Here is a 121,896-nt window from a genome sequence, read left to right on the forward strand (position 1 = left end):
AAGGTCGGTGGTTCTAATCCCCACGACAGGGTGAGCTCCCGTTGCTCGGTCCCTGCTTCTGCCAACCTAGCAGTTCGAAACCACCCCCGGGTGCAAGCAGATAAATAGGTACCGCTCCGGTGGGAAGGTAAACAGCGTTTCCGTGCGCTGCTCTGTTTTGCCAGAAGTGGCTTAGTTATGCTGGCCACATGACCCGGAAGCTGTACGCCGGCTCCCACGGCCAATAAAGTGAGATGAGCGCCTCAACCCCAGAGTTGGCCATGACTGGACCTAATGGACCTAACTGGACCTTTACCTTTACCTTGACAAGTTGGGAACAGTTTACCTACGAGATTGCCTTACCGTTTCAATCTGAGGAACTGGTACAGTTACAGGTGCCACCACAATCCCTGTTCCACATTTGTAAGATTAGTTTAGCGTGGCAGCACTTAAACTTTGGAACTCTCTGCCTCTTGATATCAGGCAGGTGCTTTCACTGTATTCATTTGGCACCTGTTAAAAAACATTTGTGTGCAGACAAACCTACCTAGGTATTTAGAATACTGATGTGTCAGTCAACATATTATACATTTTAGAAACCAAACCCTTCACTTCAGAAATGTGCTAAATTCTGTGAACAATTCAAAACCTTTTTTGGAGCATGTGTGGCCTTCTGAATCTTTGGTTGTTGTTGTTGTTTAGTCGTGTCCGACTCTTCGTGACCCCATGGACCAGAGCACGCCAGGCACTCCTGTCTTCCACTGCCTCCTGCAGTTTGGTCAAACTCATTTTAGTAGCTTCGAGAACACTGTCCAGCCATCTCCTCCTCTGTCGTCCCCTTCTCCTTGTGAATCTTTGGTAGTGAACCTAATATGCCACACGGTGGCAGCATTTCCATACATTAAGTGTCCTGTTGCCTGTTCCGATACTCAGCTAAGGGCCCTTCAAGGCATTTTCCAATAAATTGTATGAATTGGATTATGTGAAGAGGGCAATTAACAGCTCAGTCCTAGGCATACTTATCTATGAGTTGGCAGGTAAATGTACATTGAATTAGAGTCCATTGAGCACAGTGGGGCTTAATATGCATAGCATCACAGTCTACAATGCACTGTCCAGGTAGGTTGAAGGTGAGAGATGAGCTCTAGGCAAGCAGTCATTATAAGGAGAAAAGCAAGCTAATAAGCAACCTTACCTAGCTGGTTTTGTGCAGTTGGGCAACACTTCTTCGGAGCAAATGAAAATATTGTTATGGCTGCTGGCCAGCTATTCATTGTGTCTCGCAGATTTCTGCTTAATGACCCAGGAATGATGGCTGGGAGATGTTGCCTGAAAGGGAGCTAATGGTTAGGAAAGAGGAGTTGAGAACTCTTTTGAGGGTGAGTTTTCAGAGCTTTGAAAGGTGACGCACCTTTTCCCCTGGCCTCCTTCCTCAAGCTGGTGCCCTCTGGCCTATAACGCCCATCATTTCTGACCTTTGGCCACGTTGATGGCAGTTGGAGTCCAACAACATCTGGAGGGGGCTGATGACGCTAGCATTGTATGCAAAGGAACAAAGAGAGTGAGTACACCAGAGCTTTCCAAACTTTTCATGCTGGTGACACATTTTTTAGGCATGCATCATTTTATGACACAATAATTCAGTTTTACTAGCAAACTGGAGGTTAAACCAACCCCTTTCCAACCCCAGGAGGAGCGTGGGGAGTGTCTGAGTGACACACCTACACATTACAGCCAACATATTAATGTGTTGTGACACACAGTTTGGAAAGCTCTGGTGTACACCCTAGATGAAATATGAGGGTGACTGGTTTGAGTTTTGATTTGCTGCAGAGTTGATTGGTGTTCCTGACATATAGCCAGTGTTGTTGATTCATCCTCTATACTGCTTTGAAGTATAGTGTCTGGATCAAGGGAAGTAGTAGTCTTGGGACTCAAATAGTCTTGGGAGCTGCAAACAAAACGTTTTAAATGTGTTGTAAAGTGCAATATACAAGTGTGACACTAGATGGTGACACTGTGCCATGCAAAATTCAATGTATTTTTCAAAATGTTTTTTAAAAAAGCATTTTCACAGCGTTTCTTATATCTGTGTAGATTCCACCTTGCTGTATTCTGCCTTGGTCAGTCCACATCTGGATTACTGTTTCCAGTTCTTGCAGATATAATTTAAGAAGAATATTGACAAGCTGGAACATGTGCCGAGGAGGGTGACCAAGACGATCAAGGGTCTGGAAACCTTATGAGGAACAGTTGTCTTTTATAGGTAGTTTTATTGTTATTTTTCTAAGCTGCTCTGAGTTCTCATCACAATCAAGAGGTGTTTAAATTGTGTTAATTAATTAATTAAAATAGACTTAAGTTATTTGTCTGTTAATTGCAAGTAGGTCTACTCACGACTAACACTCAATATCACCCACTATTTCTTTGTCCTCAAGCTTGGAATCTACCCATCCAGACTTCTGCAGCACAAACATCAGAAAACAAACAAATACTGAACATTAAAGCATGGTGAATTGTGTCCCATCCATATGGAAATGCTTGTTTCCCGAATAAATTTGTTCCCTGTATAAACTTTCCCACCCAGAATTATTCCTGAACCAGTGTTGAAGGGGCTTTCACCACTTCTTCAAACGCAACCCGAGCCTTCCTGTATCTGAGCCCATTATCACAATGGCACTGTCTAATTACATACATGAGATTCTAATATGTAATTTCCCATTCCTGGAGCAACAGCCGAGTTTAAGCCTTATATGAACGAACCTATTGTTCGCTTCAAAGGATTCTGGAGGAGATGGTTTCCCCATACAGGTGTGGTGTTGCCTCTGCCTTCAAAGGAATTCTCCCTTATTAAGGGGGAAAAGGAGTCCTGTCTGATACACAGGCTTCTCAGATTAGCTCTATGAACATCTTTTTAGAGTAATTCTTACTATCACAATAGACATACCTACAAAAAAACACAACAGCCATAAAATACAGGGAACTGTGAGGTGTTTCCAGGTGGGAGTTCAGTGTGGAATCAGGGCTGCTCATCCACACAAGGTTTTTTCAGAGTCTGCAAATATCTTCCTCATCAAAATTCCAACCTGTGTCTTTGTTGTTGTTGTTGTTTGTTGTTTACAGTTCATACAAATTTGGAAATGTGGAAATCCAGTGAGTAGAAAAAATAACCTGTTATGCATTTGCAGTCTCTGTTAGTGTGAAAACTTCTTTGGTGCCTTTGGGGTGGGTGGCTGCTGTGCTATGTCAATGGACAGACCCCAAGGCTGTTTGCTCATTGCCTGGGCAAAACCATGCCATTTTGCTCCTGAACGCTCAAGTAATACAAGTGTTCCTATTTCCACCGACTGTCATGTGCTGAAGGCATGTTTGAATGTTAAGAAACCAGTTAGGAAGAACTTCTTGTCCCAAGATCTCCCTGCGCTACATGTGAGAGATTGCTTTGGAGACTAATGCAATACATTCTTTTTTATCATAAAAACAACAACAAGGTTTTGCACAATGCCTCTTTCTCACTCTTGAGCAAGACTAAGTCAGGTAAATATTGCTGTTGAGCATGACCTCAGTATTAAAAGCCATTATTCAAGAAACCCAGATGGAAATTGCCCTCTCTTTTCAAAAAACAGAAGCTTCTAGGAACATAGGAAGCTCCTTCATACTAAGTCAAACTATTTGTCCATCTAGTATTGTCTACACTGACTGGCAGCTCCACAATTTCTGGCAGGAATTTCTCCCAGCCCTACCTGGAGGTTGAACAAGGGTTGAACAAGGGATTGTCTGCTTGCAGGTCAGATCCTCTACCATTAAGCTAGGGTATTCTTCCCCTGTTTTTGCCTCTTGTGAAATAGGACAGCTAAGGCTGGTAACATTTGCTCTTGCACTCTTCTGTCCTTCCTGGGATTTTTTCTCCCTAAAGAAAAGGTGCACAGGTCTATGCATACCTGCCAGATAAAAAGGCAAGGGAAGGGCCAAAAAGCCACCTCTGGACTTTATGAACTTCAGATGAACTTCAAGTATTTTTGTATAGTGCAGCTCCCCTTGTCTTTAAAACACGTGCACAGAATTTATACCCCAGCTTTTTATCTCAGGAGCTCACGGTGCCATACATAGTTCATGGAATAACAGAATTGTTGATTACATGCTTTAATGGCTGTTACTAATGACAAATGAGAGGTAATTCCTTCGATTTCTGCTCCTGTGTAATTAATTCTTCTGTGATTAAGAATTTAAAAGTTAACCAATTTCCCTATAAATAAACAAGAATTGCTTTGGGAAAAGAGAAAAATACTGCATGTGCAGGACTGTGACACATTAGCTCGGAGGAGAACTGCTGGGGTGTAACAGCTGGTGCACTTTCCTTTTCCTTTTTAGTGACAAATAGGCCCCATACCCCCAAAGCAGAGACATCACCTTGCCAACCAAGGTCCATATAGTTAAAGTTATGGTTTTCCCAGTAGTGATGTATGGAAGTGAGAGTTGGACCATAAAGAAGGCTGATTGCCAAAGAATTGATGCTTTTGAATTATGGTGCTGGAGGAGACTCTTGAGAGTCCCATGGACTGCAAGAAGATCAAACCTCTCCATTCTTAAGGAAATCAGCCCTGAGTGCTCACTGGAAGGACAGATCCTGAAGCTGAGGCTCCAATACTTTGGCCACCTCATGAGAAGAGAAGACTCCCTGGAAAAGACCCTGATGTTGGGAAAGATGGAGGGCACAAGGAAAAGGGGATGACAGAGGACGAGATGGTTGGACAGTGTTCTCGAAGCTACAAACATGAGTCTGACCAAACTGCGGGAGGCAGTGGAAGACAGGAGTGCCTGGCGTTCTCTGGTCCATGGGGTCACGAAGAGTCGGACACGACTAAATGACTAAACAACAACAAAGGCCCCATACTTTTAAAAACCATTGGTTCATGCAGCCTTTGCCAAGCCAGTGCCCTCCATCAGGGGCTGATGGGAGTTCTAGTCCCAAACCTCTGGAGGGCACCAGCTTGGCAAAGGCTGCCTTCATGATACAATCTCCACTTGCCCCAAAAAACCCCTGATGGGCGCTGTCCAACAAAGTAGTTCCATTAGTGCAAGGACTTCTGGCTGAACAGGGGAACTTCCTCTCCCTCTCCTCTCCCTTAAATCTAAATCTGCTCTGTTGGGAGTGTGGGGGCACACAGGAAGAGAGAAGACCTTCTGTTGCTCTCGTTTTTCCTCATGTGATCTTTGCTTCTTTGAGAAACAAGGATAGCCAAACTTTATATAAGCAAACGCAAATGGTAACAATCTCTGAAACACTGTTTTTGTTTCCTTTGTAAGAGGTGGAGCAAAGTCTCCTTTTCTGCAAGAGCATGATTTATAAAGAGCCGGGGTGAAGTGCAGAAGACTCCACTTTCCCTCAGAACACTTAATCACATGGAATTATATGTGTAATAAAATAATAAGTGTGTGCAGCTGGAAGAGAATGAATCACTGCTGGTGGCAGACTTAGCTTGGGACTATATGTAAGACTAGGAAATCTTGCTGTTATTAGTTTCTAAAATAAGATGCTCCAGCTCAAACCTGCCTGGAAGCCATACTTTCCAATGGCCGGCACCCTCACTTTTCTGCCAGATGTGTGGGGTGCAACAATAAAGAAAAAAGCACTCTTAATATACTCAGAGGTGCTCTTTTTCTTATTACTGGAACTGTATCAGGGTGTTAAACACGGGCTCTGGTACTAAATCTGGGAAACCACTGTTAAAATTAACCTGAGAGGGAAGATTTGCTGGAAAATATAGCATGGATTCCTCTCAGTTGCCCTTTCCCATCTAAATTATTTTGTTTAAGGCATTTTGAGCTTACGTTTTTATCCTGTGGTCCAAGGTCACAGTCAGTTCAATACCTTGGCTTATTGAAGCAATACCTAGGCTTCTCACTGAATGTCCAGAATGAGGTGGAGAGCTCTCTGATATAGAAGGGTGTGTAGGTGCATGAAATATGCATCATTTATTTTACAGCCAATGCATAACTTAATAACTACATACATATATGTTCCTATGGCTGCATATATAAAAGCCACAACAGAAGATAGGTAACACACTAGTTACATATCTCAGCAGACCTCAGCAGACTCACAACATTTGGAAGTCCAGGAACTGTCCTGCATGCCACAACCATCTACAGTCGTATCTTGGAAGTCAAACGGAATCCATTCTGGAAGTCTGTTCGACTTCCAAAACGTTCAGAAACCAAAACACGGCTTCTGATTGGCTGCAGGAAGATCCTGCAGCCAATCGGAAGCCACGGAAGCCCCATCGGACATTCAGGTTCCAAAAGGATGTTTGAAAAACTGGAACACTCACTTCTGGGTTTCGATCATTCGGGAGCCAACGTGTTTGAGATCCAAGGTACGACCGTATTAATGATTGTGTCCCTCAATGGCAATATCTAAGGATTTGTTGTCTTATTAAAAGGGAAGCAAACCTTTAGGCTAGGGGCAGGAAACCTTTTTCAGCCTAGGGGCTGTATTTCCTTCTGGACAACCTTCCAAGAGATGCACACTGGTGGCAGGAGGACCAGAGGCAAAAGTAAATAGGGCGATAACTATGAATTTTGCCTTTGTACTGTAAGCTGGTATCTTCACACTCAACACACCGTTCTGCTTCTTCCATGCAGGCAGGCAAGAGGCATTATCGGCCAGGCAAAAATACATAAGGAGGATGCAAAGTAGGTCTGGTGTGGGATGTGGCCAGGGGGTGTGTGGCTTGGAGAGAGTTCCAAGGACCAGACAGAGATGCCCATGGGGCCACATTTGGCCCTGGATTTGAGCTTCCACGCCTCCTTTCTCAGCTGGTGAAAACCCTCTGATCTATTTGTGCATGTGACTTTTGTGGTTGGGGGTGGGGACATCCTGAGCAATGAGCTCATTTCTGTAGTCTTATTCCAGCTTAAAAATGTGCTTCCACAGACCTGAAAGAGGAAGCAATACAACTTGGCAAGCAGCCATAGTGCCTCAAAAGACTAGGCAAGATCAGAATACAGCTACAAGCTGTGCGTGTGTGTGTGTGTGTGTGTGTGTGTGTGTGTGTGTGTGCATGTTAGCAACAACAGAAAGTTACAGAAATCACTGAGAAGCCTTGCAACCTCAAAGCAAAACAGCCTCTTTGGATGACCAGAGATTTGTAGCTTAGGGTCGAACTACATGCTACATACAAGCAGGTGTAACTTAACTCCTGTGCCCTTTCATTTTACGTATGTAGGGAAGGGGAACCACTTTCACAAAGGGGCCATTTGGAGAAAGGGTGAGGGGAATCATCTGAGCCCCCACCTCCACCCCTTTCATTATGAAGGTAGCCTCATTCAAAGGAACCTCCATAAACCCTGAAGTTATTTGGATAGTGAAACATCCAAACGAATCTATGCATTTTGTAAATACATGCTCATTTTATTTGAAATCTCTGGTGACCTAAGTGGCTAATGTCATGCACATCCATTCCCCCTGCCAGTTATTTTCAACAGAGCAAACTCCTGCCAAGTAGTAGCTCTGCTCAAAGAACCTAAAACATTTAACAGCATTTGCAAGTAACTATGGGCTCCCAAAATGGTGCAGGGAGATGGGAAGGATGGAGCTAATATTTCCCACTCCTAAAATCGGGGAGCGGTATAATTATGCTCAAGCGTGCATCTTTGCATAATGAAGCTTGGCTGAGAAGAGAATGGATGGGCTTTATTTCCTGAGCTGGGCCCCTGTGCTGCTTCAGAGTGTAGATGCAATGGGAACTGCAGCAGGCCGTGGAAAGCGGGCGGTCGCTTTTCGGGATCCCTCGTGGTTGCTCCTCTTGCAGCTAAGCATGTTTGTGAACAAGCACGTTTGGTGGAGCAGAGAAAAAACATGTCCTTGAGCATCTGTAGCCCACCTCGCTGGGACTCCTCCAGGAATGATTGCAGCTGGGGGACAGCAAGGCCGTTCTGCTGGAGCAGAAGCTACAGATGGGGAAAAGACTGATTGCCCTTGAACAGGGAACAGGAGGTGCCTTTGCTACCTGCAGACTAGATTAGACATGCAGAGAATAATGTGTCTAGGATACACAGTGCTGCTGTGAAATAAAGGGTTCATTATTTCTCTATAGCGTAGTGCTAAATCCTCAGGGCTATAGAGCTGCTTGTATTTATTTCACTGCTGTGTGCTTGCAGCTTAGTAACTAGAATACTGACCCTGGAAAAGGCCACCTGTACCTTATTCTGGGTGCGGGGAGTGGATCACAGCAGAAGCCAATGCCATGAATAAAGGGAAAAGACAAATCACGGACATTGATGTGACTAACAGGATGATAGCAGGGCCAGGCCAGCTCTCTTCCCACGATCAAAGTCCATAAGTACCCAAGAATGGCCAAGTCATTTTGGCACCAGAGGCTGAAAATCCCACAAGCACCTCTCCCTAAGCATAAAAATGTAGTAATAAAGCAATTCAAACTCTGACCAGGCAGGGTGTGACACAGTAGCACAGCCACTGCCAGATCTGCAGCCCTGGCATTCACACTGGCTGGGGGAGAAGGCAAGGGAAAAGCCTGCTCCGGGCTACACCATGCTGGAGCTGGCACAGGAAGTGGGTCAGGATCTGGCCCAATAGTGTTGTGGGGCCAGATTAAGATCCAGTGAATTCCAGGCTGGCTCAGCCCCTCTTCATTCCCAGAATGCCTTGTGTAGTCCTTCCCAATGGTGATAATTCTCCCCTTCCACACTTTCAGCCAGTGGAACAAGGAGGTCCATGCTGGCAGAGTGTCACTGTTGTCAATTGGTGGGGACAGGCCATTGGAGCTGTTGTAGGCTGAGTGTAGGGAGACATCCACCCCATTCACACACCCTGTGCAGCAGATGGGGGGATTGTGCCTGAAAAGTTGTTGCCTTTCCATGATGCCCCAAATCAGCTGCCATCGGTGGTCGCTTCACTCTGCCTAATGGTTTGGTTAGACCTGAGGAAAAGCATCCAGCTCAAAATACATTGATTGATGAAACATTCTGGGGTTTCTGTTGAAGAGCTGAGCTTACTAGATCAAAGCAAAGTTCTTTGTGTGAGTTTTTTCCAGTACAGTGGTACCTTGGGTTACATACGCTTCAGGTTACATACGCTTCAGGTTACAGACTCCGCTAACCCAAAAATTCTTAACCTCAGGTTAAGAACTTTGCTTCAGGATGAGTACAGAAATCGCACACTGGCAGTGCAGCGGCAGCAGCAGGAGGCCCCATTAGCTAAAGTGGTGCTTCAGGTTAAGAACAGTTTCAGGTTAAGAACAGACCTCCAGAACGAAGTTCTTAACCCGAGGTACCACTTTCAATAGAAGAGGGAAGGAGACCACTTTCACCAATTTTCCTCATCCCCAACACCACCTGTCATGCTGTTATGAAGGGTCCCACAACCACGCAAAGCAGATTTGGGGAGTGCTCTGACCAGGGCAGAGAGAGATTGGGTGGGGGGAGCAAGGAACTAAGTGTTTCATCATCACTCTCCCTTGCATAAGGCCAGAACATCACACTTGGATTCATCAGGAGTTGTCTTCTGAAACTGCTTTTTTCTCACCTGAAGGAGCTTCGGATTAGAGGGAAAGCAATAATGATGGATTGAGTGTTGTTTTCTTCACATTTTGACTGAGAGGCTATTTGGGCCTCACAAGCATACTCTAGGAAAAGAAGCCCCAGAGCCTAATGAAAATGTCCTCTTCTTAAGACCCAGCCACAGAGATACATAGCTGGCTTCTTCTTCTTATTGTCTGCATTAAGGATTAAAGGCTGCTTTTGGTTTTCTAAGGAAACACTGCAGACAAACATGTTTCCAGTTCCAGAGTTTGTTCACACCTAATGTCTGGACTTGCCTAATCCACCACAGGCTTGGTAAATCCACAGGAACTCAAGGGCTAGGCCATAACATCAGGAAATGCAGCTGATGGCAGCTGCTGACATTGCTAATTTGGAGCTGCAGTCCATGTTGACCTTAGGCTGATCTAGGCTGTGGTGGAAAAAGGCTGGCCCGACAGAAAAATACATGCTGAGCTCTTTCTATATTGTCTTCAGGGCCAGCTCAATACATTTTGCTGCCTGAGGTGGACAAGATGGTACACCTCCACATTTCAAGCAGGCAAGCGGCCTTGACAGGCAGCTGAATCTTCCTTCAGTATTGGGGATGGGATAGTGTCCTCTGCAACACCCGAGGCAGCAGGCTAGTTTGAGGAGTCAAATGCATGCTGTTTAGCAGACATAGGTGTATTCACAAACAGAGAGCAATGGGCCTTAGGAGAAACAATTAGGGGCTGCTGCCACACCCCAGCATATGCCGCCTGAGTCAGGTGCCTCATTTTGCCTAATGGCAGGGCCGGCCTTGGTTGTCTTGCAATACAAGCCTTTATTCTCTCTAAAAAGCACGTTTCTGAAGCAGATATAAACTGCAGGTATTCTGCATGGATTGGATGGCCACATAAGATTATGGAAACTGAGGAATTCATATTATTTCTCTGCAGATACAAGCTTTAAGTGATAATCAGTGTGATCACTTATCAGAGCTGTAACTGAGGGGTAAGCTGTTTGGACACATAGTGATAAAAATCCCTGGGATCCTAAATAACCACTGCTTCCCCCTCCCCTTTACTGTACTTTTCCTGCTTGTCTCATTTTCTAGTTCTTGCAATAGCTGTAGTTTGCATAAAATTGCAGCCCACAACAGCCTCCTGCCATGCAGACAGACCATGCAGAGAACCCAGAGAATCCATGCAGAGAATTCACACTTTCTATACCAGATTTAATTGAAGCAGACCCTTTCTTCCAGTTTGTATCCAAAGCAAGCGCACAGTTTGCCTTTCAGTTTAAAAACTCACATTGAAATCAGCAGCACAAGGACAACGCAATATGTAAAAAAATAAAAAAAAAATCATAAAGGAGTCTGAAAAATCCTGGAATGAAGAGGCAGAAATAGCAGCAGTATTACAGGTTGGAACATGTACTTATGATCATGCAAGAAGCAACAATACTACAGAATAATTCTAATGTGGGTTGGACATCAGCTGTGTTTATAGTGGTGTGTGTGTGTGTGTGTGTGTGTGTGTGTGTGTGTGTGTGTGTGACTCTTATCAATCTGTGCTTCCTAGTCTCTCTCTTTGAAAACTTAGCATGGGGTAACTGAGTAAGACAGATTCCATGGCTAGGCAAAATGTTACCATTAATCCCAGGGTCCAGGCTTTCTTGTTAGGTGGGCTGAGAGTGTAGATTTGAGAGGTATGTGTTGAATGTAACTTGTTCTCACTTAGTGCCAAACTTTGCAATCATAGAATTGTAACATTGGAAGGGTCATCTATTCCAACTCCCTGCAATGCAGAAATCCCAACTAAAGCATCAATGGCAGACGGCCATCCAACCTCTGCTTAGACACCTCAGTCTGTTCCACTGTTGAACAGCTCTTACTGTCAACAAGTTATTCCTGAAGTTTAGTCAGAATCTCCTTTCTTGAATCCATTTGTTCAGCTCCTACTCTCCTACTTTCTCCATCTTCCATGTGACAGCCCTTTAGATATTTGAAGATGACTGTCATATCTCCTCTCAGTCTCCTCTTTACCAGGCTAAATATACCCAACTCTCTCAACCATTCCTCATAATGCTTGGTTTCCAGATAATCTTTGTCGCCCTCCTCTGTTCATGTCAATATCTTGTCAATATCTTTCTTAAACTGTGGTGCCCAGAATTGGACACAGGCAGATGTGGGCTGACCAAGGCAGAATAGAGTGGGACTCTTACTTCCCTTGATCTGGACTCTATACTTCTGCTGATGCAGCCTAGAATAGCATCAACATCTTTTTTTGCTGTTGCATCACATTGTTGACTCATGTCAAGCTTGTGGTCTACTAAGACCCCTAGACCATTTCCACACGTACTACTGGTTTTTCCTGCCTAAGTGCTGAACCTCACATTTGTCCCTATTAAAATTTATTTTGTTAGTTTGGGCCCAGATCTGCAATCTGTTAAGGCCATCTTGAATCATTGAATTCAAAGGGACAGAAAGAGAAGGGTCTTTGTTTGGTTTCACTACGGGGTAGAGGAACTCCCCTGGCTGAAATACAATTTTTAAAAAATGCAATAAATATATAAACCACTAAAAAAATAAACAGCAGAAGCTGCAATTAAAACACATCTATAACATTCATAAGGGCAGATAAAATAACAATCAAGGCTGATTTACCTTTCACAGTTGCAAGAGAGGCGACAAATGAATAGCAGTTGTCTTAGCTCCAGGTCATAACATAATTCTGATCATATCCCTTCCAAACTACAAAATAAAAACCTCCAGATGTGCCCATATCTGCCTTACGATAAATCATAAAGCAGTTATTCTATTAGCAATCTACCACACATGTGCCATAATAGTTTGAAGGCAGGAAATTGGTACATAAACATTTCCCAGCATGGAGATGAAGTGATAGGATTGTTGCACCTGCTAAATTGCATCCTTTCCTACACCTGCTCAAAGCACAGTGAGTCTGCCAGAGAAAAGTCATCAGTCTTAGGCCAGGCACTTGGCAGAATCTGTCCCAGCCACACTTCCCTATGTTATGTCTAGCTACTGATTCTCAATCCAACAACAAGGTAGATTTGACAATATATTTGATAGTCTGCTCAGCAGTTGAACTGTTCCCCGCCCACCCTAAAACTGTTCTGGGGGTTCTGTCATCTCTCCAGAGCAGATTTGGGAACATTGGGGGGGTACATGTGGGGCGGGGGGGGGGGGGGGAGAAGACCCCTTATGCCAGCAGAATTTGTTCTGCCTGTGCATTTATTACCACCCATTGACTCCATCTAAAAGGGACCTGGTTTCCATTAAATTTATCTATGACATTTTCAGAGGCTGTGCAGCCAGTTTTCAAAGATGGCAAGGATGTTTTCTCTTTTTGTCCAGCTCTTGTTAGGGGCCAAATGAGGCTCATTGTGAATTCTGTGGATGCAAATAAAGTGCACATTTTTTAAAAAAATGTAAATGGTTGAAGGAGGGGGGAGGTGGAGCTCCACCCTTTCCCTTCTGCTGTGATCCTGATGAAACACACACACACACACACACACACACACACACACACACACGGCTGCTATTTGCATTTGAAGGGAATCCTGTACTGGCCTTGAGAAGGGCAACTTTTGTAGGACATAAAATTCTTTCTCCACCCGTCCCCCATGGTCCCCATGCCGTTCACCATGTTAATTTCATTCACACAATGTCACCTGGTTTGGCCTTTTTTGTATAACACTTCCTATACCCCATTTCACAGTACAGAAGCCAAGAAACAGCATTTGATGTAATTATTTGAAAGGACTTTATACTAAGTTAGGCTTCAGGCCAACAATGTTTAGAAGGAGTCAGATGACCCAATGTTTAGAAGGTAAGTCAGATGACCCAAGTCTTCTTGCTGTGGGATAATTATTTCTCCATAATATTTATTTAATTCCCACTGTGTTTTAGGACTGCTTAAAAGTAACATGGTCTCTGCCAAAAGCATGTGCAATCTAAGTAGAATGAGCAAAGGAAGAAGATTGAGAGTATTACTAAAATCTTGGCAGACAATAACAAACATCAGTAGTACAGAAAATGAGATGCAGAGGTACAAAGAATAATCTGTAGGGTCCTTTATTGCTGCTTTTCAGAAGCAGTGATCATTTCCAGTACTGCTCCTCAAGATGTCTCTGAACAGCTGATGTTTTCTGGATAAGCAATAGGCTCTTTTTGCATCCCTTCCATTCAAATTACAGGCTTAGGCTCTCATTGCCATTGGCGATGATGATATAATTAACATTATGGTCCAACAAATAGTTCCTATGACACAGTGGCAAGATTTAAGTCTGAGCTCAATGATAGCTCATAAAATTATCTCACACTGGATCAGTTTTGTTTAGTAAGCTAAACAAGTTAATGGTTTTGTGGCATTGTGCCAGCCTATGCCCTGGTTTTAATTGGGTGTAGAGGGCCATTGCGGGCATGAACGTTGATGCACATTTTTTTGTAGCTGTTTCTTGGGCATTTTTGAACTTTAAACACCCTAAAAGTAGGTGATAAAATAATGTAAAGAGAACTGGATCTCAATGAGCATGAAAGAAAGGAGATCCCGACTAAACATAAGGAAGAACTTTCTGACAGTAAGAGCTATTCAACAGCAGAATGGTCTCCCTTGGGAGGTTGTGGACTCTCCTTCTTTGGAGATTTTTAAGCAGAGGTTGGATGGCCATCTGTCATGGATGTTTTAGCTGAGATTCCTGCATTTGCATGGGGTTGGACTAGATGACCCTCGAGGACCCTTGCAACTCTACAATTCTATAATTCTATGTCAACATTTTAACTGCATATTTATTTCACAAGGTGCACATTTCTCCTAAGTAGCTTCTGAAATCAGACCATTTTGCATCCAAGCTATTTGTAATGTTTACCATAGACATGTCTACTCGGAAATAAGTCCCATTGAGTTCAATGAGACGCATTCCCATTATAGGATTGCAGCCTAAAATATATGTAACATGCATGTTGCTTAACCTATTTCTCCATCTAGTTTACTTGCACATTTTTGACAAGACCTGGTGGCAGATTCTTCATAGGCAGCATGCAAGAAACAGAGCGATTCAAAGTAGAATTGTTTTATTTATATAATTTACAAACCACTTCCCTTGAGGCACCCCGAAGAGATCTCCAATATTGTAAAAGTGACATTACTGTACGTAAAACAGTTGATAATAGAGATAGACTTTTAACCATTCAAGCAACAACAAAAACATAAAAAATCCTTTTGCCCACTTGCGTTATTCTCACCAGGGTGGTGGCTTTGATTTGCCTTCCTGTGATTGATCCATGCATACGGCTTTGTGTTTCCAACTCAAAACCCATTGAAGAACATCTCATCCAATTCGATCTTTGAAAAACAGCTTTGAAAAACTTTTTCATATTCTCCAGTGTGCTACCCTTGCCATTGTGGCAGCACGGGGTTGCCATTCTGTGACTGAACTTACGCTACTTGTTGAACGGTTCATTTATACAATCTGTATAATGTTTATTGCACATGTAACTTGTTAAGATACAGTTGTACATTTATCCACTCCATGTTTACAGTATCTCCAGGCTTTGTTTTGCATATGGCACCTAAGTATGTTTGTTGCTTGAATGGTTACAAGTCTATCTCTATTCTAGCTATTATTCTAGTAAATTTGGTTTTATACTTATAAACCAGTTTGTGGTGTTGTTGTTTTGTTGCATTATTATTACTGCCACTACATTTGATACTTTGTGTATGTACATAAAACAGTTGAAACAACTGCATATAGAAAGGCAATTCAACAAACATTATAAATATATAAAAAAACAGTGTAAAACGTCGACATCACATTCACGAAATCAATTCAATTAATAGACGGGTAGCAGCTGGGAATTTAGAAGGCTTGTTTGAAAGAGGAATGTTAGCAGGCGTTGAAAAGATGATAGAGAGAGCACCTGTTTGGTATGCAATGCCAGGGAGTTCCAAGCTGCTGAATGAACTATCAATTTTAATCCCGAAGGCAATGATGTTGTATGCATCATCTGGGCATGTTACATGCATTCCTTCCACCCAAACCAAATAAGTAATCACACCCAAGCATAGGCTTTTTTTTGGGGGGGGGGGTGCAGGTGTTTCAGGAAGCCAGCTCAATTACAGGTCAGTGGGTCTACCCCTCTCCACAGCTGGTGCTTTTAAATCTATATATAGGCCTTGATTTAGATTTGAAGCATAAAGAGCTGCTAAGCCAGCAAACTGATGACATGTAATTGGAAAAACTTTCAGGGGATGCATATAAGTGGGTATGGCAGGTGGCTTTGCTTGAAAAGTTAACAACAATGTTAAAGAGTTGCCAGTGGGCCGGGGGGAAAAAGACTTTTCTGAATGGGTTTGATACATGTTTAACTTTGCTAGCAGAACATGGATGATCACCACCACCAACATATACTTGATTTTGGACACTTTGCTCTGGAAAGCAGAGATGAATGAACTCTCTTTTGACTGAGACTGGAGCTCAGGGGCTCTCACTCAGCCTTTGGTATTGACAAACATACCTTGGACTTCTGATGTGAAATGCAACTGTTTTCTTTCAACAGTGCAGCGGGGGGGCGGGGAAGCATGCTGTTCAAGTTTTACATGCTTTAAAATGCATTTTTTTTGGGGGGGGGGGGTAATCACATTTCTAGCCCAACTTGGTTATGATAGCTACTGATGGATACTAATGAGTTTCACAAATAATTTGTGTATTGTTGGGGGGAGGGAGAATCTCCTTTCCCATTTTGTATGCACAGTCTTCTGTCTTTTAGTAGCATCTTTCAGTAGCATCCAAATCTAAATAAGAAAAAAACACCTGATTATTCAAATACAAAAGCAAAATATTCTATCTGTCTGGGGGAATGAGGGAGCACTGTGCCTGCTAACTTTGTTTTCTTTTAATAACGTTCTTTGCCTTGTATTCCAACATGCAAAATTTTCCATTTATAATCACTATTTGCATTATTATCTACCTGCTATAAGATCCTGGTGTCATTCCATATTTTAATCACAACATAGTCCATGTTTTCTATCCCCTGCTTTGTATTTGGATTCTTAAATCACCTTATGCTTCCTTCAGGTTAGAAGTTAGTCTGGAATTAATTATTCCAGTTCCTGCGATGGCAAGGATGCAATAAAAAATGAGTGTGAGATGGTGGTGATTATTAATTAAATAATTTCAATTTTGATGGTGTTCACACCTTCACTTGTCTGATGTGGATATCTATTTGGAGGAAGCCGGGTTTGTTTTGCTTTTAAATAACATTTTGCAGCAGAAAGCAGATAACAAAATCCACTGCAGAAAAATGGGGAAGCGACTGAATACAAAAGCCAAGTCACAAAATAATAGGCTTGTGTTTTCATTGCTATTGAAAAGGGGAATTGGATTGTTGGAAATGATCACAGGGCTGTCAGATCTACCTCATGTTGTTGTTTCTGTCCTTGGAACGGCAGAAATACTTTGCCCAGTGCAATTCAGCACTGGCAGATAACATGAGTAAGGAAATCCTGATGCCAGCCCTATTTTCCTGAAATGAATAGAGGAGATCAGGCCTCACTCAGACCTCCTGTATGACCCAAAGCCTAACCTTATGTCTACAGAATGGCAATATTGTGTGCAACCAAGCCAGAATCCAAGGGTTTCCATTACTCCCATATCTATCTTCTCATGCCATTTTATACCAACATGAGTAACTAAATTATGAGCTCCTGGGATCTTTCTAGACTGTGTTATCCTGGCTGAGTGACATAATAGCTAATGAGCTTGCCCATCCATCAACTCATGTACTTACCCAACCAGTTACAGATTTTATATATTAAAAAATATTTATAGAGCACCTCCTCAAATCAAAATCAACTGTTTTTGTAAAACGCTTTAAGGTTTTCTACAATCAAGTGGTATATATTTTTAATGAAATAAGTAAGCTATTATACAGATGTAATAAAGCATGAAACACCATAAAACAATGCAAAATAACCATCAAATAACTGGCTCATCTAGAAAAAGTTTAAACAACGGCACCACTGGAGGCCACCCCCTATGCATGGTTTTCAGTGGAAAATTACCTCTGCTCTGAACCTGGAGGTTTTAATTTATCCGTCATGCCATTGATAATCCTTCTTCTCCTGGCATCTGCTAAATCCCTTCAGGAACATAGAAAGCTGCATAATGGTCATCTGGTTCCATATTGCTAGCACTGACCGGCAGCACCTCTCCAGGAATTTCAGGCAAGTGGCCTTTCCCAACACTACCCAAGGGTGCCAACTTGAATAAAATAGGGGGGGGAGCCAGGTAAGTCCCACACAATCAGTCACAAGATGTGGCAAACACACCCTATTTTTATGGCAATGCCCATCAACTTGGAGGGGGCGACAGTGATCCCCTCAAATATTTTATTGGGGAGGGGCAAAGGGACCTTGGTCCCTAGGAATTGGCTCCTATGGCACTAGTGAATGAACGTAAATATGCCGGATTTACTTATAAGCTATACAAGCTATAGCTTAGGGCCCCACTCTCTCCCCGCCCCCCGCCCCCCCCGCAAATTCACTATTAATATACAGTGGTACCTCGGGTTACATACGCTTCAGGTTACATATGCTTCAGGTTACAGACTCCGCTAACCCAGAAATATTACCTCGGGTTAAGAACTTTGCTTCAGGATGAGAACAGAAATCATGCTCTGGTGGCACGGCAGCAGTGGTGCTAAAGTGGTGCTACAGGTTAAGAACAGTTTCAGGTTAAGAATGGACCTCCAGAATGAATTATGTACTTAACCCGAGATACCACTGTACTTCTTCTTAATTGGTTTTCAGTTCAACAATTACTTTGATAAAATACATATTTTGTTATGTGAAAATATACCTATTGTAGATACCTATTAGGTCCATAAATTATCATATAGCATATATTAGGTCCTGTTGTGACCGACTCTGGGGTTGCGGCGCTCATCTCGTTTTACTGGCCGAGGGAGCCGGCATACAGCTTCCGGGTCATGTGGCCAGCATGACTAAGCCACTTCTGGCAAACCAGAGCAGCGCACGGAAACTCCGTTTACCTTCCCGCCAGAGTGGTACCTATCTATCTACTTGCACTTTGACGTGCTTTCAAACTGCTAGGTTGGCAGGAGCTGTGACCGAGCAACGGGAGCTCACCCCGTCGCGGGGATTCGAACCACCGACCTTCTGATCGGCAAGCCCTAGGCTCTGTGGTTTAGACCACAGTGCCACCCGCATCCCTACCATATAGCATATATTCAACACAAAAAAGAGCGACAATTTGTTGTTGACAAAGGACAGCTGGACATATAAAGGGCCCCGTTACCTTCATCAAACCTAAATCTGGCCCTGGGCACTACCTGGATATTGGGGGGTGTTTTGAACCTGGGATCTTCTGGATGCAAAGGTGATGCCCTGCCACCGAATCATAGAATTGTAGAGCTGGGAGAGACCCCCAAGGATCATCCAGCCTGACCCCTGGGGCAAACGGTTCCACGAAAAGCAGCACCTGTTGAATTTCCGCCTTGCGCGCCGCTTTGCCGCTGACAACGCAGAGCGGCATCTCTAAAGCGGGGGGGGGGGGGAGGCAGCCCCGCCCCCTCTGCAGCCTCAGCAAAAAAAAGAACACCCCAAAGCACCCCACGCCCGATGCCACCGAGCGACGGGGGGAGGAGCCAGCGCCGCGCGAAGTCGGATTGGTGGCTCCCTAGCCGTGGCTCCGCCTCCTCCTGCCTCAGGTTGTCGCTGGAAACCAGAAGCCGCCAGTTCTGCTTTCTGCTCTCGGCCGGCCGGTGAGGAAGACCCGGGAGTCCCAGCCGGGGCGTGGAAGAAGGGGCGAGGCGCGCGGGCGCCTGGAAGTGGGGCTCGGCTGCTTCTCGAAGGGGAGCCCCTCGGAGCCGGTAAGCCCTCGCCGGCTCGTGCCCTGCGTGGCGCGCTTCTCTCTTTCAGTTCGGCGGCGCGACAGTGTAAACAGAGCAAAGGTGGGGCGAGGAGGAGGAGGCTCCAGGAACAAGCGCCTTCTCTTTCAGGGCCCCCTTGGAGCTAAGCTCTCCAGCTCGCTCCTTCTCGGCTGCTCGCCTCTTAGGGGTGCGATTGTCGATGGCTGTGTGTTGGGGCTCTGGAAGGGAAGAAAGTTCAGACCCCGGAGGAGACTCGGGCAACTGACTCGGTTTGGGGGAGAAGCAGCAGCCCAAACAGACCCTGGGATTTGAAGGGTAACCTCACCTCTGACCTCCCTGGGTCTAAGTTTTGACATGGCAGAAGGAAGCTGTGAGCTCTCCCTCCATGAGAACTGGTGACAGATTCCTCCACACTGAAAGCTAGCCCGTTACTGAGGTAATACAAGGACCAGCCTTCTCTCTTAATAGCTGGCTTTCTGTGTGCATGGAGTTATTTTCTAGGGAGCATGCAATCCTGTGCAGGGTCCACTTGCGGTTTGGAGCATTCACAAGTTTATCCCTGTATCTTGTGTGTTTAAAAACCCAGGCCATGCCCTGTGTTTATCTTTAGGCGCATGCTGGTTTATCTGAAATCTTTGATGCCTGCAGACCATTCAGATAGTGAAGTTGGACATTATGTAACCTGGGGAGTCTTGTGTTCACCTGGAAGCCTCCCATATCTTTTAAACCATATTATCCTGGCCTCCAGACCCCTTGAAGTCGACTTCTGTCAGGTACAAGCTTTGGCTTTTGTAGGAGAGGAGGAGGAGGAGGAGGGAAGGGAAGGAACTCTGCTTTGGAAATCCAGTATGAGATTCTTCAAGCCTATTCTTCAGAGGTTTCTGTTTTTCTCTGCTACCTGATGTAATGCCCAAGCAAGAGTTAATCTAAAAGATTAAGCACACTCTTTTGCTCATACAACATTTTGGATTCCTCCAGCATCTCCATTGTTTTTCTGAGCTCATGGAACAACTATCTTTAAAATACTTATTTGACATGGTTTTCTTCCATAGAGTTAAGAGATTCCCTAAGCAAGATGAGATAATGCATAAGACTGGAACCACCTGCCTTGCCAGACTAGAATTTGTGCCAGGGGTGTTTAAACTGACTGTTCTCTCTAAGAAAACAAAAGGGAGAGTGACTTTCACAGATGGATGAGCACAATACTGGCATTAATTGTGAGGGGGAAGACCTAGTACCTTGAAACTTCAGGCTTCTGGCATTGATTTTTAATTTTTAATTTCTTCCAGCCAAGTGAGTTGGAGTTGATTGGCATGTTGCTTTAGGGGTGATGAAATTGTTACTGTAAGGATGATGATCTCTAATAAAGTTGAAGACATGTATATAAGGTATTAAAGAAGCTGGTGGAGCTGCTAGGCATTTTTAGCAGCTGACTTATAAAGGGACAGTGAAAAAAACCATGGGTGGCAGAACAGGAAATCTGTTCAAATGTGACCTTCCTTCCATCACAAAGGGTTTGTTTTTTTTAATAGTAATATTAGACTGCAAGCATTTTCTCCAGTGGACATTAGTATGTTCTGTTCTCATTTGTATTCATCATTCCCTTCAGCTGGAAGTAGATCTAGTGGAGGAAGCTGTGCCATTCAGAGATGGGGATGGTTCCACTTTCGTATAATCTTGGAGCGAGCACTTCATATGAAAGTATTCTGTAAAGAGCCAAGCTGTGCTGTTGCAAGCAACACCTTTTTCCCTACTGTTGCTATGCTACACAGGTTGCCTAAAAGACTGTCTGCATTCTATTCCATCACTTTCGTACATTTATCGCAAGTCCTGAAATGGGAAGGGAGTGAGCAGATGTGTGTTCAGTTTCTGCAAGCATTCTATGAAGCTCTGACCCTTCTCTTGGCTTGTGCCTCTTACAAGAGTGCATATTGCACGACGTTCCCAATGCCTTTTATACGTCCTTAAACTTTTGACTAGTCGGCTATTCATAGTGCACCAGCGTTTTTGAAATTTTCCATGAGTAGGAGCAGCTGCTACATTTAGTGTCTGTGGGGAAGAATCCACTTTGAACCTGACTAACTTGAAGGAAGGAAGTTAAAAAAACAGAACCGGTGGCATTTGTTAGTACGCTGGAGGAATGTTGTTAGTCAAGGCTTATTGACACAATCAAATAGCAAAGGTTGTTCCCTCATAACTGATATCTTGGGGTGTTCATCCCTGTTTACTCAATCAAAGAATTCCAGGTTCTTTTAGGTGTATTACCCACAGAGCCACCTTTCTGACACTAGCATCATGGCTGCTTACCTGGACAGTGAGGAGTGAGGCAGGCCAACAGAGAGGTTGGTCCTATGGTGGCAGCACCAGTTTGGCTTTGCCAAGACTTCGGTTCTACCCTGACTCTCCATTTGTACCATCCAAGTAAATGCCAGTGGTGCCAGTGTCAGGACAAAGGGCACCACAGCACTGTGTTGGCCACTCTTGAGTCACCCTGCTTCCTATTCTGACAGAAATGTTGATGCTAATGTGTTTTTCTGTGAATGCTATGTGACGTGGAATCTCTCTTGTTAGAGGTTATTGAGTGACCACCTAGTCTTCTCATCAGATGTCTCACATCGAATGTAACTGATCTGTAGAAAAGACTCTACGACCCGAAAATGCACATACTTCTGCAACCCAAGAAAATATTTAATAATTTGTTTTTAAAAATACGCTGCAGGAGTAGTAGTAGGTTTCTTGAATTAGCAAGGGGTTGGACTAGATTAGCATTTCCCAACCTGTGTCCATGAGCTTCATTCAGGTGGTCCGTGATGTGGCTGTATTAAATATTCATATTGATTTATAATTGAATTTTTATTGCTTCTTTTATTTGCTGTAATGCAATAAAATGGAATTTGAATTCAGGTTGTAAAACAACAAAATACAATATAAGAAATAAAAGAAGCAATAAAAATTCAATTTAAATCATGTGGCATCTATTACTGCACATTACAATTGCTACAGCAGGCAGGCAAATCATTAAGTGGTCTGCCAAGACGCTTAGCAATTTTCATGTTGCCATTGGAAGGGGGGAAGTTTGGGTACCACTGGACTAAATGAACTTTAAGGTCCCCCCCCCAACTATATTATTATTGGTGTGGGTACAAAAGGTCTTCCTGGGAATTATGGACTTTCTGCCAATTTATTTCAATCTGCAATTCTTCTATTGAACGTGGCAATAAAGAAGCTGAAGTGAGGGGAGTCCAGAGACTTTTATATCCCAGGGTGGTTAATTCCATAAGATACTGTTCTTGGGGGATGCCTTTAAGAATGTGGATTTGAACCTGCAGCCCCTCACTGATAATCTGCACTGTAGAAGAGGCATTTTCCATGTATAATCTATCTGTGTGAGCAAAAGTAAGAGAAGGGCAAACTGGGGAGTTATCACTAGTTAGGGGGGGGGCAGATCAATATATTGGGTAGAGATGCAAATAGTGTGGGTTAAAGGTCCCAAGAGAGAGTCCCTGTTCTTCTGAATAAATTCAGAATTGGACTACAGTGCATAATATATCAGCTGGCAGTCTTGCTCTTGCACATCTATTCAGGCAAGATTGAAAACTTAGCCTAGGGGCTACTGTGCTACATCCAGTTACAGTGCTTTCCTTATATTAAGAGAGCTGTGGCTGCACATTCTTATGAGCAGTTTAGAACATGGCAACCAGTTGTGCCGCTATAACTTATTTTAGAATCTGGATTGTTTCAGTTTCTGACATTTTAGCTGCCACAATGCAAATTTGATTGGTTTTAAGTATTGTGGTAGCACCCTCTAGCAGCTAGCTCCAAGGTCCCTCATGCAAAGCAGCTCATCCACTCTAAACCACAAAGGAAAATTACTGCCCACAGAATAAAACAAGGCCCTGAGGCATATGAATTTGCTTGAAGTTTCAAGTGGAGCTTCAGAATAGAGATAGAAGTCGAATGCTGACCTTGCCAGTCTTAGGGCAGTGTTGTGTCCTTCAAATTCTTTTTTCCTTGTGGCCTGCGACCTTGGACCCTTTCCCTTTCTCTTTTAAAAAACTCCAAATGGCAAAACATTATGTATCCCTGATGAAAGAAAAACTTTGGTTGTTCCATTGAGTTTAATTTATCATCTAACTTTGGAGGTGTACTTCATAGCTTTAGCTGTAAAACCCGTGCTTGCAGTTTGATAAAAGAATATTATATTTTTCATGCAAAAAAAATATATCTCATTTTTGTCATCCTCAATGCTATTTTGCCTTCCTGGAAACAGATATCGTAGCATGCAGGACACTATGGAAAAGCACATTTTCCTTCTGGCTTTGTTACACACATCAGACTTTGGTCAGCTAAAAGGCAGGACTTCCTGAAGTTCACAAAGCTCTCAGTGGAGCAAAATATCCCTATCATGGTCGAGGTTATTCTTGATACCTTCCAGCTGCAGTACTGTAATAACATTGTTCATAAGAACAGTTGCTTGAGTTATGTGAAGAATTGTAGGGAGAAATCTTCCCCTTGTCTCCTTCAGTACTTTCAAAAAAATTCCTATTGAGCGTCCCTTAAAAGTAGTCCTGCTAGCCTGGCTTTCTTTCACAGTGCCAAAATTGAGTTATAGGGACAAGTCAGAAGTGAAGCCAGGAAGTCAGACCCAAAAAGCAAAGCCCAGAGGAATGAACACAATGTGGCCTAGATCACACTAAGCCAAATCTTACTTAGTGCAAGTGTGCATGTCTCCAGAGAGGAGATAATGGATGCTTTGCTTCATCCCTGGCTGCCTTCCTGATGTGCTGCCATGAGCTAAGCCAGGGGTCAGCAACCTTTTTCAGCTGTGGGCCAGTCCACCGTCCCTCAGTCCCTGGACTATATTTGGGGGGGGGGGGAATGACGAGTTCCTATGCCCCACAAATAACCCAGAGATGCATTTAAAATAAAAGGACACATTCTACTCATGTAAAAACACGCTGATTCCCAGACCATCCATAGGCCAGATTGAGAAGGCAATTGGGTCGCACCCGACCCACTGGCCATAGGTTGCCTACCCCTGAGCTAAGCCATGGTTTATTGAGTTGTCTGAACAGATGCTTTCAGTTTGCCCCCTCCAGACAAACCTTGAGCTGTAAAATCAAGAGCAAACCTTGGTCACAGCTCGTGGTTTGTCTGGAACAGCAGCTTTCTAAGTTAAACCATGGCTTAGATCACAGTAACATCACAACAGGAGGGCCAGAGAAGTAGCAAAGCAACTGCAATCACCTCTCTAAGGAACCACACACTTGCACATTTGTACTAAGGTTTGGCTTAGGATGGCTTGATTTGTGTGATGTGTGAACCAGACCAGTATAGATTCTTTATTAAGTGTGTTGGGCACCAAATACCATGTACCTGACCCCATTTTTCATCTAGTATCTATCTAGTAAAAGGAAAAGCAAATGATTGAAGTGCTCTTCTGGTTCCCCCCACCCCAGGAAATTGGAATCTGTTTGTGCAATCTGCCTATTGAATCTGTCCCTTATCCCCTTATTAATGTGCAGTGCCCTTTTTTGCAAAGGGAAATGAGAAACAGAAAACTGCCTGGTGGCTGCTGTCGATGAAAGTGCCTGGATTTCAATCCTGCAAGCAATTAGGCTTTGCAGAACTGTAGGTAATCATCTAAAAATTCCAATCAAGATTCCTTTTTAAGGTGGCATTCTCCCCCCCCCCCCCCTTTGTCATGTCTGTTGCATCCTCCACTTGCTCCAACCCTACAGGCTTTGCTCTGGGGGCATTGTGAAGCTGTTCTTACCGAAGTATAACATCTACATTGGATATTGGAAAGAACAAATGCACTAGAAGCCTTATCATTTGTACCAGTTCCTTGCAATATCTCATTATCTGCATTAGACATCTACTTTTGGAATGTCTAACTGTTTTGAGACCCCAGTACTATGAACGATTCTGAGCATACAAAGAGTAAAATTTGGCTTGGTAGTGAATGGCTGCATCACTCACATATTTGGGAATAGTCTGAGGGTGCTACTTTCAGAAGTCACTGAGCCCTGAATTGGAAAGCTAAAGCCAATAGAAAGGAATTTGCTCAAGCCCTCCATATGAGCCTGAGCACTTTTGAGTCTCAGATAGGGGGTATGTGCACCTCGGCCCAGAAATATGAAACCCAATCCAGATCTTAGGGGTATTTCTAGATGGTGGACTTGTCACATATCATGAATGCTCATTTGGTGTGTCTTGCCCTCACAAGCTACACAGGGATTATGCCAGTCCTCTTGCTTGAGCCTTGCTACTTTGCTACTCCTAGAAGCAGAACACAGACTAGCAGAATGAGGTGGCACAATCCCAAACAGCACTGGTTGCTCCAAACCTCAGCAGGGATGAGTGCCTCTTTCTTGTTGCACCTCTCCACAAACACACACACATATGCACATGTTGTTTGGGGGCACAGTCTAGGGACCCCAAACTCCAGGTCTTTTGCACTGAGCCCCATATTTTCTTTCTCACCACCTTTTTAAAAAAATGCTTACAGGGTTGCTGGGCATGACACAAAGTGCTGTGACCCCCAGCCACAGACACCCCAAATTAATTTGCTCAAGAGACCTAAATCTGCATCTATACATATAAGTTAGTACATGCATTTCCACCCCCCACCTTCATATTTGTGTCATGGGCCTGTGCTCTGAGACTTTTCAGTATCTAGCAATGGCTCTTTGTGTACACACACATGGACTCTCTGACTCTCTAACACACACACACACACACAGAGAGAGAGAGAGAGAGAGAGAGAGATAGATTATTGCTTAGCAATACAGTTACATTTATTTTCTAGATTTCTACAAGTGAGTGGGAGAAACTGGTGTTCATAACTGTCTTATCTTCTTGGCTTCTACAGGGGCCAGAGAGCAGCAGAAGCTTTCTTTCACTATCCCTGCATTCTGTAAACAATGAAGCAGTCAATACGTTTCTCTGCCACCTGCCTCCCTGCACAGATATTCATGTTGTATGGATTATTTCCAGAGCATGTCTGGAACTAACCACACTCAGGCAGAGAGACGAGTAGGGCCAAAGTTGTGACAGTCTCTTATTTCAGATGTGGGGAGTGGGCATTGGAGGGCTTGTGAGGCAAAGCAAAGGATGCTGTGTCCTAGACTTGGCTGTTTCATATCTGCACACCTTGATGCACTGAATTCATTTCAGACAGACAGGGAAGTAAACCTAGATGCACAGTCAGGACTAAGGAATTAGGTAAGGTTTTGATCTAATCTTTCTGAAAAAAGCAGAAGTAAGAAAAGGCATGTGGTTCTTGAAGACAGCAGCACATCAAAGGCATCCACTAGAGAAGCACAATAGAGAAATGTTCTTATGAAACAGGTGAGAGATTAGATAAAAGAGGAACAGAGGGAATTGTGATGGGTGCACAGAAAAGACTAGCCTAAATCAGTCTAGCTATTACATACAATGTCAGCTGCCAGAGTATTGCCTGGTACAATTGAAATAGCTCCAGATGAGACATAAGGTCAAATGATATGTGATGGTGTAGTTAGGTTTGTTGTTCATGTGCCTGCTCTATTCATCTACAAAGCAGTGCACGGGGTCTATTTTTAATATAAAAAGGGATATTTGGGTGAGGGGAGTTTAATTCTCCTGTGCCTGAGCTGCTGTCTCCCCAGACACTCCCCCTGCCCACTAGATGTCAATACCATGTGCTTTTTGGCACATCAACATTTGCATTATAGAAGCAAGGAGCTTTGTGTCTGGCATAGAGTCCAGCATCCTATGTTGCTCCATTTCATCTTTCTCCTCTTAATCCCTGTTTCAAACCTGTATTGCTGCATAGATAAGTTTGAAAACATGTCTGCAAAAGCCAATCTCAATTCGCAAACTGCAAGGAGACTGAGCAAGACTTTTGATGGCCTGGGCAGAAGGTGGAGCTCAAGTGCTCTGCTAGGTCCTCATTTCAGCAGAAGACTGCAGTGGTGGGGGTGTGAGGACATCAATCAAACTCATTGGTGGAGGTTAGGTTTGGTTCAAAATGCGCCCCTGGAGTGGTGGTGAACTTTGGAATTTGCCATTCAGAGAACAATCCAAACCCCTGACCAACAGAGGGGTGGTTCAGTGAATGTCTCTTTGCCACACCAACTCCCAGGCTGCTACAGTCAAGGGGCCCAAATCATAACAGAAGGATCCAGTGGAACCAATGCCAACCCCATAACACCCAGTTCCAGGTCTGTCCACTGGCTGCTGCCAGCAGGGATACCATCGGCAGTAGTTTCCTCCCACCATTTGGATGGGTGCCTTCCTCTTCACCAGAATTTCTTCTCCTCCAGCAGCAACAGCAGCAGCAGCAACAACAACAACAACATAGCCAGGCAGAGCCTAATCCAAACTCTCTCCAGTATGACAGGTTGCGGAGGTTTGAATGCTTTGTCACCCAGTTCCAAGTATTTGCTGCCTAGATGGGAAATGGGAAAACAGGAATTGGCTTAATATTTCCATCCTTTCCCAGGGAGTGGGGAACTGGATCTGGACAGCAGTTCCCCCACTGTCGGTGGACCACTTTGTCAGGTGGGCAGGGCCAAGTTTAAGCAAAAGTATGTCTGGCCTGCTCTCGCACCTAATCTGACCCCAGCTGCTTCTGTAATCTGGGTGTCAAAGGATCCTACCTTATGCTTTGTCACCTTCTCTTAGGATTACTTGGAGCTTACTCAAGTGTTAAGGAAACACATGGGCATTCCTCCTGAAACCGTGCTGCCACTCAGAATCCATGTGGGAGATGACATGTTCAAATGTTTCCTTAACACAAAACCATCACTTGCTTCCCCATATATGGAAAGCTTGCATGTCCGAGAAAAGGTACGGTAATCCAATACCTTTATCCCAGTGTGTTAGCTTTCTACCTGCAGGGAGTTCTTTATGTGGGAAAATCTGGCATTCTTAACTATGAAGTACCAGTGAGCTTCTTTCCCTGCTTTCCCCACCACTGCTGCTTGCATTGCATCCTCTCAGAAATAAACCAAGCTATTCCCCAGAAAATAGCTTGCCTTATTTCTGAGCTAATCCTCCTTCTACCTAACTCCATCCCTCTGCGCTTCGACATGCCTGCCCTTTCCATTTAAATCTAGAAGCAGAAAGGATTCTGCAGCAGAGGGAGGAGAGGCAGGCCTACAGCAATGACTCTGGGAGGAAATTACATTTCCTTAGGGCAGGGGTAGGCAACCTAAGGCCCGGGGCCAGATGCGGCCCAATCGCCTTCTCAATCCGGCCTGCAGACGGTCCGGGAATCAGCGTGTTTTTACATGAGTAGAATGTGTCCTTTTATTTAAAATTCATCTGTGGGTTATTTGTGGGGCACAGGAATTCGTTGTTTTTTCTTTCTTTTTCAAAATATAGTCCGGCCCACCACATCTTCTGAGGGACAGTGGACTGGCCCACGGCTGAAAAAGGTTGCTGACCCCTGCCTTAGGGCTACTTTCTTAGAAGCAGAAGTAAAACAATTTCTCTAAGATGTGTGATAGGATCTTAGATGGAATTGTGTCTCTGGGTGCTCGGCTTCCAACAACCATCTCTGTGCCAGATCCACAGCTTGTCTTCCTTCCTTTGGAGATCTCCCCAAGCCCTAGCCTGAGTATCTTTCAGAAACAGTGTAAAATTATTCTCTTTGCTCTGGAGAGGGGATATGTAAGCTGGTAAGAGGACTTTAGGTTTTGGCATTTGTTATTAGCGATGGTGGCGTTTGCTACTTTTTAATTCTGTTATAGTGAACTAGCTTAATTTTTGTTGCTATTGATTATTGTCAGACAGTTTGTTCACAACTAGGTAACCACTTCACTATGCTAAAGATTATCGAAAAAACTACAACTAGTTAACAGGTGTTTACTCTAATTTAAAGAATGAGTGCATTTTAACCATCTCTCTTAACATGAGTGGAAATATGTTCACATCTGAAAATATTTAATGCGGATTTCTCTTGGTGTGTTAGTTTTATACCCAACATTATAGTCTCTCTTATCCTTTTATGATCAAGTTAAATAGCATGGTGTGTGTGATTGTTCTTGCTAGGATGTTTGTGTGTGTGTGTGTGTGTGTGTGTGTGTGCACGTGTGTGTCTGGGCTATTTCTGTACACTGGAAGTGATTTTGAATTTGCTGTGGCAAAAGACTGCTCCACACTTCATGCATATCCCTGGCATACACAGTTTATAGGTGTGTGTATCTCCTGTGTACCTCTCAGTGTGTTAGAGTCATACCATGGGTACACTGTGTATTCATGCCAAAGGATTCAGTGAATGATCCTGAATTTCCACAGCGTGTGTATGTACAGATAGATAAGGGTAAACAAAAAGGGTGTGTCCCTCTTTCCACTTGAAATATACAGCATTACAGACATTTCACAAATTTATGTAACGTGGAGCATTCCTAATATTTGGTCAAAGCCAGGGGCGCGGCTGAATCTCTTGTTAAGTGATTAATAATTGTTGCACAGGACTAAGGAATTATTAACTGTGATTTGCTGAGCATGCCCAAAGCCCCCTTCCCCCTGTAAGATGCATGTTGCAGTTTATTGACTTCTGCCAGAAGTTGCTGTAATGGCTCTTATCAAACCCACTTTGTACATTCAATTTATGTTACAGTTTACATATAGGACTCCAAAGATTTCTCAAACTACTTAGGCTGGATTAGTCCTATTTTACTTCAGAAGAATTTTTTTTCTTTACAAAGTCCCAACAGCTTGTGTATCATCATACAATAGAGCAATTGTGCAATTTTGGTAATGGAATATAGCTTTTTGTGTGTTTGAGCTATGGAGAAGGGGGTGTGCGTGCTCACCAGTAATTGTACAGTTGTGTATTTGTAAATAGCATTGGTTTCAGTGGTCATTACTGCAAATAGAAAATTCAATGGGACCTAAGAAACTCATTTGTTTAGCTTTTGTATTTCCCAGCTTGTGAATTAAAGACGTGTGTCAGGAAGCAGCTGCAATATGACCAAAGTCCATCATTGTAATGTTGAAAAAAACTAGCCGCAAACCTTTATGCATTTATTCTCTCTCCATGCCGCCAACACTTGTGCTCCATCTTTCACTAATGAAAACTGAAAGCAGCTTGCAGTGCTTTTTGTAAAAATAAAACTACAACTAAGACCAAGACCAAGAACAAATATAATAAAAACAGGCAATTAAACAACGTATCATTACAAGATCCTTGTAAATTTCAGTCCAAACAATCAAACATAACAAGAAGTCAAAAGATAACAGGAAAAGCATCCTGATCATTGGAGGATGGGTACAACGTAGCCAGAATGGTTGCAGAAGAATTGATACTTAGAATTTTTGCAGGGATGCGGTTTTCTGAAAATTTCCATGTTGAACTTATCCTTAGCAATTCCCCCTGTAATTATCATTTTTCTCTTTGATCTGCACAAGAATTGGATTTTTTATTATACCCCTAAAGTAAACAGCTGCATATAACAATACATATGAACTCTATACAAACACGTATTAATACTTACAAAATTATCCTGCAGAAATATACAACCATGTAGGGCATGATTTTTTTCATATGTATTATACTTCTAATATACATAGTGTATATATGTGTGCCTGTATGACAATAAGTGAGCAGCTCTTTCATAAGTGGGTGATTCATACAAGGCGTAATTCAATCCAGGCAAAACTTGATTTCCATGTATAAATCCATGTAAAACAGATTCTTCTTCCATCCGTAACTTTAATGTATTATTATTAATGTAATGTAATTTATAATAAAATGGCAATATTTTGAGAGGGCAACCCTTTCCTCTGTGTTTAGACTCTGAGGAACAAACATGTTTTTACTTTATAGTGCACCAATTGCAATCTGAGAAGCACACACAAAGTGTGAAATTTAGTGATTTCTAAGCTGGATGGAGTCTCCATGGAGACTGAAATGTTTCTGTACTGGTTTCTGTATGTTCCAGTTTTTCATGCCTCATTAGTGTCCATTTTGTTGAAGAGTAATTATGGCAGCAGAGATTCACACATGATATTCAGCAGCGTTGAAAGTTATTTTAGGTTTATTTGCATGTTACATTGTGGTGGAAACTAGTGTTTATGTATGAAGCCGTGAATTGGTCATCAAAATTTTGAGAAGGGGTGGGGGGAGACCATAAGGGAAAGGAAGGTACAGTGCACCAGAAATCAAGTGTCACCAAACCATGATTGAACTCATGAAAGTGTGACTCTAACCACTACTTCCCTTGGCAAAAGTGTTATTTGTTCAAGCTTTGTCTGAAAGCATTTGTCTTATTGGAGGCAGTTTTTATCCCTGAGTTTCATCTCTACATTTCTCAGTGCATTTATCTTTTTTCCTGATTAGACACCTCATTTCCACAAACCTTTAGACATGATAGCAAATGCCAGTTTAGAAGCTTTAATTTACAAAGCTGTCATATAGGTCTAAAAACGATGTCTGTGTGTCAGAGTGAGTTCCCATGTCCTGGTCTGCTTTGCTTTCTTCATATATCTACTTCCATCTCTTGTCACAAAACCTTCTAGTTCTCAGTTATCAAACAAGGTAAAGTTCCCGTTTTATTTTTCCACTAAGAAGTTTGTTCCTAATCATGAATGCTGCACCCGGATGAAAATGGTGAATATGCATAATTGTGTATTAAATACTTGGGATTGCTTCTCTGCTGGTGTGTAAATTCTTGAATCTCGGTCTGAAACTTGAAGCATCCATGTTGCTATGGAGGCAGTCTGACATATCCTCCAAAGTCAGTGATGTTACCCAAACACCCAACCAAGGAATATGTGCTCCCACACAGATTCTGGTATGGTGAGCAGCACACAGCATGAACTGAAAATGCACTCCAGAATCCTCTGTTCCTCAATAAGTTGCATGGCAAACAGACCCAACCAAAAGGCCTGATTTCCCTATCTGCATTGTAGTAGGTTATGCTCTGAGTATATACAGTCATACACCACCTGGATTGCTCAGTTGGTTAGAGCATGGTGCTGATAATGCCAAGTTTGCAGGTTCAATCCCTGTATGGAACAGCTGCATTGCAGGGGGTTGGACTAGATGATCCTTAGGGTCCCTTCCAGCTCTACAATTTTATGATTAAATCCATAATTAAACCAGTTGGACAGTGTAGCACATACATATGTGGCTATAATGCATTGATGATTTAATGATTTTAGAACATCAGGCTCATGTCATCAGCAGTGTTCTTTACAATAATAAAAGTAGATTACTTGTTCTTCTGAAACTCTTTTACAGGCATTGAATGTTTTGAGTGGGGGTTGTGTTCCTGACACCTGCACACACTGGCAGAGCATGTGTATGCCTGCCCTGCCCCTTTATGACCCGTGCCTCACCCCCTTTTCCAGCCACTTCTGGGTTGTGGCGATGCACACATGCACAACCGCACATGCTTTGAACGCATGCAAAACGGTTGTTGCCTGTACTCAGAATACTGTAATGCAGTGTTCTTCAACCTTGAGTCCCCAGATGTTTTGGAACTGCAGCCAGTAGCAGATTTAGGGGAGCACAATCAGTTTGGTTGCACTGAGCACAGAGCCCAAAGGGATACCACAACTGTTATTAGGAATGGAGTGCAAGAGGTGGGGGGCACCAAATTTTGGCATTGCACAGAGCGCCACTGAAATAACCCCATGTGGGTTATCTACTCTCTTCTAACTGGGGCAGGGAAGGCTCACTCAACCTGTTTATGTGGGCTCTAGGCTGCATAAGGAGACTCTAGGCCAGGGGTCAGCAACATTTTTCAGCCATGGGCCAGTTCACCATCCCTCAGACCATGTGGTGGGCCAGACTATATGCCTATACCCCACAAATAACCCAGAGGTGCATTTTAAATAAAAACACACATTCTACTCATGTTAAAACACGCTGATTCCCAGACCATCCACAGACCGGATTGAGAAGGTGATTGAGCCGCATCCGCCCCCAGGCCTCAGGTTGCCAACCTCCTCTAGGCTGCTTTGGATGCAAATAAAACCAAGGTCTCGAGTACTTACATAAAGGAGGCGATGACAGCAGGACAAAAACTTGTCAGCCTTAGATGAAAATTGCAGAGGCTGCCTTAATCCTGGGCTTTTCAGTCAAGAGGGAAGCAAAGGCCCAGCAAATGTAAGGCTGGAAGCCTGGAAAGTTGGGATTGGAGAGATCCCTCCAGCTCTGAGGGCAAACCCACACATGTGCACTCTGAAGGTAGTCGTGTGTTTTGTGTGCACTTTGAAGGGGAAATATTTTTGAGTTTTTGAAAGAAGAAATCTGTTGCTCTTATGAAAAAGGAGTTTCTCTTTAGAGAAAGAAGAGCACCCCCATTTGCAAGCAGTATTATCCCTAGCATGAAAATAAATACCCCAGCCCAGCAAATTTCTACCTTAATTCCTCTCCTGACTCGTATCTGGACCTCCCTCCCTGCGTATCAATAAATCTCCTTGGGCCCCTGGGCAGGAACAATAGCAGCACTTTTCTGTGCTGCAGTGAGAATTTTCTTAGTGCTGTCCATTGGGCTTTGTTGTTGCACAGTTTCTAAAGAGCTGTGGTTACTTTGTGACGCTTTAAAGGCATTGGCTGTGCAAGCAATGTGCTGCCCCCCCCCCCCCCGCCGCCTCAAATTGGGACCCAGCACGGGGAATTATGCTGAGGTGGAAAGAAAGCCAGTGCAACACAGTGAAAGAGCTCTTTTTTAATGTTAAGCTCCCCTGCCTTTCTGCAGGAAAGGAGATTCCCTCAAAGTGTTTTCTGTTAGAGATTGAGAACAGGCCATTGGGAAATGAACCACCCCAGCAGCCCGCCTTCTGTTTTAAGCTCTTAATCCATCCTAGCCTCCTATTATGAATGATTAATTTATACAATTAGTAGTGTTATGGTAATGAGCTAATGGCATCTTTGTTGCCATCCTACGTGGGGATATAGCTAATTGCATGTTGCATGATTGTTCCCAGAGGCTTTTTTTAACACAAGAGGAGAGTGACTTCTACTTCTTGTCGCTGAGGCAATGCCTATTACTGATCTGTAGGTGATTTAGGTGCCTACTCAATTAGGTAGAGTATGGTGCTGGTAATGCCAAGGTCACGGGTTCAATCACCATATAGGCCGCCTGAATATTCCTACACCGCAGGGGGTTGGACTGGGTTCCTTTCAGCTCTACAATTCTATAATTCTAAGTACATCGTAGAATTATGTGCTTCCCAGTAATGCACACTCAGGGGGCCCTAGAGGTACCCACAGATGCTAATGTTGCTCTATAATCTGGAGGCTGGATGCTTCTAAAGTGACTTTCAGGCATTTGATGCAACCAGTAACCCAGACTCTACCCTGATTTCTGTGAAAACACTGTACCTTTGCATAATAGGTAGGCGCTTAGTAGGAAGGTGTTGATAGCTGGTGCTCCCGTCAGCCTTATGATAGCTTCATGGCAGTTCAAAACGCCTGAAGAGTACCACACATATGCCAATTAATGGGGCAGGTTTCTGCCCTATAATGGTGTATCCAGCACACACAAATTATTTTTCTAACTGTTCAATGGTTCGCATATTTCTTGTTTAGATGTATATTTTGCCCTTAAAATATTAGAGTGGCTCATGCTAAAATTAGTAAAAGCATAATTAATTAACTAATATATTAAAGTCATCTGCAAACAACAGCATTTCTGTAAATGCAGCATAAAACTAATCCAAGTAAAATCATTCAAAATATATTCATCTGATGCCAAAAAGGTATCTGAGCAGGTGCCGAGCAAGGCTTTTAGGAGGAGAGAATTCCAAAACTGGGATACCCCCACTGAAATAGCCATCTATCACATCTTATTGGTTCTGATGTTCATTATTATAAAACAGTGATTTAACCTAAGCTGATCTGAGAATGTGCCCTCCTCACTCCCATCAGTTCAGAGAGTCAACTTGGGCTGCATCAACTGTGTAGCTGAGAACCTGTAAGAGAAACAGAGTAAATTAAAATTTGTATTCTTCCCCACCTCAGATGTATTCAGATCTTGTTCCCGTGCTTAGTCTACTTCACTCACCCACTCTTCTTCCTCTCTGAAACTCTCCGATCTCTTGTTCTGAGGCAGCCGTTTAGTCTCCCACACAGGTTCAAGTTTTCTCTACATGCAAGTAACTCTGATTCTGGTGTCCTTGAGAAATTAGCAACACTTTCAAAAGAAAGAGAGGGAGAGAAAAGGGGGTGAACTTTGGGAGGCTGGGGAGATGACAGAACACCGCATGAGGTAGAGAGGGTGTTCAATCAATTCTGAGAAAGATGCACAGCAAGGTTTTGCTGCCCTTCTTCTTCTGCCCAAAAGCATCAGGTCCAACAAAGAATATGAGTAGGTTGCACTGATGGGCAGGTGACTCATATACACACTTTTTCTTTGTGTGGCTTTGGGCACATTATTCACTTGCTCTTCCCTGTCTTATGTGTAAATATGATAGTGGTTCTATATTGTATCCCTAGTGTTCTTTAGGTTTTCAGGATAAGGAACTTTTCTGTGCTTTCCTCTGCATATCAAGGCAACAGCCATCTTCATGGAAGGAATTTTAAAAGTGCATGATAGCACTAGGCCTACTCAACAAGAGTCTTCTAATGTGGTTAGATCCCTGTTGCATGACCTAACTATCAACTCAGCTCCACTCACCTGATTTTGGATGGGGTAGCCCCCTCTTTCTCTCTCTTTTTTAAATTTTTATTGAGTTTTCACATTTTATATAGACATAACAAACACACAAAGACACAGACAAACATGTACAATTTCAAATTCTTACTTTCATAACCACATTTTCTGACTTCCCCGCACCCCCCCTTCATGCATCCTAATTCCAATAGTTAGTTCAGCAAGTTCTTATCTCTTATCTTTACAATATTAATATCATTTTTTAAAACTTAGTACTTCTTAATTAACCAAATTTAACTTATACAGATCAATTATAATCATTACATCCTTTCCAAAGGTTGACCTAAGTTCCCTTCCACCAATTTCCCAATTATCCTATTAATTACTGAACGTAATAACTAAACATAAAAATCATAAACTTATATTGCTTTTGGATTCAAAAGAAAAACTCTCACCCCCCTCTTTCCAGGTTTCGATCCCCCAAAGAGGTGTCCACAATATCAGTTCTTAGCCTGGATTTCTCACGTCCGAGGCCTTCAAATCTCTATCAGTCCCTCTTCGTCGGTTTTGTTGGTAATCTTTTATGTTGGCCATCAAGTCTCGAAGGAGCTCTATCCCAGTAAGATCAGTGTTTCTTCCAACCAGCCCTCCATATTCAAAAGCGGAGCCCCAATCATATTTCTTGCTTCTTTTAAGTCCAAATAATCCGAATGCCCCAAAGGCTCCCTCTTTCATCTTGCACAAATTTGTAATCCATAGTTCTTTCAATCTCCCCATAAGGGGATCTCTCTCTTCTTCATTCTTGATTTTCAACCAGATTCTCATTATCCATGTCTTGTTTTCTTTGTATTCCCCATTTGTAGGCTTTTGGTTGGCCCTTTCCTCCTGAAGTATTTCCGCTCCTCCTTCCCTCTCCTCTGACTCTGAAAATATCTCTTCTGGTTCAGCTACAGAGTTTTCCTTTGTCAAGTCCTTAACACAGGCAACAGGATTGCTTACTTTAGAATTCAAGGTCACAATCATTGTAGCCATAGCTGTGCTTGGTCTTGAAGTTTTCCCACGAGAAAGAACATTTTTCCCAACTCAGCCTGTAGTTTTCCATCTGCAGCCATTGTAATGCCGCAGAATCCCCCCTAGAGGGATTCTTTGTTACTTAGTAGTCCTTCTCCAACAATCAATTACTATTACTTATTTCTTCATTGTTTCCAACAACTTTAAATCAAATGTAACCCCTCTGGTCCGCAAAATAAGTAACAGATTTTTCTAGCTTAAACAGCTCGTTTGACAGCTCATTTGACAGCTGTCAAACTCCTTATGTCTCTTCAACAGGCTCACTCGTGGATCGCTCCCGGATCTGGGGGGGGGGGGGTTACACATCAACTTCTGAAATTCAGTTCTTATCCTCCAGCTCAAAACTTCTAATGTCAATCGTGAAATTAATAACTTTTATCTCACACAGAGAAAGATAGTCTCTCCACCTTAGTTATCCGATTCTTGCTTTAAATGTCTGCAAAAAGGGGGGTGCGGACTTCCTTTTTAGCACTCCCCCGATCGTACCGAATTCAAAGAAAAGGAAATTTTTAAGTCCAAATTCCGTACTACTCACGGGTTATTTCTTTTTCAGTCCAAATGTTCAAGGAAAAAAGTCAGCGCTCTTCGGCCATGGCTCGCGGCTTCACTCCACTGAAGTAGCGGTCTACTCACAGCACCACGCCACTCTCCGTACCCTCTCCGAAGCCTTTAAAAAGGCTCTTCGTGGGTCGGGGGGCGCTTAAGGTGCCCGCCGAGTCACCAAGTCCGCAGGCTTCAGCGCCTGCGGTTTCTGAGGGTCCCCGCGTCGCCGCGGCGGCAAGACCCGTCTTCAGTAGAGCCGATTCCCTCTGGAGCTCGGAGGGAATCCGCCATTACCCGATAGCCCCCTCTTTCTCTTTAGTATGGCAATGTAAGAATTGCCAAGTCACAAAGAGAACTCAAATTGTCAAAATGCAGACCTATCTTTGGAACGTGAATATAGGCATATTCAGTAGTAGGTCACGTAATTCACACCTTTGTGTTGCCAGTTTCATATGCTAGTTTTTATTTTATTTTTATTGCAGTTAGATTTCCATGAATTCAGTATTATTTCCCTAGCCCTGGCGATGATGGTGATAAGTAGTAAATACAGTATCTGCAGTAAGGATATCTGAATAAGCTACAGCTGCTGCTCAAATTATGAAGGGTGCTTTTCAAATGAATTTAAATGGTGTAAGTTTAGCATCAAAAGCTGACCCACTCAGGGAATTTGCAGCACACTTCATTTGCAAAGAATTGCATACTGAGAAGTGATGTATGTATCTGTGTGGGAGGTACTGTGAAGGCCACAGGGGCAGAAACTCTGGTTTCTCTGAGCTTGTGAATATTTCCAGATTCTAGATGATAATTCTTAGCAGTCACTGGTCAGATTTTACAGGGATAGTATGAATGCTGGTTCAAAATCTATCAAACTGCAGAAAACTGTGACTCCATAATTGCAGAATCCACAGGGCTTTGTTGTTGGTTGTTGTGTAGTCCTGTACCTTTCTTTCTTTATTGGCACTTTTGGATGCAGTATTTTGTGGAAGCCTGTGAAAATGCCATGTATGCTACTCTTTATTAGGAAGCTAAGGCTTGCGTTGGGACTGAGCCTGCAGAAGCAATTTGTTTCATGTGTTATAGAAAAATGATAACAGAAAGGAACATCTTGCCCCCATTAGACTATGACAACCTGACATGAATCAGGATGTTCAGAAGTTGGATCTGTACTACTTCTTCTTTTGTGGGAAAACCAAGTCAAGTACTCCATTCTCTGTGAAGCAAAGCTACAAGTAAGGCTATAAATTGGCAGAAAGGAGGTAGAGTGTTAGGATCCACGTCAGAGTTCTGCTCCTTCAAGGCCTTATCCTTGAGAAAGAAAGGAAGTGATCTTCTGGGGTCATCCAGCCCTGGGGGAATAAAAGCCTTCAGTTCGCTCATCACTTTGAGCTTGCCTTGCCTCATCTGGGTGGTCTTGCTAAGGGAGGGACTAGATACTGCAAAGCAAAGTTGTTTGGATGAAGGAGCTAGGGTTGTTATCCTACTGTTATCCGGAATGAGGCAACCAGTTTGGGGTGCCCTGATGCGGCAGGGAAGTGCTAAGTTATTTAATTTATTGTTGTACTTTAATAATAATATTAATAATAATAATAATTATACCCTGCCCATCTGGCTGGGTTTTCCCAGCCACTCTGGGTGGCTCCCAACAGAATTATAAACACAATAAAACACCAGACATTAAAAACTTCCCTAAACAGGGCTGCCTTCAGATGTCTTCTAAAAGTCAGATAGTTGTTTATTTCCTTGACATCTGATGGGAGGGCATTCCACAGGGTGGGTGCCACTACCAAGAAGGCCCTATGCCTGGTTCCCTGTAACCTCACTTTTACTGCCAGAGAAAACCACACGCAGATTTTCTGCCTTGGCTGCCAAAATAATATGACCAGCTTCCCGGGAGATATGCAGCTTCCTGGAAGATAGGGAGAGACTTGTTTGCCCTGCCTCAGGTAGCAAAATGTCTTGGGCCTGTTCCAGAAGTAGTAGTAGCAGAGCCTGGGACTGGAGAAGTGGATTGTTCACTTGTTTAAGATGTAGTACCAGCACCTTGCATGATATGCTGCAAAATGAAGGGCCTTGCCCTACATGCACACACCTTGCATCAGACACACCACTGAATAATGGGACCTTATGGTGAAAGGTGGTTAATAAATCAAATTGATGAAAACGATGATGTGAGGAGAATACAATGAGACCTTCCTCACGTGGTGTGTGACCAAGAGACAGGTGCTTGGAACTCAGCTGCGATATAGTAACCCCCCTGTTTTAGAATGTGTGTGTGTGTGTGTGTGTGTGTGTGTGTGTGTGTGTGTGTGTGTGTGTTGCTAGTTAGATGTTAAAACTAGCCCCAAAGTTGCCATGGTAGCATATAGATTAGTTGCGTCTTATATGTGCAGATTTGAGTTCAGTCCCAGAGAGATGCCAACTGTTTCTGGTCCCTAAAATGCTTCCTACACTTCTGGTGTTTGCCTTGAAATGGATACTTAACCTACATGGATACTTTGCCTACATGGATACTTAACTGCATTGATGCTGTGGTTTTTTTTCTTCTAAAATTTGCTGCTGAAATACTTTCATGTCTTGAAATGTTAGCTATATTCTTATTGAAATATTGTTTTTGAAACCATGTTTCAAAACCATGTTTTTGTTGTGATCTGCTTTGAACATAATTTATTTTGTGAAAAGGCAAAACATTAATTAGACTAGTCTAGTCATAGGATAAACAGGGACACGTGTAGCTTTCTCCCTTGGCCCATTGTGAATATGCATATGTTTAGGCTCAGGTGCAACTTAAGTTATTGTTTCTAATTTCCAGATTTGAACAGTAGTGATCGGCTAGCCCTCATGTCACTCGCAAAGCAAACACACACACCCCTCTGAGAAATTTTTGAATTGTTTTTTGTCTGAACAAAGATTTTAAACAGATACTTGAATATGAACATATACAAAAATGTATTGCCTCCTTGAAGTTTGGGAAGGAAGGGCAGGGAGGACTGAGCAGGTACAAAAGCAACTGTCTTTGCAAGAGGGAAGGTGTAGAAAAGCAAAGCTCATTCTGCAACGAAAGCCACCCACCCACCCCTGTTCACAAGTACATCTGCCTTCACAATTATGCATCTGTGCTGCCAAATAGCTTCCAGATACCAGTGGAGTCCCTAGCATAGCTAAATGCCAAAAGGCTGCTGCTTCCATTTTATAATGAACTACATGATTTGTACTGTTCTTGCAAATGAATATAGAGGGCTAGAAGGCGATTATACAGACTCTGGAAAGCAAGCATTTATTTTTCTTCACTTTCCTCAGAAATTTCAAATCAGCTGTATACAGGGACAATTTGATGTCAATTGCTGTCTGGTCACTTCCTGGTGACCTTTTTATTCACCCTGATTTGCTTGCACAAAAATTTGCAGAGAGGCTTTGCAGGACCATATCAATATATTGTTACCCAGTGCATTTTCTCATCACTTCCCTTACTGCAAGAAGACTGGGAGGAAGTTCAGGGTTAAGAAGCAGAATTGGTGCACATGGACCACACATCCACATTAATTGCCCAAACTGAACTTGTCAGTATGTGACTGGATCCCACCTGCAAAGGAGCAAACCATTTGCGCAAGCTCCACATCTGAACCAGGAAATGCTGGTCAAGCCCCATTGATCTCCATAGGACTTGTGTTAATCATATCCTGTTTATATTAAAGGACTTTAAACATGGTATCACTTCTATCCTTTGCACATTTTGTTTGAATTCAGTGGGACATACTTCTGACTAAATATGCATTGTGTTGCTCTGTTGCTGTCTTTGGATTGGGCCCCTAGTATAAAGGTCAAGAGACGTGGATGGCACTGTGGGTTAAACCACAGAGCCTAGGACTTGCCGATCAGAAGGTCGGCGGTTCAAATCCCCGCGATGGGGTGAGCTCCCATTGCTCGGTCCCTGCTCCTGCCAACCTAGCAGTTCAAAAGCACGTCAAAGTGCAAGTAGATAAATAGGTACCACTCTGGCAGGAAGGTAAACAGCGTTTCCGTGCGCTGCACTGGTTCGCCAGAAGCGGCTTAGTCATGCTGGCCACATGACCCGGAAGCTGTACGCTGGCTCCCTCGGCCAATAAAGTGAGATGAGCGTCGCAACCCCAGAGTCAGTCACAACTGGACCTAATGGTCAGGGGTCCCTTTACCTTTACCTATAAAGGTCAAATGTAGCTCACTTCAAATTGCTAATGGTGCAGCATGAAGGAAAGAGTTCAGGTAAGCGCAGAGTGGGCTGGTAAGACACCAAACTACAGAGACTCACGTAAAAGAATTTATAGGAATGTAGAGTTTTAGCAGCATGTCATACTTCGCCTCCAATACAGAGTAGGGTGGGTCTTGCCAAGCTTCACCAGACCTGAGGAATGTCCACCCATTGAGGGCAAATGAGAACATTCAGGGAGTTCATTTGAGGAAACTGTTTGTTCTGCTGCAGTGATCTTTTCAGCCTGGCTTGGAAATAGGTACTTCATCTGAGCTCTTACCAAATGTACGGCCTCAAATCAATCAGGCGTGCGTGAGATGTTGGAACATGATGCCTGTCTCACTCGCTTGCTGTGGTTTTTATTTCCCTTGCTGCCTACCAATTTGTTCTGGAAAGTAATGGGCACAACTCTCCTAATTTCTAATAACTTCTCACCACCTCCTTCTACCCCTCGGTAAGGCTGTAGCAATTATTCTCCCTGCTGAAGTAGAGCAAACCCACCCACACTGCATGCTTTCAACAAAGAATGGAAACTTCCCCAGAGACAATTGCAAATGATGCTCCAGGCATCCCACTGCCTGGAACAATTTGGGCTGTGTGTTGCAAGAGCAGGGGCAGACTTTGGTAATATGGTGCCCTGACTGAGGACAAAATTGGGCACATGCCCCTAAATATTTCTTATTTTCACAATAATACCTTTTGGTATAGTTGCTTTTTAAACGGATCTTCTCAGTAGGTACCTGTATAAATATATGTTGATGTTGTTGTTGTTGTTGTTGTTATATATCTTGGCTTAGCATCCTGTGCAGGAGAGCCACCTGCACCACCCTAATCCAGTGCTGCTACTGGGTAAGACTGATGAGGTAACTATTTGAAATAGAGCGATGGAAAGAGATTTCATCAAAAAGCGACACACATTATCAGCTTAGAGCTCCAAATTTTTGCTAGTAAGAGCAGTGATTTGGTGTCAGGGAAATTAATTTTGTTTTGTTAACTTATATTGATTCTGTCATATTGAAGAGTTAGAAATGTGTGGAAATATTAATAAAACTATATCTGTTCTGATGACACAAGATTAGACTGTGATGAATGTGTCTTCTCGGCTCAGCTGATTATATAAACAAGCAACTCTTTTTCTGTATGCGTGCCTTATTTTGTTTTTGTGCATTGTTGTTTTTTATTTTTAGTATGGCTAGAGGCCTCAACAGCTGGAGGTGGCCCAGTCCTCCCTGGACCTCTAATTTGCATATGCAGGATAACCACTGCAGAACAAATGCTACAGATAAACTGCTTCTCAATGGAAGTAGTTCACATGTCAGCTATAGGGAAACACTGTTAGACATTGTCTCTCTGAACTTGTACAGAGAAGGGGGTTGGGGATAGTGCCTGCTCATCCCATTATTGATGCATGTTCATGATGCGTGTTCTGAAAGGACCTGAACGCCTGTGAGTAACCTGGGACCCTTGAAATAGGCAGAGTCCTTATCATGCAGACAGAGCCTACATAAGCACACTTATGTAGGTAAGCATATAGGCTCTTTCAGACATTGTGCTGAAATTGTATCAGGTTAGGGAACAGCAGTCACGAAATTAAAAGACGCCTGCTTCTTGGGAGAAAACCTAGACAGCATCTTTAAAAGCAGAGACATCACCTTGCCGACAAAGGTCTGTAGAGTTAAAGCTATGGTTTTCCCAGTAGTGATGTATGGAAGTGAGAGCTGGACCATAAAGAAAGCTGATCGCCAAAGAACTGATGCTTTTGAATTATGGTGCTGGAAGAGACTTGAGAGTCCCATGGACAACAAGAAGATCAAACCTATCCATTCTGAAGGAAATCAGCCCTGAGTGCTCACTGGAAGGACAGATCGTGAAGCTGAGGCTCCAATACTTTGGCCACCTGATGAGAAGAGAAGACTCCCTGGAAAAGACCCTGATGTTGGGAAAGATTGAGGGCACAAGGAGAAGGGGACAACAGGGGATGAGATGGTTGGACAGTGTTCTTGAAGCTACCAGCATGAGTTTGACCAAACTGTGAGAGGCAGTGGAAGACAGGAGTGCCTGGCGTTCTCTGGTCCATGGGGTCTTGAAGAGATGGACACGACTAAACGACTAAACAACAACAGGGGACAATCCTACCCCTCAGATTTCAGAGTATGATTGAGCAGGGCTTAAATGAGATAAGTCATTTAGTGACATCGAGTGGCATGTAGAGTCAAGTCTGAATCAGACTGGTTTTTTTGTTTTTGTTTCTAAATAAAATAGAATCTGAATTCTAAATGCAGTTCCCACTGGGTTGCTACTGGTCATTTTATATTGCTTGGCAGAATAAGAAAACCAGAACTTCCAGATCTGAAAGTACAGAATATCTGAATAATCAAGTCCCATTGTATTTCTTTGTATGACTTTTTCAGAATTGGGAAGAGAACATAAGCAAGTTATTTAGATTGTAAATTGCTCAGAGGTGGAGAGAATGTCTCCTATTCTATAACTTCTACACATAATCCTTAGTATGCTTAACAGAAATGACAATAACTATGTCTTCAATTACAGGTCTCCTACCTTTTTTGGAAATTATATCCATGAGTTCATAGTGAAACAAATATGCAGTGAAATGCATGAATGAAAGGGACACAGCAAAACAATGGGAAATTTAAGGACTGAACATTCTAATTTTATTCTGCTGAAATTTTGTTCAGAATATATTTCCTTTTGATTCAAATGCAAAGTGATAACCTAATTTAAGAGGCAGTATGTGCCATAGTGATTTAATCAAATTAGTAGTTGAAGTCTGTCATTCTCCAAAGTCTGCAATTACATAGTTTACCCATGTCAGCAGATATTCAAATTATGTAAAATGTATGTTAATCTTCAGAATATTACATAGTTGCCACATTTTGGCTTACGCCTTAAATTTTCTGGTTGTTCCAGTCTAACACAAGAGATGGGATCCTCCCTCTTAATTTAGGACCATGATTTGTGTTCTCTCCCTCTCTCCCCCCCCTCTCTCTCTGTATACCCCCCCCCCACACACACACACTTAACATTTTCAGGGTTGCTTCCCTTTCTGACCACACTCACACGCCCAGCGGACTACCTGGCAAGTCCTACAAGGCACCTGGGACTGGTGAGGCAGGAGGTGCCCTCAGGAGACCAGTTTTGGCAGCCACCTGTTATTCTATAGCCTAGGGCTATGTTGTCTCTTAATCCACTTGTGAAAAAGTCCTTACAGACCTGAGACCTTCTGCAGTGATGTGGACTTTCAGGTTTCATCATAGCAACCCCTAGAGCAGGGGTTTCCAGTGGGAGCCAGTACACCCACGGTCATCTCCTAAGCCACCCTTGAAAGGTCTCAGGAAATATGCCCTCAGAAATCCACAATACTCAAGAGGCTATTCAATCTTCCTGCTCTGTTCCTGTTTGTACTGGCTCAGCCATTTCTACATCGAACACCCCCCTCAAATCTTCCCATTGTGTCACTAGATGCCAGAATTGGGCACCCTCCTTTTAATCCATTCTGAACAGGGGAGAGGTGCAATGAGCTTTTTTCTGTGAGCAAGTGCTGATGGAGGTGCCTTTTCCCCCATTGATTGGGGGGGGGGGACATGCTTATACCATTTTGTAGTCCTCTATCCCCCCCCCCCCCCGGTGCTCTTTTAGAGGTGGCAGCTATTTTCTGTTTTGCACCGTTTGTGACTGGTGCCCAGAGCACTTTTCTCAAAATTCCATATGCGTCTACTGACCCCAAAGGGTTGGCAACCCCTTCAGTGATACAATTTAGCATGTTTATATTACTCATATTTATTTTTAAAAACCCAACATCTTGCCAGCTGCTAAGCTTGCCTAATATTGCCTTTGCAATTAGCGTACATTCATTGTTCCTAACAGACTTATGAAACAGAAGATTTTTCAACTGAAAGTTTTCTGCCCCACATCACTGACTAGACCTGAAATGTATCTCTTGGGAGGAAGGTTTTGAGCTTGTCTAAAATCCAAAACATAATGTTCCACAGTGGAATGGACTCCCTCAGGAGGTTGTGGACTCTCCTTCACTGGAGGTTTTAAAGCAGAAGTTGGATGGTCCTATGCTTAGATTCCTTGCCCTGGACTCCTGGCTTGCAATCCTGCCAATCCTTCCTTCACCCTGAAATAGCGTTCTCACGACCCCTCTCCAGACTAGCCTGCCCTATTATGGCACTTTATCAGTACAACCCAATTAAATACACCTGCCCACACTCATAGAGGCCCCCAAAAGCAGTCTGTGCACTTTTTGGGGGGGGGGGAGTTTTTAAAGAACTGAAATAAATGAATAAGAGCTGGCTATGACAGGCTGTTTGGTTTTTTGTCTTTTTTACAGAATGCAGTGCAGGTCTGGCTATTGTGCGGTAAAACAGCATGCAGCATACGTAGAGGAGAGCCTTTGGCAATAAGTAATCAGAGGGAAAGGGCACTCCAGCAGTGATCCTTGGTGTGGCGGAAAAGGTAAGTACACAAGAGCACCCTTCTTTACAACACCCCTCTTTTGAGCTTCCTGTGAAGTCTTTTTAATTTTTAAAATTTCAGTAGAGATGTTAAGGAAGCTTATCTTATGGTTACATTTAACTTAGAGCCTCTCCAGGCCTCCTTTTAACTGTTCTTTCGTGATCCTTTGTGATAATGGTGGCATTCGGGTGGTTATACACAATCCTGCTTTTAATATTGTTTGGACCTTCAAAAGTTTTGGGTTGGACATACTCCTTTGTTTCTAGTAGTGCATGTGCCATAGCTTCCTGCTGAAATCCTGTGACTCTTGGGATGGACCTGCTTCTGTTGTACTATACTGAAAGAGTGCCCACCTAGATGGCCATAATGGGGTAGCATTAGTGAAGCATCACAAAACAACCAAAAGTGAAATGGTGTATGGATGTTCTATAATTCCACCTCTGATGCACTATTGTTGTGTCAATGACATATTGCAGAACACCCTCCTCAGAAACAATAGTCTAGAGGGGACCTGATTTTGGGGCTGTATCTCTATCGTATGCCACTTTGAAACTGTGGTATAAACCAGTATTCAGCTTATTTCAACAAATGCCGAAATGCTGTGGTATTATAGAATAGGGATGACATCACAAAAACTCACATAAAACATTATCAAAACTGCATGAAAAAGACCAGCCTAAAATAAATGTTAAAATTGAATATGAAAATAGCAAAGAGAAAGCCATTTAGAATTTAGAAGAGAAAGCCATATCAGAATGCGATAAAACGTATCATTCAAATTTAAAGGTCCTGGAAGAGTACAAAGGTCTGCACCTGGCATTGCAAAGACTATAACAAAGGCCCCAGGTGAACCTCTTGAAGGGAGGGGGCATAATCCACAACTGGGATGCATGCACTGTTGCTTTTGGTTTAGCCTTTGACAGGGGGGCCAAACTGTTTGGTTTCCTGGCTTTGTATGATGTGGCTGTGTAGCAGCTTTAAGCAGCATAGATTTGGAGCCCCACGGCAGTGAGGCTTAGGCGGCTAGTGCTATGCAGCAGCAGCAGCACTGCTGCTACACCAGCCTCTGAGAGTAATCTATTATTTATTGCCCCTATTGCAAAACTGGTTCGTTAAGCCAGGATAAGAAAATGGGGTAACTGCCGTCTTTTATTACAGCTCCTGCTGCTGAGTTCTTATTAGGCGGAAAGTCCAGGGAATATTGAACCCTTTGGCCTTTAACCGGAGATCTGGCTTTCTTCTGCAAAAGCAGAAGAGGCTGCTAAGCCCATGTTGCTGGGGAAGGCAAAGTTAGACTCCTCTTCCACCCACCCACCCAGGTTTGTGGGAGCATTGGGCAAAATGCCAGGTCATCTGATAGACAAATAAAGGCTGGTCCATTGGGACGCTTCCTTGCGTGACAGATGGTTCATGTTAAAATTCACTGCCCTGCACAATTATTAAAGGTGCTGGGGCCCTGTCATTTTTCATCTGACCAGCCTAACATTCACTTTAGTGGCTGCCCTGTTCTGGTCCCAAGGAGAAGCACTCTGTGCATGGCAGCAAGGAGAATTAGCAATTTGCCTCTACAGGGGCTGGTGGTGAACTGAGGCCTACTGAGCACCTGCCTCCAGCCCAGCTGTTAGGCTCCACCCCCTTTCCACATTTCTCCTTCGCTCCATGATTTCCCATTTGATGCACTCCCTATGGTGTTGGAATGGGAAGGGTGCCTTTGAGGGTGTCTGCCCTGGTTCTATGGACCTTGTTGCTGTGGGATCTGGTCCAGTGTGCCCCTGGTCACCAGCATCAGGCTCAGAACCCGAAGCTGCTCCATAAGATAGGTTACTAATGCCTAGATAGTCACAATAGCCCCTTAATTGTTCTATGTAGCTATTTCAGTTTCTGGTGTGGGTAGTGAAAACAAAATAACAATGCTATGCATTATATTTCTACAAAAGAACTGTTATTGATTTTTTCCCCTTAAAAAATAAAGCATGTTTGCTGTTTGCTGCCTCCAGAAACAATCTTTTCTTAATGGCATTTTTGAAACTGAAGGAGTTGAGGGACTGACTTGTGTCAGAATAAGCTTCATAATTCTGCCTTTTAAAAACAATTGCAATATTTTCTCCACCATGTTTTCTGCTTGCTATGGACTGAGCTCCAAAACTATGAGTAATCCAAGATAGACAAAGAGATGATCCTGAAGAATAGGGTGCCAGTAGAAGAATAAGCAACCTTGAAAAGGTGCAGCAAGAATGGACCAGTGCAGGTTCATCTCACAAATTTGATCATGGAATCATAGAGTTGAGGGTCGTCAAGTCTAACCCTCTACAATGCAGGAATCTCAACTTAAACATCCATGACAGATTGCCATTCAATCTCTGCTTAAAAGGGAAACAGACGAACTTTGTGAATGTGTGCGTTGCTTGAATGGTAACCTCTGGGAGGTGGCTTGTCACATCTGACTGCAAGAGAAGATGTCAAATTAGAACTGTGTGAACACACAGGGAGAACAGGGAGCACCAGCCCATTCTATTTCCTATTCCACCTGTATTATGTAACATCCAGAATTATCCTTTGCCTGCATCCCTTTGCGTCATTCCAGATCATATGTAGGTCTGTGTGTTATCCACATGCGGGGAATTGCACCTTGAAAGCTTGAATTTTTGGTGCTGAGAAGATCTATGTTATGATTATGGGTACTTGATAACTTCTTATGAGGGCGGTGGGGACAGGTTTCCTTACATTTCTGAAAAGGTGGCTGGTTTTTCTTCAGAGTGGCAGTTTATAGTTTTGTGGGGATGCCAAGTTAAATTCTTCAGCACAGCAAATTTTCATTTGACAGAATGCCAAGTTTTAATAATTATTTTAACTGTGTAATGTATTTTATTCTGTGTTGTTTTCTAATGGCTAATGGCTTCAGCTTCATTAAATAAATAAAAGATAACAATAACATGTTATGATTACGGTGGCCAGATGGAAAAGAGAACAGGATCCCGCACCTTTAATAGTTGTGCCGGATGCTGAAATTCCCACTTCTAAGGGTGCAGCCCTGATTTGTTAGTTAGTTTAAAAAAAAGTAGGTTTTTTTAATTAAAAAAACATGTTTCTAGTCCTTCTGATTGCAAAAATAGCTCTTTTCCTCCAGCCACTGGCACTTGATTAACATTGCTAGCTGAAGCAGACATGTGCAAAGGCCTGTAAAATAATCTGGCATTTGTATACAAACTTGGGCAATATAAGCAGAGCATAGAACTAGAGTTTATATTCAATTTTTGCTTTGCAAAGTAAGCCCATCTCTGAGAATCACTCATTCATTCACTTTTCCCTTCTCCTAGCCCAAACACTTGCTCTTTCCTTTGAGCTGTGAACTGAGCCCAAGAGACCTGCTTCTCTTAATTGCTCCGTCTCGCTTTCTTTCCAAGCCAGGAATAGAAGCCTGATACCTTGGATCCCACTCCCTCTGCTTTAATCACTTGCTGCCACATGACACTAAGAAGAAATAATTAAGGGCAGCGCAGAGTAAAAGTAAGATGGCTAGTCTTAGCTGTCGCAAGTAGCAGGACCTCTTCTCACTAAAGGGCAGCATTCTTAACTTGCGGTCGTCTCTCCGCTGTTTCCTTTTGAGGTTGGATTGATGGCAAGCTGAAATCTTGCATGTCTGAAGTGGAACAGTCATAGGCTTTTCATGACTCTGGGGATCCTGGGAGCTCTGTGTGGACTGGAGCGTGGCAAGGATGTAGAGATAATGAAAGCGCTAATTAAAAATAGGAAAGGGAAAGAAAGAAGTAGCCAGCCTACACCAACCCACAGTGTCTATATGGGAACTTTTCATTGTAGTGTCAGTACCATGTCTGTGCTTCTCAGTGTTGACTCATTACCTGGGAAGAATATCCAAGTGATTTGGTTTGAGGATGTGTGTAGATTTAGGCAAGATTGGGTCAATAAATGCCCTGCCGAGATCACCTTGTTTGATGTTGGAGAAGTCATTTTAAGGCTTTGCACAGGCATACGATTTGTGGTTTGTGAAGATGCACCTCAGTGGTCGGTTAACATATTCAGTTAACATAATGTGTTCAGTTAACATAATCCATAGTCTTTTGAATACTACTTTAACTTTCCCCATTGGAGGATGATGTAGCAGTGGTTGCAAGCAGTGGACCCAGCAGGGTATGTTTGGGAGACTGAGTGAGTGGCTCCAACCAGTGATTGATTCACTGACATGCCTGAAAGTTCAGGTTTGAAGGTGAGTTCAGAGAGCATATAATGAGCACTCTTTGGGCTGTCTTGATCTTACTTCTGTCTTCAGCCCTTCATAATTTTTTGACCTGGTCCATATGCACACTTGCAGTACATTAGGCTTGCATGTGAGTAGCTGTGCATAGCATCACTGCACGCTTGACCTTCCAGATGTATGGTTGGCTTTGTGCTAAGGGTAAGCAGAACAAGTTTAGAATGGGGGGGTCAAGAGCTGAAAATGTTTGAGAAACACTGCCTCCAGCCTTGCTCCAGGCTGTCTCATCCCCATAGTCCACAAATGACATTTCATTTTTCAAAACATTATTTAGTCTCCCTGCTTGAGCCTGAAAGTAAACAAATAAAATAAAACTCTACGATATGGAAAGATTGAAGGATGGAAATTTCAAATCACGTCTCCATGTGTAGCAGAGGAGTGGTGCTGCGACTTTATAAAAATCATCCCTCGATCCTCTCTTGATGGATGCTGCTGTAGTTCTGTGAACCTCTGTGGTGATAACACTGGTTGACACTGGCTGAAGGCGTGTGATCCTTTGAAAAGCAGGAGTGTACCATGCAAAATGCTGACACAACCAACTTCTTTACAGTTCAACAAGAACCCCTCTAGGAAAGCAGACAATATGGGTATTGAACAAGCCATGGGCACTGGGGTGTGACTTGACAAGCTGGCACATAGTAGCACGTTATCCGGCCAAGGGAAACACAAGATGCATTTTATCACGTCCAGTAAAAGAATTGATTCCTGGTGTAGATTCATTTAATGAGGTTTTAAAAAAAGTGACTGTCATTTTAGTACCTTCTGTCTGAACTGCTCCGCTCTTGTCACGGTTGGAATGAAAGGCCTTAGACTGAGATAGCATCCACCCTGCACTATCTGTCGGTTTCTCTCTTTTTATGCAGAGGTGACTATACCAAAATGAAAGCAGCCCCCTCTACTCTGCTATACAGTGCTGCTTCCATTACTGGATGTTGCTAGGTCTTCAATGAAACCCAGGTGAAGCTCCTTCCTTTGCTTCTTATATGCACATCCTCATTGCAGATTAATGACTCTCATCTTCAAGGGCCTTGGGCATGCCCATACACCATCCCAGACTCAACACTTGCAAAGACACCAACCTTGATCACTCCCTTCTTAAAACAGCAAAAAGCCTAGAGTCTTCCTGCTGGGCAATTTACTGCACAAGGAAGGAACGCCCATAAAACATCTGCAGACTTACTTGTTGCTGGTAAATCTCTTGAGCCGAAGAGAATAGGCTTAGATTCCCAGGTGGAGAGAAGTTGACACGAGTGATGAATCTGATTACAAGTGAAGAATGAAGGCCAGGGGATCTCTGAGGCAGGTGAAAGGTGTGTGTGCTTCTCATGCGTCAGTAAGAGCTGGTTCATACTTCTTGCATTTGTTATACATTCCACAGAAGTGGACTGTTGCTCATGGAAGATTATGCTGCAACATATTTCTTAGTCTTTAAGGTGTTGCTAGATTCTTGTTTATTTTGGGGGTGGATGTGACAGTCAACATGAGACTCAAAAGTTTTAACTTTCATGGATCCTTTAATGGTCCTTCTTTCTTCCCACCCTCCTTTACTTGTGTGATTCTGAAATTTCCAATATATACCACTTACTTTCCCTGCCTTCTTGGTTATCTTGTACTGACTGTTGTTTGTATGCACTGCACGGGGCAAAGGCTCAGAAGGCTGTGTTATGAAGTACCCCAATATCCATCTTTTGCCGCAGTAGCCTGTGCCTGACCAGGAAAGCTTTGTTTTGGTCTAGAGAGACAGTAAAAGAAGGTGACTCGAGGTGACCTTCATTCTGAGCATTTATTCTGATTTGTTTGCAGGCAGGTTAGATGACATTGGTGATACTTAATGAACATTCACTTGTGAGGAGGTATACAGTGTTGAATCAAAGCAACTGTTCTCCCACACTTTCCAGTGCATTTTCGTGTCACTTTACTTGTTGCGAAAAGTCTGGTATTTGGCAGAAGTAGGTTTGTTGCACAAGAGTTTCTTCCAAAAGCACCTGCAGCTAGACTGCCACCACTCTCCTAAGTGCCTTACCTAAAAAATGAGTATTAGTGACTTTTCAATAGTTGTTACTCCGGGGAGGGTGACACTTCTTTAAGAGTGACCGCACTCAAAGTCTCTGGCAAACTTGTCACAGCAGACCTCTTAGAGTCCCAGCACTCTGTTCCTGTGGATAGGCGTCAGCATTCCCTTCACCACATGGAAAAACTCTGCTGGTTGGCTGTTTGTAGATGTGATGGAGCCAGCAAAGTAAGCAAAGTTAATAACTAATAAATGCGCAAATGCCCTTTTGATATGATCAAATGACTTGAGATTTATCTTTGTTGCCCTTGACTACATTACCCCTTGAAGTGCCAAATTCTGGAGCATGTTCAGGTTCAAGGTCATAAGTTCCTAAAATAAGCGCCAGGCTTGCAGGCTTGCATGCAATACTGTATGCTTCATAACATTTGGGTTCTTCTCTGTGCTGCTTGACTTGTGGTGAAGTATGTCACTTCCATTTACATGAAAGTAGGGGGGGTTAGCACTGGGAGATCTCAGATACATCCAGAAGGCAACCCACTCTTGTACATATGTATTGAAATGCATGACCAGGCAAATGGGACGCTGCAAGTACATTCAGTCCATGTAGCTGTGGCTGGGTGATAATGGGAGTTGTTTTGATTCAACAACATCTGGGGCAGCAGGTTCCCCACCCTTGATATAGATAGGGTGGAAATAGTCCCATTTCTAACCATGCTGAAATAGGGCAGAAGACAAATTCTGCCATTTTGGTCAGCCTAGCAAAAAGCTACTGCAAAAGTTTTTCTTTCATGTAACTAGTGCTTTTTTTCTGGGGGACGCAGGGGAACACATATGCCCTAAACATTTTGTGAATCTTTGTACTTTTGTCCATTTACTGTATTTATTTTTCCCAATTTGAGCTATAAAATGGTGCTTTTATTGAGTCAAAATGAGAGTACCCAAAGCATTTTATTAGGGGGGAGGGAGCACTGCATGTAACTCACATTGTTTCTGATCTCAGGCTTTAGCAGTTTGCTGTAGGAGACATATTGATGAGCAGGATGCCAATTGACTTCTTGCAGACAAGAATGTGACCACCTGGCAGGGAAGCTTTGTTTCTTTTTTGTCAGTGAAATGTCAAGACCCTGACTGAGCGGCAGAGTCCTGTGGAGAGAGATGAGCAGGTAAGGCAGGGAGATTGCTCTGTCCTCTCTGCTCTCAGGTACTGAGTAATGGGCTCAGCAGTCACCTAGAGCAGTATAGAGAAAGGCTTCTTGCAGCTAACAAGTGATGTAACCCTTGCCCTTTCAAGTGCATAGCAAGTTCTTGGGAAGGATTGTTTTCTGCTCAGGTGGAGAAAACAAAAATAGGTTCATCTCCATGTTTTTGCCTCAAATAGTGGCAACCACCATGCTCAGGTATGTGCTTCAACATCAAGGGGGTTGATTTATTTGATATTTTTCCAAAGCCAGTTGTGCTTCCTTGGTTGGAGGGGTTCTCAGAAAGCCATCTTCTCACTGCTTTTTATAAGAAAGTACTTTCTGAAATAGGGAAGCGGGTGGCACTGTGTGTTAAACCACAGAGCCTTGGGCTTGCCGATCAGAAGGTTGGCGGTTCGAATCCCCACGACAGAGTGAGCTCCCATTGCTCGGTCCCTGCTCCTGCCAACCTAGCAGTTCGAAAGCATGAAGTGCAAGTAGATAAATAGGTACCGCTCTGGCGGGAAGGTAAACGGTGTTTCCGTGCGCTGCTCTGGTTCTCCAGAAGCTGCTTAGTCATGCTGGCCACATTAACCGGAAGCCGTACACCGGCTCCCTCGGCCAATAAAGCGATGTGAGCACCGCAACCCCAGAGTCGTCAGCAACTGGACCTAATGGTCTGCTAATTGTGAACTCTGCTTCTGAGAAATGACTGGAGAAATTATCTGCTGCCCTGTAGAAATTAGGTGAAAATGGCACCCCCAATTTCTCTGCCCACAAATTATGGCAGGGCATAAGAGACCATCTGCACACAGTTTTAGTGTGGGATGAGGGCATGAATTGCAACTGACTTTCACTTCCCTACACCACTGCAAGACTGAATGTTGTGGCTGGAAGAAACAGGGAGTGGAATGGTTGTGGGGGAGCAGGTCCTGGGTGTGTGGGCAGAAGTGGGGATTACAGGATTAGCTGTGCAAAGGATATGAGTTGGTTCTAAACCACTGAAGAGGAACTAGGGCTTTCCAAACATTTTTTTGCTGGAAAATTTTCTAAAACAATTTTGTACTCTACCTGCAGTGTTGACAGAACCACGTTTCCTCACAATGACTGTGGTTGCAAGGAAGTGGGAAAAAAGGACACCTTCAGTTCAGTCTAATATCACTGACTCACTTCTTACAACTGTTGTCCTTAATGAACATTTGGGCAGCCTTAAACATTTGTCAAATTAAGCACCAAAGGGCTGCAGATTGCAAAATAACCTTGAGATTCTATCCTCCTGCAGTCCTCCTTTACCCACCAGCAGGGTTGACAAAAGTGTCCTTTCAGCATTTCCTGAGCTGGGAGAAATGGTGTGTTCAGTGGAGAGGGAATCTCACTAGATTCCTTTTTGCCTGCTGCCTTGTGTGTGTCTGTTGACTGCATTCTCTTTGCCACAATTCAAGTCAATCATTTGGTGGCATGGGATTCCTTAGAACAAGGCTGAAATCACACGTGACACCAGCTGCGTGTATGCTTCCCTTGACTTTTTAAAGACCCAGAGCAGCCTTGGGAGGTTGCAGGTTTAAAGGGGGCTGGAGGAGGACTGCTTAACCCTTTCCCTTCCATCATACATACATAAAATTTTATAACGGCCATAGGCCCATACAACCCTTCCATCCATTTTTTTTCTGTTCAGTGCCCTCCAAGCTGCTTTAACCCAACAATAGGAAATAATACAGTCACAGGGGGGAACCATTAATGTATCTAATTCCAACTGATGGCAGTACATAATTTATCCAAGAGATGGAAAAATTGTGTTTTATGCTAGCAGGGGCATAAACACCTTCCCAGCCCAGCCTTGAACACATTCATGAAAGGGGGATATTTTCTACTCCACTTGGACTGCTTTCAGCTTTACTGCTGCAGTGGCATATGCACTCAGGGAATAAGAAACGTGATATTCATGCAATAGCCATAGGTTGTCAGACTTCAAAGACCCTGTCTAGGTTATAAAAGTGTATTTGTTTTTTGCATTTGCAATTGTTTGTTTGATGCAGAAGATTCAGGCACTTTCCATGTTTCCTTTTCAGGCATGTCATTTTACATTTTCCCTCCAGCAATATTTTGTTCCCTGCACAGCCGGTGATTCTTGTACAATTGGTACTCATGCGAACATGTGATGCAGCAGTTATTAGGGAATGTAGGGAGTTTAAAGGCCAGTTGTTTGCACACATACCTCATGGGTCCCTAATAGTTTCAGTTAATCCCCTGTTATTTGTCTCCAGACTCCCCAGGATGCTCAAGAGAAAATGAGAAAGCTAGAGGAATGAAAAAGGCAGGGGCTGTTAAAAAAGGAAAGGAGCATGAAGCAAAAGGATGGTTTGGCACACACACACACACATGCACACTTTGTTTCAAATCTTGTCTAGGATGTTGCCTTTGTCAGGAGCAAACCACAAAACTTTTCCCTGGCTAATTTCCCTATCAGCCACTTCCTTATGCTCAGAAGTCCGGCTACTGGCCGCCAACACAGTCTTTTCGATTCTCTGCTTCCCAAACCTCTTCTTCACAGCACAAGGGGAGTGTTCATTCAGCTGCATGTGTCCATGTTATAATGTCTGAGCTGTTTTCAGCTGCAGCAGCCTTTCTCATGTGGCTTCCTTCAGAGGCTTTGCTTCCCCTTCCTTCAGCTACAGCACACAATCTTTCTGTTGTTTGTGAAGCAGTGTGGCTATTCTTCCTCCACTCCACTCCCCCCACTCAAGTAAAAGGCTATGTCCCTAGAGCAAAACTTGCTCCCTTCTCTCGCTATCCCATTTTCACGGAATTGACTCTCTCGCTGCTTCTCCCAGCAACTGCACTTCCTTCTGGAACCTAGTAGAATTTGGTTAGGGCTGCCATACGCCTGGATTTTCCTGGACGTTACCGGGATTTCAAAGGTGGAATTGACATTGGGAGGGGGTTCCTAAAGACGGCACTTTGTCCTGGCAGGTCAATCAAATAATCGCAGGTTTTTGACGTTTTTGTAACAAAAGGCTCAACAACTTGGGGGTATCCTGGTTTTTACTTTTTGAAATATGTGTACCCTAAGTTTGATGCTGTGGTCACTGTTCCCCCTTCCTCTGCACCAGCCATTGCTGGCCTCTGCTAGTCATTATGATCAGCATGGGGACCAGTATTGTCCCTGGGTAGTTTGCAGGTGTTTGTGCACTCTGATTCAGCACATCCAGCCATCTCATCCCTGTACATTGAAGCACTAGTGCTTGATCATCCAGATAAACCAATATGCACTCCAATGTCATGCTCACTTCATTTAGTATTGGGAGCTATCAACAACAACAACAACAACAACAACAACAACAACAACAACAACAACAACAAAAGGCAGGGTAGTGCTCAGGGAGCAAATACAAAGTTGGGAGTGGGGTGAAGGAGAACACCATGCACATCACAAGCTGTCCACTGAAACATAAGGAATTGTTTGCCTTAATGAGCGTCTACCCCAGTAGTGGCTGTGAGTGTAAAACAAATTGTCCCCGCCCCCCAAAAAATGTATTTTTGGCAGTACAGGGCAATCCTGAATATTGCGTTGTTTTATTTTACAGTGGTACCTCGGGTTACATATGCTTCAGGTTACATACGCTTCAGGTTACAGACTCTGCTAACCCAGAAATAGTACCTTGGGTTAAGAACTTTGCTTCAGGATGAGAACAGAAATCGTGCTCCGTGCGGCGGCAGCAGGAGGCTCCATTAGCTAAAGTGGTGCTTCAGGTTAAGAACAGTTTCAGGTTAAGAACAGACCTCCGGAACGAATTAAGTACTTAACCCGAGGTACCACTGTACTTACGGCGTTGGGGTGCCACACCATAACATAAAGTTCTCTGGCTGTCTTGCTATAAATGCATAAAAACCAGTTTTATCGAATAAAGGGCAAAACTACATCAATACAGCAAAGTGGAACTCACTGAAAACCCAAGCTAAAATAAAATAATTTAAAATAGGAACCCAGTCTTTCCAGGTGGTGGCTTGTTTTTTTAAAGGGTTTCTGGTAACAGAAAGGTCTTCACCTAGCAGTGGGAAATTCACAGTGTGGTGCACTGAAAAGGCCCTCTCTGTGGTGGCTACCAGTTGGAGCAGGTCCTCCAAATAGGATCTTAAGATTTGGGCAGAGTGGGGCTTGGGAGCATTCAGAATTGAGACGCATTGTCATAGTTAAACTGGCAGGAAACATTTTGATCCAGGACTCAATAGTGGGCAAACCTTACCCCTTATTTTGTTTTGGCGTTTCAGAGCGCAAAACATTATATGCAACTGAGTAATACTTGGAGTAAATCGATTAAAATAAGTGGAAATAACTAGCACCCATTGATTTCAATGGTCTACTGTGAGTAGGGCTTAGTTGGCTACAAACCCAAAGATATGACATAAAATAAAGTTGCACTATTCTTCCCATGTAATTGCAGAAGCAAAGTTTAACATTTTGGGAAAGCATACGTTGAATGCTAGTTTGGGCTGTAGTTAGAAAGTGCACTTTTGGCAGTTGACTGTATGAAATCCATCCAGAGGGAGACAAGACTTTTTGTGGCTCATTAGTAGGTAACCTGTTCTATGCAGCTATAATGAAACCATCTGCCCCAAGTCGCATGCAGGCTGAGAGAAGAGTGAAACAAGTAGGTGGAAGGGAAATGCTGTCATAACCAGTGACAATGCTGATTGAGCACATGGAAAAAATGCTAAGGCTGCAATCCTGTGGCTTGACGGGTCTATTTCCAGTCTATGCCACTTTTTCCTGTGTTCGTTCCATTAGAATTTGCATTATTTTTAACAGCTGTTTTCCTCAAAGTATGCATTTTACCCTAAAATAAGCATTCTGGTGTTTTTTTGAGCTGTAAACTGGATTGCAAAATCTGTAGAATTGCAAAACCCAAAAGATTCAATCCACATAATAGTCTAGGAAGCATGAATCAGTTTGGCTTGCTGAAAAAATGTGGGCCAAACAAAAACCTTGAGCATCCCAGTGTGCACACTTCCTCCCATTGGGCCCTGTGGGGATCACATTGGATGCATGGCAGAAACAGAACATGTGTCTATAGCATTTCCCCCATAAGTTTCATCCCATGAGCATATTCAGAAATGGACATAGAGCCTGACCCTTGAGCTCATTCATGTCAGTGCAGATCTTTCCATAAACATTAAGGGGTCTTCAGTCAGGCTCTTGTAGCGTTCATTATGCATTGCTCTCTCAGGAAGCCCAGAGGTTCTTAGACTAGGTCCCCCTCATCTGGGGTAAAAAAAATATCTCTGGCTGTTCTTCAGTTGATCGACCTCCAAAGAAGCATGGCTTTTCTGCTGCCTGTTGCAAATTAAGTCTGAGACGGAAATTCTCTGGTGAACTTCTTCAGCTTTTGGAGTGGAAAAATGTTTCACAACCTCACTCTCTAGTCGTCTTTTTCACCAGCACCTGTTTCTGTTGTGAAAGTGGCAATTATATTATTATTATTATTATTATTATTATTGTTATTGTTATTGTTATTTATTATATTTATGTGCTGCCCATCTGACTGGTTTGCCCATCCACCCTGGGCGGCTTCCAACAAAATATAAAAACATCATAAAACATCAAACTTAAAAACCTCCCTATTCAGGGCTACCTTCAGATGTCTTCCAAAAGTCATATAGCTGTTTATCTGACATCTGATGGGAGGGTGTTCCACAGGACAGGTGCCACTACCAAGAAGGCCCTGTTCCCTGTAATTTCACTTCTCACAGTGAGGGAACCACCAGAAGGCCCTCAGAGCTGGATCTCAGTGGCTGGGCGATGGTGGTGGAGATGTACCTTCAGGTATACAGGGCCGAGGCAGTTTAGGGCTTTAAAGGTCAGCACTAACACTTTGACTTGTGCTCGCTCAGGGGTCACATAACTCGTGGTTCCTGTTGCAGCTGGCCACCATTTCACAAGGTGGCACTTTCTCAGATTTGTGTTCAGTTATCACATAACCATATCTCACCAGCTGTGATGAGGCATCGCCACGACGCCAAATCAGACTGAGGGCAATGGTTCCTGTCTTCATATTGGGGTTTTTTTAAATGGTGCTGAGCAACAGAAAGTGGTAAATTCATCTCTATATGTAGCCAACACCCCATATCAGTGAAATGCCCCATGTGTATAAGGTGGCAAATTGAGGAGGGCATGTCAACTCAAGCCTCTTTGGAATTCCCGCTGATGGAGAACTTTCGCTGCACCACAGGTACAAGCTCTCTGAGCTTGAGGGTCTTGCAGCTGAAAAACCTGAAGCAGACAAATCCTTTGGGACAAGTATGTGAGGTGAAACCTGACCCTGACAAATGTTGGGCAGGCTTTTTTAGCAACCAGGCAGCACCCCTAGCAAAAAGTTGGAAGGCTTTCTGATTTATTACAACTATTGGTTAGAAGTACAGACTGAAACAGGGTGAACACTTGTTCTTGCAGGAAGCAAATGAGCAGCAACAGCCCCATCCATCTCAACCTGTGGACACTTTAATTGGAGTTCCCCCTGAAAGTGGCAGAAATGTCCCCGTCTAGTTAAGAGAAGCAGCTCAAGTTCTTGAGTTCAGGGAGTCATAAAGATAATGAATGCGGAATAGCCATGCACACAGCAACAGCACCTAACAATATCCTGTGATTTCTCAGCAACTATTTATACCCCCACCTCACTTCCTCTCTGAGCAGAGTTATATTTAGTAGTACGTAACAAACAAGACATATGAAAAGAAATCTTTCACAGTCTGCAATTTCTGTGCTACCTTTGTTAGAAACCACTGATCCCTAGTACCTGTGGCCACAAAGAGGCAGAGCAAAGGGTCTTGTTTTTTAGCCAAAGCTTGTTTTAATCACTTAACTCCACTTTACCTTGAAGTGTGCACTGTAGCAGCATATCAGTAACAATGTATGGTAAGCAATAGGAGTGAGGAACCTGGTGACCTCCAGATGTTGTTGGAGTCCAAATCCTGATTGACTCTGCTAACTAAGGCTATGGAATACAGATGCTGAGAGTTGTTCAGTAGCATTTGGAGGACCATAGTATACTAGTTTTTTTCACTGCAGATGGTGACAGCAGTCACGAAATTAAAAGATGCCTGCTTCTTGGGAGAAAAGCAATGACAAACCTAGACAGCATCTTAAAAAGCAGAGACATCACCTTGCCAACAAAGGTCCATATAGTTAAAGCCATGGTTTTACCAGTAGTGATGTATGGAAGTGAGAGCTGGACCATCAAGAAGGCTGATCGCCGAAGAATCGATGCTTTTGAATTATGGTACTGGAGGAGACTCTTGAGAGTCCCGTGGACTGCAAGAAGATCAAACCTATCCGTTCTTAAGGAAATCAGCCCTGAGTGCTCACTGGAAGGACAGATCGTGAAGCTGAGGCTCTAATACTTTGGCCACCTCATGAGAAGAGAAGACTCCCTGAAAAAGACCCTGATGTTGGGAAAGATGGAGGGCACAAGGAGAAGGGGACGACAGAGGATTAAATGGTTGGATAGTGTTCTCGAAGCTACCAGCATGAGTTTGACCAAACTGCGGGAGGCAGTGGAAGACAGGAGTGCCTAGCGTGCTCTGGTCCATGGGGTCACGAAGAGTCGGACACGACTAAACGACTAAACAACAACAACAACAACAACAAAGTATACTAGTTTTAATAAGTCTTGCAAGATTTAGACTGGGAAGTACTCTAAACTATGTATGAAAGCAAAATGTTTCAAGAAAAGCAGCTCAGACACAGCCCTTTTGCAGGTGTTTACATTGCAACTGAACAAAGGGTGCTTTGGGTAGGAGTCATTCAGCTCCAGTTTTTCTATGTGCATCATTGGCATGTTGGCTTCTGCACATTCCCACTTTTTCAGTCATGGCTGTCCATTGCTATTGTGCTGCTTGCCATCCACACGAGTAATGGTGTGTCCAGAGGTGTTTTGTGTGAGTTTGTCACTCCCTGTAGTCACTTCTCCTCCACCCTCTACTCCCTTCTTTTGTTCTTGGCAGAGGTATTTCTTTACCTGTACGTGCACAACTTAAAAAAAAATATCCCAGGAAATGTGCCAGAGCAATCTAAAGTTGTCAGCTTTAGTTATCATATTTCACAATGCAAGATGGAGGCTTGTGCTTTTAGGGGGTGGGCAATGTAAATTTCCAGTTGTGTTGCTTTTAATTTTTAATGCTGAGGAGTTGCTCAACTAGAGTGACATTTACCTGACTAAGGCTTGCACAAGAGTGAGAAAGAGGTTATGCAAGACCTTTGTAATAACACACACAGTCTCTCTCTCTCTCTCTCTCTCTCTCTCTCTCTCTCTCTCTCACACACACACACACACACACACACACACTTAAAGCCAGATTTATGAAGTGCAGTTCATAAGGTAATCTCTGTTGAGAGCTTGAGAGAACAGCTCTTCCTCACCATGTTGAAACTGAACGTGTATTCAGTATCTTGCAGTTAGTGGAAGTAGCCAGTCTCATCGCAGACAAAGTGACTGAGGTGTGCTCAGGTGAGTGTAGCATTAGAGGCCACCCAATGACATAAAACCACACGTGACAAAAAAAAAAAAAAGCACTGACAAGCTTCAACACCAGTATTAACTACAGATGGATTTTTATTTATAGGTTATTTTTTCTTGCTGGTAAGGGGAAATCCGGGTTAAATGTGTAAAAAAAAAAAGCATGGACTTGCATTTTGAAGATGACATCATGTGGACACTGCAAAAACCTTCCATACATGAGCAGGACTGATTGCATAATAAACTCTGATTTGGAAGTTTCCAAAGTGGGTATTCTGTAGAGATGCTAGTCCAAGCCAGTGCTATTTTTCTAGAAAAAGAGGTGCTGGAACTCACCATGAACGCCTCTCTTGTTCTCTTATAATGGCAGTGGCACCTACCTGAGAGGTGCCAGAACTGAGTTCCGGCTGAAAAAAAGCCCTGGTCCAAACCATTCTGAAGTCTATGCAATCTAGGTAGACTTTTGTCTGCCCGGATTGCAGGAGCCCATTATGAACAGGTAGATAATCACTATGAATTCCTGAGGACAGACCTTTCTGTTGTAGCCATAATATGCTGTGTATCAGCCTGGGTCTAAAACACAATTCCCCAAATATTACATATATTGATGCTGATTCCTGCCAATAGCATTTAGCTTCACGTAAAATGGTCAAAATTGTGCATGAGGAGTGCAATACAATTCAACCTTTCCTCTACTGAGAGACCACATAGGATAAAATATATAGCATGTAGATGTGTGGAAATCACAATTGCTGTCACACTGTGTCTGCTAAGCTGCCAGTGTAAGACTCAGAATGCCAAGCATGCATATCTAAATGAATCTTCTCTTAACCTCCCTTGTCTTTCATTGCACCTTCACCACTACTTGACTGGTCCTGGCTCCACCCCTTAGCGCTCCTTGTTTTCCCCCTCCACTTGCCGTGCCAGTCACAGGGACATAAGAACCCACTCTCCACTGAGATGGACCACAGCTCCACGAAGCTCAGCATTATCTATTCTGAGTGGCAGAGGCTCTCTAGGGTCTGGGGCAGGGTTTCCTAGTCCCATGCAGAGATGCCAGGGAACTGCATGCTGTGTACCTTCTCCTTGAATGGTTTCAAGGCACATTATGCAGCAGGACTAGGCAGTGCCTGAATGGGAAGACGCTTGGGAACCCTTCCTTCCATGGAAGAAAAGTGAGGTATATAAGCCTCTGGGTATGGATTTAGATGAGAAGCTGAGGTGGCAAAACCCCAAAGTGCAGGTCATTCCTAGGATTGCAGTGACCTACTAGTACCAGTGGTGGAATTGCTGTACTGTAATGGTAAGTCGCAGGTGGTGCTGTGGTCTAAACCACAGAGCCTAGGGCTTGCTGATCAGAAGGTTGGCGGTTCGAATCCCCGCGACGTGGTGAGCTCCCATTGCTCGGTCCCTGCTCCTGCCAACCTAGCAGTTCAAAAGAACGTCAGAGTGCAAGAAGATAAATCCCTTTACCTTAACCTTACCTTTACCCCTTTACATTTACCTAATGGCAAGTCAGGAAGTCATCAGTTTATTTATTTATTCTATTCCTGTCCCATTGTCCCTCCAAGGAGCTCAAGGTGGTGCATGGTTCTCCCCATTTCATCCTCACAGCAGGGACACCTACTCCTGGGGACGAAGCCCTTTTGAGCACCCCCAGTACTTGGGGGGGGGCAGACCCCAATGTCCAAAGAAATCAATGGGTAGAGGAGGCCAAGTGCAGAGCTAAGCACAGAGCTGAGCAAAGCATGGCTTCAGTGGCAGGCTCCTCCTCCTGCTGCTGCTGCCATGTAAGGGAAGGAGGGTAAAAGCAGACCCTTGCTGGTGGCGGTGGCATCAGCAGCAGAAGGAGCTGCTGGTCATTGAAGCTGCACTGCTGCTGCTACTGCTGCTGCTGGGTTCATCTCCACCCTCAACTCCTCCTGATGTTGCCCCCCACAATTGCCCTCTCAAGCTGGTGCCTCTACCTCTTGTAACCCTGTGAGGTAGGGTAGGCTGGGAGAGAGTGACTGTCCCAAGACACCAAGTGAGCTTTGTGACTGAGATGGGGAGTCTAGACTTTGGTCCCCCAGGTCCCAGTCCCAGTACTCTGATGCTGGTTCTCGGCATTTGGCGCAGACATGTCAGTGCATAAATGGTAGTCACTGTGTAGATTTCACCACCTTGTCCGTTGTTCTGAACCTAACCTGGGTAGAGCCATAATCTGAATTGTTTACATGCATTCTAAATGTTGACCAAAAGCAACTAAACTTTTAGTTGGGATGGCAACTTTTGGTTCTGTGAACTGGCTCTGAACTACATATTTTGGCAGTTGTGGACTTTTGTGATATTCCTTGAACCATCTTGCTTTTGCAGTGACCGCATGCCCTTGTTTGCAGGGTCACTTGCCAGGTGAAGGACTATATTATTTTTACTGGCTGGCTGTGTGACGCTAATTCCTATGTCATGGCTTCTGAGAGGCATTCCTTCCATGCGTGTCAGCTTGAGCTTGCTGCCTATGCTAGATCAAACAACTTTGTGCTCTGCACAGCCGTGCAGAACTTGACCTGAGTGCTAACTTGGCTGAGCTCCAGTCTCCCACTGGCTGAGTCGGGTGGTGGAATGGGTAATGATGGGCAGTGAAGCAGAACTAGTGCGGAGCAAGGTCCTGCCTCTGTGTAGGGGGAAAAAGAGAAAATAACTCAAATCCTGTGGGAAACACACATACTAAGCCCCAGGGCCAGAGTAAAGGATCTGCCCTCCTTAATTTCTCAGTCATGTGCTCAGGGAGGTGGCCTGGGGACAGGCTGGGTGGGGTGGAAATCACCTCAGGGCAGCTTTTGCAGGGTGAATTTCACACTGCCTGTTAGGATAATGCTGAGGAATTTGGTACAGCTGTGTTTCCTTCCTGATGCACAGAGAAAAGCCTGCTTGCCAAGCCTCTTGTCAGTCTACCGTCATTCATGAGCATTTAAAGCAAGGTAATTGTGGGTGTTTGCTAATGCTAGAGCATCATCTTTTTAAACATGTTGTTATGCATAATAATAGAGTTACCCTACTGTGTGTTCACATCCAACCTTGGCACTTGACACATAATGCCGTGCTGAAATGTTGGGTGCCTGTGTGTTGAGGAGCACTGAAGTGCAGGTGTTGCCTGCAAAGCAAGCAGAGCTGTGTGCAAGATTGTTGTGGCTGATACTGATTGGGGGTATTGACATTTCAGGACCCGATGAATACAGGATTACCGTATTTTTCTCTCTATTACACACAGATTTTTTCTCCTAAAAAGGAAGGGGAAATGTCTGTGCGTGTTATGGAGCGAATGGGGGGGGGGGTCCCTGGAGCCGATTAGGGGAGCGCAGGAACAAAAATCAGCAAAAATCAACCGTGCGTTGTGTCGGAGAGGGAAACCTGAAAAGAGGAAGTGGTTGCTTTCCTGCATTCTGCCTCAGGGTCTTACTGCCCACCCTCCTCTGTTTCGTTGCTGTGTTTGCTCAAACGGAACAAAGAGCAGGCAAATCCCCTCCCCTCCAGGCAAGCAGAGGGGAAAGCAGAGGTCTTTCCTTCTAATTCCTCTCCGTGCTCCTCGCAGGCAGCCAGAAAACATGCAGGAGGAGAGAGAAAGCTGGCTTCGGTTTGTGGAAACTTTTGCCTTTCTTTCTTCCCTCCCGTAAAATCCCTATCCTGCTTTCTTAGCCAGCTGCTTCTCTGCACACCGCTCTCTTGTCCCTTCTGTGTTTTTCCTTCACTCCCCACTTAAAATGTAGTTACAAAGCATGGATCCACATGGATCCTCAGGATCTTTGCATTGGGCCACCCCAAATTCACCATCAGATCACATAGCAGCCTGCCCCCCAAAAATCACACACCCACTGTTGCCTGGGGCTGCAATGGTGCAAAAACGTGGTTAAAAAGCATGGATCCACATGGATCCTCAGGATCTTTGCATTGGGCCACCCCAAATTCACCATCAGATCACATAGCAGCCTGCCCCCCAAAAATCACACACCCACTGTTGCCTGGGGCTGCAATGGTGCAAAAACGTGGTTAAAAAGCATGGATCCACATGGATCCTCAGGATCTTTGCATTGGGCCACCCCAAATTCACCATCAGATCACATAGCAGCCTGCCCCCCAAAAATCACACACCCACTGTTGCCTGGGGCTGCAATGGTGCAAAAATGTGGTTAAAAAGCATGGATCCACATGGATCCTCAGGATCTTTGCATTGGGCCACCCCAAATTCACCATCAGATCACATAGCAGCCTGCCCCCCAAAAATCACACACCCACTGTTGCCTGGGGCTGCAATGGTGCAAAAATGTGGTTAAAAAGCATGGATCCACATGGATCCTCAGGATCTTTGCATTGAGCTACCCCAAATTCACCATCAGATCACATGTCTGTGGCCACAGCAGGAAGCACAAAAATGATACATCCACTGTTTCATTCAGAATTTTTTCCCTTGTTTTCCTCCTCTAAAAACGATGTGCGTGTTATGGTCAGGTGCGTGTTATAGAGCGAAAAATACGGTAAATTTCTGTCTCTAAAAAATGTGATGATCCTGGGTATTGTAAGACTGAACAGGAAGAAATAGGTGTGGTTCAGTAGTAATAGTTAAAACTCCACTCCTATCATACACAGCTTCAGCCCCTTATTTGTGAAATATGAACAATAATACTACTTCACAATGAAAGTAATCAAGTTTGCAGACCAGTTTGCGAATTAATGCCTCAGAAGCAGCCCAGTTTGGTATTCAGGATTCATCCAAAACATATGAGCATGCTCATAGTAACCAGATGCCTTTGGGAAGCCCACAGCCAAGGCATGAAGGCAATACCCTTCCATGTTGCATGCCCCACCCCCACCATCTGAGGCTGCATATATATTACCAGCTTAAAACTAAACTAGGTCATTCTTTTTCTCAATTTGGATTAAAGCTGTTGGACAGGGAACGGTGGGTGAGAATGCATCAGACCCAGGACCGGCCCATACATCAGGCAAGGTGAGGTGGCACGATTCACAGGGGCAGCAGACCTGGCCTACAAGGAATGCATCGCTTGGTGTTGCTGTGGTGGCAGCAATGGTTGCAGCATTCTCCTTGGAGACCTGATCTGCCACCTTCTTGGCAGCCCCCGGCTATGCCCTCTCTAAGAGTGGCCTCTAGGCAAACAGCAGGTTCTGCTGGTCTCCTCCCACCCTTGTTTCCAATTTAGATCTTTATTTCTCCCCTTCTTCCTGAGGTAGATCTTCGCTTACCCATTCTTCCCTGGTGGGATGAGGTGCCATTTTGTGGTTCGCCTCAGGTGCCAAAATGTGTTGGGCCAGCCCTGCTCAAACTCTGCATTTTCTAAGAAATGACAGGTTACATATGGATTTTGGCTAGCTTCATGTGCACGAAATTTTCCAGTTCAGCAGTGGGAGCACACTGGATGCAGAGTAAACAGAGGTGTGTACACAGCCTGTTTCAGATGCCTCTGAAACTAGAGGTTCCGTTTAGCTATGCGGCTAATAGCAATTGAATGACCTTTGCTCCATGAATTTGTCCAACCCATTTTTTAAGCCATCTGGATTAGTAACCATTGCACCTTGTGGCAGTTGTATGAAAAAGTGCTTTATTCTGTTAAAGTTGCATAATAAGTAGTTTAATTGGCAATGAGGCATCAATTGCTGGAAGAAAGGACCTGTTGCCTGTTAGCAGTTGTGAAAGGCAAAATTTCCTTTGTGAGTTTAGGGGTGTGTGCATTGTAGGAGCTGATCCTGGGCTTCTGGCTTTAAAAGAAACCAAAGAGGAAAATCTCTTCCACCTTTAACACAGTTTACATTTATTTAAACCTGGGATTGTTAAAAGCTAGCACTATTCATTACATTTCAGATGGCGTCACAAGAACACCATAAAAAAGGTAGAAATTTGCTTTCACTTAGTAGCATCCATAATTGCAATGGTGCCAAGAAGCTCATTTTGGTCCTCCTGTTGCATTATATGCATATAATTTCTAACTATGCAATCAAGCCAGCAACTGGTTGCCACAGTGGCTTGATGCTATTTGTGATGCTCCATTCAGATTGCCAAATAACCCTTTCCTTTCATTCTGTTTCCTTGCTGGTATGTGAGGGATGCTTTCTCCAATCAGCTGCTACAAGAATGATACATTTTAGAACGTAACTTTCCAAGCAGCCTCTTAGTTCCTACTTCTATAATTTAGCAGCTTGAATTACTAGGACCTTTATCATTCCCTTCTAATAATTTGCCCACGTATGGAGATGGAGGTGTGCTAAAAAGTAATAGCACAGTACAGTGGTACCTCGGGTTAGCGGAGTCTGTAACCTGAGCGTATGTAACCTGAAGCGTATGTAACCCAAGGTACCACTGTATAGATGTCAGGTTTTTGAAGTGCCATTGTGTTTTCTGTTATATCCTTCCTTCAAATCTTCTGTTCCTCCTCACCTTATCCTCATTTTGTGACATGACTATCTTGACAGAGGCAGGTGAAGGGGAGAGGAAAAAAGTGCTAAGCAACCCTAATATATGATCCTAAACTGCCCCTTGGACATGGCACTCACATTCACAGGCACAGCAAAGGCAACTGTCCCACTCTGGTCTCATCCTGACTGAGCAAGGGTTGCACAGTGTAAACTTTGACGCCCAAAGCAAATGTTCTGAACTCAGGGCACAGCAAGTAAAGGGCTGGCCTTGTAATGTCCCCAAAACAGCAGTAAATTAGGCTGCATAATGTTTGTGTCATTGATAGATAATCTTTTAAGCTTTTGGGATACATGTATATAAACCCATGTGTTCTGTTGCCATGGTGAGGCAATGCATTAGGTCTGGATACTTCATTTGACCACATCAGACTGGAATGCCATCATCATTTGTGCATATATCCCATCGTGGGACTGGCCAGGGAACAAATTGCACCTTGGCCTAGCCCTTAGTTCCGCCTTGCACATCATACTTGAGTAAGAAGAACTGTCCTCTCTGCTTGGTGCACTGGAAGTTCTGGCTAGTATTTCAAAGCTCATCCTATCTTGCAGATGAGAAAAGTCTTTGGAAGAAAGTTCTGTGTTTAATGGGAATCTGTTGTTTGTGTGCATGTTAAGACTGAGGAAAGCAACTGTCCACTGATGAGGAGTCATCCATAAATGCATTCTCCCTCCCACCAACAATTGTGAACCATCTTTTGCAAGGTTTTGTTTCAACCTCTTTTAAACAGTGCCTGCTATATTAACTATGTTGTCCTAGTTGGCAGAGGGAAAGTATGTTTGGTACAGGACTCAGCCTCCACTGCAGCTCAGAGACAGGCTGTTCTGGTTCATCAGAGCGCTGTCAAGTCATTAGAGTTAAAGCATTTATGGATTGGAAATGGTATTTTCCCACCACAAACTCCTCCCAGTGCCTCCATAAACCACACAGCGGCTAGCAAGGCTTTTTTGGATCTACGTGGTTGCTTAAGACTGTGAAGGCTGGTGAGTTACAAGGCAAAATTGCAAGGTAGAATGACTGAATTGAATATGCATGATATGAGGAAGGAAGATATTGAAATAAGAAAAATGAAAGTGGTAAGCTGGGGTTGAAGGAACCATGTTTTGTGTGCCCATCTGCATAGCCTGGGAAAGTGCTGTGTGGACTTTAGCTCAGTGCAAAAACTGCTGAGGATTTACTGAACTGTGTGCAAGTTTACCTTGGGAGAAAGGCAGAGAACAGCAGAGAGGGTAGTAAATCATATCTATGGCAGAAGGACATGCTAGATATCAAAGCAAAGACTAAAGGTAGCAAAGGGCTTGTGGATTATGATTGAAAAGGATTTGGGAATTGGCTGGGCTATTCTAGGACTGGGATGTTGATAGTGGCACGTGGCTGGCATTGGGAGAGTCCTTCAAATAGCCTTAGGACAAGAACTGAAGGGCCAGCTCCAATCTGCCTGACTGCTATGCCTCAACATATGTGCATGTTTAGCTAGCTAGCTATTTGCTAAATCTGCCACTGGAGAGCATTGATTTTTCTGCTAGTTTAAGCTGCAGTCCAAACAGCAATGGCTTTACAGAGAGGTGGGGCCCCATTCACAGAGAGGACCAGAATGTGTCAGAGGGCAATAAGATCTCTGTGCCAGCCTGGAGCTGCTACAGGGATTGGGCCACACCATAATATGAGAGCAGTGAAACTGGCTTGGGATCCAATGGCTCTGCCTCATCCCCACCCTGTCTCTGGAATGTCCTATGCTGGGGCCTTCCACTGGCTACCACTGAGAAGGCACCCAGTCTGTGATGATCCAGCCCACCCACACGTTCAGAGGGTGAAAGCGGGAGTACCATTTCCAATGTCCATGGGAAGGAGGGCTGTGCAAGACCTTGGGGGCCCCAGAAACCCTCTGGCTTCTTCTCTTTCCTTTATCATTTATTTTCTTTACAACAACAATTTATATACCATGTAACACCATGGTCTCGGTGCACTATAAAGTAAGGTTTAAAAGATGCAATGAAGATAGACTTTATTGGTTTCAGCTGTGGAGGGAGTTTGACAGAATTGGGCCCACAGTACTGAGCACATGGCTGCTGGAAGATATGAACCCTGTGTCCAAACCATGGAGGACCACGAACAGTGATTCCCCAACAAACCTCAGGGTTCAGGCAGGGATGTAAGGAATCTGATAGTCCCTTAGGTGTCCTAGACTCAAGTTGTTATGGACTTTGCATGTCAATACAAAGTTAATACAAAAACCTTGAACTTGGCCTTGCAGCATATGAGCATCCATTGCCCACACACTTTCAAGCTCATCTCCCCAGCCTAAAGGACTTGAGTCATGTTTCTTACTCCACCCCCAAACCTCCCCTCAAGCATGTAAGCAACACTGGTCCTGGGTCCTGGATTATGTATAGTCTCAATTTTTATGTTTTAGTCTAGGTGTAGTTCTTTATTCTAGTATTGTTGCTTTTGTTATTTTTTTTTAAAAAATTGTTGTTTTCACATGCTGCAAGGGCTATGACAGAACCATTTCCATCACAGGTTGCAAGAAGGGAGTATTAAAGAATAATTAAATTGGAAATGGCGGCAGTATAAGGATGAAACTGAAGCAAAGAGATCACCGCAGGAATAAAATTGGATCTAATTTATCCAGGAGACAGAGAAGGAAACAAGTGAAATGTACTCTTAAGAAAAAGCCAAATGAAGTGAATCTTCATACAGTTCTGTCAACAGCTCCCTAAGGGTAGGTTCTGTCTAGCTGCATCTACACTGCTGAGCAGCTGCAAGAACCAGCAAAGTGAGGGAAGGTAATCACATTGGAAATAAACAGCGTTGCATGCATACCACAGGTGTGTGTATTTTAGCAGCTGGATTGATAGGGCTAGCCCTTGGGGCTAAAATGGTTTTAGCATTAATACTGTCTTGGAAACAAGCGGGAACTGTTAACGAACTACATGCTCCAAATCTGTGTGCAGGCACTTTGAAATTTAAAATCTAACAATGCAGTATGAAGCAAAAGTAGAAGGAGCCTCTAATAAATGCTAAAGAAGGAAAGAAGATCAGTTATTGCTTCACCCAAGGGGGGGGGCTGAGCCTTAGCACACCACAGTGTTCTATTTATTTATTTTGCTTGGAAAGCCTATCAGAGTAATCTTATGCAAGTTTCACACATTATGCCCAAAGTCCAGGATTCCGTTTCCCAAAGTGGCTAGAAAGCCTTTAAGTAGGGTGTGGAGACAATAGCTCTCTTGAGCCATAGCGTTTATAATTGTATACACTGTTTTCCTGGGACATTGCAGCGAAAAGCTGGTAAGAAATATGGTAAATAAATTCCCCCTTCAGCAACTGACATTGAACTGTAGCCTGTTGCTGCGAAACCTTAGTGTCTAGTATATGCGAATAGACATTCTCCATGAATTTGTTTGAATTCTTTCCAAAGCTAGCTAAGCTAGTGCCTTTGCCACATTTCACAGCAGCGAATTCCATAAATCTGTTATGATCTGTGTGAAGAAGTGCTTCCTTTTGCATGTCCCGAATGTACTGCCAACCGGCTTCATTGGGTGAATCCATGGCTGGCTTCCTGCTTTGGATGTATTTATAGAAATGTTTGCTGTTTTGCCCCTGTATTCTTAACGATGGGTTCCTCACATATTGTTCTTCTTGTTGTTTTCTTGCTCTATTGTTAAATTGCATTTGTTTTGCCAGGATTCTTTCTTATTTGAGTGACACTTCCACATCTTTAAGGAAGCCTTCTTGCTTTTTATAGCTTCCTTGGTTCTGCTCTTGCTGGCAAGCTGCTCAGCTATCTTTTCTATTTTTTTTTTTTATAAAATATTTATTAAAGATTTTAGACATTTATAATCACCAAACACATATAAAACCATCACCATAATACAATAAACAAAAGAGAGCACATAAGAATAAAAAGAATAACACATAATAAAAAAATAACACATAATACAGAAAACATACAACAACAAAATCAAGTAGTTCGTAACCATATTTTCTTTGTTTTTGGACTTCCTCGCATCTCTCGTTCCTGCGTTCCCAATTTCTAAAGTTTTAAACAGCAAATTATCACCTTGTTTCAAATCTTATTTTGTGTTTTTCCAATATTATGTCCCTAACTTTAAATATCTTTATCATAAGCTTAAATACTTAATTTAGACATGATATTAATCCGAAATTTATCTTCTTCTCAAATTTCACTTATTCTCATATTCCCTTGAGCCAGTTTGCTGATGCCCTGTTATTCTCAATCCTGCATCCTTCTTAACACTCTCAGCTATCTTTTCTAAAGTATGGTGTCCTCAGCTTCTATTGCTACAGCTTTAAATAACCTCCAGATACCCTGAAGACATTTAGAGACATAGAATCGTGGAGTTGGAAGGGATTTCGAGGGTCATCTAGTCCAACACCCTGTAATTGAGGATTCCCAACTAAAGCACCTATGACAGATGGCCAACCAACCTCTGCTTAAAAACCTCCAAGGAAGGAGAGTCGTCCACCTTCCAAGGGAGTCCGTTCCACTGTCAGTAAACTCTTACTGGCAGAAAGTTCTTCCCCATGTTATCGTAATCTCCTTTCTTTTAACTTGAATCCATTGGTATGGGTCCTATGCTCCAGAGCAGGAGAAAACAAGCTTGCTGCATCTTCCATGTGACAGCACTTGAGATATTTGAAGATGGCTATAACATCTCCTCTCAGTGTCCTCATTTACAGGCTAAGCACACCCAGATTCTTCAACCATTCCTCATAAGGCTTGGTTTCCAGACCCATCATCTTGGTTGCCCTATTCTGTACATGTTCCAGCTTGTCAATATCCATCTTAAATTGTAGTTCCCAGAACCAGACACAGTATTCCAGGTGTAATCTGAAAGCAGAATAGAGTGGGACTATTACTTCCCTTGATCTGGACTTCTCTTGATACAGCCTAGACTAGCATTAGCCTTTTTTTGCTGCTGCAGCACACTGTTGATTCATGTGAAGCTTGTGGTCTACTAAGATCCCCAGGTCCTTTTCACATGTATCTACTGGCAAGCCCAATATCCCCCATCTTATCCATCTTTGACCTACTTGGCTTTCCCTTTAACTCATTTGTATATTTTATTTTGTAGAAGTTTTGTCATTTGAAATTGAATGCATCTGGAAATTGGAATTTTTCCTTTTACATATATACCTAATTTGATAGCCCTGTATTCACAAAGCCCTTGCTTTGCCAACACTTATTTCTTGCCCTGGGCACTGCTCAGCATTAAGTCCAGGGTCACTTTCTCTCTCACACACACTTAGTTAGTTAGTTAGTTAGTTAGTTAGTTAAATACAAGCCACACTTTCATAGAAAATAAACTACATCTACCATCAGCCAGATTGGCTGGGGCTGATGGGAGCTGTAGTCCAAAGCATTTGGAGGGCACCAGGTTGGCAAAGCAAGAACATGTCTAGAAGAGCAGCAATGCTTGGGATGCTGGAAACTGCAGCCAGACTGGCCTTCGTGCCCTGGCTGCATATGTGCTAATTAACAATTGAAATGTCCCTGTGGAAGCAAAGTTAATTAATGGGAGCACAAGATGTGCAGTTTCAGTTGCTGTGTTTTGACAATCTCTCTCCTCTGAGAGGCTGCAAATTCCTAACTGTATGTCAGCTGAAATAAAGGAGACCTGAGTCTGCCCCAGCTAAGGCACTGTTATTCCCTGGGCCCCAGATGTACAGCCCAACCAATGACACATGTTTTACATTGAAATCTAAGTCTTAATCTGAGATGATTCTCTGAGAAGAATCCTAGTCTTGCCGTCTAGCTGCTCCAAACAGCTGATAATCTATCGTGCTTATTAGTTTTGTTGTGGGGTGGGGGCGGGGAACCCCAAGGGGAAAGCAAAGCTGGTTTGAGGCAGCTGCAGGCAGCAACCATCTGCTAATGTTTTTAGAATGAATCATTTCTCAGGTAAAGGCCAAGGAAAGGTGGCCTGACTAGAATGCAGGCAGCCTGAGAGGAAGCTGAGTGATGAGCTCATTGTTGCTTTTAATAGATTGTGTTTATAATTTGAAGACAATGTCTCTCTAGCTTTCAAGGATGCTTTCACAAAACCACAAAATTGGCCCCAAGTGATCTTGAATCTGAGGCTTCTTGAAGCAGCCATAAACTAGAGACAAACTGACAACTGAGTTTCATTATGGGTGGTCAACTTCAGTGTGCTTGAAGTGTGCATTTGGAGGCTGATGTTGGGGACATAGATGTATCCAGATTGCATTTGCAATTGCTTCTTTCAGATTAGGAAGCAGCCACTTCGTGTGGTGGCATTTTGTGCGATTCCAAATCATTATGTAGTATTTCATGGCATTTGTATGCTGCCCATCTGGGCAGCTTCCAATAAACAAGACTTATTTTCATTTAAATGCAAAATGAGACATAAAACCAAAGCCTTGCATAAATAAAACAAAAACAAAAGTTTCCACAACCCAAAAAGTTAAAACACAGATTTAAGAACTGAGAGGCCCAGACTGCAAGTTGTTTGAGTGAACAGAAAGGTTTGAGTGAACAGAAAGGTCTGCAGGAAGCTGCTGCAGCCAAGCAGAATCTGTTGAAGCCCGGACGTTTGGGTTCCAAAAAAAGTTCGCAAACCGGAGCAATCACTTCCGGGTTTGTGGCATTCGGGAGCCAAAACGTCCGAGTTCCAGGGCATTCAGGATCCAAGGTACGACTGTAGTCCAATTGGGAGATAACCAGAGCATGCCCCATTCTGGTGAGACAGTCTGCGGGCAGGTAGGGTCTTAGCCGGCATATCAGATGGAGCTGGTAGACAGATGCCCTAGACACAGAATTGACCTCTGCAGGGTCAGTATTGGGCTATCATTACCAGGCACCTGCCAAGGGCCAAACCTTACTTATCATGGGTCTATTGCTAACCCACCCTGGCCATGCTCCTCATCCTCCTTATTGCTGTTGCTCCCATTTTACCTGTCATCTACCAGCCTGCAAACCAGAAGAAGGTGCAACAATTTATCCTTGCTCTGTCCTCTCCTTTTGAGCAGACATACCGTAAATCAAAGTCAATGAGCAATGGTGTGGAGGTGGGTGCTCTGAGAGCATATTTCCCAAGCCCCCCCCCCTGCCCACCTAAATCTGGAGCTGGCACTACCAGCCAGGGTCCAGTACCAGAAGTTGAAAGCACATACACTTTTCTGTAGAATCAAAACTCTGCATTTAAGCACATGGAACTGCTGCTGTTGTGTTACATTGGACCCTAAAAGTCCATTCCAGGCCTGCTAAATATAGATCCATCTCATCAGATGAGAAATAAGCTCTAACCCAAAGTTGGATGAACTGCTCCGGAATGGAACACTGGATATTTTTTTGGGAAATATCTGTCATTGCAATGGGGCTTGGATTTCCTCCTCTGAGTTTGGATTGCAGTGCCCAGGTACACTGCTCTCTAATCTGGCTGACTTCCTCAATGGACTGTTTTTCCTTCCTTCCCAATCCAGATCTTGTTGTCACCTTGCTACAGAAGGTACAATGAACAAGATGAAAACTTTCAAGCGGCGTTTTTCCCTTTCGGTTCCCCGGACAGAAACGATTGAGGAGTCACTGGCAGAGTTCACCGAGCAGTTTAACCAGCTCAACAACAGAAAGAATGAAGGTAAAAAAATAACAGGGGTCAGCAGCACTGAATGGGAGGTGATGGGGAGCAGGTGCCAAAGCCCATCTCAGGCAGCTGAAGTTCCCAGAGACAATAGGTCTCCATACAATTGGGAGTAGTGCATGCTTGGTGGTGATTATGGTTCCATTTCATTTAGTTTACATGAATAAATAAATAAATCTCTCTGTTTCTGAGGTACAGAGGTGGGTGTGGATGCTTATATAGGCAAAATGGCACTGTCCACACAAAAATAATATTGGCATTAATCCACTATAGAGGTAGCAGAGCCTAGGGCTTGCCACTCGGAAGGTTGGCGGTTCGAATCCCCATGACGGGGTGAGCTCCCGTTGCTCGGTCCCTGCTCCTGCCAACCTAGCAGTTCAAAATCACGCCAGTGCAAGTAGATAAATAGGTACCACTCCGGTGGGAAGGTAAACGGTTCACCAGAAGCAGCTTAGTCATGCTGGCCACATGACCTGGAAAAACTGTCTGCGGACAAATGCCAGCTCCCTCGGCCAGTAAAGCGAGATGAGCGCCGCAACACCAGAGTCGTCCGCGACTGGACTTAATGGTCAGGGGTCCCTTTACCTTTACATCTTCTAGAAACATAAGTTGTATAAAATAGAATGTTGAGAGGCAAAATAATTTAGAACCATCATGCAGAGGAAGTGAGTTTTCCATTCTATTGCTTTGCATGAGTTTATTCAGATTTTTGCAACTGGAAGGAAAGCCACTGCCAGAGTAAAAAAAAATTACTCTACCTTCTAGCAGGTAAATTATAGAGATTTTACTGTCATTTACTAAGAGAGGAAGCATGGGTTTTCTAACTTCCTCATAAGGCAATTAGTAATGAGGAAGATCCTCTGTCTCACCATAGCATTAACAGGGACCCAGACTTTTCCCTCTGTATGCAAATGGGTTTTCAAAATGACAGTACAATAAAACAACAATTTATAGGCCCTCTTATTTGTCTTGTGCCTGGAACCATTAGCAGTAAGAGAGATCCAGATGATTCAGGGTATAAAAGTGAAAAACAATGAATACAAACTAAGTCTATACATAGATGGCATTGTGGTGACCTTAACTGATGTGGTCTGTGAAATTAATGGAGCTAGAGGTAGCTGAAAATGGAAAATTAGCTAGTTAAAAATAAAGACAGTGAAACGCAAAGAATTGGAATTAATCTGCAGAAGAGACATCTGGTGTCCTCCAGATCACTTGGACTACAACTCCCATGCTGCCTGCAGCTGTTGAGAGCCAACATTGTCCTGGTTGGAGCTGATGGGAGTTGTAGTCCAAAACATCTGGAGGCCCCCAGGCTGATGAAAGCAGGGCTAGCCTATCATTTAAACAACAGGCAAAGTAAGGTACTTTGAGACACACTTGAATAGTAGAAAAGAAGAACTATGTACAAATAGAAGGAATGTGTTTTGATGTCAAATCCCTAACAGGACAATAGCTACAGTTGCATCTGCCATTTTCAATATGGTTTTCTTCTGTAAATATGGTTTTATTATCTCAGATTAGCTTATTGTTTCAAGTGCTGCCCACACAGCTGGAAGATAACCACATAAAGAAATAGCAGGAGCTTTCTCTCCAATTTTTATAGGAAAGAATGAGAAACATAAACCAAAGGAAACAATAGCACAATATGCGAAGAAAGGGAAAGGAATGGAAAACTTTGATCTTCAGTTGTGTTATCAGAGCAGTTGTTTACAGACAGTTAAGGATTGGATCTTGATGTGTTTATTTATTATATTGGGTTTTGTTTTATTTGTTTATTTGTTTCCACATTAGTGCGTCAGGCACCCTACAAAGATAGAAAGATATGCAAGACAAAATAATATGTTGTTGTTGTTTTTTTAAAAAAAGCAGATAAAATCATTCCAAGTACAATAAAAACAGAGTGGCAGATGGTTATGCCCAGTTAAAATCCCCATAAGGCTGAGTACTCATATCATAGGCCAAAAGTCTCCTCTTTAAAAAGATCTTTGCCTGACAGCAGAAGGTTAATCAATGAAGGGGCAAGACCAGCTTTCCAGGGAAGGGGATTCCGGGGGGGGGGGTGGATACTGAAAGGGACCTCTCTTAACCCTTCCAGATGGGCCTCAGATGGGCCCCAGAAGATCTTAAAGCCAGGGTGGACTTATGTGGAAAACAGTAGTTCTTCAGCTGACCTGGTCTTAAGCTGTGTGTGTCCTTACAAGTCATAACCAGCACTTTGAATTGTGACCAGAAACTGACCAGCTGCCAAGAACATAAGAAGAGCATTCTGGATGAAGCCAGTGGCCCATTTCGTCCAGCATCCTGTTCTTCATGAGGTGGCCCAAGCCATTTTACTGCCTGAGGCAAAGGACAAGGTGGTGCATTCCCCATTCTGTGCACAAAATCTCCCTGGACTGGTAACTGAATCTTACTTCAGCACTGGTCTCAACCCTTGAGGGCCTTAGAAAGCATCGCTAATAACAAGGCCAGTGGAAGTGATGATATTCCAGCTGAATTATTTAAAATTTTAAAAGATGATGCTGTTAAGGTGCTACACTCAATATGCCAGCAAATTTGGAAAACTCAGCAGTGGCCAGAGGATTGGAGAAGATCAGTCTACATCCCAATCCCAAAGAAGGGAAGTGCCAAAGAATGCTCCAACTACCGCACAATTGCACTCATTTCACACGCTAGCAAGGTTATGCTTAAAATTCTACAAGGCAGGCTTAAGCAGTATGTGGACCGAGAACTCCCAGAAGTGCAAGCTGGATTTAGAAGAGGCAGAGGAACCAGAGACCAAATTGCAAACATGCGCTGGATTATGGAGAAAGCTAGAGAGTTCCAGAAAGACATCTACTTCTGCTTCATTGACTATGCAAAAGCCTTTGACTGTGTCGACCACAGCAAACTATGGCAAGTTCTTAAAGAAATGGGAGTGCCTGATCACCTCATCTGTCTCCTGAGAAATCTCTATGTGGGACAAGAAGCTACAGTTAGAACTGGATATGGAACAACTGATTGGTTCAAAATTGGGAAAGGAGTACGACAAGGCTGTATATTGTCCCCCTGCTTATTTAACTTATATGCAGAATTCATCATGCGAAAGGCTGGGCTGGATGAATCCCAAGCCAGAATTAAGATCGCCGGAAGAAATATCAACAACCTCAGATATGCAGATGACACAACCTTGATGGCAGAAAGTGAGGAGGAATTAAAGAACCTTTTAATGAGGGTGAAAGACGAGAGCGCAAAATATGGTCTGAAGCTCAACATCAAAAAAACCAAGATCATGGCCACTGGTCCCATCACCTCCTGGCAAATAGAAGGGGAAGAAATGGAGGCAGTGAGAGATTTTATTTTCTTGGGCTCCATGATCACTGCAGATGGTGACAGCAGTCACGAAATTAAAAGACGCCTGCTCCTTGGGAGAAAGGCGATGGCAAATCTAGACAACATCTTAAAAAGTAGAGACATCACCTTACCAACAAAGGTCCGTATAGTTAAAGCCATGGTTTTCCCAGTAGTGATGTATGGAAGTGAGAGCTGGACCATAAAGAAGGCTGATCGCCGAAGAATTGATGCTTTTGAATTATGGTGCTGGAGGAGACTCTTGAGAGTCCCATGGACTGCAAGAAGAACAAACGCATCCATTCTTAAGGAAATCAGACCTGAGTGCTCACTGGAAGGACAGATCGTGAAGTTGAGGCTCCAATACTTTGGCCATCTCATGAGAAGAGAAGACTCCCTGGAAAAGACCCTGATGTTGGGAAAGATGGAGGGCACAAGGAAAAGGGGACGACAGAGGATGAGATGGTTGGATAGTGTTCTCGAAGCTACAAACATGAGCCTGACCAAACTGCGGGAGGCGGTGGAAGACAGGAGTGCCTGGCGTTCTCTGGTCCATGGGGTCACGAAGAGTCGGACACGACTAAACGACTAAACAACAACAACTTTCTATCTCTCTCCATCAGAGAACTGTCTATTAATTCCTACTCTCTGCTTTCTACTATTTCTCCAGTTCCTGATCCACGTCTGGATCTCTCCTCTTATTCCATGACTACTAAGCTTACTCGAGAGTCTTTGGTGAGGTGCCTAGTTGAAAGCTTTTTGAAAGTCCAAGTATGCTATGGCAACCAGACCACTTCTGTTTAACTCATACAGATACAAGAGACAGGACTTGCCCTTGCAGAAGTCATTCTGGCTCTGCTTCTTCTATATGCTTGGCTAGTTGATCTTTAACAATACCACCCATTTAAGCAGAACAGACATTAAGCTAACCAGCCTGTAATTTCCAATTTAAAAATTGGTGTGTCATTAGCTACTTTTGACATTGTCAAAATTTATGAGCTATATTTGCATAATAGAGAGAAGACAAACTCTAGCTTTGTTCAGAACTGGTCAATTAAATACTATAAAACCAATCACACTCCTCAATGAATAGAATATATGCTTTTGAATTGTTCTTGTTTGATTATCGTGGAATCTAATTGTTGAGGGGCTAATCTTGCATCTTTTTCAGATTTCTTAAGCTGCATATCTGTGCACAGTTACCTGAGAGTAAGCCCATTTAACTTAGTGGGGCTTACATTTGAGTAGATATGATTGCACTATTAATATATTGATTTTTAAAATTTTGTATTAAAATGCAGTGCCCATTATTTAAGAACATGGATTGTCTCCTGTTTCCTGACTAAAACATCCTGCACAAGTTTATGGTTTAGTCCACAGTAAGCCTGTAATGTTGTGCTCTGGGCATCACACCTAAAGCCAAAATTGTATATAGTCAAAACCCATTGGGTTCAATGGCAAGTGGGATTGCCAACATCATTTCCCACAGAATCCTATCCCTTTTCATATATTTTTTGCCACACACGTAAAGCTGAATGTGTACAAGTTAAATGTGCTTAAGTTACGGGCTTATTGTATTTGCAAACAACAAGAGAAGAGTGGGGTTTGGCTAAACTTGGACTATATACAGCATTACAAGGTAGTAGCTTTGGACTCTGCAAGGAGCTTCGTACCAAATGATTTCACTTCCAGGTACCAGCACCATATTTCTGTTACTTTGATTTTGATTTTTTTTTTAAAAAAAAAAGCTTTTATTGTAATTTTGAGCCTTTGTCAGCTGTCTTGGAAACTTATTGAAGGGCAGCATATAAATCCATAAAACAACCTAATAATTTCAGTCATATGAGTTCACTGCTGTCAAGGACCAAGGACAATGGCCCTTGACTCCTTCCTCTCTCTCTCTCTCTCTCTCCCCCTCTCTCCCTCTCCCCCGCCCCCCCTCTCTTTCACACACACACACACCCCTCACCTGGGCAGAGGGAACAATAAATCTCGCACAGGAAAACTTAGGTCAACGATCAGAAAAGCAAACAATTACCTAACTGGGCACAAGGAGTTCCAGGCAGTGCCACCTTTGGGCTTGGCGTAGTCTGATGGTAGAAAGCTGGGGGTGATATTTTTCAAAGTCCCCAGCAGCCCAAGAGGCACCTTATGCTCCTCCAGCTATACTGACCTCCTGTTGTGCCAGTCCCATTTGGAAAAACTAGGGGTGTCATTTCCCTACCTCTGATTTACAGCTATTGGAGACCACTGAGGTCCTTCTAAGAAAAACAGCAGAGTTGCAATTGGACTAGCATTGGATTACAGTTCATTCTATTCCTCTTCTCTACAAAATCTCAGAGCGAATGTGGAGCAAGTCAGGAAGATTATCTAGGCTCTCTGCCTATACAATGGATACAGTAATTGTTTTCTCTTCCTCTTACTCCCACTCCACAGAAGAGCTGTAAAGGTAAATGCAATAAATTTTGTGCATACAGACAGACTAGCAAATGCTACAGACAGAAACAGATTGAGGGGGTTGTCTGGTTTTTCATCGGGTAGCTGATTGGGGTGTAAGAAATAAAAGATTAGAGGAAAGAATAGACCATATAAAGCAGATTTTTGTGGAGATTGGCCCTTAGGACTGAGCAGAAATGTTAACGCTTAGCAAAGTAATTAAAAGTTTGCAATTCAAGTAGAGCAAAGAGAGATTCTGGCCTCTTTCCCCAGGAGATCAAAGCTTGTTTTTGGCAGAGGCAATGTTTAAATATATTTATAAAAGGATCGAGACTTGTCAAAGGCAGCGGCAGTGTCTGCAGTTTCTCTTTTAATTTGCTTTGATATTGTATGCACCCTCATTATGCTCTGACTGTCGAATCCTGCTGTAATCCTCATAAAAAAAAAAGTGGAACAGAATCAAACAGGTCTCTGCAGTGTTCACCCAGAGTCTGCCTACATCTCTAGTAAATACCTTGGCCAAGGCAGTTACAGGGCTGCAGCCCAGTAGGATTCCTGCTATGGAACTCTGCTTGCTTGGCACTGTCTTTCACTTCGCTGCTGACTGAGTGGGATCACTGGCTTTTCTTCATAGGGAAAATACTCTAGCCCCTTTCTCTTTTTCACCTGGGACAACCTGAATTCTGCACAGCATTCAAAACATGGCTGTATGACAGCTTTTTTATTATTGTGGTGTTATTATACTTGCTGCTGCTTCTTTTCATCACATTTTCTCCTGCCTAATAATCATTTAAATTGGATTTGCCATTTTGATCGATAGCTGCCAGTGCACTAGCTAGTGAATCTTCCACGCGTGGACTTGTTGGGAGCTCGGCAAAGCATGAGACTCTTAATCTCAGGGTTGTGGGTTCGAGTCCCATGTTGGGCAAAATATTCCTGCATTGTAGGGGGTTGGACTAGATGACCCTCATGGTCCCTTCCAACTCTACAGTTTGCAATAATAGAGTTGGAAGAGATGTTGAAGATCATGCAGTCCAACCCCCAGCTTGGTACAAGCTCTACTGTGCAATCTGGAGTCAGATCTTGTTCCATTGTGTACTGTAATTCACTCATGATGTTTGTTTTCAGGGCCACCTAAGCATCATATTTTTAGCGAAGTAGTTTTACAGGGTAGTCTTCTACAAAATATTGTGTGAGGTTGGCATGACACACACCTCATGTTTTGCAAGCCTTTAGTCCTATTTGATGTGTTAATTCTGAGTTTATTTCTTTATTCATGTGAATGCCTGTATGTCATTAAACATCCCTACGATAGATTTGCGCTAGGGCAGAAATGAAATGGCTCTCCCAAATTTTCTCCCCATTTGCAAATCTATAAGGTCCATATGGGAGACCATTTTGGGGAAGCATTTTGGGCCACACCGAACCAGTATTTGGGAAAGGGTTCATTTATCAATGATGGCCAGGAAATATTGACGCTTTGAAGAAGTTCCATCTGCAGTTTTTCATCCCTGCAATGAGTTGTTCAATACAGGCATCTGTTTTGATCCATGCAGCGGGTACAAGTTCATTGGTTAGTGAGCAAATCGTACAACTGTCCAAGTAGACTGAAATGAACGCAGTGAAATCAATGTTTGCCATGTAGGGTAGTTTTCAGCTGGTGAGACTGTCAGCTGTAACCCAGCAGTAAGTGGGGAAGAGTGTGAGGGAACATGCCTTGGGCAGCTCAACATTGTATTTTAGTTTGCTTAGAAGTCCACCTGCTGATATTTGGCCTTTTCATGCTCATAGACTGCATTTCCTGTGATGAATAAAGCACACAGAGCAGATGCAGCTGGAAGGGGGTTTGGGTACATAAGAGATTTCCAGTTTGGACTAGTGATCAATTCTGTTTTTCTGTTCCTGGCAGTGATCCCATCCCTATCCATTTCATCTGTCCTTCTGATTATGTTATCATTGCAGGAATGGTGAGAAGTGTTCTCACTGCCCTACTCCCCACTGCTTTGTGGCAAAATGACCAGGGCAGCCTTTTGCAAGTGCACATCTTTCAGAGCAGTGAGCACATGGGAGGCCTAGATTAATTTTCATGGTAACGTCATACTTTGAAATGCTTGGTAGTGAAACAGCAGTTAGTATTGACTGTAATGTTTCTCAAAGCAGCCTTGGCATATGCCCCAGAAGCTAGCAAATTCACAGTCTACCCCTACCACCAAAGTATATGTCTGTTAAGTAACTTCATTATATAGTTTCCATCCTTTGCTGTAGACACACCGCTTTATCCTAGCCCTTTATGGTTAAGTCTTTTATGAAACCACCACAATTGCCTGATGTGCACTCCTGGGTTTGTTTTCAAGTGTTTCATTGGCTTTTAATATGGTATAATTATAATGGTTGTAACATGCCTCAGGACCTTGTGGTGAAGGGTGAGTAAGAAATCCCTTAAATAAATAAATACTCTCCTGCCTTTTACCCCTGCCTCTCCTGCTTCTTTTGAGAGTTTACAAAATTTGGGTTTTTTTAGAAGGAATGGAAGAAGCAGCACAATCTCAACAGGTTCCTGCTTCTCTTCTGTCTCTTTTTGAGAAGCATGGCTTTAATGTGTGCAGTCATGTTTCAGGCAATTGAATCGTATCGCCATGCCACTTCAACAGACCTTTTTCCCTGTTGACAGCATTTCGGCAGCATACTTGTTTGTTTGCTTTTATAATAATAGTCAGCATTTAAATTTGCACTAGAATGCTTCTTCGTCTATATATAAAAACATTATTTGCACAATAGCTTTTAAACAAGAAGGGTTTTAACACGAATTTCATAAAATGATTAAAAAATATTTTAAAAAAGCTAAAATGGTGTGCTTTATCATAGAAGTGTAGTGTTGGAAAGGACCACAAGGATCATCTATTCCGATCCCCTGCCATGCAGGAATCACAGCTAAAGGATCCTTAAGAGATGGCTTAGGTGCATGATTACTTTCCTGCTCAACAGAACTTCAGCTGTCAGGGAAAAGGCTAAGCTTTCTTATGCCCACTAGTGAGGACGGAATATAGCAGGATGCATATGCAAAAGTCCACATGCAGCTCCATATACAGCTTACAGGGAGGGAGAACTAAAGAGCAGAAATTGGAAGGAGCCATTTAGCAGTGTCACTTGGCAGATCAGAAACAAGAGGATGATTTGCATCTTTATGCCATGCTGGCTCCTAACTGTGTTTGAAATCTGACTTAGGTTAAAATTATGTAGGTAATTTCTTTTTCCATTTTTCCCATGACCATTTTTTCAACATGGACAACGTTGCCTACCTCCGCAAAGGGCTTATGCAATCAGTTCGCGCTACCAAATTCAGTCTTGTTTGATTGTGTGTCATGCATGGTGCTTCTGCATCCATCTTTTGTATCCTTTGTCAAAAGAGCCCAGTTTCTGCCATATGGAAGGGCGAAGGCAATGGGCAGGAAGCAGGGCTGAGTTCTCATTAAATGCTACATCTCTGTCCAGAAAGATGATAATTAGCAAACAGTCATTTATTTGCATGCCTATCCTAGAAATAATGCCTCTGCAAATTCACAGGGTTTTATTTCATGGGTTTCTGGGTGACCTGCATTGAACTTGTGAACCGCTGTCCTGGGCCTTTGAGCTCCAGAACCTCCAAGCAACCCGTCATTCATCACAAGCCCTATCAAGCTTAAGTGCGGAGCATAGAACCACAAGCCAGAGAGAAGTAGCTTTCCACAGAGGACTTCTGAACCTTCTTTGTTCATATTTCATTTTCCATTTGTGACTCAGTAACACTTCAGAGCTGTGCTCTCAAGAGAAGAGGTCATTTAAATGTTTTACAGCACAATCCTATGCATGCCTACTCAGAAATAAGTCCTATTGAGTTAAATGCGGCTTACAGGTTACAGGATTGTAGTCTTAAAGGGCCGTTTCTCAAAGCAGCAGAACCAGTTGAAAGCTTAAGAGTAGGCGCGCTCACACACACACACACACACACACACACATATATATATATATATATATATTTTCCCCACCTTTATGCCAAGTGGCTGAAAGTGGTGTATGTGGTTCTCCCACTCCCTATTTTGTCCTCACTAAGCTGCTGCTGCTGCTGCTTCTTCTTCTTCTTCTTCTTCTTATTATTATTATTATTATTATTATTATTATTCCCCATCCATTTGGCTGGGTTTCCCCAGCCACTCTGGGTGGCTTACAACATATATAAAAATTGTAAAGCATCAGACATTTAAAAATTCCTGATACAGGGCTGCCTTCAGGTGTCTTCTAAAAGTCAGATAGTTGTTTATTTCCTTGACATCTGATAGGAGGGCATTCCACAGGGCGGGCACCACAACTGAGAAGGCCCTCTGTCTGGTTCCCTGTAATCTCACTTCTTGCAGTGAGGAGACCACCAGAAGGCTCTTGGTGCTGGACCTCTGAATCCGGGCTGAACGATGGGGATGGAGACGCTCCTTCAGGTATACTGAGCCAAGGCCATTTAGGGAATTAAAGGTCAGCACCAACACTTTGAATGGTGCTTGTACTGGGAGCCAATGTAGGTCTTTCATGACCTGCGTTATATGGTCTCGGTGGCCGCTCCCAGTCTCCAGTCTAGCTGCCGCATTTTCAATTAGTTGTAGTTTCCGAGTCACCTTCAAAGGAAGCCCCATGTAGAGCGCATTGCAGTAGTCCAAGTAGGAGATAACCAGAGCATGCACCACTTTGGTGAGAGTCCACAGGCAGGTAGGGTCTCAGCCAGCATACCAGGTGGAGCTGGTAGACAGCTGCCCAGGACACAGAATTGACCTGCACCTCCATGGACAGCTGTGAGTCCAAAATGACTCCCAGGCTGCGCACCTGGTCCTTCAGGGGCACAGTTACACCATTCGGGAACAGGGAGTCCCCCACACCCGCTCGCCCCTGTGCACCCAAAACAGTACTTCTGTCTTGTCAGGATTCAGCCTCAATCCATTAGCCACCATCCAACCTCCAACCGCCTCCAGACACTCACACAGGACATTCACCGCCTTCACTGATGTATGTACGTTAGGCTGAGAGATAGTGACTAGTGCATGGGTGGGTCCTAGTCCAACACTCCAACCACTACACCTCCCCAAAGGGCTCTTTTCACAGCTGCCATATTTTGCCATGGCTGCCAACTAGAATTAGGGACTTTGATATGATAAATGTCATTCTCAACAGCTGTTGGGGGGGGATCAAACCTGGGAAAAACACAAGCATTATCTAGACCAGTTCCCTCATGCACAGCAGATTGTGACCATCTTCTTCTGGGAAGAAGGCTTGTGACAATCCTTCCTGTTTGGTGCGGCACATTAAAATACATTTGGGCCTTCACACCATCATTGCTACTGGCTAGTGTGCTCTACATGGGAGGATTAGTGGAAGTTTTAGGATACTTTCAATGAGCCTGGGTCCTTAGGTTAGCACCTGGATAGAACACACACACACACACTTATTGAGGTCCTTTCCCCTAGCATGGAAGACGAAGAGCAGACTCCATTTGAGGATCTCTCCCTCATTACAGTCGATCAGGTATATGAAGACGAGGAGCAAAGGCAGTCCTCTGGGAATGTCCAGGCGACCTTGGAACCGACAGCTCACAGAAGAACCCCGACCAGACCTAAGAGGAGGCGTGTAGTGGTGATAGGGGATTCCCTACTGAGGGGAACAGAAGCAGTGATCTGTGGGCCTGACAAGATGTCTCGGGAAGTGTGCTGTCTCCCCGGGGCTAAGATCCAAGATGTAACTGAACGACTGCAAGGAATCATAAAACCCACTGACAAATACCCCTTCCTCTTGGTTCATGTGGGAACCAATGACACTGCAAGCAATAGCCTCCAGAAGATCAAAAGAGATTACGAGGCTCTGGGCAGGAAATTGAAGCAATTAAATGCACAAATTGTCATCTCATCTGTCCTCCCAGTTGAACGACGTGGCCCAGGGAGAGAGGGAAAAATAGTGGAAGTGAACAACTGGCTTCGCAAATGGTGCAAACAGGAACGGTTTGGATTCTTAGATCACGGAATGCAGTTTCTTGAAGATGGACTTCTGGCAAGCGATGGGCTGCACCTCACAACGGTTGGGAGGAATGTTTTTGCAAAAAAATCTCAGAAACCTCATCAGGAGGGCTTTAAACTGACTAATGTGGGGGAGGGAGACAGTGCTCCTGAAGGTAGGAGTCTATCAATTGATGAAGATGATCATCCAAATGTCATAGACCGAATGGAGCAAAGAGCATGCAGACCTAGTGGTGGGAGGAGAAAATCCTTAAATAAGAGACACGGGGGAATGATTAATGGACTTCAATGTCTGTACACTAATGCGCAAAGCATGGGAAATAAACAAGATGAGCTTGAGCTCCTGGTACAGCAAACTAAATATGACATAATAGGAATCACTGAAACTTGGTGGGATAAATCCCACGATTGGAATGTAATAATGGAGGGATACAATCTATTTCAAAGAAACAGACCAGACAAGAAAGGAGGAGGAGTGGCGTTATATGTCAGGGATGTGTATACCTGTGAAGAGATCCAAGATTTAGAACCTCAAAGCCAAAGTGAGAGCATTTGGGTCAAAATTAAGGGAGAGAAGAATAACAGTGACCTCATTGTGGGAGTTTACTATAGATCCCCAAGCCAAACGGAGGACATAGATGATGCCTTCCTGGAACAGATGGCCAAGCATGCAAAAGGAAGGGAGATAGTAGTAATGGGGGACTTCAATTACCCGGATATTTGTTGGATGTCAAACTCAGCCAAGAGCATAAGGTCAAACAGATTCCTCACTGCCCTTGCAGACAACTTCATTGTCCAGAAAGTGGGAGAAGCAACAAGAGGAACAGCCATTTTAGATCTGGTCCTAACCAATGTTGATGACCTGGTTAGTGGGGTAGAAGTGGAAGGATCATTAGGCGCGAGTGATCATGCTCTTCTGAAGTTTACTATACAGCGGAAAGGAGCAGCCAAGCATACTAGGACTCAATTTCTCGACTTTAAGAAAGCCGACTTCATAAAGCTTAGGGAAGTGCTGGGTGAGATCCCATGGACAGTAATACTAAAAGGAAAGGGAGTTCAAGATGGCTGGGAGTTTGTTAAGAGGGAGATAGTAAAAGCACAACTTCAGGCAATACCAATGAGACGGAAACATGGAAGGTGCCTAAAGAAGCCAGGGTGGCTATCTAAAGAACTTTTAACTGAGTTAAGATTAAAAAAGGATGTGTACAAAAAATGGAAAAGGGGGGAAACCACCAAAGAGGAATTCAAACAAATAGCCAGCACGTGTAGACACAAAGTCAGAAAAGCTAAAGCACAAAATGAACTCAGGCTTGCTAGAGAGGTTAAAAGCAACAAAAAAGGCTTTTATGGGTATGTTCGTAGCAAAAGGAAGAACAAAGAAACCGTGGGGTCACTCAGAGGAGAAGATGGTGAAATGCAAACAGGGGACACAGAAAGGGCTGAACTCCTCAATGCCTTCTTTGCCTCAGTCTTCTCCGATAAAGAAAACAATGCCCGACCTGAAGAATTTGGAGCAAATGATTCAGCAGAGGAAACACAGCCCAGAATAACTAAGGAGATAGTACAAGAATACTTGGCTAGTCTAGATGTATTCAAGTCTCCAGGGCCAGATGAACTGCATCCAAGAGTATTAAAAGAACTGGCAGATGTGATTTCAGAACCACTGGCAGTCATCTTTGAGAATTCCTGGAGAACAGGCGAAGTCCCGGCAGACTGGAGGAGGGCAAATGTTGTCCCTATTTTCAAAAAGGGGAAAAGAGAGGACCCAAATAATTACCGCCCAGTCAGTCTGACATCAATACCAGGGAAGATTCTGGAGCAGATCATTAAGCAAACAGTCTGTGAGCACCTAGAAAGGAATGCTGTGATCACCAATAGTCAGCATGGATTTCTGAAAAATAAGTCATGTCAGACTAACCTGATCTCGTTTTTTGACAGAATTACAAGCCTGGTAGATGAAGGGAACGCAGTGGATGTAGTCTACCTTGATTTCAGCAAGGCATTTGACAAGGTGCCCCATGATATTCTTGTAAAGAAGCTGGTAAAATGCGGTCTTGACTATGCTACCACTCAGTGGATTTGTAACTGGCTGACTGACCGAACCCAAAGGGTGCTCATCAATGGTTCCTCTTCATCCTGGAGAAGAGTGACTAGTGGGGTGCCACAGGGTTCTGTCTTGGGCCCGGTCTTATTCAACATCTTTATCAACGACTTGGATGATGGACTCAAGGGCATCCTGATCAAATTTGCAGATGACACCAAACTGGGAGGGGTGGCTAACACCCCAGAGGACAGGATCACACTTCAAAACGACCTTGACAGATTAGAGAACTGGGCCAAAACAAACAAGATGAATTTTAACAGGGAGAAATGTAAAGTATTGCACTTGGGCAAAAAAAATGAGAGGCACAAATACAAGATGGGTGACACCTGGCTTGAGAGCAGTACATGTGAAAAGGATCTAGGAGTCTTGGTTGACCACAAACTTGACATGAGCCAACAGTGTGACGCGGCAGCTAAAAAAGCCAATGCAATTCTGGGCCTCATCAATAGGAGTATAGCATCTAGATCAAGGGAAGTAATAGTGTCACTGTATTCTGCTCTGGTCAGACCTCACCTGGAGTACTGTGTCCAGTTCTGGGCACCACAGTTCAAGAAGGACACTGACAAACTGGAACGTGTCCAGAGGAGGGCAACCAAAATGGTCAAAGGCCTGGAAATGATGCCTTATGAGGAACGGCTAAGGGAGCTGGGCATGTTTAGCCTGGAGAAGAGGAGGTTAAGGGGTGATATGATAGCCATGTTCAAATATATAAAAGGATGTCACATAGAGGAGGGAGAAAGGCTGTTTTCTGCTGCTCCAGAGAAGCGGACACGGAGCAATGGATCCAAACTACAAGAAAGAAGATTCCACCTAAACATTAGGAAGAACTTCCTGACAGTAAGAGCTGTTCGACAGTGGAATTTGCTGCCAAGGAGTGTGGTGGAGTCTCCTTCTTTGGAGGTCTTTAAGCAGAGGCTTGACAACCATATGTCAGGAGTGGTCTGATGGTGTTTCCTGCTTGGCAGGGGGTTGGACTCGATGGCCCTTGTGGTCTCTTCCAACTCTATGATTCTATGATTCTATGGAGTGGTTCTGAAACTGGGACATTGGTGTGCTACTCCTTCAAAGTGTACCCCCGAATGGTTATGGCATTTCTAGGACACCCAGAAAAATGGAATGGGGTGTGCGTATAGCCTAAGATTCACTAATCAGTAGTGAAATTGGAGAATTGAACACTTTGGCACTTAGCACTCACAACGTGAGGCATGATGTTTACTTCATAATAGTTGCCAACATTCCAGGACAAAACAGAATGTTGGGCTGTGGGGATTCTATCCTGGCCTCTTTTAGTCTTGGGTTGGGTAGGGGGAACTCCATGTAGCACAGCAACCAGAAACAGATCTGTGCTTTCGGAATAGCAGCTTAATTTACTAGTATGCCATACACAAAAAATTATAAAATAAAATTGGTAAGAGCTGTGTTAACAAGCTACAAACATGGGGAATTTTTTATAAAATATTTCAGGCTTCTCTGCCACTCAAAGCCTTTTGAGTCCCTCTTTCAGTTATGTCTCAGGGCTGCTTCACTCCTATGGTTTCTTATATGGGCATTATTTTTTGCTTTGGGAGACCATGTGTGTAGTCACCTCTGATGAGTATAGAATATGGATGTCCGTTTGCTGAAACAACGTATGATAGGAAATGGCAATTGGTTGTTGCTTCATGTGTGTGCTCATCAAAATGGAAGCAGCAGGTGGAGACTTCTGGCAAGTTTGGGGTTGTCCTTTCTTATGGGTGCCATTTGGGAACTAATAAAAATGCTAGAAGGTCATGCAAATGACCAAGTCTCTGTGAGCTGCAGTATCCAGATGCAAGGTAGTGCTTAACTAGTTAAATCCATCCAGGTTAAGTTTTTTCCAGCTGTAAATTCCTTAAATAATGTATGGTATTAAGTCAAAAGTATAGTTAAGTGTCCTAAGTGCTCAGGATAGAACAGATTAAAAAGGTTAGAGCAAAAAGGTCACTTTGTTTGCCTTCATTCCTCTCAGCAGTGACTCCAAAGTGTTGACAGTCTGTGGAATCATCTGGTCAATTGCTATCTGCTCTTCTTTTCTCATCAGATATGGCACAAGGGCACCTGCATCTGAGTCATCTGAACAGGGACATCCAGACGCAGCCCAGCTCCACTTCGCCTTTGGAAGGCCCATCCCCAACCGCTGTGCGTTACCGAAATGGCAACCAGCGTCGGTTTTCAATGGAGGTGATACGCAGTTGCAGAGTGCAGGGAATCTGTATGGAATGTTAGAAATTAGACTTGTGTACAAATGGCCTAAGGGACGCGGGTGGCGCTGTGGGTAAAGCCTCAGTGCCTAGGACTTGCCGATCGTATGGTTGGCGGTTCGAATCCCCGCGGCGGGGTGAGCTCCTGTCTTTCGGTCCCAGCTCCTGCCCACCTAGCAGTTCGAAAGCACCCCTAAGTGCAAGTAGATAAATAGGTACCGCTTTATAGCGGGAAGGTAAACGGTGTTTCCGTGTGCTGCGCTGGTGCTGGCTCGCCAGAGCAGCCTCGTCACACTGGCCACGTGACCCGGAAGTGTCTCCGGACAGCGCTGGCTCCCGGCCTCTTGAGTGAGATGAGCGCACAACCCTAGAGTCGAACACGACTGGCCCGTACGGGCAGGGGTACCTTTACCTTTACCTTTACAAATGGCCTCTTGAATTTCACCACCCTATTTGTGGGCACAGAAACTGAGTGGGTGGGGTGCCATTTCACACAATTTCTCCAGAGAGAAAAGAAATTCTCCAGCAGTTTCCCGGGCATGGCACTCACCGTTAGCAATGACAAGTAGCATAGACTCTTTCCTCTTTTTTTGTCGTAGTGGCAGCCTGGCCATCATTCTACATCCCCCACAATGCCAGTGTTCCAGGACATTGTGGAGCTGAGATGGCAGCTGCCCCCCAAAAATAATAATATTGGGGGGGGTGTAATTACACAAAGTGGGCTTCTTTTTCTAGGAGGCTGAGAAAAAGAAAAAGAATTCTTGAAATGCTTTCTGAAATGTCATCAGGTGTATTCTCAGAAAAATTTGGAGAAATTTTGTCTTTAGCTCTATTAGATATGATGTTTATGGACCCCTTTTAATTGCAACAGGATGCTGACTGTTTGAGAATCAGAGTCAACCAAGAATCTGCCTTTGAGAATGAGTGGTCTGTTCATATCAGAAAAGAACTAGTGTTGCAACTGAAATTTATTTTATTTTAATATACTTATACCCCATTTTTCAGCTCCCAAAAGATTCGGGCGATATACAAATCAAATATCTAACAACAACACTGGAACAAAGTTGATGGCCCCTTCCCACATTTTTGTGTTTTCCTCCCCCGATTAGTGTATTCAGTTAGTCTTCAAGATGTGTGTGCTTTACTCAGTGTAGGAATTCTTCTTACGAAACTTTGAAATAGCTTTGAAATGGCTGCATGAGTGCCTGTTCAAGGATGTTCCCGTAAAGTGGTCAGCGTTGGCAAAGTACATTATGTGACCTTGGGGAACTTGGAGTTACTTTTCCGGGGAACATGTCTGTGCCGGTAGAGGCTAGTGACTTCTTGAATTTGCAAGCTACAATTCCACACACACACACACACACACACACACACACACACACACACGGCATCAGAATTTGAATTCCATTTGTACACAAAAGTGTGCCTTTAAAGCATATGCAAAATGCCATGGTCCGCCTACTGAGAAGCAACAATTATTTCTCCTATACCCATAGATGGGGGAATCGCTTCTTTGTGAGAGGACATGAGCATTAGCTCCAGACAAAGTTGAGACCCAGTATTTAGAGATTAAAGTCACACAACATGACATAAATGCTTGAATTCATGTATTTTTAAGAGAACACACATACCACTTGCTCAAAACTAAAGCCTGGCTCTCCTGCCTCATCTTCACTATCAGTTTGAGGCTAGAGAGTGGTTTGAAGAAGTGAAACATATAAACAAGGCAATGTAGTTGCATTTAATTGTATTTCTCCCACCCTTCAAATGCTAGCGCTGCAACTGTTCTATGTTTCCAAATGAGCAGAAGATGAAAGGGTTGTTGTGGGACATACAGCATTAGGGCTGTGACCACCAGAAGTCTTTTGGATGGCTAGGAGGCCTTGGGAACTAATTCTGTGCTGCTCTTCTCCACAGGACGTCAGCAAGCGCCTCTCTCTGCCCATGGATATTCGCCTTCCCCCAGAGTTCCTCCAGAAACTAGAGATGGAAAGTCCAGAAATTTCAAAGCCTCTTAGCAGGATGTCTCGACGGGCTTCTCTTGTGAGTCCCACTCTTTCACAGGGGTTCAGAACATGCAAGTTCATGCAACGCAGCAGAACTTTGCCCTTGTGCACTTGCACATATGAAAAAGCTCAAGTGTGATGGGCCTAAACCAGGGCAAACACCTACTTCAGTACTGAAACTGCATCGGAAATGTGTGCTGTTCAGTTATTCCAGTCCCTCTGGGCAGCTAAGGCCAGCAAGTAGCTCTTTATTTTTCCCCAAGAAGAGGTGGGGTTGGAACTCAGAACTCTAAGGCGGAAAGAAGAATGAAACCTTATATCTCAGGGTTTCCCATTTACCTGTGCAGTGTTGTTTGTCTCTTGAATAAAATATATGCAGCTGAAGCAAGTGTCCCATAAATATCAATAACCTCATAAATTAACAATGTGTGCTGCTTTGAAACTCACAAATGTAGGGCTGTTACTTTTGTGAAACATTGGATCATGTTAAAGCCTCCTTTGCTTTGTCTGCAGCCTTATTATCATTTTCACACGCAAATAGAAGTATTCCTGCTTAAAATATGGAAAACGTTTGCTTTCCCCCCTCCACCTCACTCCACCTCTGGCCAGTCCTGCCTGGGTTATGGCTGTGCAGGTTGCAACCCGTTTTCAGAGTTTGTGTGTGGCTGACCCTTTAGATCCAGTAGGAATCATAGTTGTAAGATTCATTTTAAACCAACAACTGATCAGGCCAAGAAGCTTGTTGAGCTGGAGGCAGAAAAGCAGGGAGAGGGGCGCTTTTTGTGGGGGGATCGTGTAACATCTCTGAGGTATCTAAAATGCATTGCAATCCAGTCCTAAGCATTACTTGGAGGTGCGTAGGAGTGCCAGACTAGAGAAGTATGTCAGAAGTGCATTGTGTTGAAATACCGGTAGCTGATTCCAGGAAAAGGGACAAGCTATATGTCGCTTTAAGCACACACTTTAAAAACATGTTTACCACCCTGTTTCTTTAGCAAAAGCAGCTCCCCTGAATTGCTTTCTTTCTCTGCTTTCCACACTCACAGCCGCTGTGTGTTTTAAGTTGCAGTGTGATCGATCAATCTGAATCCCATGGCTAGAATCTTGTTCACGTTCCCTGCCCCCAGTATTTAGGCGCTGAGCTTGAAGAAAACACCTGAAATACTGAGCGAGAACCGTTGGTTAATTCATGATCCTAAATTGCTTCAGATGCAGCCCATTCACAAGTTTTCCCTATTGAGCTGAAAATGAAATATTTATTGAATCCCATGGGTCCTTTTCTGCAAAGGTGGCTGTCTCTTTACCACCACCTAGTGCTGAATAATATCATGCTTAAAAGGCAATACATGACCTAAGTAGCATTAATACTTGCTTTGAAAAGCCTCTTATCACCACAGAAGGTTTAATCCTGTTACTCCATCATGTTTACAAATGGTATGTACATTCAAACACCATGTTCACACAGTAAAATGCAGGCCAAATATGCAACGTTTAACAAGAGGCATTGTTAGCCCTATTTGATATTCAGCAAGAATAGAGTACATGGGATGTGAACAACATTTGATTGCTTATTCAGGGCCATATGAGGTGTTGGTGGAAGAGGTTGGGGGGATTGACCTGGTTCTCCTGACCCCAGGTCAACGCTGAGCCAGGATCGAAAGGCATTACACAAGGGAATCTTGTATAATGGGAAGGGAAGACCCAATTAGGCAGCTTAAACAGCTCTCTGAACACAACAATCTGGCAGACTGATGGAGAAGTGTGAGAAATGAAAGCAATTGGAAGTTTTCCTTGCTGCAACACACCCCAAGTGAAGAAAGCGATTTCACTGAATATATTATGCACTAGCACTATGGGGACTTGTCCATGATTTCACTTTTGCAAAAAGTAGCTCACACAAGGTGTGTTCAAGGACCTGCGTTGATTTTTTTGTCCCCTTCCTCTCCACCAAATGTATTGCAGGCAAGAACTGCTTTGCAGAATGTGATCATCAGTAAGTTCCCTAAGGATCTTTTGTATTGACACTTCTTCCTTTTTCATGACAGTCAGACATTGGGTTTGGAAAGATTGAAACCTATGTTAAACTGGAGAAGCTAGGGGAGGTAAGAATAAGCTCTGTCATCATTCTACTCCCATGTTGTGTCTTTGTGATAGAATTTTAACTGTTGCCATCCACTTTGGTTTTATAGATTTAAAATGGGGCTAGGGGACCAGTGGCTCTCCAGGTGTTCCTGGGCCTTGACTCCCATCATCCCTGAACCTTGACCTTGCTTGCTGAGGCTGATGGGAGTTGGAGTCCAATAATATCTGGAGAGACACCAGGTTCCTTGCCTGCACTTAAACTTGCTCCTTGAGTTGTGAATAGAATTTTTCAAAAGTTTTGCAAGGGATCAACAGCATAAGGAAACAATTTGGTTCTGTTCAGTGTGCTATAGTAGGGACTAGGATGTGCTTCCCAAATTGAATGCTTCCTCCGTGCTGAAATAAACTTCTTCTTTTTTAAAACTAATTTCAGATCATTTGATGCAGATTATTAAGCATATATTTACCAGCAAATGCTTCTCAAAGAAGCATGGCAAGAAATAAATCTAGTTTGTCAACCCAAAAGAGACAAAGTTTTAAATCAGATGAAGCCCATCTGAAGATATTGTTTGGAAGAAGACTGCAAAGGAGTCGTTTTTAATCCAAATTAAGCAGGGGTGCTACAGAGATCTAATCTAGTTCAGCAGAACCAGAATAATGCTGTTTTGTGTAGGAAGTAATGAGCGGGGTTTGCTGTGGGATTTGTTAGTGAGCTGCTTACTTTTCTTGGCTTCTTCCTCTCAGGGCACCTATGCCACTGTCTTTAAAGGGCGCAGCAAGCTCACCAAGAACCTGGTTGCCCTGAAGGAGATCCGATTAGAGCACGAGGAAGGGGCCCCCTGTACAGCTATAAGGGAAGGTGAGGAGCAGGGTTAATTTTCCAAAATGTAAACAAACGGAGAAACATCAGGTAGTGCTATTCCCACATACACTTGCCTTGCTTATACACAAACATGATAAGGAATGGAAACATCCGATCATGTGAACCTGCAATAGTAGCAATGGAAATACTGACAGTGGGGGCCACATGCCAGTGGGGGGGGGGGCTAAGCCAGATGCCAGAGTGGGTGAGGTAACAAATGTAAATTTTACCTTGTACAATAGGGTACTTTCTACCCCCACTCACAGACCCCCCACCCTCCATCCAGGCAAGCAAGAAACATTATCAGAGTTCAAGGGCACATTCCAGACAGACATACACACTCACTGAGTGTGAGAAACAGGGCTGGTGTGGGGTCTGGCTAGGGAGTTGTGGTCTGGGGGGAGTCTTGAGGGCCACAGAGAGAGGCCTAGTGGTCTGCCTTCAGTCCCAAGGCCTGAGATTTTAGTGCAGGGCGTACACCCCACCCGCATACCCTTGTGACTGAAGTCTCTCTGCCTTGCAGTTTCCTTGCTGAAGAACCTCAAGCATGCGAACATTGTGACCCTCCATGATATCATTCACACGAAATGCTCCCTAACTCTTGTCTTTGAGTTTCTGGTGAGTCAGGACCTTCTGTCTTACAGGGAGGCTGGCTGGTCCAGGCTTGTCTGCAGCACATGTGTTATTTGGGCAGTAAGGGAAGGGCTGTAGTTCAGTGGTAGAGCTTCTGGTTCACATGCAGAAGATCACAGGTTCTATCTCTGGCATCTCCAGGTAGGGCCAGCTATGTCCTTAACCTGAATCCCTGGGGAGCTGCTGTCAGTCAATGCAGACAGTACTGAGATAGATTGACCAAAGGTAAAAGGCAGCCTCATGTGTTCAGGGTCAGTGGTAAGTCTGAAGGTTCCTTGCCCCCCAACAGCAGCATCTTGCAGAAAATGTGGTCTCCATGTAGTACACAGTAAAAAAAAAAAAGAAATCATGTTCTCCGACCACAATTGCTTACCAATATTCCAGGTGGAACACCATGCAGGTCCAATTGGGTTTGGTGGGCTTGCTCCCAGCTAGGTGTGAATAGGATTTTCCCTAAATAGCAATAGAAAAATGTGTGTGTTTTCTCAGAACAAAATGTGGTTTGAGTTCAGGGAACCTGGAAATTCTCCACAACATATGTGCCAAGGGACAAAATACTTGGACTGAATCTGACCTAGCTATGTTGATTAGGATAGTGACTTCGAATCTCTGGTTGTGTAGTTTTGATCTGTGTATGAGCCAGAGGAGACAGTTCACTTCAAGCGTCTACCTTGCTTCGGAACTGCTGGGAAATACTATTTGACTTGCATTTTTTTGTTGCCAAATACATGTTTGGTCACTTCAGGGGCCTTGGTCTTCAAGGCAACTGGGGCCTCTCAGGACATGCTTGTCTTTGCAGGACAGTGACCTGAAGCAGTACCTGGATAACTGTGGGAATCTGATGAGCATGCACAATGTGAAGGTGAGTGAACAGGCTGGATAGGTGCAGGGCTTCCTCTTCTGTAAAATGATTGGTAGGCTTTCAAGTCAGGGCAGGGGTAGGAATCCCAAAGTGGCCAACCCCTCATGGGCCCCATTTGCAAGTGGGTAGGGTTGCCCACCCTTCAGTCACATGGTGACCTATGTCAGGCGCAGGAAAGGAACAATTGAGGGTATACAGTTGAGGATGTGTTCTGCTTGTTCCTCTGTAGTCACAGCTTTACCTGTCCCACACCTGATGGCAGGTGAGTGGCAAGTGTATGTGACTTGCCCAGAATGGCCTTGTGGGTTAGACCGGACTCTGGCAGCCCAAGGTGTTTTGGCACCTCCAGTGAAACACCCTGCTGTCACCCCCATGATGGGGGGGGGGGTGCATACTCCATAATGAATCTCCAGTGCCAGATCCTTGCCAGATCCCCCCTTCCTGCCCTGCAGTGGAACTTTGCATCAGCTCCTCCCTTAAGCAGAAGCTGGTGCAAAGCCCCCCAACCAGGTGGCAAAGCTGAGTGGCAGAACACTTCCCCTCTCACTGACTCAGCAGGAGGGGAGGCATTCCACAGAGCTTTGCCACTAGTCCCTCTTGGCCCCTAGAGGCTGGGGAGACCAGCAACAAAGCTGGGCAGCAGAACAAAGGTGACACCCCAAGAGGGATGCTGCCTGAGGTGGCTGCCTCACCTAGCCTCATGGGTGAGCCGGCTCTGAGACTGGAGGTCTGGTGGGCCAAATTATGCAGGTTCCCCCACTGCCAAGTTAGAGGATTTTCCATCTCTTTCAGGAATGATATCTCATGCCTTAATTCTTCACAGAGCAGAGTCTACCATTAAAGTATCTCTAACTGCTTTCTCTCCCCTCTTCTTTCCCTGTGGTTCCAAGATCTTCATGTTCCAGCTGCTGCGTGGTTTGTCCTACTGCCACCAGCTCAAGATCCTACACAGAGATCTCAAACCACAGAATCTGCTCATTAATGGGAAAGGGGAACTGAAACTCGCAGATTTTGGTAAGTTAGGAGATAAGCTGGGGAAATGCCAGCACAAATTTCAGCTCGGTTTTGAATAGGAGGGTACTATGTCAGGGAGCAGAAGGACCAACCTGTGGCCTGCCAGATGTTTTTGGACTGCAGCTTCCATCTGCCCCAGCCAGCATGGCCAATGGTCTTGGGAGGAAGGGAGCTGTGATTCGGCAACCTCTGGAGGACACCAATTTCCTATCCCTGGCTTAGGTGCTCCTACATTTTCAGATTGTGAGGAAATTATTTTGGGGGACTTCTACCACTACTGCCCCCCACCCCACTTCTAATTTACATGCAACAAGTTTTAAACGGAGTGAAAATGTTTGCCAAACACAGACTTTCAGTTATTTGTTCATGTGGTGCTTTATACATTATGGCTTAGAGACCATATGAAACTCCACCCCACCCCACCCCCACACACAAGCATCTTTAGGCTGCAATCCTATACATAGTCACCTCAGAGTAAGCTCAGCTCAACTCAGTGAGACCCACTTTTTATTAGACTTGTCTAGGATTGTGCTACTGGCAACTTGTATTCCAAATATTCTGATCCGTCATGCTTTGCACCTCTGTGCAGCTCTCAACAGCGCTTGTGGAATATATGACCAACATTAGCAAAGCATTACAATTTGTGATGCTCCATGAATCCTGTTGGGCTGCTGGGTTTACTTTCCAAATCCAAGGAACAATTTCCATTATTGCTCTTATAGGTTATACAATTATGCAATGCCTGCTCAGTGAAGCAATCACAAAATTGATTTTTCCTAGCTCAGCCCACTGTATTTTTCTCTTGATTCTTTAATAAAATACTCCCAGCTACTCTCTAGGGCCACTGTTGGAGTCATGGTAGATAGTGTGGTACCTGCTAAAGCCCACGCCTTTTCTGGGGAATCACTGTCCCTCACACATACTGTCAGGATGAAACTGGTAGTCGCAAACCACAGGATTGCATCTCACTGACTTCCCTTCCACCCTCAGGTCTAGCCAGAGCCAAATCTGTCCCAACAAAAACATATTCCAATGAAGTGGTCACATTGTGGTATCGGCCTCCTGATGTCCTACTAGGATCCACAGAATACTCCACTCCCATTGACATGTGGTGAGCCAAGGGGTCTGTGTTTGGGAAAGGGTGGGTACAATAATTCTCTCCATTGTGACTTTTTTTCTCCCGGTTTGCCTTCTCCATATTGCTTCCAGAGCCTTTTCAGTGTTTAACACTATTCAGGAGGAATGTGGGACTTGGTACTTTAGAGATGTTTGGTTGGATGCCAGCACTCATCATTCCTGACCATTGGCCATGCTGGCTGGGTCTGGTGGGAGTTGGGCTCCAGTATCATTTAGAGAGCTATAGGTTCCCCATCCCAGCTACAGGCAGTTTCTCATGGCTTGTTCCTTCATGTTCCTGAAGTCCTTCTTTTCTCTACTGATTAGGTGGAGGGGGGGGGGAGAGAAACAGTTCCTGCCTCTCACATTGTCTTCTACAAAACATCTTGGTGGTCCTCCTGCTTTTTCTGCAGAGACTGAAGCAATGAGAGGAAGACTTGGCAGAGAATAGGATGTTCTGAAGGACCTGATTGCTTCATGTTCTTGTATCTCTTTTTGGTCTATGGTAGGGGTGTGGGTTGCATACACTATGAAATGGTCACAGGGCGGCCCATGTTCCCAGGATCGACCGTGAAAGAAGAGCTGCATTTAATATTCAGGACATTGGGTGAGTCCTTTGTAATTCTCTGCTTCTTGATGTGGACTGGGGAGGAGGGTGGAATGAATAGAAGGATACAGAAAAAACTGTAGCCTTTAACAGCTACGTGTGAACTAGCAGGGTTATTTGGCTGGTGACAGAATGCACAGCCCCCAAAGCAAATCTCTGTCAATGATGTTTTCATAATTTAAATATGCATCCAAGGTTTTATTTTGTTTTGTTCTGATTTCATTTAAGAGCACATCCAGGGAGACCAGGGTTCAGATTTCCACTCAGCCATGAAGCTCACTGGATGACCTTGGTCAAATCACCTCACAAGGTTGTCCTGGTGATAAAATGTGGAGGGGGAGAAGTATGTGAAACACCTTTAGCTCCTAGGAAAGGTGGGATGTAAATGCCCAAAGTCCCGAGTTTCTTACCCATCATTTTCAGTTTAAAAGGGTCTGAGACAGCAGGGCCAGAGAAGCCCAGTCAGATTACACAACAGTAGGCTAAATAAGTTCAGTGACTCAGCATCAGGCATCCTCCTGTGTTCTAACAGCCCGACACTCCATTTGGTTTCTGAGTCTTTTAACAGCAAGTGTGTTTCTCAGTGTTCCTCTGCCGTGAAAGGGGCTTTGTGTCTGTGGGTGGATGGATTTCCCTCCCTCTGTGTTGTTTTTCATGATTCTAAATTCTAAATGCCAGATATTGGATTGCATCTTGTGCAACGCTCCATGTGGATACAGTAAATGTGCAACTAAGCCTATTTCCTGCAGGAACCCCTACAGAAGAATCTTGGCCGGGCATCACATCCAATGAGGAATTCAAGGCATATAATTTCACACAGTATCGAGCCCAGCCATTGATAAACCATGCACCAAGGTAGGACAATGGCCTTAAAAGGCAGGGCAGACTTCTTAATGGGTTTCTGCTGCTGGAAAATACTAGGGGAAGGAAAGCACCAGTTCTTGTTTTTCACTGGATAAACATGCACACAAAACAAGCAAGGGTGACAGAAGAATCTCTGTTAATTGTGTGGAATAGTATATCAATAATCTGCATTGCGATCAACATATGATCAACAGTTCTTCTTTTTCTCAGTATACACCATCCCCATCTCCTTTTGGTCTTTCTGGGGCTGCCACTAGGTGGCATCAGCATTCTGCAAGCAGCATCTATGTCCAACCTGTTGAGTTGCCTCTTCCCCAGGAAAGAACCTTAATTGCCACTTGTGGTCTAGTATTTTCTAGACGTTCCACAGCTTTTCTCCATATGTTCTGGTGTACACGTGTCCCAAGTGTACTGCCCTTGACAATAGCCAATTGCCTCCCAAGCTCCTTTCTTCTCTTGCAGACTGGACACAGAAGGAATCGACCTTTTGATGAGTCTCCTCCTGGTAGGTGGCTTCAGTTGCTGAGCCAGATACCAAAGATTCCATGCTTCATCCAACATATACTTTGCTGCTGCAGCTGCTTATTGTCCGGGATGGTGGTGATGGCTAAGTACCAATTTTAGTGGTTCTCCCACTTAATGGCTTAACAGGGAGTATCTAGGTGCACAGGGCAGAACCTCCCAGTGACAGCTGCAAATATTCTGCTGGGGGAATTGTTTCAAGTGTCCATCTTCTTCTACGAGTCTTGATATTTCTGACAAAGGCATCTTTGTGCCTGCTTCTTTTCAAGGGTATAAAAGGTTACATAGGGATGGTTTTTTAAAAGCTTTAAGATACAGATTATGTCCCCTTTCTTACCTCATACAGACAATGGCTTGGAGTGATAAATGAATGAAGTGTCACATCAAAGTGTAGATCTCTTTGCCCGTGTAAATAATATTTTTGATGATTTGTGAGAGAGATGTATTTACTTATTTGTTTGTTTATATGGTCATCTGTCATGGATGCTTTAGCTGAGATTCCTGCATTGCAGGGGGTTGGACTAGATGGCCCTTGGGTCCCTTCCAATTCTATACTACTTTTATACCATGAGACTCTTAATCTCATGGTCATGGGCTTGAGCCCTGCGTTGGGCAAAATGATTCCTGCATTGCAGGGGCTTAGACTAGATGACCCTTTTTGCCCCTTCCAGCTCTATGATTCTTTGATTCTATTATCGTGTCTCATTTTGCATTTAAAACCCAAATGAAAATCCATATATAGTTACATGTTTTATCACAAAATACAATGTGTTTTCTCTCAATGTTCGCATTTCTAAATGTATTGTATCCTAAATTGGTGTGCATTTTGGGGGCATGAAATCATACTCCAAAATTTGAGCAGGTGCAGAATCATACTCACACACTCAAATGAGCACCTGGGCCCATGATGTAAATGCTGATACTTGCCTGTACATGGACACTTATGTCTAATCATATTTTGATCCGTGTATTGTCCTTAGCTTAAAATGAGGCTGATTAGCTTTAAAATGCTGACAGAACTAAATTCTCCTCCCCCTCCAGGTGAGAAACAAACCCAACTAGTAAGAAAAAGCCAAGGAAATACTACAGCCATTGGCAGGACAATTCATAGCACAGAGACCTGGGAATAGTTGGACAGCCCAGACCTCATCGAGTTAAAAAATAGAAGACCCTGATCAAACCTATCAGACCATTTAAATTACCCCAAACTGGCTGGCGTCACTGAATCAGTTTCAGAGGCTCCCTCTGGGAGACAGGGAGCTGCCTGGTGTTATGATTGCTGGATCCATCAGATATCTAACTTTGCTGCCCACCCACAAGTTAGTTATGGGGGAAGCCTACTGAGGACACCCTGCCCTAGCCACCCTAGAGTCAGGCCCTCCCAGATCAAAACTATGTCAATACCTGTTATCTGTTAGGTATGACTTACTGCCACTTCACAGACACAGAAATTACCAAAGTGGAAATTAGTATGTAAGCCAGTCCTCAGAAAAGGATTTGCTCAAGGAAATGCAAGATGTCTGGTCATAATGGGGAACTGAGACAATGGTTCCTCCTTTCTTGACCTGAACTTTGATCTTTCCAAGCTTCCGTAATCGAAATCAATGGAAGTCCAGAGCATTGTTGATTGTTCTGGTGGCTTGGCCCTCCCTCTCCTGCCAAGATTCTTTTGCTCCTGTTCAAGCTCTCCTAGGGGAGACATTGTTTAGCTCTGCAGCAGCTGCTTGACCTATCCCAGCTGAGCCAAAACTAAAGTACAAAACGTAGAGTTCCTCAGGTACAATTGCATTTATCTTGGTCAGTGGGATATGAAGTGGCAGGGAACATTTCACTCAGGTTTGGCCTTGAAAGCCAAGGAAGCTTTCTCCTCCCCTGCTCAACTTCGATTACTGGCCTTGCTTTCCTGTATGTGCATATTTCAAAGGGGAAGCCTGCGTCATCACCTATTCTTTCCATAATCATTGAGACCATTAAAGTTCAGTCATTCTTTCCAGGTGCATTATAGCTACACACGATTAGGAAGAACTTCCTGACAGTAAGAGCTGTTCGGCAGTGGAATTTGCTGTCAAGGAGTGTGGTGGAGTCTCCTTCTTTGGAGGTCTTTAAGCAGAGGCTTGACAACCATATGTCAGGAGTGCTCTGATGGTGTTTCCTGCTTGGCAGGGGGTTGGACTCGATGGCCCTTGTGGTCTATTCCAACTCTATGATTCTATGATTCTATGATAATGCAAACTCTACAATGAAGATCATATTTATCCTTCAAGGAGCTTACGATTGTAATCTTCTGCACACTTACCTGGGAATAAGCCCCACTGAACGCAATGGGTCTTGCTTCTGAGTCCGCATGCATATGGCTGTGCTTTAAAGGAATGTTGTATAGCATCAGAACAGCCTTGCAAAGCAGGGTAGGCTGAAAGAGGTGGACTTGTCCAAGATCACCCAGTGCTTCCCACTTGCTTCACTATGCTGTCTCTGTGTACAGGCAGGAAAGTATAACTGCCACATAAATGCCACATATTATCCAGAAAGATAGGATGTGGCTGAGCAGCAAAAAGAAAACATGCATGGCACAGCTGCACAGGGGAGTTGAGTATTTTGCTGAATCAGTTGACCTCCATGAGCCACATAGCACCCATACTGAGCTGCACAGGAATGTAGGAGGGTTCAGGAATCAGGCATGCCTGCATACATACACACTCAAATAAGCACCTGGGCACATGAGATAAATGCCCATACTTACATGCATATGGACACTTATGTGTAAACCTTTCTGCCTTTCTCTCTTGCTAGTATGAAGCCAAAAGACGCATTTCTGCAGAATCTGCCCTGCGGCACCCTTACTTTACGGCACTCGGTGAACAAGTGCACCTCCTTCCTGAGAGTAAGTGTGTGACCACTGCTGCATGGAGCAGCTATATTCTTCTCCCCTGCTTTGACTGTGCAGGTGACTCACTAAATCTACCGTATTTTTCGCTCTATAAGACACACTTTTTCCCCTCCAAAAATTAAGGGGAAATTTGTGTGCGTCTTATGGAGCGAATGCAGGCTCCATGGCTTCAGCGATAGCAATGCGAAGCCTCCGATGCGCAGTGGGAGCGCTCCCACGCGTTGCTTTTGCTGAAGCCTAGAGAGCGAGAGGGGTCGGTGCGCTCTCTTGGCTTTGCTTCGCTGGAGAGGCGCTGCACAGCTTTCCCTCTCTGCACAGCGCCCCTTCAGCGAAGCGGGAGGAGAAATGGAAGGGGCTCCGTTTCTCCTGCCGCTTCGCTGAAGGGGCGCTGCACAGAGAGGGAGAGGGGGGGGAATTTCTTGTTCTCCCTCTCTAATACTAGGTGCGTCCTATGGTCAGGTGCGTCCTATAGAGTGAAAAATACGGTAGTTCAAGGAGCACAGCCTGTTTTTCTTATTGCTGGCTTAAAAGAAAGGGGATGGGGAGTTTGAGTGCAAGGAGAGAGATAATTCCCAGAAAAGGAGAAAAGGAACTGCTGCCGGGATGAACCACCTCTGACAGATTTGGTAAAACCTAGTATAGTAGTCTCTTTGCACAGACAACACTACTTGGAAAGATTAGAAGCAATTCTAAGAGAGTCATACAGCATCAAGGACTTTACTGGAAACCTAAGGCTTATGCTGAGACCTTTATTCCCTTCCCTTCCCTCCACCCACACACACACACACTGGTATACCAGACAGACATTTCATATCTCTCCTGCAATCCTTGTTTTCTGTAATATAAAAATGGAGCTGGTGGCTGCTCTCCTATACACACTTACCTGAGAGCAATTCCTATTAAACTTAGTGGTCCTTGCTTCTAAGTAAATCTGCATAGGATCAGAATGGCAAGTGAACTGTGAGCAATACAGTCCATATTCTCTGCCCTTCATCTTCAACTAGGGGCACCTCTTCCTGTCTCTATGCTTCTGTCTCAGTTCTCTGCAGAAATTGTAATTCTGAGGTACGCTAATTCTCATCCCCTCTGTCCTTGTCTCCTCATCCACCCTTTTCCTCCAGCTGCCTCCATCTTTTCTCTGAAAGAAATCCAACTTCAAAAGGACCCTGGCTATCGAGGCTCAAGCTTCCAGCATTCTGGTAGGTACCTGATGCTTTTTTGGTCTTATTGTCTTGTGGGGTGGGAGACAAGCAAGTTTCAGGGCCTTTCAGAAACATGTTGTCCTCTGTGCTACTGCGCCACTCAGTCGTAAGTCTCCCAAGTGCAAAGCAGCCATGTTGCAACTTGATCTCATAGCACACTCCTCTGTGTGTGCTAAAGCATTATTGAAGCCTGATTTTGCTGCCACCTATTTTGTAAGTTCCCTGGTGTAGTTAGCAAAATGAAAAGGGGGAGGGTAGTGTCCATCACATCTTTTGCCCTGCTAATAGTAGAATCCCAGTAGGCCAAACTTCCTTCCCACTTGTTCTTATGACATTCCCTGGACCAAAGATCTGACAGTGCTTCTTTACAATAGACAATCCCATTCATATGTACACCTTGAATGGGAAGCTTTTAATGTTCCTGTCCCTCTTAAACATACCTTGCTGTGTGCACTTGGCCAATTTCCAAGTCCGTTTGTTCTGAATGTAGCCTTAGTTATGGTGACAAAGTTGATCTATAAGCATTATTCAGGTTCCTGGGCTCTATTGGCTGCCCTTTTTTAAGACTGTTTGAAATACATATTTTAGCCTAGGGCTTGCTGATTGAAAGGTCGGCGGTTCGAATCCCCGCGGCGGGGTGCACTCCCGTTGCTCGGTCCCAGCACCTGCCAACCTAGCAGATCGAAAGCACCCCCGGGTGCAAGTAGATAAATAGGGACCACTTACTAGCGGGAAGGTAAACAGCGTTTCCGTGTGTGGCTCTGGCTTGCCAGAGCAGCGATGTCACGCTGGCCATGTGACCCGGAAAGTGTCTCCGGACGGCACTGGCCCCCGGTCTCTTGAGTGAGATGGGCGCACAACCCTAGAGTCTATCAAGACTGGCCCGTACGGGCAGGGGTACCTTTACCTTTACCTTTATTATTATTATTACTACTACTACTACTTCTACATCCCACCTTTCCTGCAAGAGGCTCAAGGTGCTGGAGTACATGGTTCCTGCCCTCCCCCTCTTATTTTATCCTCACAACAAGGCATGAAGCCAGTGAGCCAGTATTTGAAGTATTAGCTAGCGTGCAGCACAGCATGGCCTAACTGCTTCTGAGCGATAAACTTCAATAAACCTTACAATGTCCAGAGCCGCTCTCTGGCACTTGTTGTGACTGTTGTGATAATTTAAATCATTATAAACCTTTAGAGGCTGAGGAAGAAGGGACTGAGCAGCTTTCTCTCTCACGCACTCTCTGTCTTATCCAAATATTCATCTTCACAAGGCACCCTTCCTCACGTGCAATTCAGCAAAGCCAGAAGTTTCAAATTTGGGTATTAGGATACATTGTGCAAAGGTAGATTTTTTTCGCATTTATATGATTTAGGGGATCATGACTTCAGATTTTGCCTCACCTTGGCATAGAAGCTGTCAGCTTCCCCCCCCCCCATCCTTTTCCCATGCTAGAGATTGTTAGGGGGGAAAAGTTAATCAAATACTGTATACATTTCTGGTCACTGTGTCTCTAAAAGGATATTGTGGAGCTAGAAAAGGAACAGAAAGGGTCTTGTGCTCTTAAGTTCCTTGGGATTTAAAAGGGCACCTTGATCTGCCCTTCCCCCTGGAACATGTACCCCTAACGAGAGGAAGCTGCCTTATACTAAATCAGAGCATTGATTCATCTAGCTCAACTGCTTCAATTTGCAGAATTGGCACTACTGCAGGTGCCACATAATACTCGTTCCGCATTTGTAAGAACTCAATCATTTAGTGCAGGCATAGGCAAACTCGCCCCTCCAGATGTTTTGAGACTGCAATTCCCATCATCCCTGTTCACTGGTCCTGTTAGCTAGGGATAATGGGAGATGTAGTCCCAAAACATCTGGAGGGCCAAGTTTGCCTATGCCTGGTTTGTTGTTGTTGTTTAGTCGTGTCCGACTCTTCGTGACCCCATGGACCAGAGGAAGCCAGGCACTCCTGTCCTCCACTGCCTCCCACAGTTTGGTCAAACTCATGCTGATAGCTTCGAGAAAACTGTCCAACCATCTCGTCCTCTGTCGTCCCCTTCTCCTTGTGCCCTCAAGCAGGCACTGTATTCTTTTCAGTGCCTGCTAAATATATTCTTGTTTAGACAAGCCTTCCCAGATGCTTAGAAATGCTGGAGTGACTTTTAATCTATTTTAGTATATTTTAACTGTTGTATGTTTTATGACTGCAATTTTTTCATGATTTCTTTTTTTCCCTGTTTGTAAACTGCTTTTTTACAATCAAGCGATGCATAAATTTTAAGAAATGAATGAATAGCTCAGCACTGCCTACACTGACTGGCAGCAGCTCTCCAAGTTTTCAGACAGGATTTTCTCCCAGTTCTACCTGGATATGTCAGGGATTGAACCTGGGATCTCCTGCATGCAAAGTCCTGTGGAACTGCAGCTCCAAGCTATGTGGGAAATCTGTGGCAGAGAAGAAATTGCATTCTGAGTTCCACCTTAGCCACTTACAGTGACACTCGGTATCTTGAGCATGAATCCTCCTCTAAAACTGGAGAAATGTAATGAACAATGCAACCTTTAGGAATCATCACATCCCTGTGATGATGTGGCTCTGTGAACAATGAAGCTCTTGATTGCTGAAGTGTCACAGATGGTCCATTATGCTAGACCATACCCCACGGGCAAAAGCTCGGGGAACAAAAGATTCCCTGCGAAGGTAGCCTGTGTGTTTGAACTGGTAGTTCTGGTGTATGGTTTGGAAATTGCACTTATATCACCTTCTGTGCAAAGGGATCGAGCAACTTTAAGTTATAATTATCCCTCAAAATGTGAGTCAATGGACAATTGGAGATAAAACTGGGCTTGGGAGGCTGGTTCAGTGACCGAACCCCAATATTGTGCCAGAGATCCCTGTGCAGAGGCATTGTCCTTGCATGCCTCAGTTCCCCGTACGTTGCCACCCTGTTTTGTGGAGGAAAACTCCTCTCTGAAATACCCTTTGCTGTGTAATCTTCCAGGCTTTGACCCATCGTTCTCAGGCCTTTTTAACATTTCTCATTTCCCCCCAGCTCGAGGAAAGAACAGGAGGCAGAGCATATTTTAAACCTGGTTTAACTCATTCATTGCATCACTGGGGAGATCAAAGCACTGAGAAGGGAGAGGACCACACAGATCCCATGGAGGCCACGCTCAGAATGATGAAGGCCGGTATCGATACAACCAAAGCTGCCCTGCATTACAAAGCTGCTGCATGACTGCTTTCCAGGATTCCACAACTTTCAGCAGTCCCCCACCCACAACACCCCAAAAAGACCTGGTGCCTGGCCCAGCCCCCATCCATCGCACAGCAATTGGCATAATCCTACTCTCTGGATGAGGATCAAGCAATTAACTGCCCCAAGTACGCTTGCTGCTTCTTTAGAGGGAAGCAACATGGAGGCAGCAAACCAGGGCCAAGATCTCGCTGCAGAGTCAACACCTGCTTTGCTTCTTAGATGACGTGTCATGATGAATGTGCAGAATTCCATTCTTTGTTTCTCCCCCCCCCCCACCCCCATCACCAGGCGACTCCTAGGACAACATGATGAGTATGATGTTAACAGCAGGAAAGCCCTTTGATCCACTTTTATGCAGAGTTCTCTGGCTTTGAACTGAAAAGGAAACCTGTTTTCTTTTGAGTTGCTTCTGCTCTCTTTATCAGGAATGAATCTCAATTCCAAATGGTACAAACATTTAAGAGAGAGGATGGGAGTGGGGAGGCCTTTTGCTGGATTTTCTTTGCCCTCTCGCTCCCTGCCTCATTCTGTTTCCCAGTGTTTGTTTTCTGAACTGAAGCTGCTATACAAGGAATCGTGATTTCTTAGATTTCTACCCAATGTTTCTGAGAATCTCTCTGTAGCTCGTCCTGAGAATCATTCATCAGAAACCTAAATAAATAGGTGCACTTTCGCTACAAAAGAGATCCAGGATCCCAATAATTCAGGAATTGCAGAAACAGCTGAGTCCCTATAAAATGTGTCACGGTAAAATGTGAAAGAACTCAAGCCATCCTTCCACTTGCTATTCCAAGTTTCTTTTGTGGATTCTGCCTTTGTGACCAGAGTTCAAAGATGTTCTGTCCCCTTACTTTTTTGCCCATATCACCAGGGAAAGAAACCTTCTTTAATAACCAGTAAATGTTTTCAAGGGACGCGGGTGGCGCTGTGGGTAAAAGCCTCAGCGCCTAGGACTTGCTGATCGCATGGTTGGTGGTTCGAATCCCCGCAGCGGGGTGTGCTCCCGTTGTTCGGTCCCAGCGCCTGCCAACCTAGCAGTTCGAAAGCACCCCCAGGTGCAAGTAGATAAATAGGAACCGCTTTATAGCGGGAAGGTAAACAGCGTTCCGTGTGCTGCGCTGGCTCACCAGATGCAGCTTTGTCACGCTGGCCATGTGACCCGGAAGTGTCTCTGGACAGCGCTGGCCCCGGCCTCTTGAGTGAGATGGGCGCACAACCCTAGAGTCTGTCAAGACTGGCCCGTACGGGCAGGGGTACCTTTACCTTTACCTTTAAATGTTTTCAAAGGACACATATGCACACAAACTGAAATCCATGCATGTTTTACTCAGAAGTATATCCTGTTATATCAGTAGGGCTTACTTCCAGGTAAGTGTGCAAAGGCCTGCAGCCATATGAACCCAGTGAAATCTATAGGGCCTAAGTGTGCTCTTAGGTTCCAAGGCAGGCAGTTTGTTTTTGCTGCATCAGCAGCAGTTGCTATTCAGGCAAGTCAAACAAGGCTCTTTGGGGAACATGTCTCCAAAAGGGCAGGCCAGTTCTGAAAATGTCTTGATTGTGAACGTTAAAAAACAGAATCTGAACTTCTGTCACTTTTCCTGTATTGGTCTATTTTTATTTCAACCGTCAGCTAGCCACCAGCGCGGTATGTGTATGGACAGAAATGTCATGAGAAAATAGCACATTCTTATAATCAGATATGGTTTCTTGCCTGCCTGTTCTGAGGTCTTATCCTGATTATAAGATTCAATCGGTACAGCCTCATGAGAGAAATAACCCCTCAGGGTTCCAGTCACTAAAGGGAGACATTTGACTGAGTGATATTTCTGAATACTGGCAGAACTATACAGGCATCTGTATGGTGCAGTAAATCAAGCACACAGCTGGACTTACCAAGAAACAGATTCCATAAGGAGCACCAAGTGAACTGTCTCCTCTCTTTATCTCTCTGATTTTTCTTTTTTCAAATAAACTCCTGGCCAGGCAGGGTTTAGAGACAGAGATGGTGGCATTGCTGCCCTTTAAGTTGAAAACTTAGGTAAATAAGCTAGCATTGTAGTTCCCCTTCTTGAGGCGAGGTGTTTGGGACCAGGAAAGATTTCACTGCAAATATTGCATGTATTTCTATCCAAGGGAAATAATTGGGTGTCTAATACAAATCAATATGTGAAATTCAGCCTCTTCCCTCTTGCTGCCTTTGATCCAGCAGTGCTGCAGGGACAGTGGAATCTACAACTGACAGAATTCCCCTTCTCTGCAACTCTTAAGGGCATGACTAGGTCTGGACTCAAGATGGCGCGATCCTATGACCTCTTGACACCTTGAGCCCTTCAGACTTCCCTTGCCTGTCCACTCCTTCCTGATCATAATGCACAACCCTTCCTGCTGCGCTCTGTGTGATGTTTTACCCCAGACTTTCTTTTCTCATCCTATCTTCATGCTGTGTTACCTGCAGCTCTTGTTTCCTCAAGCCACTGCTTTCCAACCCACTTCTTGCTTTCATCCATTTGCTTTAACCATCCTTTCTCCTGGCCTACCTGTGCTGCATTCCTCATAACATAGCTCCCTGATAGTGGCTACCTTGGGGTTCATTCAAAATTCCTTTTGCAAGAGGCTGTTTGGTTTCTTGTTTCTTTTCCTCAGGCCTCCTTAATCCCTTCAAGTTCTTGTTTCTCGGTTCACAGGCTCCTTTGTACCCTTCCTTTAACCACCTTGCCTCTGAATCCTCTGTTGTTTAAGCTTCCCTACATCCTGGAGCTTTGCACTGCCCCACAAAGTTGTTCCTATCTCTACAGCTTCCATTCAGCCTTAATCTTCAGCCAGACTGCCACCTTTCCCTTCCCTCACAGAAGTTGAACAGAAAATATTCTGACAACTTTAGTTTCCTGAACCTGCAGATAAACACATTTTACATTGACACACCATTTCAGCCAAACAGTTTGGAACAAATAGGGCCTCTCAAAACAAGGTGGTCCCTGCATATTCAGAGGATGCTTATGTGTGCCAGCGTATTTTCATCTGTAGATTAAGAGGTAAATAAATGTTTAGAAGAAGTTTGTCAAGGAGCTATGCCCATGGACCTCCAAGATCTATGGACTGCAGAGGGCAGTTGAGCCAGGTAATGTTGAGTGTGTCAGTTGAAGTGGGAGAAGAAAAATGGGCAGACGTATTTGCCTGCTTGAGTTTCTTAAGAATATTATTGGGGTGGGGGGAGGTTAGGGTTAACTGGATGCATCCCATAAGTTTTTAAAAAAACCAACAACCCTTCAACATTCTGTATTTTTCTTTCTCACTTTCTCACTCAACGCTCAGATTCAGGGCTGGCAGCCAGCCTCAAAACTCCATCCTTAAAGCTCTGTCTTTAAAGTTTTCAGGAGGATGGCAGCTTCTCTGCCACTCTACCAACCCTGAACAGTACTACAGTGGTCCTGTTCCAACCTAGAGCAGGCCCTTTCCCCACCACGATGTTTTGTTACAGGTGCCTTGTAGATTTTGCAAGAGTAAACTGTAACTGGAGGCAGGGAATGTGCATTTCAGCATGCGGACTGTGCTCTTAGAGATACAGATTTCCATTTCTGAGTCAGGTCCTGCTGTTGCTTCCACAGGAAAACATCGTGTGAGGCCCACTCATTTTGGTGGTGCTTCTTTATTAGTACCTCAAAGGTCAGATTATATATCAGGCCTTACGACTACATATACATTTACATTTCAGAACTCTTTACATTCTTCTGTTTCTAAGTCTCAGCCTTCAGTCTTGCGCTTGCTTACGTGAGAGTAAGCCCCATTGAACTCAGGGGGATTCATTTCTGAATAGTCATATGTAGGGTTGCCCTATTAGTGTGGTGCAGGAAAAAGCAAAGCACTTCTATAATCAATGGAAATAAATAACCAAGCACAGCTCACCAGCTTTTCTCTTCACCATATGCAAATGAAGCAAAGTTTGAATGTTTTTGTGAAGTCGGGTTATTAGACTAATAACATATGTCCCAATAAACACTCTGTTGAGCTGAGCTTATAATGGTATTGTTTACCTCATTCCATGCTCAGATTGGGTGCTTCAAATAATTGACTGCATGTGAATGCTTAATAGTCACTTAGTATTGACTGAGCTTCACTGGCTATAGTGGCTCAACTGACAGTCCTATTTATGAGTTAACAGCTCAGCTGCCTGTTTGATCCTTAGATGAAATTGCTCCCACAAGACACCGACTAAGCAAAGCATTTGATCGTATGCTAATGCTCAGCACCTAGGTTGCCTTATGGAGATCAATACACTAAGAATTAGGCTTGTGCCTGAGTACCTTGGTAGCTTGCTGTAATAAATCTCTTCCAAGGTAATAGGATGATAATCCATATTTCTGCTTTAAAATAAAGGGTTGGGGGCATATGCCCCTTTCCGTAACACTTACAAATAGATTTGTACACCAAAAAGCTGCCTTTTATTTTTATCTCGCCCTTACATACTAAAGCTTGATTCCTGTAATTCACTTGCAGGGTAATCCTAAGCAACCTTACAATGAAGTCCCAATGAGTTCAGTTTTGCTTCATCCCTATTGGGTTTCTATTCAGGATCGCAGCATACGGACAGATGTTTTGGCATAGTGGGGCTTACTTCTGAGTAAACATGTGTAGCATGTTAACCATCTTGAGTCCAAATTTTTGCAGATTCTAGCTTCAACACTTATTATTATTCTCCCTTGGTGTTTGAAAGTCCCATTCAGGAATCTGGCAGGATTTTCTGCCTCCCCTCAGGTGGTGGCTCAACATGGAGTTCTGAGCACCTGAAGCAAAATAAACTCTATATAAGTTCAAAGCCTGCTGATGTCATACTGGAGGAGGGGAGGCATCAACATAATCATGCTATCAGAAACTCTAACAAAGGATTCAAGACCTAAACAAATATACATACCTGTGAAAAAGCATCCGCTTTAATACAATGCTTTCCTAGAGAGAGATAAGAGCAGTGTAACATACATCTATCCCTTTGGGGCTGATGGGGGATAACAAAATTAATATAGTGCAGTGTATATTGGGGCCAAAGTCAAATTAGTACAGTATTATGCAACCATAGAATTGTAGAGTTGGAAGGGACCCTGAGGATTGTCTAGTTCAGATGTTTTGAGACTACAATTCCCATCATCCCTGACCACTGGTCCTGCTAGTTGGGATCATGGGAGTTGTAGGCCAAAAACATCTGGAGGGCCGAGGTTGAGGAAGCCTGATCTAGTTCAACTAATCTCAACTAAATCATCCATTACAGACGGCTATCCAACCTCTGCTTAAAAACCTCCAATGAAGAAGAGTCCACAACCTCCCAAGGGAGTCTGTTCCACTGTCAAACAGCTCTTGCTGTCAGAAAGTTCTTCCTAATGTTTAGTCGGAATCTCCTTTCTTGTAACTGGCAAAGGAGTGGCAGTCAGTGCCACCCGGATGAAATCAGTACATCCCTCTTGACTTCTTTGAGTGTCTTCATCTACACATCTTCTAATGGCTTTGAACAAAATCCCAGAGCTTGCTTAATTGAGACTATGAAAGCGACTCTCATCTTGACCCAGCGATTTCATTGCACATGTACACCAGCAACTTTCTAGTGCTGTTCCATAATTCTTATTCACTTCAGTGGGATTTTCCTGTGAAAAGAATCCCAGTGTCCTCAGTTTAAATGCCCACAGAACCTCAGCAGAACTTGTGCCTAGAACTTAATGCAAAATCATTGCAGCTGATGCATTTAACCACCTCCTACAAAACCTGACCTAAGGGATACTATAACTGTGTCTGCAAAGTCCTTGAACAGCAGGGAAAGGTTATTCTGGCATTTATATGCAATGATGCAAAAAACTCCTGCTGAACTTCCTCTTGCCAGTCCGCTGTTAAAGATCTAGGAGTTTTGTTGGGGGGGGGGGGAGGACGCTGGCGATCCTACATAAAACTTGGGGGTACTGTATGTAGTTTTTCTGCAAGAGTGCAAATGTGTGTCACGATTCAGCAGAGGGAGTAATACACAACTCTTTTTTGTTTCTACTGACCAAAAAAGAGAGAAAAGAAACAAAACAATGCACTGTAAAACATGCAGAAGTTAAAATCAGTATTCACAACTAACAAAGAATCCTTTTAAACTACATGGTGATTCATAGCTACAGACATTAAATCTTATTCAGAATGTTCTTCAATCAACAATAAATTAATAAAAGGTATCTTTAAGCATCCTAGATGTTGGTGCTGACCTTTAAAGCCCTAAACGGCCTCAGCCCAGTGTACCTGAAGGAGTGTCTCCACCCGCATCATTCAACCCAGACACTGAGGTCCAGTGCCAAGGGCCTTCTGGCAGTTCCCTCACTGTGAGAAGTGAAGTTACAGGGAACCAGGCAGAGGGCCTTCTCGGTAATGGCGCCCACCCTGTGGAACGCCCTCCCATCAGATGTCAAAGAAATAAACAACTATTTGACGTTTAGAAGATATGTGAAGGCAGCCCTGTTCAGGGAAGTTTCTAATTACTGGTGTTTTAATGTATTTTTAATCTTTTCTTGGAAGCCACCCATAGTGGCTGGGGAAACCCAACCAGATGAGCAGGGTATAAATAATTATTATTATTGTTATAGCTGTTTTGCACATTCACATGCCCAACTTTTCTATTCAAATTTTGCTTCAGCCTCACTCTCTGCAATTCTTGCATGGCCAAAACTTTGAGTGACCATGGATTTGGGGCAGCTGGTCCAATAAATTTTGCTACTTGTGGTAGAGCAGCAGAAAAGGTGTTTGACCTCCCTGGCTGTAAAAATACAAGAAAAGGTAAATGTAAAAACCTAACAATTTTCTGCTCTTTCATGACGTCCCAAATCTGCTACCTGAGGCAGCTGCCTCACTCTGCCCAACACCAGCATTGGCCTCAGGAGACCTGGACAATGGTGGCTAGCAAGTGATTTAATATATCAGCAGGTTCTGTTTGATGCAAGACCTGTAAAGGGAAGTGGGAGCATGTGCCGGCATTGTGTAGCATGGAATGTGGCCATTCTGTAACTCCACCGAGTACATGGTGAGCTACAGCATACTGTACTAGAGAACCAGTACAATCTAAATCTTGCCATTCCCATTAACATAAATCCTTCACCTCTTGGCTTTGTTAGTACAGAGCAGATCCAGGGTCTGAAATGCAAGGAAATGTCTGAGCAAAAGACCAGAGCTGAAAAGTGGTTTCCTATGGCTATTAGGGAGAGCGGAATTAGGAACCTTCTCTGAAGCTGAAAGCCTGTTCCTGTAACTTGTTCCTCTGCCTACTATTGAATAATTTAGCCAGGTTTCCCCTACAGCTCCTTCCTGAAGGATTTCTCATTGTCAGGACGCTGTTATTTATTAGGTCATGTCTGGCTATCGGTGTGAGTTTGAGATAACCGCTTTTGTTCCAGTGCAGTTCAATGGCTCTTTACTCCTATTCAGCTAAGTGATAATTGTGTGCAAATATTTGGCTCTAGGCTGTGTGAGCCTTGATTTATAATCCCGCTTTGCTTGCCCACTCATGTGGCTTGGCAGACTCTGTTCCAGTCGGTGGCTGTGTTTGTTTGTGTGCAGACGCACACACTGCCTGTATGGCTTTTCCTTTTCCCTTGTGTCTGAGTAAGCACTTGCAAGTCAGTAAGTCTGCGTAGGTATCATTCTAGCAGAGGCAGTAACAACACTGGCATGTTCCCTTTTGTAAAGTCACCTAGTCCCTCTGATTGTTTATATGCACTATCTCTATTCTCTTCACTGGAGATGACCAGACTGTTATTAGAGCACAGTGGTAAGTGGCTGCCCTAATTATTTTGAAACATTTGACTCCTCTGTATACACTACCTGTGTCCACTGTAAAGGAATCCAGCTACTTGGGCAACTTGTGGTTCTTCAGGTGTTGTTGATCTCCAACTTCCACCAGCCCCGGGCAGTATGGCCAATGGTCAGGGGTGATGGCACTTGTAGACCAGCAATGTCTGGAAGGTCAAAGCAGCCCCAGCCCTGAGCTGCAGTCCAATACATATTTTCTCTCTCTCTCCCTCTCTCTCTATATATAGCCATACCTCAGGTTGAAGTAGCTTTGGGATGAATATTTTCAGGTTGCGCTCAACGGTGACCCGGAAGTAACGGAGTGCGTTACTTCTGGGTTTCACCGCTCATGCATGCGCAGACACTCAAAATGATGTCACACGCATGCGTGGAAGCGGCAAATCGCAGCACGCACGGACATGGGTCGTGTTCGCTTCAGGATGCGAATGGGGCTCCAGAACGGAACCCGTTCGCATCCAGAGGTACCACTGTATATATATTTCTTTCTTTTACTCATGCCAATTTTTCCTTTCCTTTCTTCATCCTGAAGAATTCAGTTCCTAATAACTATATTGATTCAACAAAAAAACCGTAATCTGAGGGAGCTAGATGGGACCCATTTTCCAACACAGAGCTTTGCCTTCTCCACCTTCAGCCTGAAATCTTGTACTCATACCTGGGAGTAAGACCTGTTGAACTCAAAGGGGCTTACTTCTGAGTTGACATGCATGGGATTACATGGCCAACTACCTTGCCTTCTCAGATCTTGGCAAAAACTTGAAGTGGAAAAAATACATTCGTAATGCATAATAGAAATTTTTGATTATGTTATTATTACATTTAAATCCTCCAGGGAACTCAAAGTCGCATGCATAGCTCCCTCTCTGCAGAGAGCTAGTGCACTGTGCACAGTGTTGAACTATGACCTGGGAAACCAGGGTTCAAATCTCCAATCTGTCAACTATTCTGCTTCTCATGGGGTTGTTCTGAGGATGAAGTTGTTTGTTTTGTTTATTACATTTACCGGTATATTTCACCTTTTCTCTGAAGAGCTCAAGGTGCAGGTACATACTTCACCTCTCCCCTTTTATCGCCACAACACCCTTGCAAGGTAGGTTAAGCTGAGAGTGACTGGCCCAAGGTCACCCAGTGAGCTTCATGGCTGTGACTGAGAGGGGATTTGAACTCGGTTCTCTTGAGTCCTAGTCCAACAATTTAACCATTATGCCATGCTGACTCTCTCCCTTTCCTCCAGCATATACTGGGAAACTGTCGCATATTTTCTCCACCCCATCACTTCATTTCATCCCTCTCTCCCTCCCCCCTCTCTCCCTCCCTCTTTCTCTCTCCCTCTCATGCATTGCTTTCACTTTATAAACAAAACAAGACTGTTAGAACATGAACTTGAGGTGTGCTTTTTTATTTTAAAAAATTGTTTACTTATTTAATTTAACACAGATGTGAAGGCAGTACAGGCAAGCAGGCAAATATCATGTGTTTCCAGCAGGTGCTAAGATCAGCTGACGGCAGGTTAGGAGCACAGGACCCTGCAATGTCATGTTTTAAAGGTCCCCTTTGAAAACGCTTTCACTGTCCAACTCAGGCTCACTGGCGCCTGCCTCACGGTCTCTTTCTGAGCCCCAGGCTGTAGTCCTGCTTTCATAATTGCTGAGACCTGGGATGGCTTCACTTTTGGTCCTTTTCCTTCCCTTGTCTGGTTATGGGTATGAATCCACGTGGCCCATTTACACTACATACTGGGTTTAAGTACAAAAGCAGTGCACTGTATTTCATGTGCACCGTACTTCTTTTCCTGATGAGGCCAGGATGTGAAACAGACGAGGCTTTGGAAACCAATAGCCACAGGCTGATGCCTGATCCATACTACTCTGGCTGTGCCTGTATCTACCTTAGTTCCTGTCTTGTAGAGTAATATGTGGAATGTGCCCAGATGCTCCCTTTCTTGTCTCTTGCTTACTGGTGCCCTGCAGCAAAGAGGCCCAAATGTAGCCCTGAGGTCAGAAACGCCTCCTTTGGTTTCTGCCTCACCCTCCACATCAAGTAGAGGAGGAAACTTGTGTATTCAAGACGGCACAATATATCCTACTGTGAACATTCTCTCGTGCGATTCATACTGAAAATGCAGATAATATATTTAAGTGTATTGTTATTGTACAAACAAAAGACGTGTTTAAAGGGGAGATGATTGTATAAGATTTATTCCAAGTGAAGCAATGATGTTTTTAATGGAGAGTTTTGGAATAAATGGAAAAGTTACCAATATAAAAACTGTATTCATTTATCAGCGCAGTGTCTGAGTGTTTTATAAAGAATGGGTGGGTGTGGGTGTTTTGTATTGCAGACGTGACATGGATTATTGTGAATGTTGATCATTTTCTCACAGAGGCTTGTACTGCAAATATATCCTAAATGCTACAAACACTGGAAATAAACTTTGCTGAGTACCAGGTTGTTCTGATCAGAGATTTTATTTTGGAAAATAGAAAGATGAAATGCCAATCTCCGTGTTGTTGTTTTCTTTGCTTTAAAATGCAAAGGCTGGCTGTTCCAAATCCCTCCCACATGGTGTGGATAGAATCATTTTTAAAAGGAAGGTGCATTTTATGATAAAAGAACAGTTGCACAGCTTAAATTTGTTGTTGTTTAGTCGTGTCCAACTCTTCGTGACCCCATGGACTAGAGCACACCAGGCACTCCTGTCTTCCACTGTCTCCTGCAGTTTGGTTAAACTCATGTTGGTAGCTTAAATTAAATTGACAGTTTAATGTATTTCTTTATGGTAATTATATGCCACATTTCAGGACAAAGCCCTCCTGAAGTGGCTTACAGAAAAGTACAAAGAGACGTGCCTGATACACATTGATGACATCTGTATCATCTGGACTCCTGGAAGGGAGGCATTTGAGCAGTTGCACAAGGATTTCAATAAGCTTTACTGCAATATTGACCTACGCCTCAAACAGCCCATATAAGAGATTCACATAATGAGCATGAAAACCACTACCTTATAGAGGAAGCTATGCTACGCATCCTTACATGCTTCCAGCTCCCACCACAAAACCCACTGTCTCCAGCCAAGCCATACAATGCAACCACATTTGTTCAGATTCACCAGCCAGTGATTCACAATGTAAGAATTCCTCAAAGTACAATACCTGCCCAGTAAATGGGGGGAAACAACAGATCAGCAAAGCAGAATTTGTACCCAGGAACCATCATCTACAGGGCAGACAGACATAGAGAAGAAAACAACAGAATACCATATGTCATGGTTTGTAACTAAAACCGCTTCATCATATTAGTGATCTGCAACTTCTCTTGACCAATGACACTTTGCACAGGCCTTGGGTGGTAGGGCTATACAGTGGTACCTCAGGTTAAGTACTTAATTCGTTCTGGAGGTCCGTTCTTAACGTGGAACTGTTCTTAACCTGAAGCACCACTTTAGCTAATGGGGCCTCCTGCTGCCGCTGCTGCGCGATTTCTGTTCTCAACCTGAAGCAAAGTTCTTAACCCGAGGTATTATTTCTGGGTTAGCAGAGTCTGTAACCTGAAGCATATGTAACCTACAGCATCTGTAACCCAAGGTACCACTGTACTTGCTTACTCTCTCTCTACTTAGCAGCAACAACAGACCACACATAACAACGATG

General features: G+C 43.8%; 1 protein-coding gene across 2 annotated transcripts; it reads left to right on the forward strand.

Annotated features, from left to right (window-relative positions):
- Positions 1-19,261: 19,261 nt before the first annotated feature.
- Positions 19,262-120,690, forward strand: CDK18 (cyclin dependent kinase 18). Of its 2 annotated transcripts, none has more exons than XM_028734334.2 (17): positions 19,262-19,420; positions 46,212-46,336; positions 76,239-76,393; positions 92,355-92,494; positions 94,432-94,557; positions 96,566-96,622; positions 97,347-97,461; positions 97,988-98,082; positions 98,897-98,959; positions 99,850-99,973; positions 100,964-101,084; positions 101,599-101,696; positions 102,446-102,551; positions 103,023-103,065; positions 105,873-105,963; positions 107,091-107,168; positions 110,219-120,690. In XM_028734334.2, the coding sequence occupies exons 3-17, from the start codon at positions 76,270-76,272 to the stop codon at positions 110,251-110,253; spliced, it is 1,416 nt and encodes a 471-aa protein (XP_028590167.2). In that variant the 5' UTR covers positions 19,262-19,420; positions 46,212-46,336; positions 76,239-76,269; the 3' UTR covers positions 110,254-120,690. The 2 variants fall into 2 exon arrangements, with proteins under 2 accessions (XP_028590167.2, XP_028590169.2); XM_028734336.2 differs by having other exon boundaries at positions 92,355-92,452.
- Positions 120,691-121,896: the final 1,206 nt, after the last annotated feature.

Source organism: Podarcis muralis, chromosome 5 (assembly GCF_964188315.1).
Source record: "Podarcis muralis chromosome 5, rPodMur119.hap1.1, whole genome shotgun sequence".
NCBI lineage: Eukaryota > Metazoa > Chordata > Lepidosauria > Squamata > Lacertidae > Podarcis > Podarcis muralis.

What these genes read in the sequence shown, in the direction of transcription:
- CDK18 (XM_028734334.2), top strand. Translation starts at nt 76,270, where the DNA reads ATGAACAAGATGAAAACTTTCAAGCGGCGTTTTTCCCTTTCGGTTCCC. An exon ending in AGCGTCGGTTTTCAATGGAG is followed by an intron (nt 92,495 to 94,431) that starts GTGATACGCAGT and finishes TCTTCTCCACAG; the next exon opens with GACGTCAGCAAGCGCCTCTC. An exon ending in TCCACTCCCATTGACATGTG is followed by an intron (nt 101,085 to 101,598) that starts GTGAGCCAAGGG and finishes GGTCTATGGTAG; the next exon opens with GGGTGTGGGTTGCATACACT.